The sequence below is a fragment of the Centroberyx gerrardi genome, chromosome 5, assembly GCF_048128805.1.
Source record: "Centroberyx gerrardi isolate f3 chromosome 5, fCenGer3.hap1.cur.20231027, whole genome shotgun sequence".
Taxonomy (NCBI): Eukaryota; Metazoa; Chordata; class Actinopteri; order Beryciformes; family Berycidae; genus Centroberyx; species Centroberyx gerrardi.
In genome coordinates, this window is record NC_136001.1 from 5927290 (window position 1) to 6055792 (window position 128503).

General features: G+C 42.9%; 10 protein-coding genes and 1 non-coding gene across 14 annotated transcripts; 7 read left to right on the forward strand and 4 right to left on the reverse strand.

Moving 5' to 3' along the window:
- Positions 1–14914: 14914 nt before the first annotated feature.
- ube2v1 (ubiquitin-conjugating enzyme E2 variant 1) lies at positions 14915–24482 on the forward strand. The gene is made up of 4 exons (XM_071902808.2): positions 14915–14973; positions 21091–21239; positions 22338–22463; positions 23061–24482. The coding sequence occupies exons 1-4, from the start codon at positions 14952–14954 to the stop codon at positions 23205–23207; spliced, it is 444 nt and encodes a 147-aa protein (XP_071758909.1). The 5' UTR covers positions 14915–14951; the 3' UTR covers positions 23208–24482.
- An 8800-nt stretch (positions 24483–33282) lies between these two features.
- Positions 33283–36269, forward strand: LOC139914486 (transcriptional repressor scratch 1-like). The gene is made up of 2 exons (XM_071902813.2): positions 33283–33457; positions 35446–36269. The coding sequence occupies exons 1-2, from the start codon at positions 33283–33285 to the stop codon at positions 36267–36269; spliced, it is 999 nt and encodes a 332-aa protein (XP_071758914.2).
- Positions 36270–42792: 6523 nt separating this feature from the next.
- Positions 42793–44580, forward strand: LOC139914488 (transcription factor 15-like). The gene is made up of 2 exons (XM_071902816.2): positions 42793–43272; positions 44515–44580. The coding sequence occupies exons 1-2, from the start codon at positions 42793–42795 to the stop codon at positions 44578–44580; spliced, it is 546 nt and encodes a 181-aa protein (XP_071758917.1).
- A 7616-nt stretch (positions 44581–52196) lies between these two features.
- On the forward strand, positions 52197–64787 carry LOC139914470 (casein kinase II subunit alpha). 2 transcript variants are annotated; one of them, XM_071902794.2, is made up of 13 exons: positions 52197–52342; positions 54673–54962; positions 55056–55167; positions 55273–55374; positions 56563–56613; positions 57843–57902; positions 58184–58267; positions 59750–59860; positions 60952–61053; positions 61329–61429; positions 62127–62275; positions 62389–62478; positions 63147–64787. In XM_071902794.2, exons 2-13 carry the CDS (start codon positions 54862–54864, stop codon positions 63263–63265), a joined length of 1182 nt encoding a protein of 393 aa, XP_071758895.1. In that variant the 5' UTR covers positions 52197–52342; positions 54673–54861; the 3' UTR covers positions 63266–64787. The 2 variants fall into 2 exon arrangements, with proteins under 2 accessions (XP_071758895.1, XP_071758896.1); XM_071902795.2 differs by having other exon boundaries at positions 63165–64787.
- LOC139914489 (small nucleolar RNA SNORA57) lies at positions 56696–56832 on the forward strand. The gene has a single exon (XR_011784765.1). It is a non-coding gene; the product is annotated as a small nucleolar RNA SNORA57 (small nucleolar RNA).
- A 1133-nt stretch (positions 64788–65920) lies between the features above and the next one.
- slc2a10 (solute carrier family 2 member 10) lies at positions 65921–73521 on the reverse strand. Of its 2 annotated transcripts, none has more exons than XM_071902811.2 (6): positions 73428–73521; positions 72105–72185; positions 69444–70721; positions 67289–67411; positions 66329–66464; positions 65921–66240 (listed from the first exon to the last, which is right to left on the reverse strand). In XM_071902811.2, the coding sequence occupies exons 2-6, from the start codon at positions 72106–72108 to the stop codon at positions 66144–66146; spliced, it is 1638 nt and encodes a 545-aa protein (XP_071758912.2). In that variant the 5' UTR covers positions 72109–72185; positions 73428–73521; the 3' UTR covers positions 65921–66143. The 2 variants fall into 2 exon arrangements, with proteins under 2 accessions (XP_071758912.2, XP_071758913.2); XM_071902812.2 differs by lacking the exon at positions 73428–73521 and adding an exon at positions 73071–73178.
- Positions 73522–74059: 538 nt separating this feature from the next.
- Positions 74060–75919, forward strand: tp53rk (TP53 regulating kinase). The gene is made up of 2 exons (XM_071902814.2): positions 74060–74299; positions 75327–75919. Exons 1-2 carry the CDS (start codon positions 74077–74079, stop codon positions 75812–75814), a joined length of 711 nt encoding a protein of 236 aa, XP_071758915.2. The 5' UTR covers positions 74060–74076; the 3' UTR covers positions 75815–75919.
- A 7370-nt stretch (positions 75920–83289) lies between these two features.
- Positions 83290–94696, reverse strand: serinc3 (serine incorporator 3). Its single transcript, XM_071902800.2, has 10 exons — positions 94419–94696; positions 91065–91226; positions 90284–90477; positions 89073–89152; positions 88774–88911; positions 88459–88628; positions 88137–88227; positions 87353–87554; positions 85784–86014; positions 83290–84825 (listed from the first exon to the last, which is right to left on the reverse strand). Exons 1-10 carry the CDS (start codon positions 94455–94457, stop codon positions 84687–84689), a joined length of 1446 nt encoding a protein of 481 aa, XP_071758901.1. The 5' UTR covers positions 94458–94696; the 3' UTR covers positions 83290–84686.
- A 2415-nt stretch (positions 94697–97111) lies between these two features.
- On the forward strand, positions 97112–98391 carry LOC139914471 (fibronectin type III domain-containing protein 11-like). The gene is made up of 2 exons (XM_071902797.2): positions 97112–97234; positions 97585–98391. Exons 1-2 carry the CDS (start codon positions 97112–97114, stop codon positions 98389–98391), a joined length of 930 nt encoding a protein of 309 aa, XP_071758898.1.
- Positions 98392–102460: 4069 nt separating this feature from the next.
- On the reverse strand, positions 102461–104569 carry LOC139914476 (P2Y purinoceptor 1-like). The gene has a single exon (XM_071902803.2). It carries the CDS (start codon positions 104460–104462, stop codon positions 103419–103421), a length of 1044 nt encoding a protein of 347 aa, XP_071758904.2. The 5' UTR covers positions 104463–104569; the 3' UTR covers positions 102461–103418.
- Positions 104570–104744: 175 nt separating this feature from the next.
- Positions 104745–113254, reverse strand: LOC139914475 (CCN family member 2-like). Of its 2 annotated transcripts, none has more exons than XM_071902801.2 (5): positions 113184–113254; positions 109404–109620; positions 108657–108905; positions 106956–107197; positions 104745–105690 (listed from the first exon to the last, which is right to left on the reverse strand). In XM_071902801.2, exons 1-5 carry the CDS (start codon positions 113238–113240, stop codon positions 105409–105411), a joined length of 1047 nt encoding a protein of 348 aa, XP_071758902.2. In that variant the 5' UTR covers positions 113241–113254; the 3' UTR covers positions 104745–105408. The 2 variants fall into 2 exon arrangements, with proteins under 2 accessions (XP_071758902.2, XP_071758903.2); XM_071902802.2 differs by lacking the exon at positions 113184–113254 and adding an exon at positions 111126–111187.
- Positions 113255–128503: the final 15249 nt, after the last annotated feature.

Genomic DNA, 128503 nt, shown 5'->3' on the forward strand with positions numbered 1-128503 from the left:
TGGTAACTCAGCGGTGTTAAAAGCTTCGCGGGGAAAAGCCGTGTTAAGGGAGTATCATGTCTATGGAGGGTTGACAGACGACCCCTGACCCCTGACCGTTTAGGGAGTGCGAACCAACAGGAAGTGTCATGGTAAGAGGAGGAACACATGCAGGTTGTCAGGTTGTAAAAACACTCTGCTCTGCCCTGGCACATGTCTGCTGTATGCAACGACACGTTAAGTGAGCCTTTAAAAAGGATAAAATCAGGTTACTCTATGGCTCCTGTGGCAATGTGTTAAGTAAGCGATCATTACAGCCACAGACATTTGCTATGAAGGGCCAAAATGCTTTTGTCAGGTGCAAATGTTGTAGGGTAATTATGATTTCTTTATTTCCAATGCTGGAAGTTATGCTTATCTAAATTACAGGATTACATGGTCCTCTATGGGGTGAGAAAAATGTATGACCCTGGGTTATGAAGCCCTTTCAAAACACATTGTAGAATTTCAAATGGCATAGCTGTCAGCGATATTCAGTGTTACTGGATAGACAATTTGTATATACCTAAAGTTAGGCAAGGTAAATTTCAGGCACCCCAGGGAGATTATGTCCTGTACTTGTGGAGTCCACCAGCAGCCAGCCAAGGTCCTGAACTTTTAACACGCCTGTCCAACATTCGTCCTTGGCTTTCCATAGCAACCCCCCTTTTCCCAGGACAGAGGGTCCCTCCCCCTGGGGCGTTTAAAGGGAGTTAAGGGGGGGTGGGTCGCTTTAGGGGGAGCTGTCTTGAGAAAAAGGGCGTTTCTGGGGAAACTGAGCACTCCCCAATTTCCAAGAGCCTTCATGGTTGCCACTTGGCAACGGTCTGCTGTCGGTATTCCAAAATGCTGCTTTTCACGCCCGTCTGCGTGCCTGGAAAAACCACACACACTAGCACAAAAAGAAAAAACCCGGCTAGTGTCACCATAGCAGATGCTTCTTGTATTGTTGCCTCTGGAGTCAAAAGCCAAAGCTAGCTGCCTGACGTCACTTAGATGATATTGAATTTCAAGAGCGCTTTAAAATCCATTCACTTCCAATCATAAGCCGGGGTGAATGGCCACCTGTCTAACTGCAGCCATGCAATGCAAAGCACCATTCAACAAGAACAAAGAAAGATTTCACACTGAACATCAATCCCTCAATCCCTGATCAAAATTCCTACATCTGCCCTAAACCATTGGCATCTCCACAGCACAGACTTGAGAAAAAATAACTAACCTAACTGTGAGACTTCACAAAGAACATGTTTTCTGAGAAGCTGTTTGGATGCTGGAGTTTGGATGCTGGAGGTTGGCTTCCAGATGGTGGACACTCCCTCTTCAGCCACACCCACTCACCTGTCCTTCCTCTGAGGAGGAAGAGGAGAGGAGCCTGCAGTCAACACCAGCTGTTCTCCAACTGACAGACAGGAGAGGAGACACACACACACATCCTCCTTTTCCTGTCCTCTCCCCTTCCCCCATTCTCCCCAAGTTAGGCCTTTACCTCTCTACCCCCCCTCCTTCTCTTCCCAACCTCCGCCTGCTTCCCCCTCTCTTGTTGGCTGGCCTTTTCAGCCTCCTCTTCAACAAAAGAAACAAAGGAGGCAGGGCCACTTTCCCTCTCTCTTCCCCCCTGCAGAGAAGGGAGGGAGGGAGTGAGGAGAGAGAGATACTAGAGCTGCAGAGACTAGACCACCCTTTTCAAAGCTGCAAAGGCCAAGCACAGTAAAAAAGTATCTACAGGCACGCAGCCTATACCAACACATGCAGACATGCAAACTGCATGCAAAGCGCATTATAGCATTTTCACAAGCATCTCAATGGAGTATGCACAAGCCTGCGCAGGTGCAGACAGTAACACAACAATGCAAAAACAGTAACCAAACACCTGCACCCGGGTTATTTTGTTGAGCTTTTTGCACGTTCTGAACCAGTTTTACCAAACTCACGTCATGCACCTTAAAGCCCAATGTGACAGAATGAAAAGTGTGTGTGTGTGTTCTTGTACTTCTATCCTTGTGAGAACCAGATTGAGGTTTTCTTTTTGGCAGTTGCCTTTATTAGATAGTGAAGAAAGATGGGACAGGCGGGGAAAAAAAGAGAGGGGATGACCTGCAACAAAGGTCCCAGACCAGATTCAAACCCAAGATGCCCCAACCAGTTTGAGTTTTAGACCTTGGGAGTGAGGATGTTTTTGTGAAGTGAGGTTGTTTTGGCAGCTCCTCACTTCTTTAAGGGGTCGGTTTAGGGTTAGGGCTTGGGTTTGTGGTTAAGATTAGAATTAGGATTAGGTTAGGGTTAAATGAACACACCACCCTCAGATACTCTTACACTGTTATGTATCATCAATTACTAATGTTCATTGCATTCCAGGAGTTATTTTGAAGTGTTGTAATTTACCTTTTTGTTGTACCCACTTTTCCTCAACCTGTCTCATCTCATTCTACTTCAGTTAGTGATTACCTACATTTCCCAGCATGTCTTTCAACATCCTCAAGTGAACATGCCTGGACTTGATACATTCTGGTGGGTTTTACGTGTAAGTGGAGAGAGTAATAATGGTAGCGAAATCGATAGCGATAGTGAGAGCGACAGTTGGCAGTCGAAAAAAGTTGTGCCCCTTAAAAAACACCACCAAACAACCAAATGGGTCCAGAAAGACAAGGTATATCACCAATAGTTGTTTTTCAATAGTGTTAAAGTGTTTTAGGTTGGATTTTTCTTTTAGGGTTAAATTTAGTTTAGTTTTTATGTTAGGCATGTAGTGGAAAGGACTGAGGTTAATGTTAGGGGTTAGGGAATGAATGTGTTCAAGGAAGGGTCCTCATAAGGATAGAAGTACAAGTGTGTGTGTGTGTGTGTGTGTGTGTGTGTGTGTGTGTGTGTGTGTGTGTGTGTGTGTGTGTGTGTGTGTTCAAAGTCTCCACCCTCACCTACCCCAGGTGGAGGTCTCATCTTCTCATCACGGGTGCAATGACAAAGCCCCTCTCAGCCATGTCATCCTATCTCACCAGCAGGGCCTCTTTCTCTGAGGGCCTTCCACAAGCGGCTGCTTCAACGTGACGGGAAGATGGGAAATGATATGGGAGTGTGTCTATGCGTGAATGCAAGCGCAAGGGAATACAGAGAAAATGAGAGCGGCAAAAAGTGTCAAGTGTTGACGTGGAGGAATGAATTGTGGCGGGGAAGTAAAGGGGAAAATTTGCTTGAGTTTTGCGAGGAAGAGCGATGTAGAGGCATCTGAGTGACAGAGACAGAAAAGAGAAAATACTCTGTGGATCATGCTAATGCCATCTGTTACAATAGCCCACTCTATACATTGACCGCACCATGAACTTTAAAGACTAGACCCCTGTTCCCTCTCCCCCCTTTCAATCACACAACCTTCCTCATTGGACTGTATGCTGCTTGGGGAAGGTGCATCATTTACAGCAATTCATTCCTGTTTGACTACATTGTTTAACAAGATCTGCCACACAGATATCTCAACCGGCATCACGCATGTCAATAATACGATTACTGAGTAAAAGAGGTTTTTTTGTTTTACTCAGTCAGTTCAGGCCAACTTCACCTTGAGGCAGACTGTGCATCACGTGCTCTGCTGTTTCAACACTGACCTTAGGCAAACACATAACTCCATTCATGAGGGAACAATCACAAACACACACGCACACGCACACACACACCATGAGCCGCATGTGGTGGAAGCATGCAGGGTGCCCTGATGAGTTAATAATTCACACTCTTATAGAGCACTTCGCTCGCTGCTTCAAAGGTATTCCAACACTGTATTGAATCTATTTTACATTCCGCAGCACTGTATGTATCTGGGTCTCCATTTACATATCTGAATAATGAACAGGCTACCCTTTCTAATTAAATCCTAAGAGAATCCTTAGTGTTATCACAGTTCTTGTTATCAGAAAGAAAATCCTCAATCTTTTTCGCCCCTAAAAAAATCAAAGGCTCGCTGATTTAAATCACAGACATGGAAAGACAGGAGCTGCAGCCCGTCCAGCTAGGGCTTTTGAGCTGCTATGTTCACCGCAAGCAATATGCAAAAATCTGTGTGAATCCAAATGTGACTACCAGAAATTGGGGAGGATAGCCAGTCAAGTTTAAGGAACAAAATCTGGGATTCCAGGCACAGCGGCACTCCTGATACGGGCCAGGCCATTGATGAGGAAAGATGGGAATTAAGATATTCATGATAGTGTAGCATCAGGGGCTTTTTTAAATTAGCCTGAAACTCCAAATCTACATGCATAAAATAGTTCATCCATTCTGGGTTTTCTTTTTATTTTATCTCGAGGCCTTTATTTATAAATGTGCATAAATTTACAAATTATTGCGTGACTTTGTCATGGAAATCCGCTCTGCTACAGCACAGAGAAAATGTATGTCACTGATCATGAAATAACCTATTTATTAAAAGATCCAGTTCACAATTAATTTGCTTAGTGCATTGGATGGCACAGATTCCAAGCTCTTTTGTTGATTTCTAAATACTTTCAGATCTACATATGTCTTCAGATGAGGCTGTATTTAACGTGTGCCATCTAGACGATTCTTCAGATCTCATACAGGGTGGCACTGAGTGTCAGACTCTGTACCCATCCTTTATCCCTCTGCTCAGGGTTTGCACCACCAGCATATTGTCCCTAATCTTTTTGCATCTGCTGGCTTGCAAAGCCCATTAAACAGCCAGACCACTCTGATAAGGTTACTGACTTAATGCTCAGTGACATAATTAAATTGAGTATTTAATCTGACCATGGGAGCGGAGGGGCCCTAGACCCCTGCCGGGCAAGGGAAGCATTCACATGTCTAGCCTTGGCTGCCCTTCCAAATAACTTGTACTTTGATCTATGTTGGGGTGATCGTCCTCTCCACCACACCAGATAAGAGACTAGTTGCAGAGGATGTCTGCCCCAAATATTTCCTGTCAGTTGACCGCTCCTGTTAGATTTCCGGTCCATATCAATCCTTGAATCACATCAATCACTTGGTACATATCAGTAGCGGTAGGCAGAACAGAACCGGAGGCCCACTTGCCACACGGTCCCGAGTTTGCATGGGGGAAATTGTTTGATACTTAAAGGAGGCAGAGATAACAATTTCTCCACCGACAGTAGCCTCAATAGACCAGCATGCAATGTAGCCACAAGACATATTGTGTTTTGAGTAAGGGGTGAAAGTCATTCCGGGAAACGTAGGAAATCACTAACTGAAGCAGAAGTAGACAAGGCAGGTTGATGGAAAGCGGGTACACCAAAACTAAATTACTTAGTAAAAACTGCATCACTAAGTAACTTCTGGAATGCACTGAACATCACAAATTGCTGGTATCTAAAAGTATCTGAGGGTGGAATTTTCCTTTAACGATGCACTCGGGGAGTACATTCATCTCAGGGGAAAGTGGCTTATAGCTCTCTATATCACATCTGACTTGGCACCTTGCAGTGACAGCTCTGTCCTGATCGGTGCACGTTCAGAGACACTTACTCAACGCCTCCGCTGATGATCTAGTGCCATCGCCAGCCAGTTGCAGTTTATCAAACCCTCACGCCGCCCTTGACATCTCCCCACCTGTTAATTACCAGACTGGCAGCATAAATGTCACAGCCGATGCTGAACAAGACAAATCATGGGAATGTTGCCTCGCCTCTCATCAGACGCTGTCTGCCCTCCCATCCTCACCCCAGCAGATGACACCGGTTGACTCGAGCTCGCGTTAAGGACATTTGGTTGGTCGGAAGGGGGGCATGATGAAAGGTTTTGACGCCACATGTTCCCTGTGTTCCCTCCAGCTGCCAGACACGGAAAACAAGAGCAGTCGACACCCATCCCCCTTTCACCCTTTGACCTTTGGCACCTTGACAGTGACAGAATGTGTGAGGTGAGCCGTGTGTATTGGAGAAGTACTCTAACCAACTCTGCTGCCACAAAACCTGTCTGTTAAATGCTGATGTCTGTGAAGTCAGTTGTTAGTAATTAGTCTAAAGGGAATTCAGTGATTCGTCTAAAGTAAGCAATCAATCAAAAATGTGCATGAGACAGTTCATTATCAAGAAATTGAAAAATGGAAGCATTTAGGCTACAGTTTATAAAGTATTCACACATGTATAATACAGCAATAATTTGAATCGTTTGCTGTACTATCCCATGGGGCTTTTATACAAAACGTAAGAGAACACACATAATCAACTGGTGCTGAAATTGCTTTCTATATTTTCATCATTATCCCTGAAATGCCAGTAAGCTCTTTTCCCTCAGGGTTTCCTAAAATTAAATGAAAAAAATCCCAGTCCACCTCTTTCATCTAGCACCCTTTTAAAACTACATTTTTTTCCCCATCTCAGGTCACTCCAGGTCAAGCCTTTAAAGGTCGAACTGTGCACACCATAATGACGGCATTTATACACAAGGCCAAAGGTCATTTTACAAGTCCAGACAGCTCTGGGTCTTGGTGTCTGACTTTATCCAGGTACAAGTACAAGAACGTGCCAGCTACTAGTTCAGCTAATAAACAGTCATTCACGCCAGAGGCAAAGAAAACATGCGCCCCACTCAAGTCTTGGAGACTACTCTCTTCTCCACTTAAATAAAACTCTTTCCTAATTACTTACACTCACAGTCCGACATGAACCACAATCATGAGACGGCTAACTGTTATTCAACTTCAGGAAGTAGCGGCCAGCTTGAGAAAGACTTGTATTTGTATGTGTCACACTTGACCAATTTTTTGTAGCTGGAGACTATCTTTATTTTAAAACCAGAAAATTAAAGATAATTTGATTTGGGCGTACGGCCCCACACAGAATTAACCATTCATATTGCAACGCCTCAAAGGGCTCTGCATCTCTGTGCAGCTGGACTGGCCTTCGAATGCTCACAAACATGCCTTCATCACCAAAACTACTAGAGATTAACCAAGTAAAAAGACCATTCAACAGAGACGGTGGACTGTTGTGTTTCATGTAATATAGGAACTAAATCACTCACCCTGCAAAAAACGCATATTCTAGTTATGCCAATGCTACAAGCAATCTGAGTTAAATGAGCAAATCATCATCATCATCATCATCAGCATCATCATCAGGAAGGGATATTACATCTCATTTCCTGGCTTATACTAAGCCATCAATTAAGTTGAGAAGCAACAGGAGCAGATGGCCGTGGTTTAAGGAACAGCACTACACTGTGAGGAGAGACTGTCACCCATGGGACACAAAAACACAAAGGTCACACACTCTCACTGACGGGCCTTGTGTTGGACTGTCACCCATGACAAGTGTAGTCAAGTGAATATCAATACGCACAATAAAATGTTCAACAAATGGGTGCGTTAAAAAAACATCATATTAAGTCATCTCTTATGATGATTTCTCATGGCTTTTAGAAAGATGCTCCTTTCCATCAGAAGGCATTGAGCAATACTTTATTTTAGTCCACACAGTAACCAGTATTGCGCATAATTTGTAAAATACAAACTGGGTTAATGCATAGGAAAGCATTTGAGTAACAGACTTCTCTCTTATCCATGGATGTAGTGGTGGAGGTTAAACCCACATAAAGTCAGTTTGCCCAACTTTTTTATGGCAACAAATCTTTATGCCAGAAATTCATAGTACATATCATAGAAGCTAGTATCAAACTGAAAATATATGAAGATGGGTCTTTTAAGGAAAAATAAGGATTAATTAGGTGCTTTTTTCTTAAAGTATAATTGAGTTATGTTTATAGTGGTGGTGGTTAACCTTATGATGATCACCGATTACAGGTCACTGATTACCCACCTACCATCACTGTCCTTATGTTACCGCAGTTTGAGCATGGCTTGTGTGTGGAGATTTAGAATACATCCGCGAAAGGTTCCGTTCTATCCCGTGCGGAGAGAAATAAGTTCCAAACGCCTTTAAAGAATCTGTCTTTTAAGGTTGCCTTGATTATCGGCATACACATGTACTTCGTAAAACATTACATAAGACCTTATGTTTCACTGGTAAATTCGGCACACATTTAATCCACCAAGCAGCACTTCGATAAAAATGTTTTACTTTTATAAACGGTTCGCACACATCTTCCACCAAATACACCGTGGTGGGCGGTAGCGAGCAGTGTGGACCAATTCTAAAAGTTGAGAAAATTTACTGAAATAAAGTGCTGCTTTCACCACTCATACGTCGACTTAAAACTGATTACTATTATTAAGTGAAATTCGACGTATCTGGGGTGCTGCCAGAAGAGGAGATGGGAAATGGAAAAGTCAGAAATAGCCCATCTCTGAATGAAATTGGCACTGCCAAACAGACTGTGGGCCGAAGCTGTTTCCAGGGCTGGTGTGCCCATGAGCTAGGCTATAGGCTACACTTACACTATGAAGAGCACGACTTTATGAATACATACCAGTGATGAAGATTTGGTTTTATCTCTTCACCTGTCATAAAATAAGTGGCAGTCATTTTTCACAAGTTTCTACTGAAAATGAGTGGAAATTGTCTGTGAGCGACGACGCCTAGAGGACATAAGTAAGCTAGCTGAATGAAGGAAAAAGCCCTCATTAAAACACAGAGATACCGCCTCATTCAATGAAGGCTTAGAAACTTTAATCTGACTTTCATTACTTTAACTTTTGAATGGTTTTGAGACAAGGCTTCTGGTTTCGTTTCAGAAGGATTTGATTACTGGTTAAGACTATATGTGGGCTAACTACAATAATACAAGCTATCAACAAGTGCAGAAAGATAAGCACCTAACCTTTCCAGAAGTGGATATAGTGAAAACTTGTTCCAATAACGCTTCAGTATGGTAATTTATTAACAAGACGATACTGCCTGGCGAACAATGAGGTTCTAAAAAGAAAAGCAACAAAAAGCTATGCATTTGTAATTTCAACTGATATCAACATAAACAAGAAAGTAGACTCGATTCAATAGAGGCGAACTAACGTAAACCCACTGCCACTCACCTTGCTCTGTGTAACGTTACAACTCTTTTTCTCGGCGGTCCGACTAAGTTACTCGTTTACTCCTCGTTACAGAGAACCAAGCAGGTTTTCTTTGATTTCACTGAGATTATCCAATTTGTTCGCAACTGTTTTTTTGTTGTTGTTGTTTTTTTTACATCCAGACAAAACAGCCGAGACAAGTATTCCCCGAGGTTACGAGAACACAAATTCCATTGTCGTTCAGACTTGCAAATTTCTTCTCAGACGTCCAACTTCACCGGTTTCACAAACACCTCACAGTTTGGTGATTTTTTTGTGCATTTATTCCACGCAGTAAAAAGTAATGCGTAGTATCGTTTTTCTCCCCTGCTGAGGTTGCACTCCGCAGGCTTCTTCCACCACATGTACCCGGCAAGTCGTGGTGCGTGGATGGTTTGGGACGACTAGCAGTGCCCACCCTCCACAGGCGTAAAAAGGGGTTTGGCAATGGGATTTTGTGCTGCCTTCAAGTGCTCCTCGTAATCTCCTGCTTCCGAGGTGGCAAGATTCAAGTGCTTTTGGTCGGAAATAACAAAATGCACCTTCAAACTTCTGTTGTATTTTGGGAGGCTGTGGTTTTATTTAAAAACTCAAGTGAACCAAGCCACTTTGTACTACAGCAGCAGAATGAAGAGGAGAAACCTTGGTAAACATGAGCGTGCTGTGTGAGGTTTAGCCTACTCACGTGTTGTACACATCTCTTTTAGCATCAGCTGATGATACTCTCTAGTGTCATATAGTAAATCCACACTCCCAGTCGTATTTGCCGCTTTGTTAGGTCTTTCGTGTGCATGTAAACCATGACCCCAATATTTCCGCAAGTACCTGAAGGCAGCATTAGCTATTGGTGAAAGGCTGGTGAATGGCGGACCCCTCCTGGCCAACTGGAGACATGCTTGCCTCATCTGCCTCGGTTCGAGGTTTAGCAGGGGTCTCCTAAACCTTTTCACTCCACGGACCCCCATGAAGATACATATTAGCCCACGGACCACCACTTGACAAGATTTTATCCCACAAAGCCACTTCTGGGTGGATTTTTTTTGCAGTTAGACGGTTTAGTTGAAATTGTATACCTGTTTACACTGTAGCTGGGCAGTTGGGAGAGTGAAAGCCATGGCAGCTGAATTCATTCATTGTGCAATATTTTAAAACTTAATGGGGAAAGTGTTTCTCATGTTGCTGAGGACCTTGTAGAACCCTAATAGATGTATTACATATGCAAGGATTTGATTAGAATGAAAGAAATAAAGAAAGACAGAGTTTTTTGTTTTAATCTTTTAAACCTGGCAGCAGCCTCCAGCTATAATGGACCATGAAACAAGCATCACTTGTGTGCAACAACCACATAAAACCAGAAGGGGCAGGACTGGAGCTGTAATTAAAATGGATAGCAAATATTTCCTGTTCATGTTTAGGCCTGAAAGCTTACATTCTGAATGACATGTGGGGCAGTAAGCTTGTCTACAGCACACTGGTGAAGGCTCTCATTTGCATAATGCGTTGCGGGGCCAGTCCTCACCTTCTGAGACATCTGATGCATATCAACAGAGACCACACAGAGATCACAAAACCCGCTGCACACACTTGTCCTCTTTAAGGAGGCGCTTTCTCTTGTTCTGTGCACCTTTGTCCTCCGCCCTCGTTGAAAAGAAGCCTTTTATCTTTCCGCTCTTAATTCTGCTTTAATAAAGACAAAACATAGATAGGTTACACTCACTTCAAAGATGTCCCCCCCCCCCCCCCCCCTTTCTGTCTAGGTCCCACCCACTATGCCACTCCTCAAAACCAACACAAGCAAGACTAGAGGCGAGTGAGGAGACAGAACAGAGAGAAGGCACTATAGAGAGTAGATTAAAGTAAAAGTCAACAAAATTTTTCATATAAATACATTTCTGTTTTGCTACTGTCGAATGCTGACTGGTGCAACACAGCAGTGATCCAGCCTATATCCAGGTGATGAAAGCTTTTCCATTTGCTGTTCTAAACAGCCGGTGTCTGGTAGCTCTTTCCTGGGAAAACACACACAGGAAGTGATGCGTTTTACGTTTCTGGTTTGTTTGGAATAAACAGAAGAAGAACTGGGCAGTTAGCATGAGCAGCGATAGCCACCATGGCTGAGCAGACAAAGAACAGAGCGCCACCTACAGCAGCTCAAACTGCAGCAACAGAAAATCCAAGCTCCGCCCACACTGTTTGATTGACAGGTGATCTCTAGAAAGTGCAGTGCAGAAGCACCGCAGCAACGAGCGCTGGAGACTCAGTCTTAAAAACAAGGATCTCACAGATTCCCGCTTTAAATATATTCTAAAAAAAAAAAAAACAGTTTAAAACAAAAGTGAGATTGTGTGTGTGTGTCTTTGAGCATGTGTGTCTGGATTGGTGCAGAAGTGTCTGTGTGTGTGAGCACAGGCTTGTATTCATCATGGCGGGGCGACAGAGAGGTGCGTTGGAAAAGTGGGAAAAGCCGGGTGTGTGAATGAGCGCGCCTGTCTGTCAGGGGCAACTCGCTGCCCCCCGAAAACACTGAGCACATTCATCCCCCAGCACACACACACACACACACACCCACATCTCCCATACCACTCCTCTGAAGACCAACCCATGCCTTTCAGAGAGCAGAGAGAGGGGAGCCGGGCGGGTAGGCTGGGAAGGGGGGTGGGGGGTCAGGGGGCAACCCCCTTCCTATGAGCGATTCTCACACACACACACACACACACACACCGACAAACGTTCCACTCTGCATTATTATGCACTATGTGACTGGTGGGAATAAATGCTTACAAGGTGCCAAGACTGTTAAACAAACACACCTTTCAAAAAACAAAACAGGTTATATATTCAAAGTGTTAATCTGCAGGTTCCTCATTTTTTAAGTTATCAAAATAATAAAAAATTCAAACCCTCCATATGCTTTCAAATTCACTTCTTACAATTCATTTTCAAGTCTCTGAGACACACATCCGGAGATTTAGGCGGGCGGGGCTGGCTTGAGGTGTGTTTGTTTTGCTGGTGGGCTACTGTGATGATCTATACGGGAACACATGCGGGAGCAAAGCCTTTGATCTGAGCGTGATGTAGATGGTTTATGATTGGATTTTGGCTAATCCCTCCCTCCAGATCTCAGGGATGACTGTGTGAACTTTGAGGTTTGTGTTGTCTGGTTCCTCTGTGGTTAATAGGTCACTGGGGTAATTCACATCCAGCTTAGTCCCTCGGCTGCGTCTGGCCAGGGCAGATGTAGTCATGTGGTGTATTTTGGTAGCCACAACCAGCTCACTGCTGGCCGCGGCCGTACGACACGCCCACAGCAAATGGGATCCGCCCCAAAATGTCCAACATCATTTAAAAACCAATTACTAATCAGACATGGGAAAGCTCGGTGCAGTATAGTATACTGCCACAAGAAGGAGCTATGGACAGCTCATATATTAATTAGATATTAGCAATTATTTCCAGAAAGAATTTGGACAAATATTATATCCATTAACAATTAGTTTTGACTGCAATAAGTTGACATTTTCTTGCAACCCAGTTATTTGACCTCCTCTCCACACTGTTGCTGTTTTGATTTTGCTTATTATCTTCTTCTTTTTTTTTCATTTTTATTTTTTTAGTCTTTCTGTTTATTCTTCTTCACTTGTGAACAAACAAGATGCACTTTTCTTGGGTGGAGGAGGGAGTTTTTTTTCCATCTCTTCTTATTGGACAAAGAATAAGACATTTCAACCTGACATTAATTGAACAGTACAACACAGTCAGACATGTGACTTTTGACCATATAATCAATTTCATCTAACCTGATTTTCATTCACAAGCAGTCAGCAAGTGTCTGCATCTCCATACAGATTCATATTTACATCTCATAACCCTAACATGAATAGAAAAATGAGAGAAAACAACAGAAGAACACAGCTGCTGGTGTCCTCTCCCATTTTGTTTTTGTATTCCATTACACATATGTTGGTGCAGATGCAGTCGCATAAACCAAGAATCTCCACACGCTCAAAGCTCTGCGCTGTTTATGTGACGGTCAAAAACGGCCAAGAAAAGCTCCTCGCCTCTTTCCAAATTGATGCACATTATGTCAAAAGAGCCAATTTATAGCAGAGAAAGAGTTCACAAGGATAAAAGCCTACTTCATGTCTTACAGCCTTTAGAAGCCATGAATCCAGTGAGCTGCTACATAATTACAGAGAATATGATTCAGGGAATGATAAGAAAGGAAGCAGACAGGCTATGACCACTTTCATAAGACAGTAGCTGCTTAAAATAGTATGATGTCCTAAGGCTGTCAGGATCAAATACCCTGTTCAAAAAGAAAAACAAGTCACATCCGATTCTGAGATTTCAAAGATCATCCAGAAATGTTTTTGTGTATGTTGAGCATTTGGCAACAGATCAATCCTGTCGACTTGTTCTTCTGTTTCCCAAAAGCTGGAACATGGCACCGCTCCAACACAAATGCAAAGAAGCAACACATACATACAAACATGAACGTACAAGTCCGCGCAACAGCTGTTTGGGACAGTAATGGCTTTATCGAAAAATACTCTTTCTGGAAAAGGGAGCTACACAAACACAGGTTCTCAACGTGGGGTCCGGGGACCACCAGGGGTCCTTGAGGGGGTTCCAGGGGGTCCCCAGCGAATTGATAAATTGTTAAACTTCACCATTGTTTCATTTACAAGAAGTTGACACGATGAGAGAATGTAGAAGAATGACTGTTTTGATCATAGTTTCACTATTATCTCTCTACCTACAATACAGATAGTCATGGAATTCTGGACAAAATCATATCTGACAATAAAAACATTCTCAGATTTGGGTCAGAGAGACAAAATCTCATCAAATGGGGGTCTGTGGCTCTAATGTGGACTAAATTAGGGGTCCTTGATATGAAAAAGGTTGAGAATCACGGGTTTAGAAGCATGTCTGCTCCTGAGACTCCAACGCTACACTCACAGCTTCATCCTCTTCTAATCTCAGGAAATACTGAACTTGACATCCATATAAACAGGGAAACAACAGGTCCAAAACCCTTGATTTTAAAAACCCAACACTGACCCATCAATGTCAATCCACCAGCAACTGTGGAGAAAATACCAGTTGGGTCAGCTTGGGTGGGATGTGATGGCATTTGTTCAAGTCATGACACCTCAAGCAACATTTGGAGCGTTTGCGAACAGCTTTTTAAAATGTGTGATTCGTACTTTCTGTATAAAAAAGAGCATTAGGGATGCTGACACGGAGAAAGAGTTTCCATAGCTTGTGGAGCAAACAAGGACAATCTCTTCCATTTTTAATAATAATAATCGGACACGGAGCAAAGTGGCATGCTATACTACAGATGAAATGACAGCAGATCTGGAGGTTTTACTGGTGCTCAGTAGAATACAGGAATATAATCTATGCAGGATGGGTTTCTAAATATCCACTTTAATTGCCTTGGGCTGACGCTTGAGGGAGTTATCAATCTGACATTATTCATATTGTCCAGTAGGTGGCACAAGCGTATTGGCTTTAACCAGTGGGGTTTTGTGCTGCCTTACAGATGGTTAACGAGCATAGAGTCCCGACACTGAAACCCCAATGTCACATTTTGCTCTGCGTCCCCTTTCTCATAATACCCTAATACCTCCAGGCATAACTCCACTCCATATAACAGGCTACTGAACAAAGGAATTGGCGGCCACAGTGAAGAGAAACAATAGAATTAACAGACTTAACAACTGATGTGAGTGCAGGGAAAGGACATAGAGTTAAGTTTGACAATATATTTTTTGACACGTTTCCAGTGAACGGAAAATGAAAATCGCTGTGTTCATATCTGTAAGTTACAATGCAGGTGGGGTGTGGAGTTTGGTGGTTTTGGTTTCTTGTTATGACCTCCTTGGTTATGACGGACACGCGTCGCAGAGTGAACAACGTACGTGCGCGGTCCCGCTGAGCAGTGACAAAGATGGCGGCCGCCGCCGGAGAAGGTAAACCGATTTCACATTTGTACTGACAGTAACGACTCGTTGATTTGGTATAAGGTGTACGATTTCCAAAACATCCTAAACGCTGCTGTTAGTAACAAATAGTGTAACAGACAAGCCACGGTGTAGCATTGACTGTAACAGCATGCTGTTCGAAAGAACATGCTACCATTAAAACGACTAAGTTAGCTTGGTAGCTGAGCTGGCCCACAGTCTTTCAGCAGCACTCGCCCAACTGCAACAGCCATGTATCGTTAGCTAGCTAGCAGGGCAGAGGAAAGGCTGTATTCTGGTGAAGAGCACATCTCACCTCACGTTTGTTCAGGGGGCTGGTTGGTTAGCTAGTTCGCAAAGCATTGACAACTGTGATGAGCTTGATGGATATAGAAATAGTTGAGTTAGATATCGTTAGTTGGCTGCACAGCCCTACCCAGCAACTGCAGAGTCATGGCATTTAAGAATGAATGCACAAAATTAGCTCGCGAATAGTTGAACCCATACAAGGCGCAGTTGTAGTTAACGCGGCGTTTGATAACCGGAGAACTATCGTCTTTATGCCTAACTAGTTAACTTTTCACACCTGCAGTTTAGTAGGCAACTAACAGAAAGCTAACGTAACGTGATTTCTTAAAGCTTAAAATTTCTTTAAGCTAATGGCAGATTGCTCAAAACATTTAAGTCAGTCTGTCTGTCCTAGTCTGCTGCTGTATATTTAGTTTTTTAGTAAAGCCCACAGACTCGTGCACAAGACTGAGATTGTAACGAAACTACTATTTAGCTAAGTGAGTAGTTTTAAAGTGATCACTGAAATAAATGAAATTAAATGTTCTCTAGCTGACTGTAAAGGTCAGCTTATGTCTTCAGTATGTCACAGCGCATGTGTGTGGCCATAGAGGAGCTATAGGTATCCACAGGTCACATGTGGTCTGTGACCTGTGGATACCCCCAGTGTCAGTCTCACAGACAGTACACAGATGTGGCGGCATTTGCCTATCCTAAGGAGATGATTCAGTTGGTCAGCTATATGTGTTGTCCACATAGGCGTAGAAAAGCTCTGCATGTCCAGATGTGTTATCCACAGAGAGGACAGGATCATGCAGCATTTAAAATGAGTCCAGCTCAAATAACACCAAGGAGTTTCCCTAAGGAATCTCGCCATTTCCAAAAACATTGTAAATTATTGTCTAATCTACAAGCTGCATGAGTTTCTTACCTCACAAAACCATTGCAAATTCCCTTTACATGATTGTCTTCGGGGTTGCATTGTTCACATCCATTTGGCAGCAATTTAATTTTCAAGGCTTGGCAAAGTTTTAACATCGCCATCGCTTGAATGCAGTGTTATTTTAGCTCTGAGGGATAATCCAGTTGGCTTGCCTACCCAGTATACACCCATCATCAAGAAGCGCTTGCTGACGCATCCTCATGCATGTGCTGGAACAAAACCTATAGGCCTACCTGATTTTTTTTCCCCCCACTGCTCACTAGCATCTAATATTACTTGTGGCCAGAACTGTCCTTGTACATCTCAAAACACAAAACCTGAGGGAAACTGGCAAACGTTTGGCACAAACCCCATCATCTTCTTCATCTCTGTTGGCTTTAGCTTGGTCAGAGATTAGGTGGTGCGCTTGTTTTACTTTCACTGTCTCTGCTTAGGCTATATCAACAAACACACACAGGTGCTACTCATAAGGCAGCCCTAACCCTTGTGTGAATGTTAACACGTCCAAATGGCTGATGTTCAACCAAAGATTGTTCACGGCCAGCCTTTCTGGCTCATCTGGTAGAAACGGTGTGGGCAATTCTAAAGCTTAGCACAGATTTCTACTCAGTGGTGTAGTCTAGTTTATTGTAGTGGGTATACTGTGATGATTCCCTCCCAGCCTCGTACACACGTCCCGGAGCGACACCCCATAAGCACCACCACACTCACTAACACATATCTCCTTTAGTATGCTACAATAGAATAGAATAGAATAGTGATTCTCAGGGGCGTTGTTAGGATTTCAGAACATCCGGGGCTCAGCCCAGAGGAAGTCACAGAACTATAGTAGGGAGGTCCGGGAGCATCCCCCCCCCAGGAGAATTTTTTTTAAATTTAAACAGCAAAATGCATCAATCTGGTGTAATTTGACATAGGGTTGTCGCGGTGGGCGGTGTTACCGGTGGCATTCGGTTTTGGAGTCCACACCAGTGGCATTAGCCCCACACCGGGAATACCGTTATTTTGTATTTTGTAAAATAAAAGCACATATTCAGAGCTTCCATGTTCAAGTTAGGCTACAAAATGATAAATGGACATACTAACAACATACTGATCACTAAATCTGATCACTAATATGACAGATTAGGATGAATAGGATTAATTATTTGTCCTTGCCTAGTGACAGCAATGTGTCCAGTACAATCCAATGGTAGCCTAAGGGGATGATCACACCGAGAAGCTAGAAACACGTCGCCACCAAAACCATTGTTTTCCTATGGTATGGCGCGCCTGGCGCATGCTCTTCTCTTGCGACACACGTCGCGGTTTTCTGGCGGTTTTTAGGCGCACATAAAAGTTAAAATATTCTCAACTTTTCAGCGCAAGGCGCGGAGTCGCACCGCTCGTCAATGTCACATTTGGGCCAGGCAACCAATCAAATCAAGCAGAAGGCGGGCTTTCCTTCGTGTTTTGATGCGGTTTGATGTGGTGGGAACGGTGGGACAGAGGAAAACACAGATGAAAAACTGATATTAGCGGTCTTTAACCTGGTCGCACACGCAGCCCTGCTACACAGGCCATCAAGCTGTTTTGCCCGACGCAGTCTGCCTAGGCGTTTTTGAAGCGGATGCGCCTGTAGCGACGCTTCTCGGTGTGACCGCCCCTTAAAGAAGGGCAATATGCCAGAATCTGCACTGCACTCACATTAACTACCTGAGTGTTGAGCAGTGTTATAAATCGCTGATTAAAAAGTGTTACGTTTACAAATGCCGTTAACGTGAGTTTGGAGAGGAATTATAAGTTTCACTTTCATTGTAGTGACGCTGACTTTGATAGCGCTTAGACCCTCTAGTGGCGACAGGCGGTATAACCGGTGTGACCGGTGTTGAGGAGGGAAACGACACCGGTGTCAAAATGACACCACCGTGACAACTCTAATTTGACATGAACATGGGTGTAAATGAAGCAGCATAGTAAACAGTTTGAGCAGCAGTCTGTACAGGCCAACAGTGATACAGTATATTGTAGTCTGTCTGTCTCTCTCCTCAGGCCTGCCTCCTGAATTCTTCTCTTGACACTTATTTGTCTCCTCCCCTCATCTCTCTTTGTCTCTGTCTCCTCTCTCTTGTTCATTTCAGGTTTTGCCAAAAATGAACAGAGACACAGTTATCAATTAATATATAAAACTTTAAATATATATGATATACTATAGGCTATGTGCTCATCTGTCTCTTAACTGTAAAAAAAAGATCCAATCCAATTGTAATCCAGTGAGTTATATTTAATCAAAAGTTATATTTCTATATATTTCACTACATATATCACTATATTACTACAACCTAATAGTGAGCTACTTTGGTTTGTTTGTTACGTATGGAAACTTAACTTTAAGCATAACTCATTTTAAGAAGTTAATTATTTAACCTGTGATGTCCTTCTGTTAGGAAGCTGATATTTTCAATGCCACATCAAAGATCACCATGAAAAGCCTAATCCATTCTGAATGGCTGGAGGATGGCTGGAGGCACAAATTAAAAATGACATTTTTAAACATTTTCTCACGTTTAAGTTAAACAATGTCTTCAGTTGAAAATAATATAGATGTTTCATGTGAAGAGAATTCGTTTTTGCATTTAATGTTCAGCAGCCCTCTTAAGTAGACCTGAATGGGAGGATTCAGTAACTTACTGACTAACCAGCTGACTGGAGAGAAACAGTAACATTTTGTTTACAGTGATCCAATATTATATTGAAGATGTTGAGCTAAAAAAAAAACTGCTGTAGCTTGTAGGCATCTAACCATGAAGCTATCAACCAAGTGTCAGTCCAAGCTAACACTCCAGTGTCCATCTGGCCGCCTATGTTAGTCAACTCGCCACCACACAGCTGCCTGATTTTTGCTGTCTTTCCAGATATGGATAATCAATCACTTGATTAAACTAACCTATAACATATCTTACCTTTCTTCCTCTTTTGAAAACGTGAAGAAGATCCATAACCTGTCTTGTCTTTTCCTGACATTGTGTTTCCTGGCTGTAGCCTACCTTGCCTTCTCTGACCTAGACTAGGACCGACCGATTAAAATCATCCATAACGTAGCCTATTCCTTTAGTTCGACTCAAACTACACGATGACAGATTGGCAGAGCCCGCTACCAAACAGACACACATAGCAAGCAGCGACAGGTGAGTTCGATTTGTGTCCCGGCATGTACCTCGATGCACCCAAAGCCGGGCTTTAAAGCTGGCTCACGTAAAATAAACGGCCCGCTCTGACTACTAACTCGAATTTACCCCGCACTGTGCGGGCAGATCTCTGTAGACAGCGCTCACAATGGAGCGTGGATGGTGAGAGGCGACAGAAACACAGACAGAGCGCACAGGGTGAATTTTATGAATGGAAGTGTGAATGGAGGAGATGCCTTCCCCTGCAAAACTTATTTTATTGCAGTTATACTCTACCCGGTATTTGCGAAACAAAATCACTAAAGTGAAAGTTCTGTCACAAAACTATATTGTTACGTATCCTTGTGCATTTTTAAGTGGGTATACGGAAATCCTGGAGCCTTCTTAGTGGGTATACGGTGTATACCTGCGTATCAGTAGACTACACCACTGTTTCTACTGGTGTATGGTTTCTACCAGTACACCGACCACCATAACTATTGACTATTCTAACGAGTAGAGTAGTTATCCAAGAGATTGTTGTTTTTATTCTGTCTCCATCTTTGGTGCTCAGCGCTCATTGCTGTGGTGTTTCTGCACTGCACTTCCAGAGATCACCTGTCAATCAAACAGTGTGTCCAGTACTGTGACTTTGTCTTTTTCCTTGGGTTCTCTGTTGGTGCAGTTTGAGTTTCTCTTTTCTTTGTCTGTTCAGCCATGGTGGCTATCGCTGCTCATGCTAACTACCCAGTTCTTCTTCTGTTCATTCCTGGTTATGGTCAATGTGGGTGAGGAAACATGGCAACAAAGTTGATCCTTAGTCACTCTCACAAATTAGCCATGGCAAGAGACAAGTAGAGAGTGAAACCACGGTAGTCAGACAAAACATAGGCTATTGCACATCTTTTGTTGCTCAACCAGTTCTCCAACTAGGCACAATTGCATGTTTCCGCTCCAAACCAGAGATTGACCAGTTAATTGTGGGCCAATTACACCTTTTTAAACAATCAGTGAATATGGGCACTGATTATGGCCAATTACGCCTGAAAATGTTGGAATAATATTTCACTGGGGGAAGTCAAGGGTTGTGCGTCCTAGATATTGTATATGGAAAAAGATGCAGGCCGTCTACGTGGCACTATTCAGTATTTGTATCACTAGATTATCCAGTGGTGCATAGGTTCCAACCAGAAAGAAATAAAGAAACTAACACTTTAATGGAATGTTTGGATAGAAGGTTTTCAAACAGAGGAAAAATATAAATTAAGTCTATAAAGTGGTCCAATGCATGGGAAAAAAAAGGTGTAAAGTGTCAAACTGAAAAGTGCACAAAGAGAAAATGTTTGTTCCACACTACATCGCATCAGTTGTTTCTCTGTTTTTTGCACTTTTTCCCCCACAATGAAATACTTTAGACTCTAATCCTTTTTTCTTTACATTAGTTTAGTTGACATTACAGTTCTGTGATCCATAAATTTGAAAGAATGATTGATTTTATGGTAGCAATAGCTGGCTCGCCTTAGTGCTACTATGTTAAATTAGGAATTGGTGATGAAGGGATATTGCTAATATGAATATTGAACAGCAGTGTATCCCTTTTCCAAAGACATTTTCTTTTTGCTAATACCAACTCTTGTTCAACAGTTCCCGTTCAGGCAAACCCTGTGAGTTGTCTGTGAACGATGAATTTTCTCCTAAAGTGTCCACCGACAAAAATCATCTGAACCTTTGTTTTTTGTGTGTGCGAAGGCGTTAAAGTTCCCCGCAGCTTCCGGCTGCTGGAGGAACTGGAGGAAGGTCAGAAGGGAGTGGGAGACGGTACGGTGAGCTGGGGCCTGGAGGACGACGACGACATGACGCTAACCCGCTGGAACGGCATGATCCTCGGCCCGTCCAGGGTGAGACCACCAGCAACACAGCACGCTGCTGCTGTCTGCGCTCGGCCCACATGCTTCCAGCATGGGGGGGGGGGGGGGGGGGGAGTCGCTTTGAAAAAATATCACTGTTGTAAGACAAAAGGGCCCATGTAACGCTTCGCAGTTCAATGTTCTTATTCACAATCGCATACTGGAACAGTAAACTGGGGTATCTTTCATTTCAGCACCATGCCACTGGTGGATTGGCGTAAGGGTGGAGTGCATCGGTCAGTGGAGCCCGAGGTCCCGCCTAATTATTTGTGCGCAATACCCCAGTTTAGTGTCCAAAAGTAATTTATTATTATTATTTTTTACAAGCGAAACGAAAAAACAAAACATAGAAAACAACAATCAAAGTTAAGTCTAAAATCCCAATTTTGCATTTATCCACAGGGCCAAAATTTGAGATTTTAGAATATTGCATTAATTTTCCCTTTTCCTATTTTCAATTTGAATATGAAACGGATAAGCGTTTCATAAACTAAACTTGCAACTCAAGAAAAACAAGTTTAGATGGTCATAATTACCATCCTGTTTTGTATAAAATCTTCTCAAGTGTCTCTCCCCGACTGACATGAATTTACCCCTGGATGACAACAGTGCTGTGGTGGTAGCGCTATGGGAAAAGCAGTGATGTGCAACATGTGCATAACATGATGTGGGAACATAATATCCAACACATCTACCAAGCAAGTGGGTGATTAGTGTCTATTTTTACCTCCATGAACAGCTCATATTGCTGGCCAACTTGGAATGACCCCGCTGTTGCATATTAGTTTTGTGGTGTACCACAAACCAATAAACTATGATTCATGACCTCTCCACCTCTTTATGTTGCAGCTTCTCTTTACCTCGCAGCTCAAGATTATGCACAAAGCATTTCACAGTTCTGAGTCTCTCTCCATGTCTGTCCTGGTCCAAACCCCGCCCACTTTTACACAGCCCCTCCCCGCGTTATGTCCCACCCCAACATCCCGTTTCAACCGGAAATACGCTGAATTACGGAAGCAAGACCCCATCTAAATGCTGTTGCTTTGTGACTTTATCTCTGTGAGCTAAGTTGTCCTTTTGTTATTGCAGACAATCTATGAAAACAGGATATACAGTCTGAAGGTAGAATGTGGACCCAGATACCCGGAGACCCCCCCCTTTGTCCGCTTTGTGACCAAGGTCAACCTGAATGGCGTACACAACTCAAATGGAGTGGTAAGTGTCCAAGTCAGCTATCTAAATATCAGCATCAACATTCTAGGCAGGAGCGTTCATCGTAGCTGGACACATTACTCCTCAAAAATAATGTTATTATGGAAACATCGCCCTCTTCATCCATGTCAACTCCAGCAGCTAAATCTGTGTATGATTTGCTTTATGAACATTTGGGACATTTGGGATACAGTGTGCCTGCATGCATATGTATGAGAAGGAGAAATGAAATATGTATAGCTCTTTCTGGAATTGCACAAAAAAAGAAACGAAGCATGGGAGCAGAAGGGCTGCCAGCGTCCCGTACTCCTCCCAGCCCTCAGGGTGTCAGCAGGTCCTGAAACTGCCTTAAAATGGCCCAGGCATGCAGACCTACAACTGGCATTAAAGTCTTACAGAGTCTTAACATGTAGCTCGATGACACTTGCAGAAGTCTGGTTGCACTTTACTTGAAGAGGGTTATGATACATTACCAACAGATTATAAGCCCATTAGAAGCATAGATGAACCTTTCTTACCATATAGTCATCAGACAAACACGAGAAGCCTCGTCCCTCAATCTGTTTTTCTTTTTTGCACGTTGTGTTTGTGACATCTCAGGTGGACACGCGGGCGGTGTCGACGCTGGCCAAGTGGCAGAACTCGTACAGCATCCGCATGGTGCTGCAGGAGCTCAGGCGGCTCATGATGTGCAAAGAGAACATGAAGCTCCCCCAGCCGCCCGAGGGCCAGATGTACAGCAACTGAGGCTACCCGCTGCTAACCCCCGCCCCCATCATGAACTCGCGCACACACACACACACACACACCGCACACGATCATAAATACTTAACGCTGACTTTACCACTTTCAGACCCCCCCCCCCCCAACCCTCCAACCCTCCTTCACCTTCGTCTCAAACCACGCCCCACTTTGTCCCTCGGGAGCTTCCCATTGGACAGAGAGAAGGATGCCCAGGTGAACCCCCCACCCGCCCCGCCCGCCCCGATCGTCACTTAACGCTCACCGTGCAGACCAGACATTACGATACGAAAAAAAAAACATACTGTACATCTTACTAATCTTATTTTTTATTCTCTTTTGTGTTCTACATCCAGATTGTAAAATAACATAAATGATCTTACTGAGTGTACCTATCGTATGTGTGTGCCGGATTCTTCCATAGGGCGGCGACAGTTACTCCTTACTATACGTGTGTCATGGCGAGGGATTTGAGATGACTCGCTTTTCGGCAAAAGGAAATATACTTCCGTAACCCCCCACCCGTTGAGATATGGATGTTAAATGTTCAGCACATTCTGCTTTTTGAGTTGTTAACGCTTCCCCCCCCCACCCCCACCCCGACGAGAAACGAGAAAACCTCGGCATCTCTCAGTACGCTGAAAAAAAAGCTATCCCCCGACATCGCTTTCGCTTCGTTTCCCCAGGCTCAAATCGAGTATCCGGTCTCCGCAATCCCGATGATGTGAATTTGCTGGGCCTTTCTCTTAAAAACGAGCGCATGTACGGTACATGGGAATAAAACTGCTACTAGACATTCAGCGGCATATGTATCAACAACAAGGGCACTCCTGGCCCCATCACTCATGCTCTCAGACTTGTCCTCTGTGTGCCATATGGTTCATAGCGCTTTGTGATGGTGATTGATTATTAGAAAGCCAGTGGGAGGGAGGGGTAGTGAGTGGGTGGGTGGGTGGGGGGGGGGGTGCTACAGGTTCCTCATGCTTTCTGTTCAGATTTTGAAAACGCTCATTTTGTGTGCTCGGCACCTTTTCAGGATCACCACTGTACTGTGGCCTGTGTGGAGAGGGAGGAGTTGTGTTTTTTTTTTTTTGTACTTTTGGTTTGTTTTATCCTAGGGCTGACCTGTGTTAACTCCATGGAGCCATCTCTTGTACAGTGAATGCCCACTGAATGCAATGTATGGCTTTAGATGTTTATTTTATAACGGGTGTGAATCTAGTCAGGGTGATGGTGACCTGTCGCATGGTTTCGTTTGAATTAAACGTCATTACTTTTGCATGTGTTTGTCTCGTGATTCTCTGTGGGCCGGTTTCACTGCACTGTGGGACACTACAAACACAACGCATCATTCCAAAATGCTGTGACAGGATCGTGTTCAGAGTGCAGTATAGTCCACATGAAGTCCAAACTAATCCACAATATATGTAGCAGTAACAAACCCACATGCTCTTGTCAATTTTGCCTTTAATACCCAGCTCCTATGTCAGTTCAAACCTGAGAGAAAAGATCATTTATTTAGGTTGCAACCGTGACACGATTGAGTCTACATGCAATGCATTTATCTGAGCATACCTATTCATGTTGCAAGCCAAAGTGAGAGAAAGTAAAGCACCCAGCACCAGCAGAAGCCCCATCCATCTCATTCAGAGAGGCTTCAGTGAGAGCAGTAAGCTGTGGATCTGAGCTGGAAGCCGGTCTTGTCGTCCGTCTTAGCGGACTGACGGCAAGATGCTGCTCTACGGGGAGCCAGGCGCAGCATGGCCATTCAGCAGCTGCTGTTGCTTTCCTTTGCCTCGACTTTGCCTCCGCTCTGCCACGGGGACACGGGACAAAGGCTGGCACGTGACCCGGGCCTGAGAGAGAAAAGACTAGCGAATCAATCACAGCGAGCGATACAGCCAGGTGCCCCTCAGGACCCTATACAGCACACAGAGAAGCTCTTACGGACTTCCGAGGAGTGCCAAAATCAACTAGATGTACAACCGAACCAGGCACAAATCATTCATCTGCCAATCAATGATGCCTTATAGATTCTAAGATGACATGTATAACCTTTAAGAAAATGTATCAAGAGTAAATATTCAACATGGGTGATAAGAAGTGGCAATTAGCTGATATTGGCCTTTTATTAAAAATCTGTTCTCAGCCAGTCTGATATGATGGAGGTTCCTACCTAAGCACAGTGTCAACCTGACATAAAATTAGATTTTCTTCGCACATTTTATTTATTCATTTAATTTTTCAGTAATTAATTCTTTATTTAAAGACAGCAATGTATCCCAGAGTTTCCCCTGCCGTTGAATAGGTGTGGTGAGTCACCCTGCCTTAAAAGAATTGGTGTCAGCGGAGAGTTTTAGTGTCTCACGATGGTCGAAATGCTGTTTCAGAGGCTTCTCCACCCTGACAAGAAGAAAAGTCTGGGGAAACACTGAATACTTGGAATTTTAAAGATACTGAAGCAGTACAAAATAGCAACTGTCGGTTTCTTCTATACAAAAGTATCGATATTGGCCCATATTTGTTGATCCCTAGTGGCAGTTCAACCCTGCCTGCACCCATTATTTACACGCCTTTCACCATTTCTTCTCTGTGAACTGTTCGCCAAAGCAAATCCTGTTGGAGTTCCACCTCCGATCGCCCTAACAGCCTCAACATGGGCCAGACAGACGCACGCGTGGCAGAGGCAGAGAGGAACGGACAAGCCTTCAATCACTGTAATTGTATCTGCTGTGATGGACAGGCCCTCCATTAGCCCGACTGTATCAAAGAATGAAAGGGAAGACGGAACACGGGCCGCCACTCCATCAGCATAATTGTATGTGAACAGCCCCCAATCATCCTTGGGGCCCACCTGGCTCTCTCCACTGGTTTACCACAGGAACACCAACAACTAGAGCAAGTAGATAACATTTTTTTTTTTTTAAAAAGACTACGCAACTGGTGGTTTGCTTTTTCCGCCTTTGGACATTAACCCTAACCCATTCCCAGGTTTTCCCTGTTCTATCTCTCCTTAGTTCGTATTCTATTTCTTGTCCTAGCGCTCCCAATTACATTCTATGGTCACAGGAATATAGTAAGGGCACTAAAGGAAAAATCCACCCAATAAACAACAACAAACTAACAAACACTATTAAAAAGAACAGGTATTGGTGATGTACCTTGCCTTTCTGGGTCCATTTTTGTTGTTTGGTGGTGTATCTTTCTCATTCCTGTGGATAACTGGGAGTTTGATGTTTCAGGATCTAAAACATCAGCGGTAAATGTCAGGTTTTGGTGTCAGTCCCTCAGAATCAAAGAGTGAGGGCTTCTTTCTAGAGCCGCCATTTTGCACCAAGAGACGCTCAACAATCATACAGGGAGAAATCCATCGTAGAAGAGGAGAGAGACCGATTTCTCCACCGACAGTAGCCTCAATAGACCAGAATGCAATGCAGCCACAGGACATATGTTTTGAGGGTGAAAGTCATTCTGGGAAATGTAGAGGAAGAGGAGGCAGGTTGAGGGAAAGTGGGGACACCAAAAAAGTAAATTGCAACACTTCATGGCAAAATAACTCCTGGAATGTATTGAACATCAAAGATTGATGATATTTAACAATGTGAGAGAATCTAAGGGTGGATTTTTCCTTTTAGGCCCTGACCTTTGACCTTCTTATTTTTGGTTGCTTGTAATTTTTAGTGATCTAGGAAGTAAAGCTTATTCTAGTGTTGCACTCATTCTAAGTAAACGGATAAGAGCATCAGCTGAAGGCCTAATATGTAAAATGTAAATATAACGTTTTTCAACCTTTCAGCTTTTGCGCTGAACTTGATGTGTTGGTTATTGCCCAGATAGACCGAGACAGTCCCTGATTATCGTGAAGTATCTGCATTCACACGCCATCTCGATAATTAACTCCATTGCCTGATTGCACTCCATTTGTTACATTCAGATGGAAAGCGCGGGGCGAGTGCAGACCAGTTGTGGGAGGTGTCAGATGGTCGCTGACACACACACTCCCACAGCCTTTCTCCTGCGCGACCCGGTGTGTGTTCAGGCCCGAGCGGAGCGGTGTGGAGGGGCCCATCTGCTCATGGGGGTCAATACCACTCACACACACACACGTTCAGACACACAGACCCATGGCGAGAGTGCCAATTAGCTAAATGAGACAGATTTTTTACTGTGTTGATTTGCATTTTTTATGGTGAGCACATGGTTTTGAGACTGAGCTCATATTCGCGGTAGGAAATGAGAAATGTTACTCACATAGAATTAAACGGAAGGAGAACTGATGTACTAAAATGGATGCACAAGCACACAAAGCATATATCATTTTGCTGATTTTCTGTTCTTCCGTTATTGTCAGTTATTTAATTACATTATGCTTATACATACTTGTATTTATGTAATATAGTGTAATTCTAATCCTTATTTAAGCAAGCAATCATGACTGCTAGTGACATCTGTATGTAAAAACTGCAGTAGGCCTAACAACTATCTTAATCCAAACATGTTAGTAATCCATACTCCTCCACTACAGTCTGCTTAACATGTTTAAATTGACAGCAGGATATGTTTACAGAACCCCACAATTATTATTTACTGTTTTTATGCTTATTTTATATTCTACATAGTTTATTGTGTTCCTGCTGAATCCTATTACTTTTGCTGCTGCAACCACCTAATTTCCCTGTGGGGATCGATCAAGTTTCATCTTATCTTACACTATTTGGTAGCACATGCAGAATGTAAAACAGGGTCTAGGCTACATGGGAAATACTGTCCCGTCTCCCCCTAATCGAGTAGAATGCAACCAATATTCTATTAAATGTGTGACATTTGGTCCGGTAGGTCCATTTCTAGCTCAGCTGATCCCGCAGCACGTCTCAGTCATCCCAGTCGCACACGTCGGCTTCAGTTTAGTCCGAATCGAACCGCTTCCTCCCGTCCCATTCACAGGCAAAATGGCCGATAAAAGCAAAGTGACTGTTTGGGAAATGGAGAGTCATTTGAGCGAGGGGGTCAGCGGCGGGGTCGGGGCTGTAAATTTCTCTCCCGGTGTGTCAGAGCGTCTGCAGCCTCCTGGCTCAGCAGAGTCCCAGCAGAGGCTGTGCAGCGCGGCGGACGGCTGGAAGGTGACGGAATGTAACCCCCCCCCCCCCCAACCCCTCCCACCCCTCCCCTTCCATTCTGCAACCCACCCCCCACCCCCGCTCTCCTCTCCTCACACACACCCATTATGAAACCCCAGCAGATGGCCAGGAGACAAAGGGGTGTAAGGGTGAGAGAACCCCCCCCCACACACACACTTCTCCCCAGTGCCCCCCCCCCCCCCCCCGCCCCCACGTCCAACTCTACAACAAGCACCCAGTCTATAGTCGTCATAGCTTTACAGCTGGCTGCTATCACACCCACTGAAACCTCTTTCTCAATGCCTTACCCCCCCCCCCCCGACACACACATACTTTCTTACTGCCCAAGCTTGCCACGTGCCTCTCAATTAAGTCAAATCGACAGCGCTTACTCTCACTGCCCCCCCCCCCCCACCACCACCACCACCACCACCCCTTGCTTATGCAGATGCGGCGATTCCCCCTCGATGCCTCGCTCCTGCGAAATGAGCTTCTTTAATGCGGACATTAGCCAAATGATTCCCAGTGTCCTTTATCAGTGGAGAGAGCTCCCATTTGGGGCCCCCTCGGCAGGTAATTCTCCTTTTGACAGTGCAATTGAACCGGCCCGGCGCTGAAGGGCTATTTGGCGAAGAGCCATTTAGTGTAAGTGCTCTCAAGGCCGGCGAATGACACTTGTAGAGACAATGTCACCCCCAGTGACACCATCAGTTGATTGTATATTGAACAGAAATGGAGGAGTGATGTACGCCCGGGGCCAAAAATGTGCAGCGTTATTGGCGGGGCGAAGTCCAAGGCGAGTGTCCTGGGGAAAGTTAATTCACTCGGGTGCCATGGAGGTCTCTATCAATACCAGGTGCCAAGGACACCGGGACAGGGACTTTTAGGCGATAAACTGGCTTATTTCACTAATGTGTGCTGCATGATCATTTTTTACAGGCTGCAGCAATGTAGTGGACACATTCTAGATCAGGATGTTTCCAAATGTCCCAAACATGCTATGTAGTCTATGTACTGGTCTATATTTGTGTCATATATTTAAGCACCGAATGTATATGAAAGTAACATACAGTTAAGGCTGAGTATTGCTTTGTGGTTGCAGCACAGTGCTTTATATATTAGATATTATCTTCACCGATTTTGGACTGGTTACTTGTGGCGAATATAATACACCTGTTGTTCCATTGTCTATCTCATAGCATCATCCACCATCCGGCATGTCCTCATTCTCCCCATCCACTATACCCCACCCCCCACCCCCCTTTCATCTGTGTGGTTTTTCCATTCTGGGCAGCATCTGCAGCGCGCGCCCCGGCCGCTCCCCCGAGACCCTGGCATCCACCGGAGCAGAGGCCAGTGACACGTTTGATTGATGACCCCCAAAATGGAAAGGAGAGAGATGGACAGATTCCTTTTATCAGGATTGAGGCCTGACTAGATTAAAATGTAGTTGTACAACCCCCCCTGTTTGCATCCCTGTTGCCCCCCCCCCCTTCAGCATCCCCCTCCACTCCCTGTCACTCAGCTCAGCTGATGGCTGGGACTTTTTACCCCTCATCTCCTCCGCTGACCTCCCATCCCACCTCCTCACTCGAGGGGCCGCGGTGCGGACGTTAACCAGTCACCTCCAAATTGACTTTGAGGTTTTGTCATTTGCTGCTGTAGAGCGGCGCGCGAGACAAATCTCAGCGGGCCCGCTCGTAACCGTTCACGCAAAGCTGGCCAGCGAAAAAAAAAAAAAAAAATGTACAAAATGTGTTGAAACATAAATCACGAGTCTCGCTCCCCACAACTAACCACAATTAACCCTGAAAAAACATGCAGATTGAAGAGGGGGGGAAATTCTCCTTCTTCTCACTCCCTAACTGCTGATTAAAAGAAAAGAGACAATCACTCTCATTCACTGGCTTGCAGCTGCCTCATTGTGGGATGGCGGAGTGAGAGGGGTTTCGTGGAGGTGCTGAAAAGACGCTTCAGTGAAAAGGACCTGCGTTTGTTTTTCAGATGGTTCTCTAATGACTGGATGTGATTAGCACAAATTATCTCACTTATCACAGCTAAACAGGCCTGGATAGACCGTCTCTGGATGCATTCTCTCCAGCTCCACTATGCATTTAATCATATACTGAGTCTGTATTACTGATGCACATTACTGTAGTTGATACAGACTGCCAAGACCAAATTTCTCAAGCAGCCAATTTTGATTCACGGCTGTGTATTCTGCTACTGTAATATTGCTTTGTGACATTATAGCAGACATTATTAGAAACATTGCAGTTTCAAACCAGTCCAAGTTTCCACTGTGATGCAGCGATGGTAATAACACACTGTGGCACTACGCTGTCAGAAAATGCTTTATTGCTTTTTTCAAGTTTGTCTGACTCACGCTGGATGATATCATACGGATCCTCTGGGAAAACTGTCTCATTACTCATCGATGACATCATTGCAGTGTAAATATAAAGAGTTTCATTCCTAAATCCACCTTTAGAAAAATGTGACACTAGAAAAACTCACTCTAGATTAGTATGGAGCTTATTAGCCATATTGAGCTTGTTACAAAGTAGTATCATCTGTGCTTTTTTAATATTGAGATATAAATGAGATATAAATAATTCTATCTACTACTACTATCATTACTAATACTATTACTACTGCTACTACTACTACTATTAATACTACTACTGCTAATACCGCTACTATTACTACTACTACTGCTAGTACTACTACTGCTACTATTATTACTACTACTACTACTACTACTAGTACTACTACTACTACTACTACTGTTACTATTACTACTGCTACTACTATTACGACTACTATTACTACTGCTAGTACTACTGCTACTATTACTACTACTACTACTGCAACTACTACTACTATGAATAACAATATGAGTCAATATGAGCTATGGGCCCAGTTGGGGGTTGAAGGATTTCTCCCAACACATTCATTGAGGCTAACACCGAGCGAACTCGACCTACTCTGAAAGCATTTTGGAGTGCTATTTCCATCTCTTAGCTGCTTTCAAAGCGGACCAGACAAAAGGGGATTTCTCGTCTGTAAACATGCCACAGTATGAGGCGCTGGTGGAAAATCCCCCGTCAACATCTGTCTGTGAGATTATATGTTTTTTGTTTTTTTTTTTATGATCCGGTCAAACTGAACTGTACATCGCGGAGCCATCTGCGCGTGTGTGAGCCGTCCAAGCTGCGTTGAAGCTGCCGACCAACCGCAATCTGACCCCCGTGACCCCGCCGGCACCCAGGGGTCAGCCTGTCACAGCCGACGGGCCGGAAGTCACCGTGGGGGCCATTGTTTCTGGATGAGGGTTATATGGAGGAGGGAGGAGGGAGGAAAGAGGAAGGGGGGGGGGGGGTCTTAAGAGAGGCATAAAACTGCCAGAGACATACAAGTGAAAAATAGCAATGTTAAACCGGCGTGGCAATCTCACAGAAATGTAAGGAATGTAACAGTTAAATAAAGTGCCATATGATTAAATTATGCAAAAAATACAGATAACTGTGACAAATCTCCTAAAATGTCTTCATTTGCATTCACTGATGCGTCTTAATTGGAGTTTCTGTGTTTTATGCGTGCACTGACCTGTCACTTTATCATGTGTCATGTATCATTAACAGAGATTCGGCTGTTTCAGGAATACAGATATCTGCATACGCTTTTCTGCATTTCTGTATTCAGCTGTTACAGGAGCTGGGATACCTGTACGCAGATATATCTGTATTCCTGAAACAGCTGATTCAGTGTAAGCGATACATGATAGGTGATATAGTGAAGGTAACTGTGAGGCAGTTGGTGTATGCACAAAACACAAAAACGCAATTAAAACACATCGATGAGTGCAAATGGAGACATTTTAGATACGTCCCGTATATAAAACGTACAGTTATGTGTATTTTTAATCACACGTTACATTCTGTATATGCTGGCTGTATGTTAACCTACATTGGCTGCAAACGCGCGCAATGAAATCCATCGTCCCATCTGCATAACAAGGCCGCGGCTACCGCAGTTTAACATCGCATTGCATTTCAATAATGAGGCAGATCTGTGGACGGTTGATGATGAAATATTAGAGGTGTGGTGGAGGTGTGGGGGGGGTGGAGGAGGAGGAGGAGGAGGAGGGTGGTGGCGGGGGGTCCAAGCTGATGCGGGGCAAGCATAAATTGTGTTAGCTACTCCATTGGAAGACAATGGAGGACAAGATGTTGTGTGTAGTGTCACCCACGTGCTTCTGCCACCGCTATTGTCTGCTCCCCCCCTTTCCCGAGGAGAGGAGAGATGAAGGGGTAAAAGGAGGAGGGGGGTGGGGGTGGGGGTGGAGGGAGAGGAGGGGGGTAGTTGACTGGGTTTGCTGTGCGTGTGTGTGTGTGTGTGTGTGTGTGTGCGGGGATGCACAGACGGCTTGTGGTAATTTGATGTGTGTCCCCGGGGATGTTTGATGGATTAATGCTAAGCAGCTCCCTCTTCCAAAGCACCACCTGATCTTTGGGGCTCGTGCCCCACATATAAAAGGCTGCAGTAGTGCTGAGCTCAGCTAGTCCAGACATCTCTCTCTCTCTCCTCTCTCTCTCTCTCTCTCTCTTCTCTCTCTCTCTCTGCCTCTGTCTCTCCCTCGCCACTTTCTTTCTTCCTCTCCATCCTCCCTGTCCTCTCCTTTCTCTCTCTCTCTCTCTCTCTCTCTCTCTCTCTCCCTCTGCTGCTTTCACTACATTTTCTCTTTCTCTTCCCCTCTGGCATCGAGTCCTAACCGGGGGGGCAGATTTGTTTTTTTGTTTTTTTTTCCATTTCAATCCTCCATTTTGGTTTCTTTGGCCTTTTTCAAAAGGCCGTCTTGAAGCAGAGTGTATTTCTTTTTTTTTCTTGTCCTTTTTTTTTTTTTTTTTTTTGGTCTTTCCTAATTTTCTATGAGGCGTTAGCGTCAGTTTGCATCAGGGAAAATGCCACGCTCCTTTTTGGTGAAGCAGCTGAAGGTTCATGATTTCTCCTCTTCCAACTACTACCAGCAGCAGCAGCAGCAGCAGCAGCAGCAGCAGCACTGGGACGAGTCTTACACTGTGACACATGCCATCACAGAGTCAGCCACCAACTTGGCGGTCCGTTTGACTGAAAATGGTGAGTTACCATCAATCCAAACTGTGTTTTACTGCTTCTATAGCCATTGTTCTGTGCATGTTGCAGTGTTTATTGTGATCAAACACGGAACTATTTTGTCCAAATTTGAGTGTTTTTGCGAGAGGCGGTGGATAGTTTTTGTCCTCTCGGAAATAGGAGAAAAAGATCCAAAAACAACAGACGTGGATTCATGCATGCGGAGGGTTATGTTGCTGTCTTTGCCACCTAATCCCACCCCCCCCTCCTCCTGCAAACCCCCAAACCCCCCACAGCCAGGGGTAGCCCCCCCCCCTCCCTCTCCCTCTCCCTCTTTCCTCCCTCCTCCCCATGCCTCAGGACTTTTGTTTTCTAACTCGGCGGATGCTAAATAGTATTCAGGTCACGCCGGCCCAATCAGCTTAATACCCGACCAGATCACACAGCGGCCTTTGGCTTTAATACTATTGTGTACATGCATGCATGATGTGTACATGTGTGCAGGCATTATAGGGTTATAGGAGCACAGTCCGATCGAAAGCCTTTGTGAGGTCCAACTGCAAAAAAAAAAAAAAAAAAAAAGGAGAAAGCAGATAGCCACATGGGGCCGGCTTGTCCTTAGATGGTGCAGTTGCCCTTGAGTGTCTCCTGTTATCATCCACCCCCCCCCACCCCCCCCACCCCCTTCCCCCTCTCTCCATCTCTCCATCTCTCCCTCGCTCTCCTCCATCTGATCCTACAGGATGTTAGATAGCCACAGGGGGTAGGATTGCAGCAACACAATCCATATGTGGAGCGGCGAGAGGTGATGGAGCAGGGTTTTTAGAGAATGGGTATTGACTGGCCAAGAGAGAGTGCTGCAGGTAATTCAATAAAGTGCAACATGAGCAGTGCGTTCGCAGACAGTAGATTCTCATCCGCGGGACGTGTCTTCCAGAGACGGGGGGAGGCTGGGGACGCGTGCGCAAAAAGCCTTCTGTATGAACAGTATGTTTGGGTTCTTTTTTTTTTTTTTTTTTTTTCTCCTTCCTTGAGAAACATCCAAAGAAATGTGTGCTTTGAGCGGAGCAGAGCGGAACCCCCCCCCCCCCCACCTCCCAACCCCCATCCCACCACCACCGCCAGCATCACAGATCTCGTGTTCGAGTTGGATCATTTGTCCCCCAGATTTAGGATGCCAGCTGTCTGCTTCCCTTTGTGTTGCGGGGAGGGGGCTCAATATACCATGCACTGCTGTCAAGATCAGACTCTAACCCCCCCCGCCCCAATCCCACACCGTCCCCCTTTACCCCCCCCCCCCCCCTTTCTCCATCGCCAAATCACACCCCCCACCTGTCACTCAATCTCCCCATTACCATACTCATGAACACTCTCAAAAACGCCACAGATGGGGAATGATCTGATTAAAATGATTTAGTGATTGAGGGGATTTCACTGCTGAGACTCCCTGTTTTGCTTGCACACACCCCCCTCCTCCACCCTCAGCCACCCACCCATCCACCTCCCCTCTCCAGCCCCCCCCCTCCACTTCCATCACAGATTTAGATGCGTTGCTTGCCAGTGGAGGCGGCGACAGGTGGATCGATCGGGAGCTCAACTATTGCAGTGTGACTGTTTTGTCAATGTCAGCGCGTATGACTTGTATTCATCTGCGATGGCCTTCCAGTTTTTTTTTTTTTTTTTTACGATAGCACTTGTTGGAGCCATTTGAGGTATTGATCGGTGCCAAAGACTCATTAATATTTCATTCACAAAGCTTGCTGAACCTGGCACTTACAAATGGCTTCCTGTATACGGTTTCTTATTGATTAAAGGTTTGCGGAAGAAGACCATTTTTTTTTTATCAGTGGTGTTCTTTACACATCAGGAGACTAAAAAAGACATATAGAGATCATGAAGACATGAGATATACATTCAGATGTTTCGCAGCTACAGTGAAAAAATCCTGCAAAAGAGTGTGTGTACAAAAGATCCCATCGCTTCCCATATTAAATGTCTCTGTCCCCTCCCAGGCTACATCCAGGATTACATCATCCCCTCGGTGTTGCAGAGCACAAAGGAGCCAGGCTCCAAGCAGAGGCAGACCGGGCTCTCCGCGGGGCCCCTGTACTCCCCTGGGAGCATCGGGGGCAGCGGGGGCGAGGAGTTCTCCGACCACGACATGGAGCATCCGGACAGCCCCGTGTCCAGCGCCACGGCCGAGTCGGACCCGCCGAGCCCCGAGTCCGAGGGCGGCGCCGTCGACGCCTTCCTGGTGTCCGACGGACGCTCCCGCCGGAGGGCCGACCAGAGGTGTCCCCGCAAGGGAGGCGGCCGATCGGACGGCAGCGAGGGAGCCGGCTCGGCGGACCGCGGCCCCGCCAAAGGGAAGTCCAAGGGGCGCCACGCGTGCGGCGAGTGCGGCAAGTGTTACGCCACGTCCTCCAATCTGAGCAGACACAAGCAGACGCACCGGAGCCTGGACAGCCAGCAGGCCAGGAAGTGTCCCACCTGCCACAAGGTGTACGTGTCCATGCCGGCGCTGGCCATGCACATGCTGACCCACGACCTGAGGCACGAGTGCGAGGTGTGCGGCAAGGCCTTCAGTCGACCCTGGCTGCTGCAGGGCCACATGAGGTCCCACACCGGAGAGAAGCCCTTCGCCTGCGCCCACTGCGGCAAGGCCTTCGCCGACCGCTCCAACCTGCGAGCCCACATGCAGACGCACTCGGCCTTCAAGCACTACGCCTGCAAGCGCTGCCACAAAAGCTTCGCGCTGAAGTCCTACCTGAACAAGCACTACGAGTCGGCCTGCTTCAAGGGACAAGGAGAGGACGACTGCAGCTCTGAGGACTAACCGGGAGATACAATATCTTTTTCATTTATTTTCTATTTACACACTTTTTCCAAGTTCGTATGAGTGAGGCGGCCATGTTGGAGAAAGGCTCGTCGGTTCTCAGACCGGTTCTCGCTCACTGGTTCTCACGTGCATGCATCTTCCTATTCCTGCCTTTTGATAGAAGCAATAACCTCACTTAAAATGATTGAATAGGGAATTAAGTATGAATATAAATTCATAAAAATGTCAGTATTGATCACAAATGTAAATATTTTCTATTGTTTTGTATGAATTGAATTGCAATAATTTACATTTCAGTATTATTTTATATGCCAACTAGCTCTTAATTTACCTCAAACGCTTCCTAATTCACAAAATAATGTATTTGTGTATTTATTAATTTATTTAACTATTTATTTATCAATTTAGAAGATTATTTATTTATTTGTTGATGCATTTGTGAATTGAACATGTATTTATTAGAGCCATACATTGAATTTGTCGAAAACAAAAGCCAAAATATATTTCTGAGACAAAGTTTTCCTGTATCTGATCAATTTGGTAATGATAATGAAAATGCTGAAAATGAGAAAGTAGTGAAATGCCCCTTTTGCCCTTGCTTATAAATCTATGCACAAGATGAAACACTCCTTATATTTGAACATCTAGAATTGACCTACCTGACCAGTAAAAAACAGATACAATTAATTGACTATTTAGCACATACGCAAAATGTAATGCTCCATTAATTACTATTAAAGGATATTTTTCACTTAATTGTCTCTGCTCATTTCTAGCTCCTTGCCGCTACAAAGTAATCTATCATCAAAGTAAATATAAGCTGTAGCAGTCTTATGACAGAGGGAAGATTATGAAGGATGAGCTGTTTTATTGGGAAAAGGTGTGGGTTCGATTCCTGATCCCCCCCCCCCCCCCCCCCCCCCGCCACCCGCCACCCTGAAAAGGAATAAGCGGTAAAGACGGAAAATGTTTGAATGCTTCTAACACTGCAGTGCCACTCCTGACCAGCAGAGGGGGCGACCGTGTAAACACTAACCCCCCAGTCTCTGGAGGTCGGGAATACACACACACAGAGTATTAATGTGTCAGTCAAAATCATCATATACAAAATGGTGGAAATCCACTGCAGGGTGTGTCAGCAGTGCCCAGTATCATGTCCTCTTCCCACCCAGCCATGTGTGGATCAGAGGTTCGTCTTGGCACAACGCTGCAGCCTGACCACAGGATGTCCACCGGGTCGGGTGTCATGAGAACCAGGCTGCTAGTCCAGACCAGACGGGGCTGAGCCCTCGGTGGCCCCCGGCCACCAAAGCCTCATGGGAAATGCAACTATGTGTCTCAGCGGAGCGGAGACTGGAGATGACTATTTTCGGACACAATGGCGTCCGTTCAAAACACATATACGCGCGCACACATGCACACACATCTATAGGGGAGAACGGGGGAAGTTGAACCAGTGGGTTAAGATGAGCTACCCCTTGTATCTAGGCAACCATACGCAAAACGAGTCATGTAATCACATATTTAGGAAGAGTAATTCATTTCCCTGAATCCTCAGCACATGGAGAAAGTTGTAAGCGAGCCACGTCTAAAACTTTTGCTGTCACATGATTTCATCATGATAAAGACGTCATGATTCTTGTATATATTGTAGATGGAAGAAGATACATTTGAGGCTTTACTATTAGTTTAAGAATCAGAATCAGAAGTTTATTCGCCAAGTACAATGTACAAGGAATTTCTCTTGGTGCAGGTGTCAACATAAAATCTAGTAAGAGTACGAAAAAAGAGAAAAATAAGAAAAAATGTAGGCAATATTAAAATCTAAAAAATATATACAACACAAATAAAAATAAAGATATGTGCAATGAGTCATATACAGATATGTGCAATGGATGTTAAGTACAGTTACATTAGAGGATGAGTGATATGTACAGTTAAAGTGCAAGTGTACAAGCTGTTCAGGTGAAGGCTGAATAAGGTACAATATGAGGTCATACATTTGGCATAACTGTATTCCGGATTAGCTGTGTGTGTGTGTGTGTGTGTGTGTGTGTGTGTGTTGTTGGGTAAAATGTGCCACTAGCTCTAGGGCAATTTGCCCCAAAAGATAAACTTTTTTTTTTAATGTGTTGTACTTCTAAAACTGTACTAGCTACAGAAAATGTTGCAATTTCCATGCATGCCCAATAACCTTAAGTATATATCATTATTGTTTGAAATAAATATACACTGAACAAAAATATAAGCACAACATGCAACAATTTTCAAGATTTTACTTGGTTACAGTTCATATAAGAAAATCATTGGAGAGAAATTTGAGAGAAAGGTTCACTAACAGGGATTGAAACAAAGATTTGACAGAAATAACCTTTTCATGGACAGTGAATGGGATATTTTAACTCATGAAACATGGGACCAAAACTTTACATGTTGCATTCATATTTTTGTTCAGTATACATTTATTTTGCGGTAGTAGCACAAAATGTAAAAGGTGGCGCTTTTTTTACCCCTTTCTCCCCTACTGCCCAGTCTTTCGAAAAAAAAGGATATAGCCATAAAAACAAGCAATCATACCCTACTGTACATGCCGGCGAACATAAAACTTCCACAATGAACAAAGGAGTACAGCATCACTCCAGGTCAACACTACTTGCCAATCAACGCTGAGGATATGACCGCCGTGTCCAGCGCAGGCAGAGTGACCTCAGGGCCAAAACGGATGGGTCTTTTTATAGTCTCCTTTATCAAACCTCAGGCTGTCGCATCATGTAAGACGAGGTTTTACAGCCAACTTGTAGTTTTCTCCGGTGCGATAAACTTTGTTGACCTGTGAGAGGGCTCGGCTCTGCGGTCCCAGGCGACTTCGGAGGAAGCCGCCCGACGAGGGCCAGAGGAACTTCCGAGCTCAGCCCGGTGGACATTAAAGGCTGCGGTGGGCTTCTCCAAAAGAATCATCGCGTGTGAGTCGGCTTCCTGTGCCGCGGGGCTCGGCCTGATGTTCTGGCCGCGCGGGGGCCTTCGGGGGGGCCCCGGGGGAGATGATGACACACTAGTTTCGTCGGCCCCGGGATCGAGAGACACCTGCTTCTTTTAGATACCGCTCTCATAAAACAGCCTCGAGGTGTTTATTTTAGCTCTGATGTTGCCTTTTGCGGCCGTAAGTGTAAGACAAGAAAAATGTTCGCCTATAAAACTGGAATTTTCACATTTGGAACCTGGGACCTATCTTTCCCAGTGATGTCATTTCATAACAAAGGAGAATGCGGTGTGTTAAACCGGAGGTTTTTGTTGAGACGACTTTCGTATCGTCTTCAAACGAGAGGTGAAGCGACTCGACAATGTGGCTGAGGCCATTTGTTGAACTTTTGCTGACACACCGTCCCACCTGCCTCGGTTGCTCAAACTGTCAAGAGCCGTGTAAGACGATCGGTGTCTTCAGGAGGGAAAGCAGGGGGGGAAAGGGGGGAGGGAGAGGGGGAGGGAGAGCGGTAGGATGGGAGGCCGAGTCTTATCTTGGGGTCACACTGGGGGGTCAAATGAAAGATAATACTGTTGCTACTGTACTAGGGGCTACCTTGGCGTTTGGCTCTGCATGAAACACACCAACTCATTTACCCTGAGAGTTTTGGCGTGATGCATGAATATACCGTTTAGCCATCTTTTGGGTTAACTGAGGGTCAAAATACATGAACTGACACTGTCGTCTGTTCATCTCCATCGAGAACAATCAGGTCCGATAAGCATTTTGTATAAAGACAATGAAATGTGTCATCATTATGTCCTTCGCTAGGGTCACAAAAGACTTTGGAAAATGTAGTGTCAGGTGAGGAAGATGGATTTTTTTTTTTATCTGTCTACAGTTTGCCCGCTGCTAATCTTGAATATTGAAAAGTGTTGAGTAAGTATTTTGTCAAAATTTAAAGTAACAATCCGAGACATTTTCAAAGAGGGACCCCCTCATAGCTGTGGAAAAGCTTTCATGAACTGCTGAGTCACTATTGTACAGTATGAATCAGCGATAGACAGTAGCAAAACTGACACTTATTTATATGAAAATGTTGCGGAATGTTACTTTAAAAGCAGCGTTGATATGAAACCGTGGCCGCGCGAACTCTGCGCTCTTCAGATTGTGGCTTCGACCTTTGCCGCATGCCATCCCCACCCCCTCACTCTCGTGTCACTCCTGTCACTCTCCACTATGCAGCATCTAATAAAGCAGAAAGGCAGAAATATCATTAAAAAAAAAAAAAGCCATTCGCAGCAGGCTGCAGCTGGCTGTTAGGAGGAGGCCTGTTTCTCCCCGGCGCAGCTGTTTCTGATGAGCTCAGTGAGTCAAGTTATCTGACCACAGTCTCTCCCGGCAGCTCCCCCTCACAGGAGATAACACAGCATTAACGCTGACCGGCCAGACGCTCATCGCCTCGCCACTCAATACTGGAGTGGGGTATGGCGGTGGAGAGGGGTAGGAGGGGGGGGGTTATTGCCTGATGTCAGAAAAATTGCCGGATTACATCAAATCCTTCTCACTTTCACCGTCTGTGTTTGGTCTGGATTCGGATTCCATTCCGATCTGCTGTTTCTTTGTGACTCTAATATATCAGTTTGCCGATATTGGTCTTTTATTAAAAATCAGATATCAGCCAGTCAGTGTCAGCCACCTCTGATATGGCGGAGGTTCCGCCCTTTTTGCATGAACCGGCTTCAGGAGTGACAGGCTGTAAAACCTACAATGAAACCTGCCTCACTCTGCTGACCTGGGGCTGCTGACCCACCTAAAAGAATTTCATTAGCATGGCTTTCAGTGGAGAGTTTTAGTGTCCCGTGACGGTCTAAATGCTGTTTCAGAGACTTTTCCACCCTGACAAAAATGCAATTTTGTGCAATTTTTGGCACAAAAACGGGCAAATTTAAAGATAACGAATATCGGCACACCCTATTATCTGTTGTCTCTTGAAAAAACCTTATTTATCAAACCTTAACATGTAGTACCAAATTCTCACTGAGTACCATTCTCACATCTTCCTTAACACACGTCCCACCCACCACACACTTCATTAGTTCTTTAATCACCTCAACAGGCTTTTAATGGCATTCCTTTAAGTTGGTGCAGGGTGTGTGTGTGTGTGTGTGTGTTGGGGGGGGGGGGGGGGGGGGGCGGGCAAAGTATTTACGGTTCCAAACTGTGAAGCAGTGGTGGTGCTGGGGGGAGAGAAAGTGCAGCGGGGTCGTGTTGCTGGCCGGCTGAGCGTGGTAAAACACCATGGTGTCCTGCTTTATGAGTGGAACCAGGTTCTGCACAGGTCGCCATTGTTGGTGCAGCTGAGCCCGGGGGGGTGGAGGGGGGGGGCAGGGGCCATCGATGCCCCGGTTTGATGTGTCGAGGGGTTGTGTTTGTGAAAACAGGCCCTTTGATGACACTCTCTCTCTCTTTCTCTCTCTCGCTCTCCTTCCACCAGTCCCTCCCTCCCTCCAGCAGGACCAGTCAATCTGGAAGCCATTTGCTTGGTTTCCACAGAGAAAGTTCAGGCTTGATCACCTCCAGCATCTGCTGAGTGTTTATTTACCCACAGCACTTAACCCATTAGACAAACTGAGGCAGGGCTCACTGTAGAGCCACCGCTCACGTTGGCCCTCTGACAGGAGCCGGCGCTGGGTCCACTGTGCTTTCGTAATTAGCATGTATCTTGTACTTCTTCTGTGAGATGCTGAAGGCATATTGCTTTACTCAATAGTTGTCAAAGTTAAGTTGTTTGGCCTATACCCAAAACTGATTTTGAAGGGAAGTGCAAAATTTGAAAGGACATCCCAAAGCACTGACCTACACTAGATGTCTGTAAGGTATTTTATAAAGGGGCGTCAATCCCCTAAACCCCTAAGGCTCGGCAAAGACATGGCATCTAATGTCATTTGCCACCAAAACTTAGTAGGCTACTTCACTTATTTGGATTGCATGTCTACTCTGCGGACAAAGTGGAGCAATGACTGATGACTGATAAGATATTATTATTTGGTCAGTGTGATACATTATTACACAGGTAAACTATCAGCTCAGAGGGAACACTGGTCCTGAATTCTCCCTGATGTGATTTTTACGTATGGCTTCTTAACAGATTTCTCTTGATCTCTGCGCTCCACGATAAGAATAAGACCCCATTTGGACTGACTCAGCCTAAGGTATGGCAAGTGTCCACACCTTTTTATACCCAATTGACGCCTATGATTTTATAAGACCAAAACATTTGGGAGGATGGGAGCCCCTGCATGTCCTCAACCCCTCCCCTTACTGCTGAGGGCTACTGTGTCTGCTATAAGAGCCCTCCCAGAGAGGATGACTACCAGACTGGACCATCCTGAGGAAGTGTCAAAACAATCTGGTAGTATCTGAAAGGGACTTCTGCAGGCGTAACACTGCAGCTGCAGCGACATTTACGCACGACTCTTGCCTGCATGCAGCTGTAGGCTATTTAACAAATACCAAGGGATTGATTTTCCCCAGTGAAACCTTACTTTCTCTGTCATGGCTTTCACTATGCTGAGGCCGGTGGCGACGCATCCCTTCTCTTACCCCGCTGACCTGACCGTGATGTCGGACGACGAGGAGGGGAACCGCAGCGAGAGCGACGGCAGCACCGACCAGGGCTACGGCTGCTGCGGGACGCCGGTGGAGAAGTACCGGCGGGTGTCCGGTGTGGTAGTGAGGCAGCGGAACGCCGCAAACGCCAGGGAGCGAGACCGGACCCAGAACGTCAACACGGCCTTCACGGCGCTGCGGACACTCATTCCCACGGAACCGGTGGACAGAAAGCTCTCCAAAATTGAAACCCTGCGCCTGGCGTCCAGCTACATCTCGCACTTAGCCAACGTGCTGGTTGTAGGAGACGGGAGGGAGGACGGCCAGCCCTGCCTGAGCGCTGTCTACAAGGAGATGCCAGGAGGCGGAGAGGGCAAGCAGCCCAGAACTATCTGCACGTTCTGCCTCAGCAACCAGCGGAAAGGGGTAAAAATCTGAAGTCACCAGACACCTAGAACCGATACGTGCAGTTCTCTCATATGGAGAGAGCGTCCTGCCAAACTCCATTCTAAAATCTGACAATTTAAAGTTTCTTTGCTTATCGTGAAACTTGCATACATGGTAAGGCAATACTTAAGATCTTTTACAAATCTTTAGAGTCCACTCTTCAATTCGGCGTACATTCAATACACAAAGTAGCACTAGTTTTAATTTCAAATTTTAAAATCGGTTCGCCTGTTATTTCCCAATATTCCCCCTCCAACATAACGTGGAGGGTGTCAGCGAGCGGTGTGAACCAATTCAAAAAGTTAACATTTTATTGGAATAAAGTGCTGCCTGGCGGATGACTACCATGCCGAGTTTTCCAGAAGACCCTAATAATTCTTAAAAGGTCTTAAGTCATGTTTAACGAGGTGTGTATCTTTGCCGATTAGCAAGGCAACATTAAACTGTCAGATTTTTGAATGGCGTCTAGAGAGAACGAAAAATATCGGCGCTAGAACGTAGCACACCATTGTAAAATACATATTTTATCGATAACATATCATAACAATAATGAAATGTCATTCTTCCGCCAAGCAATAGGTCTATAGTTCTTGAACACTAGCTAAGCGGCACATAGTAGCAGTAGCGGTGGTTTTCGTTTAGCGCATTAATATTTAAATGAACCGTTATGCTGCCACAGGTGCGTGTTAATCGGATAATCTACAACGCCTCGGCCAATCAGAACTGAGAACGGGAGCTATCAGTTTGTTAATATGAAATACAGCAAATTAAGTCAGTGCCTGGTGTAGTTTTCAGGTTATAGGTCTACTGTGTTTGAAAAGTTATAGCATAGCCACTTCAGAAAATCAAAGGTTTGATCCTCTGGAGAGAATAAAGTCTGTGGAAGTTTAGAGCACAGTCATAGGATAGGCCTAGTGTGGAGTCAGAATAAGCTGCATGCATCTCAGTGAAATGGACATGGTCCATCTTGGCGTTCTAATCACTGTGTTGGGATTTAGTTTATTTATAGGTGCCATATCATTCAGTGCACTGAAATATCCTTTAAAGGAAAACAAGGGTTTTTATTGATACTAGATATGTAATTGCACTAAACTATTTATATGCTCTTAAGAGAGCAAATGGCCAACATCTGGGCCAAAATATTTCTTATAGGCTCACAGTAATGATGTTTTGATTGATAGTGACAGCAATGACTGATGCAATTTCCTGCTTTTTTCACAGGTGAAGGACAGACGAGACTGTGTGAAAATGCACGGGGGCAGTGCGCTGCGAATAAGTCGGAGATGAAAGCATCTGGCTTGGAGTAACCTTGAATCTACTCCCAGAGCAGACCTGAGGGAAACCTTCAGCTGACATGCTCCTGGGTTCTAGAAGCATCTCAGCACCGCCATGTTCTTAAAGGACTACCCCGACTACCAGTCCTCTCATCACATGTCACAGTTGGGTATGAGGTGCCTCAGTGGACCAGACTCCCAAAAAGTCGGTGTAGTCCTTTAAGATGACACTAAGCTGATCTTAAAAACCGAGGTGCTTTTGGGAAGCTTGGCTCAGAAACGGACTGCTGCAACAGACCAGTTTGAGGAATGTTGTGTGAGAGGAAAGACTACTCCGTCCACCAAGGTTGTGTTGTACTTCTCCTGCAACAGGAGACACTAGTGGGACGCTGCTTTACAAAGAGACTGTGGTTGGTTGCTTTTTCATTATATGTTGTATTCTACTTTGAAATTAAATCTATTTTTACAGAGACATGGTTGTCTAGTATTTTGCCGTCAATTTGGTGGTTGTATCATTTTTTTTATACAACTTACAAGCTGCCATTTATGGGATTCTCAATCTAGCCAGTTCATTTGCCTTCAAAAAGCTGTTTTGTTCAAAGCCCAATCATAGAGACACATCATTTGAGAATAAGAATTATAAATTTATGTCATTTCTTGATGATTGATTTTTCAGTGACAGTTATGTGGAGTTGACAGTGTTGATTGGAGACTGGTTTGTCCATTCACATAGCTGAACTGGCTCTGAGCCGGCTGTTCAAAACTAGAGTGTTAAATTACCTCTGAGTGTGGACCCATCAGAGGTAAACACTGTAAATTTCTACACTCTCAGGGTTAAATTAACACTGACAATTTTGCTGTGATTAGTAAAGATGCAAAATGCTGATCTTCAATCCTACCTCTCCTCAAACCTGTCTTCATGATTTAAAAAAAATGGCAATAAAACAACACGTACAGTATATGGAAGTCCAGGACTGCACCCCACCCCAAAGAACAAACCACTACAACCATGATTGGCATCTTCTGCCTGTAACTGCTCAGAAGGGGAAACCTGCTGTATATGGGGAATTCCAATACAGTTTTACCTTCTCCGTCTGAGTAATGCCAAGGAATCTCAACAGAGGAAGTAATCAATCTTCTCCTCAGCAGGGTCTCTCTGAAATAGTTGTGTCCCAGCAGTATCTGACCACAGAAAGCCTCGTCAGGGTGGTATGTGCAGCGGACTGCCAGTTAGGAAGGCATGAATCACGCGGAATCCGAGTCAACTCTGGGAAAAGGTAAAGGCAAAACAGGAAAGACACAAATGAGCGTTGCTGGATCTATTGTAGTGAGTGATGATTACTCATGGGGATCATCAGGGACCGTAGCACATTGCTGGAGCCATGCCCAACGAGATCAACCTCAGAACGAAACAGGCAGAGCTTTAGTTTTGATCTTATGGCTGAAAATATCCCTTTATGTATCTGTTAGTCCATAAAGCTGTGCACTCTCATGTTTGGAAAAAGCCTCAGCTGTACATCACATGCAACTCAAGTCGTTGCTAATCGCGCCTTCGCCGATGACGCCGCATTCAACGTTTGGAATATTTGGGGCCGGTATCCAGGAAAATATAGAAAGTAGAAGTCTGATCTTTGGCACGACTGTGTTCAAGTAGTAAATCTCCTGGGTTGTGATCCACATGTGGTGTTGATCAGTCACAGCTAATATCACCTAGCACCCTGTGTCCAGACAAACACAGCTGCTGATGAATTAATGTTGTAGATCACACCGGGAGAGCGGGGCGACGGGAGACTCCGTGTGTGAGAATCCGTCCCTGTGCTGAGATAGATGCAAAATTCATCTCTCAATTGGACCAAAAAAAAGAAAGTCAGGTGCACGAGTTAAAAAGTGTTTAATGCATCTATCTCAGTGTATGGATGATTCATTGAGGCTTTATTGACCAAGGTACATGATGTGCAGGTTGCTCTACTTTTGATTCCTGTATGAATTCCTGCACGCAAGGAAACCCTCTGAATTCACTACCACAGCTGCAGGATCAAATGGAGTGTGTCTTTATGTATGTGCGAGGGTGTGTGTGCTAATGTGACCGTGTGAGTGTTTGTGTGCGTATGTTGAGAATGGAGTAACGTGTACATGGTGATTTGCCACTATCTGATGTCTAGGGTCTATTTGGTGCTTAGAACAGGACTGCATGTGGTCAGAAATACCACTCAAAGTTACTCATTATCACCTTGGACGGTGCAATACAAGACACTAGTCAGAGCCAACTATGAGATTTATCGCAGATTTTAAACATTTTACAACACAGTTATTACTAAACTGAATCCTTTAAATCACCCGTGAAGTGATGTTTAGAAATACACCCTGTGGAAGTAAGTTATTGCACTCGCGGTCCTTCGGGGCCGGCACAAATAACTGCACACTTGCATAAAGCATCCCAACCCTCCGGTTTCTCTCCACCTGTCAGTGCTAAAGTCTAATTAGAAGCTGCTGTGTGAGCTTATCCTGCAGCTCTAGGGGCCCGGCGGAGCCCGCCGAATGGCTCCCAGAGGCCCCCCAGGCAGGAAGATGTCATAGAGGAACAGGAAGGAAAAGGCCTGAGTGGCCGACCCTGCCGAGGCCCTCCCTATGGGGCCCGGGTCCCTGGGTCAGTGCCAGGTTTGAAATCAGCCGGAGAGGCCCAGATGGCCCGCCGCTCGTTCGATGCTAATTTTAATTCCTGGGTGGGAAAGCGTGGCCGGCTGAAATCAGAATCGGTTTCATTGGCCGAGGTTTGTACATAGAAGAAGTTTGACTTCAACAACACAACATCAACGACACAAAATTATAAAAATAGTATATAAAAAGTTTAAAATTTACAAAATGGGTCTCTTTTTGTACAAAGAAAATAGTATATAAGTATAAATGGTATATATATGTATGTATATATATATATATATATATATATATATATATATATATATATCCATTTTTGTAAATTTAAGTTTCTGAAATAGATTTTTCTTTCTGTACAGTATGCACATGGTTCTCTGTTGGAACCTGACTGACTGCAAAAACTGTCAAAAAAACTATATATATATACACAGGTGTAGAGAATATTGCACTGGGTCCTGAGCGTTTTGAACACTGCAAGAAAAAAAAAGAAAAAGGCTGTACACAGTTGGAATGGAATAAACAGAGTATAAATAGGTATAATTATACAGCTATCCAAGAACAGAGTTGAGTGTATAAGAACTAACTATAGGATAGTAGGTGCAGGTGCTGGACACCAGCATTACAGTGCTATTGTCCATAAATAGCAACAATAGTGCCAATTATGCAAAAAAAGCATGCAAGTAAATAAGGACAGGGCAAAAGCAGTGGTGAGATAGAGGGAGAAAAGTTCACTGCTATTGTACACCATTGTGAATCCTTTATTACAGGAGGGCTGAGGGAATGGCTTGGAACAGCCACCTATGACTGGTGTGATTTCTTATTAAAGTTAGTGATATCCCTGTACAGGACAGGATAAAGTTCCGTCGGAGCGTAAATTATCCTGTCAAAGTCGTCAGCGGCGCTTTCCCCCATCTCCAGCCCCATCTGGTAGACATTAGCGGAGGATACCATGGGGCAAATAGGAAGGGCTAAGATTGCGATACAGTTCCCCTCCACCACGCTTTAGCCCTAAACAGACCCTTATGGTGCTGTAGCTCAACCGCTTGACAAGGTAGACAACCCCACCCCCACCCCTCTCCGCCTCTTGTTCAACCCTATAGCTTCCTGGCCGACCTGCCTGCCGGGGGAGGTAATCGCCATCGGACACGCACTGCGGCCCCTTTCATGGGACGAGGCCTTGGACGGGCCCGCTTCCGATTTTTACGATTCTTTTCCATTGATGGGTGGAGTGGGAGAGCAGGGGAGCGACCCAATCCTCTGCAGCAGCCAAAGACAGTGGAAGGACACTGGAGCGTGTGTGTGTGTGTGTCTGCGTTAGGGTTCGACGGATAGGAGAGTTTGAAGGCCAATACTGATACCGATATTTTTAAGACCGCTGTATATTTGCTGAGGAAATGCGTTATGGCAGGTTCATATGGAAAAAAGGACACTTTTGCGGGATAAAAAGGAAGGCCCACGTTGGCTCTGAACTCGTCTGAACCGTCTGCTATTTGTCTACAATATCACATAACTGGCTGTGTTGCCTTGTGGAAAAGCGTCTCCATTCCCTTTTCTGGTTCTTTGCCTTCGTTTCCATCTCTGTGCTAACATCTGTTCGTCAACTCAGGATTTCTGCACCTTTATGCCCCATCAAACGGCTTCTGAATCCTCATTTTACTTCAGCCGTTGTTATTGTTGTTGTCGTTTTTGTCACCTCTATTACCGGTTTCCCCTACATTACAGTTACCTCTTTAATCTTCATGCTCCCCCACTCTTGTCAGGGTGGAAAAGCCTCTGAAACAGCATTTCGACCATCATGGGACACTAAAACTCTCCACTGAAACCCAGAAGCATGAAATTCCAATATCGGTACGCTGATATATCGGTCTAACCCTAACAAGTGTGTGTGTGTGTGGGTGTGCGTTCTGTGCTGTACGGGCGATGCTGTTGACACATTCTCCTCCCGGCCGCAGACACTCTCGGGACTATTGTTTCCAATCCCAGCATGCAGTGGGGAGGAAGCGGTGGAACGGCCTGAGACATTAGCGCAGACAATGTCAGTCTACCGGGGCAGGGCCGTGATTGCTCTCTGCTTGGCTCCCACTCCTGCGCTCAACCTTAGGGCGGGGGTCCTTAATGCAGAGGTGAAAAGGCGACTAATGTGAAGCCCGATTTCTCCCCCTGTCAAAATAATACAACAATATGTCTGCGCAGGCCGCTCTGTGGGAGGAAAGAGGCAGACTTCCTTAGTCACATCCATCACAGCCCAATGCTCTCATATAAAGCTGCTGGTGGAGTGGATCATCATGTGTACACCTTTTTTCTTTTTCCTTGCAGTGTTCAAAACACTCACCCAGTGCAATATTCTCTACATCTGTACATATTTCTGTCTATTACTGATTTCCATAGCTTCCTATCGGTGCAGTCAGTCAGGTTCCAACAGAGAACCGTGTGCATAGGCTACTGTATAGAAGTTGCTCTATTTTTTAAATTTTTTATATACCACCTATACTTGTAAACTACTTTCTTTTATGTGCTACTTCTGAAAGAGACCTGTTTCCTAAATTTCTAAGTAACCTACATGAGAAACCCACCAAGTCGCATTCCTTCCAAACAATGAAGCTGATTCTGATAGGAGTAATATAATCCTCAGATGATATTTTTATTCACATTGTATTGTGCATTTCCCTTCAATCCTAAAGTTTGCTGGTCTGTCAGTAAACCAAAAAGTATGGTTTTGCAAAGATTTTTAGGGGCCTAATTGCTCTCTACTCCGAAGAAAAGCTATATATTAATAAAGCTATGATGATGCATGGGAAAAAATAGGCGAGGAAGACTGCAGAGCTGCATTTTAACAAGACATGGAGAAAGAGCTCGGGCCCAATAAATGCAACTGTTTATGGCTTGGAGCCTCGTGGACCTGCGAGATGGATGGGAGGAAGAGTATACGTCTGAAACTTTGAACCAGTTTCAACAGCCAGAGCAATTGTTTAGAGGATATCCTCAATCAAGGCCCCAAAGAGCACAATGAATAGTCTCGCTGACAGAAACTTGCTGCCCCCCAGCAACCTCCTCGACCTGCCTACTGTGTGTCGGACGAGAGCGAGTGTCCCACGCCAAGCAAAACATCATGATGTCATCCGAACTTGGTTTTTCCACTGAACGACTCCAACATGAGATCTCTACCATTTTTAAAATGTCACTTGTCGCCTACTGGTTTATTGCTTTGCTGGCATGAAAGTAAAAGTTATTACTAAAAGCCTTTCCTTACAGAATAGAAACATTATGTAGGATATAGTGAGTTCAGTTATTTACCTGTTTATTATTTACCAGTTAACATACTGGCCTAACTGATGTGGAACATTTTGGAATAAACTTTTCAGTTTTATCCAGAGTTTTATCCAGAGGAACAGCCTATTTTGCAACCATACACCATGTGGCCTATAATAATAATCATTTCTACAGCATTTTCAAAATACAGTCACAAAGTGCTTTAAAAAGGAGTAAAAAACTGACAAAATTGACAGCAAATGCAATGAAAGCAAGGTAAGATGTATAAATGTAAGGCGATAAACAGAAAACCGAAAAAGGAGGGGTCAAAGACAACTAATAAAACATCATTACATTAAAACAAGTCTACAAAAATGAGTCTTAAGACGTGATTTAAAAGATGATACAGATTTAGCAGCCCGAGCTCCAGGAGCCTTGGTGGTAAAGGCCAGTTCACCTCTTGTTTTTTATCTAGACTCTTATCAGACATGATCCCTATCTGTTCCAGTGCTATAAAACAAAGTGTGGCATGATGATGTGTTAGCATTAGTCATTAGGTGTGGCCCTGGTAGAGCTGTGGGCTGAAGTAGCCTACAGTGTGTCTGGGTAGGTTTTTGTGCTGTGGGGACGCCCCCTGTTGGACATGGTAAGGAAATGAAACACCCTGCGTTTAGTAAGAATGCTGTTTTCTGACGGATTGACTGATTTCTTGTTGAATAACAGATTTCACTTTGGTTTTTTTTACAGTGACACTTAATCACAACCTCAGACACTCTATCTTTATGATATCTCTCACTTTTGATGTTTGATGTTGTTGGGCAGTTAAAATCCTATATACAAGGCAACAGTAAACATGTCGCCCCCTATGAATGATTGGTTTATTATTCTTTTTCTGACTGACTGATTGTTGAACTTCTGGGTACAATTGTCGCAATTCTCATTCTAAATAACTACTGCATGTATCATGTATGTGTTTTTAGACAACATTCTGTGTCACCCTCCTCTCTCTGTATCACTATTATGATGAAAATGTGATCCATAACCTCCTGGGGGGTGATACTTCTGCAGTGAGGCATCGACATGTTCATTTTTGTACATGAAAAGCAGTGACAAAACTGTGTAATACTGTCCTCTCCCCCACAAGATCAAATCCTTTCCTGTGAGAAAAACAATGCTTCTCATAAACACAATACTTCTGGGCATAGTTTTTGTTAAGGGAGAAAGAGAGGAATGTACACTCACAGTTCACCATTAACATTAATTACTCATAGTGCCATCACCATGGTAAAATAATGCTTTTTTAATCCATTGTACAGCTCTATTTTAAATGTAGATTGAAATTACACGACCCCTAAATACTTTCACAAGCTTCTGTACTGTTGTTTACCCAAATGTCTTAAAATTCTTATTCTCAAACGTGTCAGTTTCCGTGCTTTTATTTTGAAGGCAAAATTGCTGAAACGGAAGTTAGCTTAACGCTAAACAAGGCATTAAACAATAAATAACAAATATTAATTGGAACACGTTCTATAAATGTATGATATGGTCACAGTTGGCTATAACGCGAATTGAAACTGTTTCCTGTTTTTAAAACGGATATCATTATAAGCAGGTTAATTTCCGCTCAGACGGACATACTCGCAGCCAGGCGTGTGTTCCGCGACTCTGCAGCTGAATGGTATCGCTCTTGTCCCTCCACCGCATCCGTTCCAGCGCTGGGGGACGTAGGTGGCGGTAGTCAGCCATATTGTCTCTGATACAGCAGAAATCACACTAGCGGGAACACCGGCGACAGAGGGAAGAGAGAGTCGTTAGCTTGACAAAACCCAAGCGTCTCGGGAAGAATTTCGGTCGTCGAAGTGATCAAGGAGGTAAATATTCAGTTCTACGTTACCTGCTTTTGATATAGCCGACGTGTCTTCTCTCTGGGAGAGTCGGCCCCGGGAAACCAGCGAGAGCTAGCGAGCTAGCCTAATTTAGCTTGCGCTAGCTATTGCAGCTTAGCAGGCTAGCAGAGGTGTATGCTTGCACGATGTGGCCCGCCTAACCCCGATACCTTCTATTCTCTTATAAGGAGAGAACGTCACACCAAAGGCCATTCAAAAGTCTGGTAATTTAAAAGTTCGCACTGTATTGAATTAAGAGCTGTTTGATGGATTGACTGGATGTAGGCTATGAGTGAATGCTATCGATTCGGAAAAGGGTCGTTAAGTCATATTCTGTGAGGTGTGTACGTTTGTCGATAAGCATTACATTTTCAGACTTTTGAATGGACTTTACCGTGACATTATCTCCATACAAGAGGGAGCGAAATGTATCGTGGCAATGGCCTGAGTCTATTTATCAGCGAGTGTTAGCTGGCTAATGTTGGCGTGCTGTTTGGTAGGAGGGTTGGCTAGCTAGCCGCACACTTTACCTGTCAATAGGAGGACAAGAAGTTAGCTAGCTAGCTGTTACGTTATTACCGCCGGCGGCGTAACGGTAGTCAATTAACTCGACGGCTAATGTGGAGCAAGTAAATTAGCTTAGATATCTGTTGCACAGAAGCTTGGCAAGTTACGTTACAGAATGCTACATTTTGTGCATGTAGCGTTAGCGAGAATGGAAGTTGGTTAGTTAAGCAACTGCAGTCAGCTAACAGTTAACCTTGCTAGCTTACTCAGGTTAGCTAGCACAGGCCAAATTGGTTGGACATTAGTCAGGCATTAGGAATTCCTAGCTGTTGACGCTGTGCTCCCCTGCAGCTTCATAGCGGCAAGCAAAGCAGCCAAGCACACACACCATAGCTTTTAGCTAATGACTATCGCCTCTTTTTTCTGACATTATTACAGTCATGTTGTGTGGACCAGGCTTGAGATAAATGTTTGTTGGTTAATGTAATGGGAATGACTTCAAAGCCTGACGTAACACCATTTTTTTGGTCCAGTGGGATTAGGAAATCCAGATCTATGCTACTATAGTGGCTAATTATTTTGGTAGACATCATGCCACATCTTTGTCCAAATATATCCCTTTGCACAACCAATTGCCACATTGAATGCACCAGATGGGCAAAAGAATATTTGGTGTTGCACATGTCCACAGTATATTGCCACCTGCATACAGTAATGCCCGTGATCATTAACTGCATACTACATAGTCATATCTGCAGTTGGAGCAGCTATTGGTGTTGCTCAATACGAAGGGCAGCAATTACTTCTTATATTGCTGGTAGCCAGGATGTTAATATTCTAATGGATAGCAATGTTTACCCTACATTCATCCAGCAGCACATCACTTCATTAGCAGATGACTGTCCCACCTGCTAGTCAAGACACTAAAATCCAGCAGCTTGCGTCAATTCTTACCCTAAATTAACCAATATAGGCTAAATATGGTACAGTTGTCTCATGTGACATATGAGCCAAAATATGTCAGTGCATTTCTGCCACTCTACAATGGTATTTGTTGATGATGCACGGGGTGAAAAGAGACTAATGCATAAAGTTGCTCTGGTGGTTCTGTCAGTGGTGTGACATTCAGAGAATGGATTTGGCCATTTGAATAAAATCAATAATTGCACAGCTTATCCCTTCCTGCCCTAGTAATTTAACAGCATGTCAATACTTTGGGGAGTGGTGATGTTTGAAACAGGGTGAACAGCGTGTAAAATGAATACTCAACACCAGCCAGATGCAGGTAAATTTGTGGTTAAGTTTGTCTACTCTGCCAGCCACTTTGTCAAGTAAAATGGTGAAATTGGCTAGGAAATTACATTAATTGACCTGCCACTATGGCCATTGGACTAAAAAGGTAATTTCCCACCGTTTTTAAACTGCCCAGAGTTTGTGCTCCCAAAAATGTGCCATTATCTGCAATGACTGGTTCCAAGCCTTAAGCCATGATGTTGCTAGCATGTAGTCTAGAGCAATTTTATTGGATAAGATGCTGTTAAATGCTGTCTTGTTAGACTGTTTATCTAATGCAGGGATCTCCAATCATGTGCCATGGATGTCCAAGAGTGTGCACATTTTCATTCCAACCAAAGACTACACCAGGTAATTTCACTGATTAGCACTCCTTCAACCAGAGATGAGGAACTAATCAGTGAAATCAGCTGCTGTAGTGATTGGTTGAAATGAAAACCTGCAGACTCTGAGCCTTCCATAACACACGGTTGGAGATGACCATCCTAATGTTTGGTTTTCTCTCTTTCCATCAGCTGTGCGAAGGTGCCCCTGGTGGCCCCCCCGCCCTCAGCCAAAGCCCCCCATACCCCTTGCCCTGTTGGGAACAACCCCTTCCCCCCTTACCTTCCCTCCTCTTCCTCCCTCCCTCCCTCCCTCCCCATCTTCCAAACCATCCTCTGCGGCGGTAAGAGTTCCCCACCATCTCTGCCAAGCTGTCGGACATGTCAGGACCCGTGCCGAGCCGGGCCCGAGTGTACACCGAGGTCAACACACACCGGCCCAGGGAGTACTGGGACTATGAGTCCCATGTGGTGGAATGGGGGTAAATACTCAGTCGAAACCCAAACACGGTTCAAAGTAGGCTCTTTTGTGACTCTTAATCCCAGTTGACATTTGTTTGTCTTTATCTTTACAGAAATCAGGATGACTTTCAGTTGGTGAGGAAGCTGGGGCGTGGCAAATACAGTGAAGTCTTTGAGGCAATCAACATTACCAACAACGAGAAGGTGGTGGTGAAGATACTCAAGGTAAAACATACAATGACAGCCATGGTTGAAGTAAAAGCCTTGATTCAGGTGTAGACGGTTTCTGTCCTCAAACTCTTCTATCTAACCTTGTATTACTCTCATTAGCCGGTGAAGAAAAAGAAAATCAAGCGTGAGATAAAGATTTTGGAGAATCTACGTGGAGGTCCCAACATAATCTCCCTCATCGATATTGTGAAAGACCCTGTAGTAAGTAGAGAACATCCACATGAGTGCTTGATGCTTTGAGCACATGAATGGACATTATTGGTTGATCTTGACTGTAGCAGAGACCATATTTCAAGGATATGTTTTTGTGTCTTCCTGATTAGATATTATATTTCCCAATGACATTAAAATCCCCAAACAGTTTTGAGATTCTGAAATAACATTACTGTACCAATAGCATGGTGAACTCACCACCTGTGCAAGCTTATCGATTTCACTTGGGCTTTGGAAATATGTGTCTGTAAGTACCTAGCTAGCTGTGGCTTTAAGTTAAATACCAGTATCTAACCTGTTTATAGTGTTGTCTGCCTATCTTGTGTTAGTAAGCTCCACATACCCTGCATTCACACTGTGAGCAACTTGGTTGATGGGTCACTCTATTCTGACCGATTGTGGCTCTGATTGCATCCATTTAGTAGTCTGTGGCTACAAAGTTTTCAAAAGGCAAATCACGTCATTTTCGCTGCTGGTATTGCCTTTCATAACATTTTGATGAGTTAATTCGGTAGCATTAATCAAAAATCAATGGAAAAATTTAAAAACAATTACTTCAGAGCACCAACGACCCTAATGGTGGATGCAAGTGTTCTCCAAACATCATTTTTGAGATGTTTATTCCCGTGGTCTTTCAAATAATTTTGAATGACTGGAATCAACTTCTTGTCTATCTTGCACTTGCCAGGCACTATTGATCATGAAATGAAATGGCATCGGTAGGGAAACGAGGACCCCGTTTACACCTGGCATTAAAATGCATATTGAGAGATCGGATATTAGCCCACTTGCACGTATCCACATAAAGATCTAGGTGCAAATGCACTCTAGACACATTGGAAACAGATTAAAATCCAATTGCTTGGTGGTTTTGATTGAAATCTGATTGGCTGTTGATGGCTTCTGACTGTGAAAAGTTCAGCAGTGGCAAAATTTTCCCTAGCCCCCCATTTTTTTCCTGGTCACTCAGCTCTGTAGGAAATGAGGCCCTGTTTATTGTGTTGCTTGCAGTGTGGACACCTGGTAAGCATAAAGCATTTGCATAATGCATTAGTACCTTAGCTTACTATAATGTGGCTGCTTTGAATAGATTAATTTGGCCAGGCCTAGTGGTAAGTATGGATCAGTGGTGTTGAGACTACAACACTTGTAATGCAAAACCCTTTTCCGTTTCAGTCTCGAACGCCTGCCTTGGTCTTTGAACATGTTAACAACACAGACTTCAAGGTAGGACCCATGTTTCTCTTTTGCCTTACTGTGAGGACAGAAATGAGATTTTTCATGTTATCTAATGAGAGATTATTTGAAACCTCCTTTCTTGGCATACTCGTTGTTTTCTCATACACGTGTGTGTATGTGTTGGAGGAATAAGAAAGTCCAGTGCTATGTCTTCGGTGCTAGAAGGTTACCCATCTTCTGGTTCTATCCTCAATCACTGGCACAGTCCCACAGGTCGAAGTGAGTGATGTGTGACTGCTCAGTATAGGGCTGGGTGTCGAGATCCGGTTCCAATTTAGTTTTGGCTCCAAATTGCCGAGTCCACCGGAATCGATGGAGTCATTATCTCCTACATTTGCCACACTTGTTTTGCACTGCAGCAACCGTCACTATGGTAGCAAGCAGATGCTGCCTGCAAGTACGGTCGGAAATATTGTAATTACAGGTAGAGCGCGCTTGAACGACCCAATAAAGTGGTAAATGCAGTGAGTGGTAAATATTTTGTTTTTGTTCTGTGATGTTGACCTCCAATTACTTGCATTTTTTCACTTGTTCTTGTATTTTGTTCTCTTAAGTAATGCTTTATGCCAAGTATGTCTAACGTGTTTTGAAAAGTAATTCTGAGACAAAAGTAACTCTACAAAGGAATGAATGTCTTTCTTGAGTAATACAACAATGTCAACTCCACCAAAGCTGCATGTAGTCTCTTAAACCCTGAAAATGTATACAGTGGGAATTGATAAAGAATTGGATTGATAAGGAGAATCAAAAATGGCACCCGAATCGGTAAAATCCTACTGATACCCAACGCTAGCTCAGTAGGGCTGAACGATATTAACAAAAAAAAATCTAATTGTGATTATTTGACAGAATATTGCAATTGCGATTTAAACTGTGATTCATATCATTACAAGTTTTTCTTGTCATAAAACATTAAAACTTTAAAATTGTTTAAAGAAAAGTGATAAAAAAAAATAGATGTCAGTGTGCAGGATTTACTGAGTTTGAGTATGATGAAAGGTTTTCACCAATAGTGGACCTAAAACACCTTTTTAGAAATCCAAACTCTCTCTTAAGCAAATAATTGCAGCCTCTGCGGTTTGGAAATTGCAGATTACAATTTCGATTTTTTTTTTTCAATTAATTGTTCAGCTCTACTGCTCAGTGAATGTGTGTTGTCTGTTTAGTGTTGTAGGAGATTATCATAGAAAGGCTAATACGTTTGTTTGTATCTCCAGCAACTGTACCAGACCCTGACTGACTATGACATCCGATTCTACATGTATGAGATCCTCAAGGCGAGTCATCCGGTTCAAATGCCTGCACAATTACCTCTCCACTCATAATCTATAACCTACAAAATGTCCTGAGGGTGATAAAGCATTTTATCTGTGTGTATGCTTTTGAATAAAACCCTTGTTTTTCACATACAGTACCAGCCTTCTATTTTAGCCATCAACATGTTTGTGTGTGTCTGGTAGACTTTTTTTTTATAATCTCTTCCTGTATTGGATTACATGGGAGAAAAGACTGTCTTGTGACTGTTGAATAACGGGGTAATTTTGGCTCTTGTCTGTAGGCCCTGGATTACTGCCACAGCATGGGAATCATGCATAGGGATGTAAAGCCACATAATGTGATGATTGATCATGAACACCGCAAGGTGAGTGTTAACAAACAATACTGGAGTTGCAGTCACTTTCATTTTGAGTAGACAATACCAGTAGAACGTACCACAGTACTGGTCTCTCCACTTTCTGTTCTTATCGACTGTAAAATCATTCTTCGTTGTCACTCTCGACCTACATGTATACAGCACAGAAAACGCCCTTCTCTCAGGAGTCGTTGAAAGTCATTCTAGAAGCATAGAAAATCAGTAACTGAAGTAAAAGTACACGAGGCAGGTTGAGGGAAAGTGGGTACAACAAAAAAGTAAATTACCTTTCATCACAAAACAACTCGTGGAATGCATTAAACATCACAAATTGATGATATTTAACATTGACTATGTTAACATGTTTACATGCAGTCAAATAACAGTAGCTGCGTTTACATGGAGCCTTTTAATCAGAATAGTAGCCCAATCAGAATAAAAATGCCTCATATAAACGCCTCAATCAGAATCAACTGGCCGATCCGAATGAAATTTCATTCCGTTTGAGAGGGGTGGTATAACCCTTTCATAATCCGGTCGATGGATAAAATTTCATCATGTAAACACTCATTCCGATCACTTTCTTTATCTCACCTCTTTCTGCACATGCTCGCGCATTTAACGTAAGTAATGTCAATTACGTTACCCTTTTTTTTTCCGGGAGGATTCGAATGGATGTGCTTGTTATTTACCCCGGGGCGCTCGGGCTTGATGTAACGTTAGGCCCGTTTTTATATCAAGTGCTGACTCCGCCTCTCCGGGCCAGTTTCGGTTTACAGCGGTAAAAATTACAAATGGACCCAATCATTGCACGGGCAAAACAAAACGTCTTTTTCTGACACTTATGGAGTCGTATGTTTTGATAAAACTGTTGCTTCATCAGAAAGAACAGCAGCAAAGAAATAACAGACGCAGGTCCATCTTTTAAAAACGTAAGCCCATGTTAGAGTGCTGGATTTGGTGCTTTGCACATGTCAGAAACTTTTATTATAATTACATACTGTGGAGCATGTAAACGCACATCTTAATGTGATCATTATATTTAGCGCTCATGTAAACACTTGCGTGGCAATCTTCCTTCGGAATGATTTCATTCAGAATGGAAAAAAAAATGTCTCATGTAACCACAGCTAGTGTTAATCAGACTATTTCACACTTATTCCCAATGGTAGGACCTCTTATAAACACCTAATTGTTTTAGAATAAACCGACCAATGCCAATCCAGTTGAAAATGCAATCCTCTTGGAAGTGCTGGATTATCCTGCATGTAAACAGTTGGCACCCAATTACTTTTTAGTTAGTTTATATGGATAATCAAGCCTGCACGTAAACGTAGTCAGCATAAGAGTATCAGAGGGTGGATTTTTCTTTTTTTTTTTTTTAAACGGAATGACCGTAAAAAAAAATACATGCAGGGCAATGGTGTTGAGCAATAATGCATGCACTGTGTCCATTTGCTGAAGCTAATTGCTTCTTTTCTGTATCCGTAGCTGCGCCTTATTGACTGGGGTCTGGCTGAGTTTTACCACCCAGGGCAAGAGTACAACGTCCGGGTGGCCTCACGCTACTTTAAAGGACCAGAGCTCTTGGTGGACTACCAGGTATGGCTGTGGGGGGTATTCTTGGTTTGGGTTTGGCATGCTTTAAAGGGTAACTTTGGTATTTTTCAACCTGGACCCTATTTTCCCATCTTTTTGTGTCCAAGTGACTAAAGGGGACAACAATCTTTGAAATTGGTCCAGTATTGAGCGAGATCGCGTCAGCCGGCAGCCGTGAAACGAGCTGCAATGTAATCCGACGGGGCAAATCGCACCGTCAATGTACGTCCACTAAAAGTTCTTGTTTTTGCCACTGACAGGCTCAGATTGTTATTATAAGTGTCTGACAACATTATGGAAAGGACCCTACAGAGAAATGAAACGTTTTTCTTTGCCTTTCCCTTGATCCAGTCTGTGTGTAACTTCCTGCAACAACTCAACTCTCACGAGACTTGAGCAAGACTTGGTTGCACACAGACTGGATCAAGCGAAAGGTAAAGAAAAACATTTCATTTCTCTGTAGGGTCCTTTCCATAATGTTGTCAGACACTTATAATAACAATCTGAGCCTGTCAGTGGCAAAAACAAGAACTTTTAGTGGACGTACATTGACGGTGCGATTTGCCCCGTCGGATTACATTGCAGCTCGTTTCACGGCTGCCGGCTGACGCGATCTCGCTCAATACTGGACCAATTTGAAAAATTGTTGTCCCCTTTAGTCACTTAGACACAAAAAGATGGGGAAATAGGGTCCATGTTGAAAAATACTGAAGTTACCCTTTTAAGCATCTGCTAGGACATGAGTGATGATTGCTGACACTGCTGATCAGATTTTAATGAAACTTTGAAAATGATGCATCTCAGCCACTGGCATTTTCAGAATTACACTGAATGGGCCAAGGGGGGCGCTACAATTGCAGGTTGAAACAAGGTGACATATTTGTTGCTGACTGTCCCAGAATAGGGCTGCATCATTTATGGGCCTCCATAATACACTAATGCTTATTTGGACTGAGTCTGTCTGGGTAGATTTCAGTTAAGAGGGGATAGAGGATCTGAGGAGCATGAAGTTGGATCACAGGAAAATTGTATTTCCCTTCCTTTTGTCCTATCTGTCCTCTCCCTCAGAAGTTTATACTGTCTGTGTGTTTCAGATGTATGACTACAGTCTGGATATGTGGAGCTTGGGCTGCATGCTGGCGAGCATGATCTTCAGGAAGGAGCCCTTCTTCCATGGCCATGACAACTATGACCAGGTAAATACACCAACAAATAATGTCTGTCGCAAACATCATGGGTAGAAAAAAGCTGCAGGAATTTAACAAGCTGGTTGTGTGCTTTGCTGACAGTCGTGACTTGAATACAGGTTGAAAGAAACAAAATGGAGCCAGGGCTTCTAGGGAGCAACATACATGAATACACCTCACTTTAATGTCCTTCTAGTCCGAAACATTCTGTTAATTACTGGTAAAAGCCTAAGAAGCTGCCATAGAGCTGACAAGTTGTTGCTTCCTTGTTTGTTTTCCTGTAGTTGGTGAGAATAGCCAAGGTGCTGGGGACAGAAGACCTGTACGACTACATCGACAAGTACAACATTGAGCTGGAACCTCGCTTCAACGACATCCTGGGAAGGTAGGGGGTGTTATTGCAGTCACATGTTAATTGTAGGAGAAAGAGGTGCGTCAGTAGTATCTATAGTGTCACCAGTCCAGCTCCAAAGTCCTCTTACTGGATCAGCAAATGAATCGATATGTCCTGATATTGATACCTTCATGATAAGCATAAAAAAACTTTTGTAGTAGGAAGAACATTTTTTTCCTGATGCGTGAAAATGATGAAATACTGCCATTTCTCACATTCATAGGCCGAGCACCTATTGTTTTAGAAGAGGAGCCGTGGCTATACAGGCTAAATGCCATTCTGTTTCGTTAGGTCTAACCTCTAGTCTCTAGAAAATGAATAAACACAATTGATGCACTTCTGTAATTGTTCCTGGAATTATTAATATTGGGCAGCTTGAATGACTGTAAATTGAGTATTACTTGGATTGGTCTACTTAATAAAAGTAATCTGTAATCTCAAATCAGTTCTGAAAAATTGGTGTCGTGAACCTCTAGTAGGAGAGATGCCCAGTACAAACTCGGGGAGATTTATTGTTGAAATGGAATTTTGCTTTCTTCCCATGAGGTAACCAATCATAACCCATCATAGACCATACACACTGATTATCCATCTGGCTTGTTAGCAATCCATGGGAATGCTATTTTCTCTCACAGCTTAGCCCTGGTAGCTCGTTGTTAGAGCTCAGTGTGTTTCTCTTGGTCTCCAGGCATTCTCGTAAGCGGTGGGAGAGGTTTGTCCACAGTGAGAACCAGCACTTGGTGAGTCCAGAGGCCCTGGACTTTCTGGACAAACTGCTGCGCTATGACCACCAGGCCCGGCTGACCGCCCGCGAGGCCATGGACCACCCTTACTTCTGTAAGCCCACAAAGATAGCCAGTACTCCTTTTCCATAATGAAAACAAAAAATTTGTCGGAACATTATACAAGTTCTAATGGCAATTGCCGTTTTTTGTTTTTTATTCCCACAGTCCCCATTGTGAAAGATCAGTCTCGCATGGCAGGATCGGCGAACCTGCCCAGTGGGAATACAGCTGTAAGCACAGCCAGCATGATTACTGGTGAGAACACACGGATACAGAGTGCTGAAAAATATTTTATACTGCTGTGTTAGTGATCAGTAACTAACTTGAGCATGGAAGCTCTGAATATATATACTTTTTATTTTTTTGATTACTTCATTTTTAATGGCTTTAAAGGCTCGGTGGCTGATTCTGAAAAAATGCAATCTAAGTCTGCTTGATATGAATGAGATTATCTCACCATTTTTAAAAAGCAAGCAACAGTTCAGTTTCATTACATTTTAAAACTATGATAAACAACACACTTGGCTATTGCTACTGCATATTTTTGAAGAGGGTAAGAAAAAGTACGCACACTACTTTTACTTTTAATATAGAGTACTTTGGAACATAACTGGTTACTTATAAGGTAATTCCATTGCAGAGTAATCCATCCAACACATTAAGTATACTGCTGGCATTAGATAATCAGAGAATTAAATGTGCTGTTTGTCAGCAGAAGAGTGATGGAATTAAATTCCCATGTGCAGAATTAACTTAATTTTAAATGAGTTGGGTCAGCGGTGGTCTCACAGTATCTGCTCTTGACTGAAGCACTATTACTTTGAAGCACTTTATTGTATTTAATGTGTTCCATTTTGCACCTTGCATGTTAGTCATGTTAGTTGTTTAATCTGGTGACTGGTCTCGTTGGCTCACTGTGGCAGGTATCTCTGCCTTGCCAGCCTCCACTGCCCTGGGCCCCCTCAGCGGCTCGCCTGTCCTGTCTGCTGCCACCAACGCCCTGAGTACCCCGGTGCCCGCTGCTGCCGGCGCCCCCCAGTGACGGCCCGGCACCGGTCCCCCTGCCCCTCCTGCGCCCCACCCCACATCTCCCCACCCACCGCCACCCAGCCCGGGGAGAAACCAGACGGGTGCCACTCTGCCAGCCCCTCACCGACTCCAACCGAACTCAGTCTGGCCGTTCCTCGCCAACCTCCTGGAGGGCGCTGTCGTCAAAAAAAAGAGAGATGTCTTTCCGTTCCTTTTTCCCCCTCGAATGAACGTGTTAACCTGACATGAAATGAATGTTCTGTGTAATTGACATATACAGGTATTCCTTTCATTTTTCCACAAGCCGTAGTGATAACAAAGGAGTGTGTGTTTGCGTGCGTGTTGAGTCTGAGAACGAGTGTCACCCACGGCTGATGCGGGGTCTCACACACCCCCCTGTGTTTTAGGTTGGATTTTAAAGACACTGGTCAAATAGGTACTTTAGCAGAAGGCAAAAGAAAGACACGTTAGCCATTAGGACCAAAAGGAGCACATTCTGTATAGTTTACTAATGCAGCGTTGTCAAAGCGAGAGACCTGGCGAGAACACTTTAAGCAATTTCCATCCTCAAACCAGTCTAAAACACCTTACAGAAGTTTCAATCTTCACAGCATTTTGGAAGTGTTTGGTGCTGTTCTGTGCTCCAGGTGTATGTGAACACTGATGCCGCCTCACTTAAGTCAAAATGACACTTCAACACTTTCTCTGCCTGAGTAGTTTTGTCTTGCCTTTCTACCAAACCAGATAACCAGTCTTCTTTTGATATGCGACTCCCCACGTCATCCATTTTCAGTTTTGCGGTTAATTTCTTTTGTATTGAGATGCTCTGGACTGCTGGATAAGGTTCATTCACTGTTGAAATGGTTTGATTGATGATATATTATGATCTCTCGGAAGCCAGGCAAAGCTGTCCATTCAGGTTCTTTTGAAATGGTTTCTCAAACGTGCTGCTTTCCAGTTCCTTGAATGACTTCAAGTGGCTTTCCTTGAATTACTTCAAGATATAACCAAAGTTTACTCAATCGCTTGGGAAGAGGAGACTGACCAAACGTAGTTTTGCTTTGTGGGAAAGAGTTACAGAGATGCTGTAATGCAGGTTGACAATATGGGTTCTAGTGTTAACGATGACATGACAACATGATGTAATCACTTGTAGTTGACTGAAGTGCTATTAGCGCTGGAGGAAAGTCCAGTTCTTTTTAAATTTAGTTCAGTGGGTAAGTTTTGATCGGTAATATATTTCACCAACAAATTGAGGGAAGTATTGAAGTTACAAGGTTGAATAGAACTTGAAGGGTTGAAGTTTTCCCCAATGTTTTAGTGCCAGAGATTGAAAGTGTGAGTTTTAGACCCTGCTGTACATACGCATCCTTTTTTTCATTTGAAACCTGAAAATGCAAAGAATTCAAAACATGTATACATTGACCAGATAACGGAGCTGTATGAGTCCCTACATCACTGTATATATTTTTATGTCCTTATGTAGAAGACTAGTATTTGAAAATATTTGTGTAAATAAACATGTGTTTTATTTATCAGGTACATCTGACTACTTTACTATGTCCATGATTATACGGACCATGGTGTTGTCACCCTCATTTATCTCACATTGTGTTCGCAGGTTTCAAAAAGTTACATTTATGGCTTTGAAAAACCTTAACACCAGTTAGAATAAATTTAAGGCCATTTTTGGCCAAAAAAAAAATGAAATGAGGGATAAACGGGTATCAAAATATCATTCATCTTGACTGGGTTGATATGAAGACTTTTGTTCTGAGGTAACTGAGGTATCCATCATTTGAAAGAACTTGACACTTGTTCTTCCAAAATACTATGGAAGCAAACATTTCTAAATGGACTGAAATTTTTTTTGTTGATTTCCAAAATGTAACTTTTTTTTGCAAATCTCATTAGAGAAGTAGCACTATAGAAAACATCATTTTTAAGACCTCTGAAACTGTATTTAAAGGAATAGTTTGGTATTTTGAACCCTGGGCCCAAATAACATGTTTTCTGTCATGATCCCTATTAGTAGAAACCAGAACTTTGCTAGCCGCCTGCTCCACCCGTCCAATAACACTGGGAAGCCCCCTCCTACTCTACTGCAATAGAAACCTAGGGGCATATGCCCCTAAAATCAAGCTTTCTGTCAATAGTTGTGTTCTATTTGGACAGAAACTATTTTTTCTCACCTTCTAAACCGGTGTAAGAACCAGAAGAATCCAAAAATAACTGCTGACAGAAAGCTCTGTTTTTTACAATTTTTTCAAGATAACATACTGTATGATTATACTATGAGTGTTGTGTTTTGCAAAACAACGTTTATCATAGTTTTCAAAGACTGTGGCTTATGCCCCTAGGTTTCTATTGCAGTAGAGTAGGAGGGGGCTTCCCGGTGTTACCGGACGGGCGGAGCAGGCGGCTAGCAAAGTTCTGGTTTCTACTAATGGGGATCATGACTGAAAACATGTTATTTGGGCCCAGGGTTCAAAATACCAAACTATTCCTTTAAGACCTGAAGGCCATCTTTAACTGTATTTAAGATCTTTCAAGACCTTGAATTCATATAATTTAAGACATTTTAAAGGACTTATACACACCCTGTCTCATCTACATGCCAGCAAGAGTGACAATTTGATAGCTATTATAATCACAGCATACTTAGAAAGACTTGCAAAAACACGCTTTATTAACTTTCCCAGTGACACCACACAAACGCACATCTGTTTGAATTTCAAGTGCAATAATGGTAAAATCAACCCATCATGATGCACGTATGCAGTCAGAGCTGTACCAATCACCTAGTTCTTCACTGTGTATAATGTGTGAAAATGGAATGTCCTTTGTAAAACACAATATTGTAAAGTAATACTGAAATAATACATAGTTGCTCAACCCGGGGTGCTGAGCTGACAGTGCACTCTCTGGTATTGAAGAGAGGTGATTCTCCGGCTGAAGATGCTGCAGCATTCCTCGCTGTGGTGTATCCTGCAAAACGAGGCAAAGCGCACAGCGTCTCGGCACGGCTGGAAATCAAGTTTCAGCTTATCAGAGAGAACCAGACTGGAGATCTTACCTATTTAAACACAGCTCCTTGTCTATTTCCTCCAGAGACTTCCCCTTGGTCTCTGGTAACATGAAGTAGAAGAAAACACCGGCTGCCACACCAGTCATCCCATACAAAAGAAAAGTCCCTGATAGACCAATTGCATCTGTGGATAAAACACACAGTTCACTTTCTGCTCACCATCATTTCACATTTCAGGTTGAACATGCTTTTAATTACAGAAACTCTATGACCATGGTTTTAGGAGTTTGAAGTAAGAACTACTGCAAAATTAATTCAAGAATATGCAGGATATCCGCAGGCAGAGGTGTGACCAAGTCAACTTTACTCAAGTCCCAAGTCAGTCTCAAGTCTTGAGGCACAAGTCTCAAGTCAAGTCCCAAGTCTAAATGTAGATTTCCAAGTCAAGTCCATGTCATTAAAGTCAAGTCTCAAGTCTAAATGTTGAACACGAAGACAAGTCAGAACAAATAAAGAGTCCAGTATCAATTGAATATCTTAAAGAAAACTAAATATCTAGGACTTTTCAATGCAATATTGTTTTAACAGGATAAAAACTTGGTAAGAGCATCATGAGTTTGATTTCTATAATCAGTTTCAACTTCAATAAATTCAATCATTCCATATAAATTCAGAAAACAGAATTTAAATTCAGTCGTCTGCTGGAACAAATCTCATCACTTTCAATCTGAGTCATTTACACAAACACAAGATCTCAAGTCAAGACTTTAGAAACCTTTTCAAGTCATCAAAGTACAAGTCAAAGTTGAGTCTGAAGTATTCTCTTCTTGCATCAAGTCAAGTCTCAAGCAATTAAAATTGTGACTTGAGTCTGACTCGAGTCCAAGTCCTGTGACTCGAGTCCCCACGTCTGTCCGCAGGTCTTTAAACAGTCCAACAAAATCAAATTATTTAAATGTTGCATTTTGAGGTGTGAGAGAGGGTCAGAGAGGGTCAGCTCCTACTCACCAATGACATTCAAGAAAGAGAAAGTGACCAGCAGGTTGGCAGCCCAGTTGAAGCAATTGGTGAATGCAAATGCCCTTCCTCTGACACCAGCCGGAAATATCTCGCTCAGGACGAGCCAGGTCACTGGTCAAAGAAAAACAAAAGAGCATAATGTATCCCAGCTCCAGTCGTTCACTGGAAAAAGTGAAGTTATTAAGTGAGTTAAAGCTACACTAGGCAACTTTGCACATTGGCGGCTCCAAATGGCAGCAAGCGGTAGCTCAACATGAACTTCAATACCCAGAAATCCTGTGAAGTGATGTCAGTAAACTGTTACCAACTTTACCAACCCGGACGGTCTGTGATGCTTTATACCAAAGGAACGAGAGAGGCACAAGAATTTAAATTCATGAATAAAAATGATATTAGATGTGGGCATTCCAACGAGTTTAACAATTGAAGGCTTCTAAGTTGTAGCAACGTGATGTCGTCCTGTTCTTACGCTTCTTCAGAGATGACGTGAACGCGGCATTAAGTTTCGATTCATCGCCATATCCGACACTGGAATTTCATTTGGACAAATTGTGAATCTACGGTGTCTCAATTAGTGGGATTTGAATGCTCTTCTCTGTTGCAGCCCCACTTTGCCATTTAGTCTGTTAGCTTTAACCCATTAATGTCTGCGGTGGAAATTTGAAATTTCCTTTGCAGCACATAAAGTAATAGCTACGCTGAGCACAAATCCGTTGGAATTTTTAAAATCGGTCAAAATATGAGGCCACAGCACAAGTTTTTCTTAATATACAGTTTTGGCGTTAGTCACAAGGGGTCTCTGATTTGCGCAGTTTTCGCAAAAAAGCTAGTGTAAACATAGGTTCCCATGATCACGTTAAAAAAAAAAAATTTCACTTAGGGGCCAGATAGACTCAAGTAAAAATCAATGATAAAAATGATTCTCCAATGTGTTTTCAGGGAGAAATGATGAGAAAAGTAGCTCCACACCCATGCGTTTCCATGCATTTCTATGGGTTTTGGGTATGAATGTATTCCAATGGGCAAATGACCTCTGTACCTTTTTTAATGTGTGTCAATACACACACACACACACACACACACACACACACACACACACAAGCATGCATACAAACACACACACACACTTTCTATAGACTTGTTTACAAACACATTTGATCTCGTGTACATTGCCATGATTTTTTTGATTTTCAATAAAAAACCTCTTGGAAAATAGGTTAGGAATTTCAGATCATTATTTTTTCTACACACTTGATCATTTCTACACGCCATTTATACAGTATTCCTATGGGAATTCCAATATCAATAAAATATCTATTTTAAATCTCCATTTGTCACCCCAACTCAATATTGAATCTATATTCTCAGAGCCCAGATCATGTGTGTAGAAAAATGTATGAAGATCTGAAATTCTTTACCTATTTTTCAAGAGGTGTTTTTATTTTTTTGCTCATGAATCTTTGCCCATTGGAATACATTCATATCCAAAACCCATAGAAATGCATGGAAACGCATGGGTGTGGAGCTACTTTTCTCATCATTTCTCCCTGAAAACACATTGGAGAATCATTTTTATAATTGATTTTTACTTGAGTCTATCTGGCCCCTAAGTGAAAAATCTTTTTTGAACATGTGATCATGGGAACCTATGTTTACACTATTTTTTTTGTGAAAACTGCTAAAATCAGAGACCCCTTGTGACTAACGACTAAAAATAGTATGATACAGAAATGGCTGTATCTAAAAAACTACATGGAGTTGTATCAAGTGCTTGGTACTGTTGGATTCAGAACAAGTTGAATTTAAATATATGCTTTGATCTGGCATAAATCTGATATTTAGTATGTTAAATTAATGTTAAACAAATTTTTGTGATTTTTTGATAATCTAAAAAAACAAAACAACTTTGTCTACCAATAAAGGCATGAAAAATATGTGAAATCCAAAATTTTGATTTTGGTATGCATAGCCACATGTCTTGGCAGTTCTCTCTGCAAATTTTGTGTTTTTACCTCTAACAGAAAAAAATCTGTGGACCATTTCCTTAACATACTAAATTTAGTTGTTAGTCATTAATGGGTTAATAGACATACACAGTTCTCTCTAAACTCCAAAATGACCCAATTCAAGGGAATATACAAACTTGGTCCAAATCCGATGGAGTATGCGCTGACGACAAACATCATACAGATGAGAATGATCCAGTTCACAACTGTGCCATGGACGACTGGAGAAGATGCCAGAGGGGAAGAGCTGGCAGTTTCTAATGGTTTATCTCTAACTTTACCAAATGCTACATCTCCAATTTGTGTCTTATTAAGGAGTCTGTGGTTCTCATCAAGAGACGCATCCAAAACTGACTGACTGTCAAGAGTTACATGAGGTAGGGATGTTGCGTTAGCGACGAAGTCCTCCGAAACGCAAGGCCTCTTGGTGTCGAGCGCTGAACGTCCGCTGAGAAATCCGATGGTTATTAGACACACCGCCATTACGGAGCATCCGCCGATCAGCAGAGGCCTCCTGCCCACCCTGTCGGCCAACGCCATGGAGATCAGAGTAGCGATCACTTTGACCAGCCCCAAGCCCACGGACGCGAGCACTGCCGAGGCGTTGCTCCGAAACCCCACCGAGTGGAAAATGGTGGAGGCATAGAAGAGAACGTTGGGCTGGCCTGTGAGCTGCTGAAAGATCACCAAGCCGAGCCCGATGATGGTCCTGGTCCTCATGTTGTCCTTGCGTTGGAGGAGGTACATGACGTTGTACTGCGCCTGTTTGTCAGCTCTGTTGGAGTCTGCGTCTTGATCTTCAGTCGGGCTCATGAGGTCTCTTTCGGTTTGAGCGCCCTCTCTTCGGCTCGAGGATTCTCCAGTGTTGGACGGAAGAAACCATATAGAGGCCAGCTGAACCAGAGTCGGTACTACAGCTAATCCGAACATACACTTCCACCCTCCCTTGGTATCGGACAGGATGTAGTTCATGGCGTAGGCCGCCAGGATGCCCGCGGTGATCCCGGCTTCGTACAGAGTTACCAGCAAGCCCCTGCGGTCGGGGGAGACCAGCTCGGACACAAAGATGCAGCAGGACATGGAGGATATACACATGGCGAAGCCCACCGTGATCCTGCCCAGCACCAGCGCCGGGTAGGAGCTGCTGAGCAGGACTAGGCTGCCGGTCAGGATCAGGACGTTGCTGAGGAGGATGGAGTTCCTGCGGCCGTGCCGGTCGATCAGGCCGCCGCCCACGACGGAGGCCAGCAGGGCCCCGATCAACAAGGCGCTGACCAGAGCCTCCTGCTGGACACAGGACAGCCTGAACTCCGCCTTGAGCTGCAGCAAGGCGCCCGAGATGATGCCCAGCTCATACCCGAAGACCAGGCCGCCCAGAGTGGACACTGCACTGGCCAGCAACAGGATGGAGCAACCTGGGGAGGAGGAAACATTCACATGCCACCTTTTGAGCAACAACACATTGATTGGCAGCACTTCTGCACACTGGAATAATGCTCCCAGATTGTGAATTTATTAAAACCACTTCTACCCGCCGGTCCCGTGTGCAGGACCATCAGTACAAACACATGTTTTGCAGCCAAGCTTTTTTCAAACCCACAGAACTTTATTATAAATCCTAGTCAAGATCCCAAGGTTTCCAAAGATACTAAACATGTCAGGCTGAATTACAGGAAAATGTGTATAGCATGGTGCACAAACATCTCGATTTTTTCCATTTGATGTAATAGTGGAGCCATAAAAAATGACGCCTTGGGTTTGAACATTTCACTCAATATAAGCAGCTATAGCTTCAATGAAGCATTGGAATGAGCAGATACAGAATATGTATGTGACATTGTTATACAGTACGGAAAAAACAAAAAATTCTAACTTTGAAGCTACTTCAGAGGAAATTTAAGGGGAAACTCAATGTGGTTGAAACGATGTGAAAGTGTGTTGTATAACTGCGATCATTTGAAGTTAGAAAGGTTAGGATCGAAACTTGGATGTATTATTGTTCAAATTGGCCAGGGAGAATATCAATTTGGATCTTAAACCAGTGTTAAGGACAAATGAGAGTATGTATATGAAAAACGATAGTGGTCTGATAATTGGCTGGTGTTGCATGAGGTTGTGTTACTCTCCTGTGATTGGCTGAAGAATGGACAAGGTCTAAAAAGGTTAGAGAGTCCAGACAAGGTGACTAAAGATGTAGCCAGCCATGTTTTAAGAGTGAGAGAACATCAAATCATTTCTGTGTAAGAAGAGAAGCTACGCTGTCGTGGAGTCATTGATGGAAACAAGAAGCCACTATTCATGTGTGCAACACAAAGTTAATAAAGTCACTCTCGAGGAGCGTCATTTCAGTCTGCGGATTCATGTGAAAGCAGACTTATGAAAATATTTGAATGATTTATGTATCAATCACATTGTTGAACATAATGAGTTTTGGTTGGATAAATAATGTCAGAGCCGTGTTCTCTACATGAATAACACAGATCCATCACTCTAAGTGGTGTGCAGCTGCTCCTCAGATCTAGGTGTGAGTCTTTGATGTGCAGAATCTATTGACACATATGCAAATGAGGCAGACAAAACTACAAATGAAACCTCCTGAATCTCTATTATCCCCAGTGATGACTGTAATATTTTTTTTTTTGTATGTGACAAAAGTAGGTTTAGACTAATATGCTCAGTATCAAACCTGAACTTAGGGTGCAACATACTAAAACAATTCATACTTACACTTTTACAAATGAACATTCTTACGAAACAGCTTTTGAATTTGAAAATATGACCCTTTAGAAATAACTTACCCATTGCTTATGTCCCTTCTCCAGGTATGCACATTTCAATCAAGCCAGGCAGGTCCGACTCAATTCCTCTGCAAACATCCTCTGCGAAAACAGAAAATAAAACATAAGGTGGATGATTTCCTCTGCTGGTCTGGCACCCATAAGGAGCCTTGTGTCCTGCTGTGGCTCATAGACAAGACGAGGGAGTCCAAAAGAGCCCATCGCAGCCCCTGTAGCCATGACAACCCTGCTGTTGATTGCCATGATTTCATTAGGGAGCCCACTTGAGATGGGCTCAACAAAACACACTGAAATCAGTTGTCTTGTTTTACCTCACGGGGGACACAACACATGTCCTCACCTGATGGTGACAGAGCAACGAGGAAGGAATTTACCGTGTCTCTCTGAAATACAGCAGTCATGACTCATCAGCGTTCAGTCTGATTTGAATGAATGCATTGTTTCCAGACTTGCAAACAAGGAAGTTATCGGAACAGGAAAAAAAACAGGTCAACAACTCTGCCCCAAAAATCTCAGGTAAATTGCTCCATAGAGAATGAATGGGGAAAGATGGTGCAGCTGACTTGGAGAAGCTTGGGGAAAATGCCTGGGAATAAAGCTTCATTTTCTGCTTCACAACTGACTGGATTTTCATAGAATATAGCTCATTTGGGACATTTAAAACTCAATATAAGACAATATGTGGGTGCACAATATCTGTCTCCCATTCATTGTCCATAATGGATCCATACTAATGGCATCACTTGTTCTAATCTTGTGGTTTCAGGTTTTGGTTAGATAACACATAATTGATTGGACTGTAAAGAAGCATCCCTAATGTCAATAGTGAGTTTATAGTGACCTTATCGCATTTTATGGTAGTTTATCTTCTATGGCATCACTACATTCCTATAATATTCCTTTTGGGACTTATAGTTTTGCTGTCATATCTGCATGGTATCCCTGTAAAATGTGTTATGGGCTTACCGTAGATTCATTTTAAACCGGTCAAAAGTGGGAAAGCTGTTTTGTTTTTTTGTTTTACACCGAATTTCTAAAGGTAAAACGCTCTTTGCCTGATCAGTAATCACCGTCACCGTTTTGCAGCTTATTTACACAAGAAACAATAAGCGTTTTTTGTTCACATTCAAAGTAAAAACCCGTTATTCAACCACCAAGGCAATTTGCACACACAAGGCGTTATGGAGGCTGTGGTACAAGCGGGACAGACAGATGCAGTAGTACTACATTGCCATATCATTAAGGCACTTTCTCCCGTTTTGCACCTACTGAACCTATATGATCGGCTTTGGGGGAATAGCAATCGAGTAGAAACGGACTCACTGTGTGCTGGAGCTGATGTGCTGGAGATGCTGCTGGAGACTTCAGGCACTTCAGGAAGTTGAAGCGACGTGGCAGGAGCGTCTCGAGTTGCGAGACGAGAAACTTGTTTTGGAAGTTTGACGCCAGAGGCCGACAACTTTCCAGCTGTCCCAGGAAGGAATATTCCAAAGAGACGCCGCCTACAGCTCAGCATTAACATGACAAGTATTATTATTATTATCACCATTATTATTAGTAGTATAGTAGTAGTTGTTTTTGTAATAGTCAGTATAGTAGTAGTAGTAGTAGTAGTAGTAGTAGTAAACACCAGACCACCCGCGCGCCATAGGGTTTGTTCAAAGGCAAATCAATATATAAAATATGGTAGGATCCCTAAAACATGGTAGACTACCTAATAAATAGATGCAATATGGAAAGCTACCGAAGAAAATACAGCGTGTTTTAATTTATCATTGTTCACTAAATCATATTTGAGACTCAACCCAAATGTATTGTAGATGAAAAAATACAGAATTGTTTTACAACTAACAAAAAAAAGGCCAAACATGACACTTTGTCTACATTTCTGACGGACACTAGGTGGCAGCATTTGAAAACAGACTTGAGGAAGCAGCAGCATAGGGAAGCAACGAAGAAGACAGGCGTAAACATGGCCCTGGAGAAAAGCATGGCGCTCCCAGCGTTCCTCAGTAAAGTAGATTTACTAAAACAAGGGGCAGAAGCCCGGGTGTACCGGACCGTGTTTCTAGGGAAGCCGACCATAGTGAAAGAAAGGTTCCCGAAACGGTACAGACACCCGGTTTTAGACGAAAAGCTGACACACCGCAGGACGGTGCAGGAGGTCCGGTCCATACTGCGCTGCCGGAAAGCAGGCAAGTTCAACTGAACCAACACTAGCCTCTGTTCGTCTGTAACTTATTCACTACAAAGTACAGTGGAGCGGGCGTTTAAGTATTAAGAGCGTATTACTATAGGTAATACACGTCTTCATAAAAGGAAGATAAAAGGGCGCTAACCTAGCTAAAACTGGGGGTATGACGAAAAGAAAAACTGCTTTTGGTGGTGTGCCTTTGTATTTCTGGGTGCATTTTGTTTGGTGTATTTTTCCTGTTCCCATCGTTACTGGCCAAACATAGACGACGTCAGATATTTCCAGCAGCTACAAAGGAGTTTGATAGCAGAAAAACTTTCAGCTATCTAAAACATCAACAGTAATGCAGCCATGTTGTGTTTTGAGTGAGGGGCGCGACTCTTACTTTTTCTCAACTGGAAAAACACTCACATTGCTTTTACTATTTCTATTGCTCTCTCCACCTACACGTAAACCCACAGCTCAAGTTCACAGCCCATTCACGGGGGGTTGTCGAAAGGCATTCTGGGAAATGTAGGAAATCACTGTGAAGTAGACAAGGCAGGTTGTGGGAAAGTGCAACAAAAAAGTAAATTACACACTCATCACAAAATAAGATAAGATATCACTTTATTAATCCCCTTGGGGAAATTCGGGTGCCACAGCAGCAACTGGCAGAACAGTACCAGGGAAAAATAAGTACAGAAGATAATAAAGAGAAGAGGTAATAAGATAAAAATTAAAGGTAATGTACATAATATAAAACTATAGAGCAAAAATGCAAATGAATGCAAACAATAATAATAAATGCATATCCATATAATTATGTACTGTATATATACATAGTTAGTGCCGGTAAAATAACTCCTGGCATTAATTGAACATAACATAGGCTACTGATGATATCTAACAGTGTGAGAGAATCTGAGGGTGGGATTTTCCTTTTAATATTTAAATGAACTGTTTTGCAGCCATCCATTTTATAATAGCAATCACCAGCTCAGCCATGCAGTTAGGTAACATTCTCCCTCCATCTCTCTCCTCCTCAGGCATATCTGCCCCGGTGGTCTACTTCGTGGACTACACCTCCCACTGCATCTTCTTGGAGGAAATCGTGGGTGCGGTGACGGTGCGAGACCACATTGCCTCCGCCCAGGAGTCCCGCCCCCATGCGGAGCGGGAGCTGGAGCTGCTGGTGGCGAAGGCGGGCCGCGTCCTGGCCAGGATGCACGACGAGGACGTCGTCCACGGAGACCTGACCACCTCCAACATGCTGCTGAGGAGCGGCGCGGGGAGCGGAGAGCCCGACCTGGTGCCCATCGACTTCGGCCTGAGCTACATCTCGGCGCTGCCCGAGGACAAGGGGGTGGACCTGTACGTGCTGGAGAAGGCCTTCCTCAGCACCCACCCCAACACCGAGGCGCTGTTCGAGAAGCTGCTGCAGAGCTACGCTGCGTCGTCCAAGAAGTCCTCGGCGGTCATCAAGAAGCTGGATGAGGTCCGCTTGAGAGGGAGGAAGCGCTCCATGGTGGGATGAGAGATCATAAAGTGTACAGGGACAAGCCTCTCTTGGCATTCAATTGCTAAAGCTCTATTATTGTGTACAGGAAATGGTTGGATGTTATGCCAGTATCATAAAATAAAAGCCGTTTTGTAATAAATGAGCTTATTGTGTTGGTGTGTTTGTTCTTTTCTTTGTTATCAGGTGTTGTGTGATGAAGGCCACTGTAATGGGTTCAGCCAGTATCAAAAGTTATACAGTAACTTTACATAGGGCAGGGTGATATGGATAAAATGAATATCATGATAATAAGAAATTATGTTGTCAAATTGATGTTCATTGCATTGAACTGCATGGTATAAAGTATGACAAAACTAATTTTCAAATAATACTCCTTAATTTGTTTCAGACCTCATTTCGTGGAAGACTAATTCGTATTTGTCATTAAGTTAGACAACAAAATTGTGTATCACAATAATATTATTTCATCACATGATAATTGAACTGAAAGATGATAAATGATAATATTGAATTAATGCTCAGCCCCAACTTTAAGGTTGTAGTTGAGCTGCAGTGGGTAAGGCAGACTTCTGAGAAATTCCATACACCCATGATAACGAATCCTTATGCTGAAATGAAAAAAGGGAATGCCATTGAGAAATGAGAATTGACTGAATTATCTTTATGAATTACATATATTCATAAGTCATTGCATGCTTGCAAACCACACAGGGTGTTTAATGGCACAGACGTGACATTTTATGATCTGTGCAGGGACGCGGTTAGAACTGTGAATGCACTTTGGCGGAAACGGGTGAGTCAAAGATTACATAATCGCTCTCACCATGCGTACCCATGACTAACTGATACTCGAATTCCAATGGAGCACCGAAGAAACATGGAAATTATGATCAAAGTCATAGTCATTGTTTTGCACTGTAGAGGTAAGAGTGAAACGCGTTATTCATGTGTTGCAGAATGGTCAGGTTCACAGTGTAGAGCAAAGGTCAAAGCTTTGTGTTTGTCTTTCGCACAGTTTCCTGTGTTAGATCAGTGACTCTCAACCTTTCTCATATCAAGGACCCCTAATGTAGTCCACATTAGGGCCACAGACCCTCATTTAATGAGATTTAGTCTCTCGGACCCAAATCTGAGAATATTTTTATGGTCAGATACGATTTTGTCCAGAATTCCGTGACTATCTGTATTGTAGGTAGAGAGATAACAGTGAAACTATGATCAAAACAGTCATTCTTCTACATTCTTTAATTGTGTTAACTTCTTCTAAATGAAATAATAGTGAAGTTTAACAATTCATCAATTTGCTGGGGACCCACTGGAACCCCCTCAAGGACCCCTGGTGGTCCCCAGACCCCACATTGAGAACCACTGGTGTAGATGTTTGGTTGGGACAGTTTCACTAGGATAGTGTGTGTGGAGAAAACAAAGTCAGGTTAGTTTGCATCTGTATTGACAGTATACAGATGGTCCCTCTGTCCATGAAAGCCTGTTTTTAGCAAACTTCTTTCCTATTCACTCACATCACATGCTGCTTTGCACTGAACTGCAGACCAACCCCTCTGTGCTTTCAGGTTCCTCGGCCCAAACCACAAGGAAGCTCAGCGTCTTGGCTGGCACAGACGTGACTCTCAGCTGCTGGTTCGAGAAACTGTCCAAGTTCGTGCAGTGGAGCACTCTCACCATCGAGTGGAACGTGGTGGACAAGCGCTCGGACAAGCGCGTCGTGTACACTTTCGAGGACGGGAGCGCGCACGTGAGCCGAGGCGGGTCTCTGGTGGACAAAATGGGCCTGCTGCGGAGCAACGCGTCTCTGCAGCTACGCAACGTGACCGTGGGAGACGAGGGGCTTTACACCTGCAGAATCATCACACCTGTAGTCTACACAGAGGCCACTCCACTGGAAGTGCTGGGTATACGTCTGTCTGTTTCTAGGCTTGGGCCGATATTCAATCTTATCGAATATCGCGATATTTCCCGCGATATCGAACATTGAATGGTAACATCAAATTTCTAGGCTGTTAATAGTAATAATTATTAATATTATAGCCTAGAAATTTGATGTTATTTTCAAAGAAATAACATAACATACCCCCCCCCAAAAAAACCTGGGTATCGTGTTAATATACGATAATATCGTATATTGCGATATTTTGGCAGGACACTATCGTGATATAAAATCTTTTACTCAGATCACTTTCATTGTGATCAGTATCCACAACCTGACGAGCTGATCTAGAACCGCTTTTGCCTTTCTAAAGTCTTGAGGAATCACATATTAAGGAGACTTGATCTGTGATCCGAAATCAGCGCTGATACTCTCAGAGGTTTGATGAGTATCAGCCCTGACCAGCTAAGAAGAATCGTATCTTTTTCTTTTGCAGCACACTGAATATTCCCATTTCCCCTCTCAGCTGGGCTTTCTCAAAAACGTCCCTTCTTTCTCTCTCCCTAGCTCTTATTCTATTTCTTTTCCTAGCACTTCACTTTTCCATGATCTTTCAATGGTCACAGGAATATTTGAAGAGCTCTGACCTTTGCACCCCTTGTTATTTTTAGTTGCTTGTAATTTCGGTGATCTGGGAATTGAAGCTTATTCTACATCTGCGCTAATTGAGAGGCTAGAGAGTGCTGATATTGGGGTTTGGTGTGTGGAGGCATTTGTTGAGGGTGCTCTTTGGATTGTGCATGGTGTTTTGAAAAAGAATGAAATGAAAAATGAGAAGGAGAAGGAGTTCCAAAGCACTCTTTCTTCAAGCAAACATCTAAAAAGCCAGTATTTCTGGGCTAGTTAGCACGTCAAACTGAACACGGAACAAGATGTAAACGCACTCTGTTTGAACTCTCCTCCCAGCTCGACCTTCAGTGTCGCTCCCGGAAAAAGCGACAGTGGCAGAAGGGGAGGAGAAGACTCTACAGTGTGACATTACAGGTTTCTACCCAGAGAAACTGGACGTGACGTGGCAAATCCGAAATGGCTCCCACACGGTCCCCGCCGGTGCAAAACACCTCTCCCGCGTCTGCACCGAAATGGCCGTCCTCAACGCAGACGGTACCTACAGCATTCGCAGTGGCATCACAGTGCATTCTTCAGCAGTGAAGGGTAGAGAAATCCACATGGTCTGCCAGATCAAACACCAAACCTACAGCGGCGTTTACAGCAAAACAGTCACACTCACAGTTCAAGGTGGGGCTTCATTGCTCTGTTCTCCAGCCACAGAGTTCAAGTCATTATGCCCTAGTACCATCATTATGTTCTATTAATACGTCTCTCAATTCCCTCCTCCTGGTAGCTCCAGTGCAGCCTCTCTATAACGCTGTCACACTGATAGCTGTTACCAGTGTCATCAGTTTGCTGGTGGTCATCTCTGTTATTGGAGGCACAGTGCTTCTCTGTTGGTATTTCAACAGAGGTAGGTCTCCACTTCATGCAAAAACATGCAATTCTGTTTACATAGAGTTTACATGTAGTTTTCAAAAACTAGAACAAGTATTAGGCTACTATTATTAGAGTTAGACCAATATAGCAGTTTGCCACTGTATCATTTTGACATTGGCCTTTAATTAACAATTAGATATCAGCCAGGCAGTCCACCTCTGATATGATGGATATGATGCAGTTTGATTGATTACATATTTACAGTGGAATAGATACTACACTGGTTTTTGTTGTGCTCAATATTATACTGGTTGTCTATGGAAAGCTCTCAACCTGAATTGATTTTAATGCAACAATTTGATCAGATTCTACACAAGTATGAAGATGTTTTACTGTTATTAGTAGAAGTAGTAATCATCATATTACTACTGGGGGAAATACTTTACATTTTTTGGAATTGTTTGGCATGAAAATGGTCAATTCTAAAAACACTGAATGTCAGCAAAACCCAATATCAGTGGAATCCTAATTATTATTATTATGTTTAGTAGTAGCAGCAGTAGCAATAGTAGTAATATTAGTAGTAGCGGTAGTAGTATTAGCAGTAGTAGTACCTGTAGTAGTGGAAAGACTAAGTCTCAAGAATCAAGATGGAGAGACCACTATCATAATGTGTAATGATGTTCATACTTCTCTCCACAGTTCCACCAAGTGTCTCTGATATCATCCACCCCAGCATCATATACGCAGAGGTGCCAACAGAACTAAAATGCAGCATCAGAAGTGTTGGACAGAGAGAGCTGAAAGTGAAGTGGTACAAGCTAGCAACCAGTGCAGACTTTGTCCCGGTCTCGCTCACCCAGTCAGAATCAGATCTAGCGTTGGTCGCTGAGGATCTGAGCGACCAGGCTTCCCTCCAGTCAGACAGCAGACACCATATAGACTCCGTCCTGACTGTCTGTCTGACTGTCACTGAAGACCTGACTACGTACCAGTGTGTGGTGCTGTACAGGGGCAAGAGGATCATTAAAGAGACCACTGTCAATGTGAAGGGTGAGTAATTCTGTCATATCATATCCATGTCAGGTCGTACAGTATTCTCAAAAAACTTTATTCCATGCAGTGTTTTAACAGTGGTATAACTGAGCAAAAAATGAGCAGATTGAGGTTTTAGTTCTACAAACATTTCTCAGAGGCAGAGCTGCTCATAAATATTCAGAGAAATGATCTCATTGGTTGAGTTGAACCTCAGTGGGCGGAGCCAAAGAACCTAAAGAACCACAGACTTTCAGTGCAAGTTAGCCAATTGGCAAACTTGTATGGCAAAGGAGGAACGCTGGTTAAAATATACATAAAAAATATAAATGGCAATGACTTCTTTTTTTTTTACATTCATTCATGACCATGGCATTCATGATATTGGAGGGTCAGCAGGTTAGCTAACTAGCTTACCTAGATAGCTACAGGCTTGTAAGGCTAGTTTGAACTTGGAAGGTCAGCTAGGCTAACTAGATATAACTTGCATGGCTAGATTTCAGTTAATAAAAGCAATAGGTTTCATAATGTTAGCTTCCTCCTCTTACCCTTTTTCACTGCGCTTGAGTATAACGCTAATTATCCAGAAAAACTGTTCTTTGGCTCCGCCCATTAACGTTTAAGTCAACCAATCTGCCTCCAGAGCAGCTCTGCCTCAGAGAAATGTTTGTAGAACTAAAACTACAATTGCTTAAAATAACGATGTGGAGCATTGGCACTAGTGTTATCCATTTGCCAACTGCAGTTTATTAGTAGAGTGGTAGAGTAGTAGACTTGGTCAAGACGCTGTTAATCGGATTCGGTTGATCGGATTCCACACAAGGACTGTAGGCAGCAATATGTTTTGCTATTAATACCATTCTGGGTTTCAGTGGAGAGTTTTGGTGTCCCATGGTCTAAATTAATGAAATTCTGGGGGAAAACACTGAATCCTTGTAAATTTTGGCATTTTTTTTGTCAAATTTGGATATACTGAGTATCGGCACAAAATAAAGGCTATTGGCAGCCTCAGTCCAAAAATGGCTATCAGCCTTCAAAATCCAATCTCAGTCTAACCTTAATTGGTACATCGGTATTATCTGTTGATGACTCTTAACAAATCAAGTAACACCACCCCCCCCACTCCCCTCACCACACACACACACACACACACACACACACACACACACACACACACACCTCCAGTGGAGCCGTCTTTCCTCCAGATCTCTAGCATCCCTCAGATCCCCAAGGTGGAGAGGCTGCTGGTTCTCTGCTGTCGGGTGGAGAACTTCTACCCCGAGGACGTCCACCTGGAGTGGTCGAGGAACGACGGGGAGCAGGTCCGCACCGTCACACACTTCGGACCCTTCTCCGACCACAATCGCCTCTACAGCGTCTGGAGTAAGATCCAGCTGGTCATGGCCAGAGAGGACGAGAGCGCAGTCTACACCTGCCGTGCGTACCACTCCAGTTTCCCTGCACCGGGGTACAAAGACGTCCTGTACCATATCAACACTCAAGGTATTAGTACCACTCTAGAGAAAGGTCCCAGATGTCTTGTGCAAATACCTCTAGTGCAAATACATCTTGTGATACCTAATGACCGTAAACAAATCAGACCATAGTGGAGCCAATTGGTAGCCTCTATCTCACACCAGTGGTATTGTTAGTGCTAGTGTTTCTCCAAATTAAGACCACATTTCCCATAAACCCCGGCCTTTCACTCCTTCCACCATCTGTTGCCAGAAACTCTGAAAGCTTTAGCTCCGTTTGCTCTGGAAGAACAGCACCCAATTCCTGTTTTGTGCCGTAAAGCAATCCAGCAGATTTCCCTCCAAATCTGACCTGGTGACTCACAATGTAAAATGCAGTGTAGCGGCCGGTAGAAGATGACAATCTTCTCGCTGATGGTCTCATTTTTTTTTTTTTACGGTAATTATACTTATATGTCAAAATGAGCGTGGTCATGATTTATTAAAATGCTGCACATAGCACCTTTAAATATCTTTTTGTGATATGCACCACATGTCTCTTTTCAACAGGAACCCCCCCTAACGTGATGTTCATCAACTGTGAACCATTATGCCCTCTATTGAATGAAGAGTGTACGCTTAACCTCTGCATCAAAGACTTCTGTCCTGAGGATGTTTCAGTCTCTTGGTCTAAGGATGGAGAGAAGGTTCTCTCAGGCGTCTTCAACACTCCCCCCAGCCTAAACATCAACGGCCTCTACTCCATGTTTAGTTTTCTGAAACTGACACCCAACAAGGACGACCGAGGCTCCCAGTTCAGGTGCCAGGTGGTCCACAGCGCTCAGAGGGAACCTGAGGAGAGGGTCTTCACACTGCCGCATCTAAACCCGACAGACAGTTACTGACTGATGTGTTTGTATAAAGTGTGGCACATTCATCGATACTGGTTTAGTTTCAGTTGAGATGAGAAGAGTAGGGTTAGACTGAGATATGGGGGCCGATATTGGCCTTTTATTTTAACGGTTAGGGAGATCGGATATTGGCCCAGCACTGTCGTCCACCTCAGATATAAGGCAGTTTGTTTGATTACATATTTATTGTAAAATGAATCAATACTACACTGGTTGTCTATGGGAAGACCTTAACCTGAATTGATTGTAATACACATTTTGATTACACAAACCTATGTATGAAAATGCTTTATCAATTTGTTTCTATTATTATTATGATTATTATCCTGGGTTTCAATGGAACGTTTTAGTGTCCCATAGACTAAATGTTGTTTCAGAGGCTAATGCATCCAACTATAAACAATAAAAGTTTTGTTGGAAACATCATTAGATTTTCTGGCATTAAATTGTTCAAATTTTAAGATAATGATTATTGTTACAAATATAAGCTATAATCGGCAGCCTCAATACAAGAACATTGGTATTGACCTTAAAACCCCACATCTGTGGAACCCTAGAGAATATCTATTTTAATGGACAGTATCTGTGTTGACAGATAATGACAGCCAGTAACTTAGTGCATGAACTGTATGTCTTGCCAGTCTAGGTGTAATATACAGGTATTGGATACATGCACAGTAGGCCAAATCATGATGAAATCATGACAAAAGTCAGTTGAAAATCAGTATGTCTTTATTCTTCCAAATCAGTCTTTCTGAACAGTTACAGCTAAATAGAAAGTGCAGCATCACAACTCACAGCTAATCACATAGTAACTACCGTATATCTATATGGCTTACAAGGCATTTGGTCAATACTGGTATCTCACAGAATTACAATTAGATGCATATACTTTAATATATTTCAACATTCAAATAACATTGGCAGTTATTACAAGTTCTGAGTGTATTTTAGATTTTCATTTAGGGTATGACTTTTAAGTTTATATATAAATACATTTGATTTGTAGAACGCAGAGAATGTCTAAATAATCTTTACCCATATCAGATTTAACCAAACATTTTACTTTTTTGGTACATTTTTTGTGACTGTTCTTCAGTTCTGTCACTATGTATGGATTTATTCTAGAACCTGAAAATAACTATCACATCTCAAAGACACAAATATATTGAATATCCTGGGTGTACAAATATTTGGCAGAAACTTAAGTTGACTGTGAATCATACTTCAGAAATGTCATTTCTAACAGCACTGATTTACTACAATCATGTACTTACAATTGGTCTCAATTCAATATGTTAAAATATCCCAAAAATATACAGACATATAAGGCATTGAAAGGCATAGCAGCAAAATATATCAGTTTACTACCGTACAAGTAATAGAGTAACTTCACAAACTGACGCTCTCATTATAAATGCTGTATTGATAATTATTATTGATAATTATTTGTAATACTGGAATTTCTAAAGAAATGTGCGCAGCCTCAATTCACAGAACATCAATGGCTTGTGTACAAGTTTTTTTTTGCAACGTAAACTATAAAGCAGGAAATATCTGTAATGCATTCACACTCAAAAATAAAGCTGTATTTATGACAGTAATTCACGAACTGAAACAAGGGTTTTTTACTTTAATTTCAGCTCTATTGATGGAGTAAGGAAAAATTAATTGCTTTAGCTTGCTGAGAGCATGGAATTTCAAAATGCGATACAGTTGTTAGGTTTGACTTTGGACCTTGTGATGAACTCAGTGTTCACACAAATAAAAATGTACACAAACGTTATAAAAGGAATGTTTTTCCTCGTGGAATGTCTTTTGTGCTTCCATAGCAAATAAGTGATTGTCCTTATGATTGTCAAATTACTGGGCAGTTGCTACTATTATGCAATTACTACAATTAACGCTTACAGCAGCCTACATGGCACCTCCGACGCAGACCCAAGTTGTGAGCTAATTAAAACCATAAACAACGTAATGAAACTCCACCTACATGTATAAAACTTCAGTCCGTCTTGACAGTAGAATTTAGGCAATATGGTCAAGGTTTATGTAAAAAGTAAGAAAAGAACAGGTTTGTGGAGGATACAGTGAAGTCAGCTGGTCGGCGTTCAGCTGAAGTCTCGGTTGGTGAGGATCATGGGGGCCGCCAGGGTCCAGACGTACAGGGCCAAACACACCCAGCTGGAGGTGATCTTCACCCACACCGCTGGCCACTTACTGGTCATGGTACTGTAATCCGCCTCAGGGCTGCCGGGACCACAAAAAACAAATAAAAACAATTAGGGGTCAGTATTTATGAATGTTTTTTTTCATCATGTCACAGGTTGATTAAAGGCATCATCAGTTTCATGAACTGAAAGCATAAAAAGTTGATTGAAGAATTATCAATTCTGAATCGGCTATAGCCTAAATTTTGAATATAGCCTAGATTTTGAATGTAAATACTTCTATATATTGCTTGTCATGCTGCCATGTCAGTAGAGCTGTGACTGCCTTGTGGATGCAGGCTGGTGAGTAATATAGACCCAGCTGAGCTAGTTTGAACTTGTGTAAGGGAAAATACTTACTGAATTTGGGTGCTTTCTCCTAGTCTTACTCTTATACTGTGAAAATGAAATTCCTCCTTATGGGAGTTGTCTCTCACTATTGGTCAGTTAAGCATAACAACATTAAGTAGTGCTGGAGCATTTTGATGCCTCGTTGCCTGAATAACAGGACACATCTGAGAGTTTCAGCTGGTCTACTCCTACAGATGACCTTCTATCTTATCTCTTGGTGGTTTCAGACTGGTATGTTCATCACACACACACAGGACTTTAATTAGCTGCACATACACACATAATATGCTTACAATAGAAGTGAAAATTTCTCTCTCACACTGCATAAGGTGTAGGTGAAAAAGGGGTAGCATTATTTATTTATTTAATGAATTAATTTATTTTCACAATAAGGGTTGAGGCAAAAAGGAAATGCAAAGACATACTTGAAATCTCAGTTGCGTGACTTTGGGAAACGCCTTGTGAAATGAACAAATATCTTGAAGAATAACTTCATACTTAGCGCTACTACTGTATATGCTTTTGGGAAAGCCACTCCAGTTCTTGAAAGTCTTTCCATGTTTTCTGGTGGATATGTTTTTTTTTTTTTTTTTAATTTTGCTTGAAATTTGGATAGAAACAGTGTGTTGGAAGGGGCGAGTACTGACCTGTACCAGTTGGTGAGAGTCATCATGATGTAGAGCGAGGCCAGGAACAGCATGAAGTGGAAGAAGGAGTAGCTGTACTGGACCATGTCCCTCTCATTGTCCTCCACCCGCCTGGGTCCGCTCGCCTCCTCTGATAAGTCTGAGCTGCTGCAGCTGCTCTCAGCCAGAATGGCCGAATCTTTGGAGGCCATGGTCAGCTTGTTCACCTGGCTGGTGTTGGACGAACGAATGCTGTGACAAAAACAGGAACAAAATAGATATGTCCGATTAGAAACAGACCATCTCTTCACTGATACATCGGATACATTTTGTGTTTGGATAATGTCAGCTTGTTAACTAGTTAACCATTGTATCTGGTCAGGTTACTATCACTGTTTTGCTGTAAACGCATCTGATTTATACAGTAGCTAATGTTATGTGGCTAGTAGCTAGTAGTGGCTAGTAGTTGCATGTTAGCATTAACTATATGAGCCTGCTGGCTAGCTAGCTAACAGTTTGTTCAGGTTAACAGAGCTGACTCTTCTCAAGCTACAACTCAGAGTGTTTCGGAGTAGAGACTAGAGCTAAAGACAAGACAGTTTACTGTGTCACAGTAACCTACATTTGGAAACCTTATCAGACTATTTAATTTTTAAGGAGAACGTTCCTGTATGGATCCAGACCCATGGCTTCAATCTTTTTTCAGATATCCCTCTTTTTCGAGGCTTGTTGTTATATATTTGGACATTATTTGCACATAGCCAATTCTGATGAAAATGGATTCTGGCACGACTTCACCTACTGACAAGGTGCATGGAATGAGCAGGTAACACTGGAAAAGAGTAGATTCCAGCAACACTTGCAGTACTGGAAACAAACGTTTATTAGCAAAACCAACGCGTTTCAGTTCATGGCCTTCATCGGGGTTTATGACACAATATGTCTAAAAGCATAGACATAGATGTCACTACCTTGAGGCAGTGACATCTGCCTCAAGGTTCGATGTGTTGCATTCTGAGATGCTTTTCTGCTCACCAAAGTTGTAAAGAGGTTATCTGAGTTACTGTTGCCTTTCTATCAGCTCGAACCAGTCTGGCCATTCTCCTCTGACCTCTGCCATCAACAAGGCATTTTCGCCCAGAGAACTGCCGCTCACTGGATATTTTCTCTTTTTCGGACATTTCTCTGTAAACCCTAGAGATGGCTGTGCGTGAAAATCCTAGGAGATCAGCAGTTTCTGAATTACTCAAACCAGCCCGTCTGGTACCAACAACCATGCCACGTTCAAAGTCACTTAAATCACCTTTCTTCCCCATTCTGATGCTTGGTTTGAACTTCAGCAGATCGTCTTGACCATGTCTACATGCCTAAATGCATTGAGTTGCTGCCACGTGATTGGCTGATTAGATATTTGTGTTAACAAGCAGTTGAACAGATGTATCTAATGAAGTGGCCGGTGAGTGTATATATATATATATATAAATAAGCACACTAAAATCAACCAATAGAACAAGAAACAGTGGACATAACATAACATAAATTCTCCAATGATTGCTCCCAGTCCATCCCATCCAAAGGGACGAACCCTACCTGGAGTAGAGGATGCACAGGACAAATATAGCAAGTCCTACGATGTTCTGGGCATCCCACCACTGCAGGTAAGGGGCCGTCAGGACGGGTTCCTCGGTGCCGATGATCACCACGGCCGTCTGGTTCTCCATCTCCAGAGGGGCCAGTGTGGGGGCAGCGATCTGCTGGAAGATGCTCAGCAGGCTGGGGTTACATGTCCGGTCTGATGGGGTGGAGGGGTAGACGCCCCCATGGGAGAGAGTGGGGGGAAAAAATGCTAAATGTTTGAATTTACAGCTCAGTGTTTAAGCTGGACTGGTGGTAGAGTATTGATTCTATTAGAAAATATATGAAACGTGGGCCTCATGCGGATGCATTCTTAACTTTCTTTTACATGCCTTTAATACTCCCGCTTGAGAAAAATGCATGCAAGAACGAGACGTGACATTCGTGAAACTGGCTTGAAAATCATATTTAAACCGTTCCATATCAACAGTGATGCTTTTTGTATTTTTTTCACAGTCTATGGGGGAATGAATTAACTAGAGCTTGTTGCAGTGCTGTGGGACAGTTTTGAGCTGTAGCCCTTTGAAGATTTAAGTGTCTGCCATAAGCTCTCAATGGAGTCAAATAGTAGCCAATGAATTTTGAAAAGCAGAAACTGTGTCTGTTTGGTAGGTACAATATGAACATCACATCTTTGTTTAGGCGTGTTTCTTGCATGAGGCTAACAGACTCTATTCTTTCAGAGTCTTTAAATGCATCATTACTTTACATATTTCAAGCAAACAGCAAAAGCTCTTACCGGGCTCATTGGTCATGGCAGACCAGGTCAGATACATGGTGTACAAGGTGATGATGGAGGACTGTAGCAGACCTGATCGTGGTTGAGATTCCTGGGGACACATACAGATTGATACGGACAGATTGGTCCTCATTTGGAAGTCCAACAAGAGATATTCCAACAATTTACCCATCATAGAGATAATCACAATATGACATTTTGTCTATTTCATGCACCACTACTGCGCAGGGCAAAACAACCCTAGTCTGTTGATTCAATGGAGTGAATACTTGTAATCTATGAAGAAATCCCTCATATTGAAAAGGTAGTTTCTGTCTTGTACCTGTATTTTAGGCAGGACAGAGATCACAGAGGCGCCGACGCACAGCAACATGTTGAAGCTGATGAAGAACTTGTTGATGAGGCAACCCTCAGGCTTAGTGTAGAAGACGAAGAACAGCACCACAGCAATAAACGACATGATGTAGTTGAAGATCGTTACCACCATCAACGCTAAAAAATACAGAGCAGAATAAAGTAAACATCATATAAACTTATTTGATTCCCACTGGGACCACCGAACCCTGAATCACATCTCTCGCACACACACCCCTTAACAAAGCGGTTCAGTGTCTTATCCAGAGTCTGAATGACCGACCTGCATACCAGCCCCTGCCGTTGCCCGTCTCCATCTTGTCCACCCAGGACTCGTTCCAGGAGTGGGCGAAGTCCACCAGCAGCACCAGCTGGATCAGAATGAAGAAGAAAGCTCCAGCGATGCCCACTCCAAACCATACTGCAACAACAGAGGCAGGTCAAGGAACACAGTACACACTCACACAGTGAATTCATCGTTTATCATGTATAATCCAAACTTGGATGTTTTGTTCTGAATTACCAAGGAAAACTTAAAAATGAATTGTTTGTTTGATGAAAATAAAAATATTAAATTCTTACTTTGAGTAAAAGGCCCCTCTGGAATGTAAAAGGCACCGACTGTAACTGCCACCATGGCAGCAATCTTAAAGAACCAAAATCTGGGGGGAACAAATTGTGAAACACATATGCATGTAAATTTAGAATTTAGTATAAACTGAAGCAAGTAATCAATAATTCAAGGAAAGGTCTGTGTCTTTCCAAAAAGGTTTATTATATGTGCACGGAGAAAGAAAGATACAAGCTCTTTGTTTGAATAGTGAAGCAGAAAAAAAGGATATAAGTGTGATTTTCAGTGCAAAGACAAGGAGTGGATAGAGGATTGAAAATGTACCAATTGGGGTACTGTGTGTGAGTTTCACATGTCCTTGACTTTCTGATAAAGACAGGAACAAAACACAAAGATGTGCTAGACAAGTTGCATGAAAGATTCAGTACTTTTCCACTCTACAAAAAAATACACACTAAAGAAAGAAGTATATACTTAATGCATATAAATGATTAAAGCTTAATTTCTTCCACAGTAAATAAATAATATATGTGATTTAAAATATTATGGTGCTTGTTATATATGTTTTTCTATAGTCAGTGTATCAAAAGCATATCTGCTCAGTCACCCACACACACACAGAATTCCCAAAGCATTTCTTCTATGCACAGCACTGAAAGTCATTTGACAGTCAAATGGCAAAAAACAAGAGAATCTTCCATAGCAAGATTGTGTTCTGCATGCTGAACCAATTTCAATCGGTTATTAGTCTACCTCCCTCCCAGATCTTATTAGTCATACAAAATCTATTCAAAAGGTTCATCATGTGACTATGCCACATACACCCTTGCAATCTGTCACATTTTGAAATCTGCTCCTTCGAGCTTTCAAATCCACACTCCCAGGTTGAGACATTTCACTTTCGACATTTCACTTTTAGAGAAAGGAGCTTTGGACCGGAAGCCAATTTGAATTGCTGGGCATGCTGGGAAAGTGTATGTGGGTAAAGTGAATGAATTACACACTGTCCTACCAGTGCTGAGGTGTCTTTGATCATAGCACTTTTTTTTTTTTTTTTACCATCTAAGACAACTGTCTCCAATGTCATTCTTAGGAGGGAATAGGTCTAAATCTTTTAATCAAATAATAGGTGGGCAATACTGATAAAAAACGCATGCTCAACTAAAGCCATCCTGGATAAATAGAGGTTAAAAATATACAGGACCTGGTGATCAGTGCTTACCCATTATGGATGGCGGCGCGGGGGTCTCTGCTGTTCTTGACGTTAATCATAGTGATGGCAAACGCCAGGAAGCACATGCCCATGCCAAAGCACACCCGGTACACGGCCTTGTAGCCCACGAACATTTCGCAGTTGACGTCAGCTTGCAGACCAGGGATAGAAGAGCCGGCACCTTCTTCACAGAAGCCCGGAATCTACGGTAAATCACAGGAATGAACATTTCAATCTATATGCCTATCTATATTCAATCAGTCAACATGGTCCAGCTGAGGAGGATCTTCACTTCATGGGGTTTTGAGCGTGCAGTATTGGATTGCGTTAACCATATCAGATTATACACTATGTCTCTTTGCGGATTAGGCTTCGCTTTGAAACGACACCCATATGTTGATTGATTTTCTTTCCTCTTAAATCTTATTTTTCTAGTCTCGCTTTTATGTCTTTTATCCTATTATCTTCACTATTATATTTTTATTTCACCGCCTATTACTCTATAAGTCTCTTTTCAGGCGGTGCCTTTTTGTTTTTACTTGCTTGTGCTACACAAATAAAACATATTAATATCATCATTATTATTTTCTCATCCGGTTTTATCAAGCGGAGGCATTTCAGAACGTTCTCGTTACTTTCACCGTTCAACAGGCCAAACATAAGCGAGTGAGTCACCGTTTTGAGCAAAAAAAAAAAGCTAAAATATGAAGCTACAAAGTGACTCATTCTTGTCACGCCGCCCCAATGTTCTCGCTCGACTGCGCGTCCACGCCGTCGGGCAAATATGTACCCGTTTGAGCTGCTGATCCACGCCTGGCGACAGCATGATGCAGGCGATGACGGTCCCTAGCAGCAGGATGAAGGCGTAGATGACTCTGGTCACCGTGGAGTTCCTGCTGTTCGGACAGCATCTGCACATCAGACACGTAGCGCTGCTGCACAGGCACGGCACCTGGGGAGAGACAAAAGCACACATCCACCGTCTGAAAAACAAATTCCAGCAAAGACAGGTAACACAAGGCCTGGTCGTCTGATTCCCTGACACCTGTACTTTCAAATGAGGGGAATGATAAGGACTCCTGCATCCTGACAGTTGAGAGCATGTGTAGGCTTACAGGGAGTATTTAAATCAGTGATATAATGAGGTGCAAGGCCATGTAATGCCTTATAAGTGTAGGACTTTATAATCACAAGTCACATCTTTACAGGAAACCAGTATAGAGAGACCAGGATGTTTGTGGTTTCTGGTGTGCATATACTTGGGCTAGGAGAAGAAACACCTAATCCTGCAGATATTTCTGATGTGAAAACATGTTGTTTTGAATATGGCCTTCATGTTGCTGTTCAGCTCTCTCACAAAGCCAGAAACCTTGAATCGACTTAAAGCTGCACATGGCAAGATTTGTATGTGAAAAGGAATCTGTTTTACCAGCCAAAATTACTGAGTGTTTCTATAGTGTTCTATAGTGTTGTCAGTTATGAACCTGATAACGTTAGCCAATCCCTCACGGGCTCCTTTACCATCCTTCTCCAGTCATTGTCAAAGGAGCAGCTACAGGTTCTTTGGTTTCTGGCTGTGGGAGCAGTGTTTTCTTTATAGCCTATTCATTTAGTTGTGGTGCCCCCCCACAGGTGGAAAATTGCCCTTGCAGCTAGAAAGATGCAATTTAGATCAGATGAAACTTTAATGATCGCCGTGGGGAAACTGGGTCATCGCAGCAGCAGAGAATAAGATATAGATAAGACACATTGTGAGTCCTGAAGGTAAAAAAAACAAATTACAGCAAAAATATCACAACAACATAATGAAAGTTCATAATCTGGTATTACTGTACACCCAAAAGAAATAACATTTACCATTGTAATTACAGCACACTTGTCCAAATATTGTGACACACATATCTATAAAAGAGCCATTCTCAAACTGCAACACCTACTGAAACTGATCCTGGAAAGGGCCCAGGAGCGAACCAAATTACCACCACCACATCTACAAAAAGTTCTACAAGAAACACTATGTGGGAGGGAGACATTTGGATACACAAATATTGACTGTCCTAGACTGCAGGAACGACAGGAATTCTTAAATTGAGTGGTATTCCCCTTTAGAAAAGAACAGAAGGTAAGTCCAAGGCCTAGATAAGTTTCACTTTCATGTAAAAGAAACAGCACAGCCATCGACTCAAATGGCCTGTGAATTAGCTGCTATCTACACAGCTCCAAATGTGTCCCTCCGCTGCGTTGTGACTTGAGTGGAGAGATAAGGCGGCCTGGAAGATTGTAAACAAGTTAATACCCCAGACAGACAGGCAAGGTCAGCTTAGTACAAACCAGGCACTAGGCTTTGGTAATGTGTGCCACATAACATCCAGCTAGCACATGACCAAACATGTCATGCTTGGATCAGTCCTGACCTAAAACCTGGGCCAGCTGAATCAAGAGGCCAGCAGCTAGAACCAGGGCTAGTTTATATATAGACTATATTAACCATAAAACTGTTATGTTTGTGCATCTGAATCCCTGCTAGGAGCTGAGTGTTGTTCCCATAGGCCCTTTGGATGGTTTTGAACTCAACCTGCACATTTGTCACTTCTGTTTTATCATTTTATACGTGCAAATAAATAAACTAAACCAAACTAAACCCCCAGCAATGACTTGGTGTAAAATCTAGTGGAGCATAGTCATCATCCCATGCATTTTTCTACTTGTGGGCGTTGAGCCTTGACAATCCTTTATCAACAAGGACAAAGAGAGGAGAGAGGAAAAGCAGTATAAAGTATGTGTGCTGCCGGCACAAAGGGCCTTAAACTGACCTTTCATCCTCATATAACTGTGCAAGTTGTTCTAGTCGCATTTGATTCATATAAACGTAACAGAGGTGGCCTTATAATCAATCAAAGAATATAGAGTAATCCACAGTAATCCAGTATCACTTTCAACTCAAACCCTAACCTCTTACATAAAATGCATCATCTCCCAAACTCTATATTGTTCCACATAAATGTATGCTGGTGTTACTACCTGTCTCCATAATGTTGACTAAACCTTTTTCTGAACATAGCAGTTGTTTTGGTATTATGACAAAGCAACAAAGCAGAGTTAATCCAATTAATCACGTGTAAACAGATGACCAAGTGTGTTATTAACCCTTTGCTGTGGGTTCAAGGTGTGACTACAGGCCTACATGTTAGGCATATACTGGACTCTACACTTCTAACGGCCAACATATTTAACAGGGTTCAGTAGTTAACTTAATCTATCAAGGTGCTCCTGTAACAAAGTCCAGCACTGTAAATTGGATAGATACATACATCGGCTAGAAAAAACAACAACAAAACAGACAGAAATCTATAAGGATAGGCTTCGAAAAATGAAACGCGAATAAGCCTGATAGTTAACGAGTAACGATGTTTGCTTTAAGTAGCATATGGACAACAATCAAAAACTTATTCATCAATAATTATTAGCCTATATCCATCTTCAACCACTGAAGATGACCCAATGCGTTGCGTTTACTTTTGCAAGGCGAGAAAATCACGCCAATCTCCATTCTAAAATCTGGCTAATTAAGGTGGCCTTGCATATCGGCACGCATGCATGCATCGTAAAACATGATTGAAGACCTCTTCTGAAGTGTTAGGTTCCAATAGTAAATTCGGCATAAATATAATTAATCCAACAGGTCCTTTTCAATAAAATGTCAACCATTAGAATTGGTTCGCCTGCTATTCCCACAACATTTTCCCACTAAAACACTCTATGGTGGGCGGTAGTGAGCAGCGTGAATCAATTCAATAGAAGTAAAAAACAAAAAATAGAAATAAGTGCTGCTTGGTGGATCAGGTATATGCCGAATTCTCCAGTAAACCCTAATGATTGGTGAAAACGTTATAAGTCATGTTAAATGCATTTAATAAGCCGATAAGCAAGGAAAAACTAAATCGCGAGATTTTTTGAATGGAAGTACTTTCTCTCCATACAAGAGAGAACGGCGCGTCGAGGCTATAGGCTGTGGGGATATAACCTGTTGCTTACTCCTCATGACATCACCCTATCTTGCAATCTTAACGAACAATATTCGGTCTGTTTAAAACTAGCTGATATTAAATGCCACACACATCATATTTGCTAAAGCAGAACGTACCCAGCTTGCGACAGAAAAGGCCCCCAGAACAGCTCCCATGACTGTCCTGTTTCGGTGCAGAAGCGGACAGTCTCTAAATCCGTTTTCTTCCTCCCGTTACTTCTCTGTCCCTCCAGGTTGGATTCCAACCGTAAATACAGGAAGAATCAAATGTTTCAACTTTCAGAGAACTAAACAGGACACAAATAACATAGTCAACAGTTACTGTAGCCCACTATATGTGAGTACAGTGAGTGTATTACTTCCTTCGTCAACCTGTGGTGCTCAATCGTGTCTTCCCGTATGATTTTTCTCCAGTGCGTCATGCAGGATGATGTCATTACGTTGAGATAACTGTACAGTCTGAATGTATGAACAGAACTGTACCACATTGTTGCATTCAGGTGCTCCTCATAAGCTCGCGCATTCGAGGGATTTTCAGATATAATAATAAAGGTGTTTTTTGGTGGCTGTTTTATTGCCGCAGCGGCGGAATGAGGATGGAAAAATGCGCGTCAGGCATGTATTCGATGTTTAGTTAAGTTTAGGGCTGTGAAAATTAATTTGAAGTGTTTTGTTCATTTTGAATATTTGATTTATTTAAATCTATGTTTTTGGTACTATAGTAGGACAGGTGTGTGGGGCGGGCATGCAGCCAGGAAGGGGCGGGCATATGATTATAACACCTGTCTTTGTTATTGTGTGGCGGTTCTTTGTAGGAACCGTTTGTGTGTTCAGATGCTGTTTTCTGATGCGTGTGCCTCAAATGGGAAGCGCACAAAATGTCTAACTTACTCCCAAAGGCTTGGCATTCTATATTGAAAGCTGTCAGGAAACAAGTAGGTTAAAATACAAACAAGGTGCAATGTGCATGGAAAAACTTAATGTTTTCATGGAATCAAGTGCATGATTCTTTGCTGAACTTTGCCTCAAGATGAAGTTGTGAGGCAGTCAACGGTTTCAAGCAAAAATGACACTGTTCTGTGCTTTTATTGAAAAGGTAAAAGAATATACAACCCCATGATAATGAAAACCTTGACCTGAGTGTGGCAGATGTGGATGAAATCAGACCTGGGACAGTCAGAACGATATCTTGACCAGCATGCAAAGGCAAAATGATATTGCACTGATGATATTGCACTTTCTTGAACAATCCACCAGGGGGCAGCCAAGAGACATAGTGCGCAGCTGCCAACATCTTCCTCAATTCTCATGACCAAGGATATCAAAGAGCCAAGCAGTTACTCAAACAGCATTTTGGAAACGAACATAAAATTGCCTCTGTTTACATGGATAAGGTTTTAAACTGGAGGGTGTTAAAGCATTACAGGCATTTTCACTTTGCTGCAATGTAACTGCAATGTAACTTACAAGTCACGGTCCTGTTATCGAGCTTTTTCTGAATTGGTGCAACAGTGCATTCCTGCAACTTAATGTGACCAAAACAAAAGATATGTGTATTGATTTCAGGCGTCAACCCCATCTCCACCAGAGCACCAGGAGGTCAAAACTGTTGCCAATTACAAATATCTCGGCACCATGATAGACAACAAGCTGACCTTTGAATATAACACTGAGATGTTTTTTTTTTTTTTTTTACTGTAACTGATAGGCCTATGCTAGACCATAATATTGGTCATAATTTGAATGTATAAATATGCAAATCCAATGCAATTGAGTCATTATTATTTAGAATGTAATTGCAGAAAACCTTAATGAAACAGGGGGAAAATAATTATCAGGAGCAAACAAAGTCTACAGAAAACTGCAATCATGGCATCTTGATGGCTTCCCACATAGTGTTTTGTTTTTGTGTTGTTCTTGTAAGCAACTTTTATGTACATTTTGTCCTCCATGCTGCCCTCTTGGCCAGGTCTCTCTTGCAAAAGAGATGTTTAATCTCAGTGAGATTTACCTGGTTAAATAAAAGTTAAATGAATAAAATAAATAACATGAAAGTAGCAAAAAATCCTATTTACCATTTTTGGGGTCGTTCACGTGCGCTCAAGTAGCGGATATTTCCGCAGCACTTGAAGGCAACATAGGCTGCACATGAAGGCAACATAGGCAACATGACAGCTCTGTCATCCCGTAACCATGACGACAAACAGAAAAACCAAATTAACTATAAACAAAACTAAAACAAGATTGCAAGACAAGACTGCGGACACGTGGAAAAAGAGGTAAGCTAAATGATTTTTTGTATAAACGCTGGGTGTCATTTCGGCTCGTAATTCTAACTGACAGAAAATGATAATATAATGTTGAAAGTAATTAAGCAATATCACACGAGAGGGAGTGCTGTTGTACTGTATATCAGCCGTGTGATATTGACCTCGAGTGTGATATTGCTTTTATACAACAGTTGTATAAACAAAGCTATTCATTAAGTAATGGTAATTTGAGACAACAGATAATTTGTGTCTGTTATTTGTCTCCGCCAACAAAAACAGTTCCCTCAGGATTCCACTACCAAGTGTTGCCAAGCAACAGGTAAACTGTTTCCCGACTGTAAGCTAGCTAGCTACTTTTAGGTTAGCACAGACGATTTCAGCTTACTTTCTTCACAATCTTCCGCCTCGGCCGACCGTTCATAATTAAGGTCAAATGTAACGTGTGATTGACAGCTATGCATGTATCATACAGTCACAGAGAAAAGAGTCAAGCTGGCGTCCTCAAGCTCAGATGACTGTGGGTGGCAGCACCCCACGAAGATGAACAGCGGCAGTAGCGGTGACAGTGGCCAGACGGGGAACGATGGCCAGGAGGCCAACATTAACCTCCGAGCCCAAATGCTACAGCTTCTCTCCACCAGGCTTAGCAACTACTCCATCAAGGTAGGTAGACCAAAATGTAGAGCTAGCATGTACAAGCCATGTAAAGCTGTCATATACTACAGTATTAATGCTGTATAATATTATGTTGTAAATAAGAGCTGGGCCTCTTGTGATCATAGGAGAAATTAACTGAGCGTGGGAGAGCTGCAGTTTGCAGTTCTACCTTTAAGCAAGACAATTAAACCTTTCACAAACCTTCAAGGCGCATGGCAGACCCAGCGCTCCTCTGAAATGTGTATGGTGTCTGAGGGATAGTCTGTGAAGGATTAGTCGTATAGCAGAACACATAGCTAACACATCCTTCTCACATCTAACACATTCTTCTCAAATTGCTTTGATGTATTTTCAAGGTTATCCAGAACCAACTAGACCTCATGCGCAAGAGCTCCTTTTACCTGGAAATACAGCACCATGATTTGCCCCCACCTGCAGACCGACAGCAGGTCCAGCAGCCTTTGTGTATGTCCAACGAGACATTGTTGGCTCTCATTGACCACCGGAGGCTGAACCGTATGCTGAAGTGTGCCAGCGACCATGTGAAGCTCCGGATCACCCTACTGGATGAGCTCTACATACAGATTATCAAGGACTGTGAGGAGCTGGGGGCCTTCATCAACCAACGCGACCCAGGTCTGGTGGATGGCAACACCCAGCGCGCCATGCAGGACAAGCTCCTGCAAGTTCATGAGGCCCTGAATGAGTTTGACAACAGGCTGAAACCCGGCCCGCTGTATATGAAGCACAAGCTCATCCCCCACACAGGTAACATCCCACCGCCAGAGATCAGCCTGTCACTGGCCATCAAGAAGCCAGTGATGTTTGACAGGTTCAAGTCGTACACAACATCCAGCAGCGCGGAGCTGCACTGGGCAATCGCCAGTCAGGAGCCTCAGGGCGAGGCCACGGAGTTCGAGATCCACTTCAAGATCCTCCGCCCAACCACTGCTGATCAGGGCGAGTTTGGGACAGTGACCTGCAGTTCCTACAGCACACAGATCGCCAACTTGATCCCGGGCAGGTCCTACCAGTTCTCTGTCAAGAGAGTAGATGACTACACCTTGGTCTATGCAATGTGGATCGAGACCATGATCCTGGACACCAAGGCTGTTTCCACAGGCTCCGAACATGGATGCAAGAAGAGGATGCTTCCCTGGTAGAATGCATGGAGAGTGCAGAGAATGCAAAGCCTATATCGACAAAGAAAAATATATCTGACTTTATATTTTATTGCAAATAAAAGAGCTTTCTGGATTTCTTGCATTTCTTGTCATTAATCAGACATTCACAAAGAGCTGTTTACTGCTAAGAATGTGTTGGCGGGCTTTGACACAATCAGCGCTCATTTGTATACTGGTTTCAACTGCAAGAGGAACAACGCCACATCTGGAAGGGAACTTCTGTCTCCTCATTTTCAGTGCCAGCAGAAGACCTTTTAAAAAGACAGTATGTTGTCAGTATGTTGTCAGTAGGTTTATTACTTTGTGGCTTGTTGATCTGCTCATACCACTTCTGCTCCTCATGTTGGGCGAAGGCATATTCAAAATCTCAAAAATTTCGGGGAGTACAACCTGTCAGTGAGTCATATTATGGTTCTAAAAAAGGCTTTTACAGAATGCATATTTATTAATTTTTCTTTGTATTTGCCAGCTCAGCGGCCCATAAAAATACATGCTTGCAAAGTCTGTTATCAGACATTTTACACAACATCTGCCAGTTGTTGAAAATACATAGCCTCTGGCAGTGTCATGTAGTTTTCCAGCCCATATCTCCATGAGTTGCAGCATTTGGGGTGTATGTCTCTACTCTCAGATTGTAGCGACATGCACGATTAAAAACAGCATTGAGTCTTTTTTTTTTAACCCCACACCGCTGCCCCATATGTTAGGGATAGGGAGAACCACATTTAAACAACTTTGTGTAACACTGAAAAGGTAAAAATATGAAGAACAGATTTTGAGAGTTTGAAGAACAGATGGATTCCTGAAATGGACAACTTTAGTTTTATGAACATTCATGTTTAGTCTCCCTTCCTCATACCATTTACAGACAAGGTCTAACATAATTCGTCTTCAGTTTCTGAAATGAGAGCTAGATGATCAGCATAAAGCAGGAAAAGTCGATAAAAGAACCCAAAGGTGCCTTTTCTTCTCTTCTTTCTACAGTCAATGATTGAGAACTCTGTTTTGTCAGCTATTATGTTGTTAGTTTCAGCCCAGTTAGGAATACGGATAAACAGAACACAACAAAACAGTGTATAGACAGATGATGTTACTGTAATAACGGGACTCTTTTATCCTTCCTTGATTTAGGAATAGGGCTGATAATAACCCCTTTTCCCCACGTCAGGGATCGCATTATGTAGGAAACAAGTAAGGAAGAAGCACATGTAGCCCAATCAGCATTGCTTTGCTTTAAGCATTGCTTTTAAACAAGTATTTGGATTTTCCTATGTTTTACAATCACAAATACTGCCTGCCATGTTATACTGTTAAGAAATTGCATCTTCATTATATGTTCATTACATCACCAAATGACCCTTAGTCTGTTCCATTCACATTGGTTCTGCATGCACTTGAATTTGAGGGACATAGTAATAGGTTAAAGGTGTAATATGTAGTTTTGGGCATGAAATTGTTCATTCAGAAAATTTAATAACAATATTCACTGATATACATTTTCATAACTAGTTATTAAAATATATCAATGTCTTTCAAATCAAATGTCTTTCCCAAAACTACATACTTCACCTCTACCTATATAGTTGTAGTTATTTATTTATTGTTATTTGATATCTGTGAATATGTACTCTTCCACTTCTTCCATGTAATATGCAACAATTGGCTCTTGGCAATTGGAGGAATTAGTAGAGAATCCACCACATCGCTCTCTCCTACTGCATCCACTCCCTCAATACAGTCTGGTGTGCTTCCACATCTACTGTTAAAGTCACCCATGATACAGAAAGGACCGAGCCCCTGGACTCTATACATATGGAGGCTCGCATAAAAATCAGAAACATCACCTTGACTAGTGGAGTTAGCAGAGGGAAGATAGCACACTGTGACCACGAAAACCTGATTGGAGTGGAGTTGTGACTTTGCTGTCAGATTAACCCAAACAACACCCTCCATAGAGTTTTCCAGGATATCACAATCATAATCAAGGCAGAACTGTTCACTGATGAATAGGTTGGAGCCCGATAGTGGAGTTTTGGCCAAACTGTCTATACAAAATTTGAATTTTCCAATGCAGTGAATGCAGTAAAAAGTGGAACTTCTCCAATGGCTAAATCTGTTGAGTCAGTTTCATTTTTTTTGGGCTAACCTTGACAGATAGAGTGGCACCACTGGATGGTCTCTAGGTGCTTGTGCTAGGTGCATTCATCAAACCACTTTACGTTTTACTTACCAAATTGTGTTTACAGAATCAGAGAACGGGTGGGAGAGAAAATCAGTGAAATATCAATATTTATATGCTGAAATAATATACATTTGTGTAGGGAACCCACTGACACACAAGGCAGGAGGAGCTCCGTAATGTCTACCTTCAGCTTTGAGGTCTATTGAACAACATGGACATTTGTGTGTGACATGCCTCGGTATAGTTAAGTCATGATTACATCAGAACGTGGACGACATCCAAGAGGGTGTGAGAACAACTTCATTAATGTCGCAATAGGCAACTTTACAGGATGTACGTGAATTGATGTTGCAACCACGAAGGACCGATGATGCTGAGATTTTGCCCAAGTTCCCTTTAGCAGGAAAGATTTGAAGCGCTGCAGGATATTAGCAGTGTTGCTTACAGCATAGTGTGCTGACTCAAAGGTTTATGCACAAAATATGACCCATTAATGCAAAAGGCATGAAATTGCTGCCCCCGCCTGAAGTCCAACCAGGTGACACCTATGGGCAAAGGGAACACTGGACTCTCCTGCAGCCCCGCAGTAAATCCTTATTGTGTTAGATTTTCCTGTTTATAGCACAATCCTGATCTGATTTGCAAGCCAGAGGAAGCCTTGCTATAATGACTCATTAATCCTAACAAGCCTGGAAATGGCACATTGGTCACAATGACAGAGCAAGCCGAGGGTTCAAGAGGGTCATTAACTGAACTCTTGCCCTGATCAGCTGCAGGCCCAACGCCCCACCTTCCAATCTTGTTTCATTTTTCATTTAGTAGTATTGCGAAGGACAGGATGCTGTGCTCCGCTATTGTTTGAGTTTTGAGGAAATCTGTTCAGAGGTTACAGGAGATGATGTCAGGTATTTTCCAGTAAAGATGCGTTTTGACAAGAAATCAGGCATTAACTTTCACTTTCCATCACCTCCGGGACTGGCTAGGTGTGTGGAATTTCCATGATCAGGAAGATTTAGGATTTGGCCATAACCGATTACTTTCTCTCCCTAACAGTCCGTAAAGTTGCAATGTTTTAAATGGGCTGTTACAAAATGCCATTCAAAAGGCTCTTCTTGAATACTTGCAAGTAAATTAGTTTTCAACTTAGTTCAGCTCAGGCCATGCTGATAAATTTGCATGTTTGTGGTCAGCCCACCCTTTCCTGAAAGCTGTGTGTGTCTTTGACATTCGTTGAACTTGTTACCAAATTTCACCGAATGTTTGGAGAGACCTGGATTTCAAAAGATGGCAGAATACTGCTGCGGTTGACAAAGAAATATCCTAGAACTGTCGGCCATGGAATCAATTCCTGCGAGCCTCGACTCAGGAAATGGGAAAAGTGCAATAAATTGTAAATGAACGCTAGAACACTGGACAAGCACTACATAAATTGTTTAGAGAGACTGGCATAAATACCAGCGGCAGCGTCCAGAGGAATTCTGTCAGCGGCCTGTGAAGTTAGCAGAGGAGAGAGAAATATCAACAGAAGAATTCAACTTTCCTCTCTGCAGACCTGCAGCTTCATTTTTGGACATTTCATCCAGATTTTAGATCATTTTGTATTCCCCCCCCACCCCCCCACCCCCCCCGGCTTTCTACATACATTTTGAAAATATAGCCTAAGATCTGATAATGGCATGAGGACGAGCATATCTTATTGTATGTCGGACAGAGCTGCACAATAATCACAACAGTATAGTTGATTCTTGCAGCTGCACTTTGCTTTCATCAGTTAAGCATAAGTTATTTATATCAGAGTAGAACGTCATGCTCAGTCGTGGCACTCCTTCCTTTTTAACACTTGGTCAACACAAACTTATCTCAGTGTTTGGAAAAAAAAAAGACAAGCTTTTATTTACAACAAGTCAGAAATCATTTGTGATTCCTAACCATTGCGCTTATTTCTGGTTGAGCTCTCATCTCCCAACATAATGCCAGAGTGACCTGTCTTAGATTATGGAATATGAACAGGTAAAATCCTTTTCTTTTATGGCCCAGCAGCATTTATTACATTTTGACCACTTTTTTTTGTCACTTCAAATACTGAGTACACTTCTGCTGCCCTGGTAGTTGAGATTTGTGTGTTTTTCAACCTTTCCATAGTCAATATGTACATGAGTTTGAATCCCAGCTCTTGTTAAGGATGCTGCAGTTCTCTCACTAATTCAAAACACTACTAGGAGGATGGAATGCTGCTCTCCTCCAGATAACAAGACCAGAGAGAAGTGCCTCTTTCAAAGTCCTCAGAACATTGAGCCTCTATTATATAATCCACAGATATAACAAAGCCATTGCAAAATATATCATATTCTTTACAGTGCAAATATAGTGCAATACATCACAAATCATTATACAAAAAAAGTCCCTGGCAATGCATAACCACAATATGTTGCATTTTACTTTTCCCAAAAGGGGGCTGCACTGTATAGGTAGTTAATGACATGATATCAGCTTTGAAGCTTACAATGACAATAATAATCAGCGAGAATACAGAAAGTGCAAAATATTAACATCAGTTTGTGGTACAATACCATGGACATCAGCTGGGAAGGGCAAGATATGGCACTTGATTTGTTTTGCTTTCATAATTATAATGGAGGGCAGAGATCAAACAAACATCCCAAGAAATGCATCTGGAACACTCCTTCTCAGCTGATAGCTTGATGACCTTCATCAGATAATAATATATTGTCAGTCATCAGTCATTGCTCCACTTTGCCCCACAATATTAGTCTATTTAGAAAAGTTCTGATGCAAGTGCTTGGTGTTGTCTGTTGCTTCCTTGTCAGTTGAGCTGGTGGAAGTTGGCCGGACTCTCCGTCGGTGACTCCGCATCTGCCTCGGTCGGCTTGCGGTACAGGACAGCGCCCGTCCAGCCGGCCACAGACATCCGGGCCCGTTTACTGAAATGATGAAACCTCATGAGGAAATCATCATTCCCCACTAAATAAATCAGCGGGTTAATGGCGCTGTTCAGACAAGCCAGGCCTCGGCCGATCTGGTGGGCTATGTAGATGTCGTCGAAGCTGGCGTGGCAAGTCCCATCCTGCTTCAAAATCCTCGTCTTTAAGTTGAGATTTCGAAACACGTGGTAGGGGATGAAGCAGATGGAGAATAGCAGCACCAGGATGACGACCAGCTTCAAGCACCGCTGTTTCAGCAGGGGGTTGACGTTGGCTTTTGTGGCAAGGACCACTATAACGTGTCCGTAACACACCAAAATGATAAGCAAGGGTATGGCGAACCCGGTGATGGTCCAGCCGATGCTGTACGGCAGGTAACTTCTGATCAACTCGTCCGAAGTGGTGTCGAAACAGGCGTGCGATGAATTTGGATGAGACTTGTCAAAGAACATATCGGGCAGGATCTGAATGAGCACCAGAAGCCACACCAGCGCGCTTATAGCCACGGAGTGTCCGCTGGTGATTTTGCCCATCACCCTCATGGGGTGCACGATGCCCAGGTACCTGTAGATGCTGATGCAGGTGAGGAAACCGATGCTGCCGTACAGGTTGAGGTTGAAGCAGAAGCGGGTCACCTTGCAGAAGGTCTGCCCGAAGACCCACTTGCTGTTCTGCGCGTAATAGGCCACCAGGAACGGCAGGGTGAACAGGTACAGCAGGTCCGCCACCCCCAGGTTCAGCATGAAGATGTTGATGTTGCCGATCTTCGTCCAGCCCGTGCACACGCTCCTCAAGCCCCAGAAGTTGGAGAAGGTCCCGACGACGAACACGACGACGAACACGGCGGGTAGGAAGGTGTGCGTAAAGGGCAGGTTGATCCTCTCGCAGGAGGACAGGTTGGCTGCGCGTCCGGAATGCTCAGACATTTCCCCGGTTTTCACTCCGCTTTATCCAGACTGAGCTCTTCACGACGGGAAAATATCAGCCACCGGCCCGGACTTTATCAAACATTATCTCCTCCACACACCGAGACAGTGGCCGTGCCTGTGCCTTATGAAAACAAGCTGTGCAACTGTACATGCCCGAATGTGAAAGCAAGAAAACGTCCGCCCACTTCCTAACTTTGACGGATTTAGTGTGATGCACATGCAAACGTGTTGATATATGCTTGGAAATGTAGGGCAAAAAAGGGGCAAATGAACAAAATACATACTAACAAAGCACAACTAAAAATGTATGGCTGAAAAATATTTTAGCGTGCACAGAATTCATGCCCGACACTGAATACAAACATGCAGACCGCTGTACAAATTGTTTTTTTTTAATTGAATTAAAGCTATTTGTGTAATTTTGTTACAAAGTCAGACTCATTACTGTCAGATAACGGAATAAAGATGACTTCCTTGGGGCCTATATCGATTATCAGCCTTTGCATCAGTTGTATACACACTCACACACACACACACACACACACACACACACACACACACACACACATACACACATACACACACCTCCTTGTCAAACAGATTGTGTAATAGCTCACTACAACAAGGTGGAATATACATTACCATATAAAATGTAGTTAGCCAATGCCATTATATGGTATGGGCCTATTCAAATCTGACATGTGCAACTTAAAAACATTGTTATCGCTATAATAAAGTCCATTTAATTGAAAAACAGTTAAGCAGTGTTTCCTTGGCTAAACAAACAACATATCTCCTCTTAATAATGATAATAATGTTTTTGAAACACTGGGCCTACTTTCTGCGCTGCCACATGACTGTGTGCGCAACGTTTGGTCATTTTTATCATCCGTGTTCCACGCTGACGGGACCTGCCCATCCGTCTCGTACCTGGACCCACACCTTACAGCCAGGGCAGGGCCCTCCAGGCTGCCGGGGCCTGGGGACAATTGGAGGCGCTGCAGGAGCAGGACTCGATCACCATGACCTGCTGCTGAGTGAGCCTGCCTTGGGGGCAGAGGAAAGCCATCGGCACCGTCCGGGTGCGGTAGGGGCTGCAGCAGCGGCCCTCCGGACAGGCCAGGCCGCAGAACCTGGGGCGGTAGGCCCTGGCGCTCCAGCAGCCCTGGTGTTCAAGACGAATGGAGAGCAATGAACTGTAGCTGCTCTCGCACGCCCCTGACCCCTGAAATGCACAGTGGATTACAGCCATGGAGTAAGTTGGGGTGGTAAAGTGTGGCAGATGAGGTGGCTAGTGAATGTTGCTGCCTGTCTGATGGTTCTGTAGATTTATGACGGTGTAGCCTGATGTCCTCTATAGTCACCACGTGTGGCATCATTCTTTTGACTTCTGAATTGGGCACAAAGGATTGTAACATCAAATCCTGTGTATTGGTAAAAGCCAAAGTAAGTAGGCCTACAAATTTGATCTTCCAGTTTTATCATTACAAAGCAGCACAAAGATCAAGCCAAAAAAAAAGAAGCCAGGAATCTATTTGGAATTCTAAAATAAAATAAAAAACACATCAGGAAGCATTCAGGACCAGCTGATAGATTGGTGACCTACGTCTAATAATTCATCACACTGACCAAATAATAATATCTGGTCAGTCATCAGTTATTGGTCCACTTTGTCCCCAGAAACCTAGTCCATATAAGCAGGCTTGGAAGGTTTGGTGACAAATGATGTGCAGAGTCTGCCCTTGATTATAACATTGAATTATTAACTTTGAATTATGAACTTTGAAATGGGTGTGCTAGATTGCACATCTTGCCACATAAAGATACCATCGACCATACAGCACTTCTTTGTCCTACTTTCACTATTTGATCAAGGCCAACTCCTGCAGTCTGTCATCCGCCCACTGACACTAACTCCACCTACCTTTAGGATGGGCCAAATCTTCCCCTTGTTGAACTACCTTAGTAGTATGTAGTAAGTACCTTAAAAGAAAACTCCACCCACAGATACTCTTACATTGTTATATATCATCAATCTTAGTTAATTATTAAGTTATTTTGTGCTTAAGTGTTGTAATTTACTTTGCTGGTGTACCCACTTTTCCCTCAACTTCCCTTGTCTACTTCGACTGCAGTTAGTGATTTCATACGTTTCCCAGAATGCCTTTCAGAAGGGGCGTGAACTTATTGCTTACAATCAAAGGTGGCCATATGGACTCTTCTGCAATGGATTTCTTGAACGTCGGTGCAAAATGGCGGCTCTAGAAAGAAGCCCTTTCTCTTTGATTCTAAAACCTGATGTTTACCATTGATGTTTCGCTGAAACGCTGAAACATTTTCTGCTATCAAACTCCATAGTAGCTGCTGGAAATATCTCAAGGTGACGTCACATTGTCTACGTTTGGCCAGTTCATGGCACACCACCAATAGGCGTCTTTTTTAACAGTGTTTAAGTGTTGATTTTTCCTTTAAAAGCATCTGTCCACTGACCAGTTGCAGCCTGCGGGGCACCAGGGGCGGAGCCTGGCACGGTCTGACCTGGCACAGTCTGGTCTGGGTCTGCGGGCGGCAAGCCCAGTTCTTGTTTGAGCTGCGGGTGGAGACACCTGGGCCACAGCTGCGGGAACAGGGGCTCCAGTCCGTGGTCCGCTCGATGCAGTTGGAGATCAGGCCGGCAGACTGGCCCGACAGCCCGCCCCCATAGTCCTGACGCGCCCTCTCCATTCTCTCCCCTGGAAAGGAACACCAATGGGGAAAATATTTGACGTACGCATCCAGCTGAAAGTTGTGTGTGTTTGGACTGGACGGCTTCGATCAAAGGTTACGTATCAGAAAGTCCAGAACCTATATGCACAGGCTGAAATGTTGTAAACTGCTGCTGAGGTGAGGTCACTGTGGTTAGAATAGCGCAGTGTTTTGTTTGATCCTGACGCCCCTTCTGTTTTGAGAAGTCCACCTGTGTCTTCACGACCCCAAAACGACCCTAAACCATTCTGTTATTTGACTGTGGGGCTGCTGGCGTCCAAACACCGCTGTGCTGACTTTGATTTAACAGCAGCGTTTTGCGCCTCACAGGAAATAGCTGAAAATCATCCAAATTCTCCTGCGTTTTGCTCAAGTAGTTTTATCCTGGCAAACATGCAATAAATCTCTCCACAGTGTTCAAAATAGTCCTGTTAACTCTCCCTTTTGACTCCATCGTTACTGATTGACTCATTGGTAAAGACTGATAGAAAATCATTACAAGCTAATCATTTTTGAACCTTTATTTATCCAAAGACGACTGAGCTCCATGCTCTTCTCCAGCAACACCCACATTCACACTGAGAGCTGCCCAGTGCAACCACAGTCTTCTCCACCGGAGCAGCTGGGGTTCAGTGCCTTGCTCAAGGGCACTTTGACTGTAGTTGTTGAGGGAGGGGGCAATGTTACTCATTAATTTCAGAAAACTAGGTTCCTATGGAGACAGGTGCCTAGGAGAGGACTTGGCAATGATTCGGTTCTGAGACCTTTGTCAGGCAAAAAAAAGGCAGGCAGTTTTTTGCCTAAGGTCTCAGAACCGAAACGTTGCAATTTTTCAATAAAATGTTTTAGTTGCAAGTAAAGATGGTGTGCGGGAGTCTCTTTGCATGTACTAATTCACTTTCCTCAATCAATCCAGGGATTTGAACCGGCAACCTTCCAGCTACAAGCCCACCTCTTTAAAGCTGCAATAAGCGATTTTTCTGACCACTAGAGGGTGATAGAAACCGCAACACACTTGTAAATAAAGCACAACAAAGCCACTGCACTACGGAGGCCTACGAAGGACAAATGAAGGATAAATGCTAATAGCTAAGCTAAACGTACCTGCTGAAAAGTCTCGCCGGTTAACAGTCTCACTTTGCCAGATCTTTCTCCCGCTGAAGGTTACATGTCCCATATGACAAGTGAAGAGGCAGGTAGCAAGTTTACTAGTTTAACAAGTTTACTCACTCGCTTCATGGATTCCGCCATTACGAGATTTTTTTCAGGAATGGGAGGGGGAGAGCGCTTCTTTCAAACAGCGAGGGAGGAGACAAGCTACTTTTAAAAAAATGAAAAGCTACTGAACGGAGCGGACTGACCGCCCTGTTCATCACAGTCTCATGTATTGAAATGGTATGTGTCATGTATTCATGTATTCCTCTATGCATGGCATTTAGCCATTACCTGCTGGGGGATCTGGGTAGATACTGTTGTCCAGGCCATCACAGACCCACTCCTTACAGCAGCGCCCTGGTAGGCGCGCTAGCTGAGGGTTGGGACAGTTGGCAGTGGGCATCTGGAGGTCATCGGTGCACAGGGGCACGCAGGTCACCCCGCCGCCCAGACAGTGGCACAGCTGGGCACAGGAAGGCTGAAATGTCTGGCCCTCCTCCAGCCTCAAGCCGTTCCATTCACAACCCAGTTCGTTCTGACCTGCTCACAGGAAAGGGAGGAAGAGCGGCGGGAAGAGGAGGGAAAAGGTTTCTACTGTGAAGTGGGTGAAAGAGACAAGGCGAGTACTACTGGTGTGCCAAGTCCAGGACGAGGCATGTGCAGACAAATACGGCATGTGAGGCATGTGTGGACAGATAACCAGTGAGCAACACTAAATCTATTCCACGCAACTGCTACTGTAAATACAGTAGCTATTTTCTTTGGTACAGTGTAGTCAGGAATTGTATGAGTCAATGAGTAATATGTCAAATTACTGACAACTTTTTAAATGCATTTAAAACTACATAGGTGTCTGTACTAGGGTTCGCTCTAGGTTTGATTAATTACATATTTATTGTACAGTTGATCAATACTATACTGGTTGTCTCCTGTTTGTCTACTGGATATTGACACAAATATCAGCTCTTTGCAGCTTCGATCCAGAATGAGCTATACTGGTATCAGCCTTCAAAAACCAAAACCCCATTCTGTACCCACCAACGCACTCTCCAGGACCTCCGGGGTAGCTGGCGCTGTAGTCACACTGCAGGCCTCTCTGGGTGTCGCAGGGCAGCCGCTCGGTGCAGGCCTCGCCCTCCTGCCTGGCGCACACCTGGCAGCACCGGCAGCCGTCCAGGAGCAGAGGCACGCCAGCGGGGCAGCGCGGCGCGGCGGGCGAGCAGCGGCAAGGCCCGGTGCACAGCTGGCACCACACCTAGCTCACAGACAGGCAGGATGAACGGCAGTAGCACAGGTAAAAATAACACGCACTGCCGTCAAGTAAGTGGGAGTAACAAATAACAGCTGCTCTTGTTGATGTAAATGAGCAGCTTTCTGTGTATTTGTACGTTTTTGAGAAATTAAAACGGTCTGTGCTCCTTTTAAAAAAACAACAACCACGGAACAGTTTCACTTCATGTTGCTGAAACAATGCTGTTGAAACTCTTTCTGACTAGCTCTTCCTCCCCTCTTGGCTCTGACTCCCCCCCCCCCCCCCCCCCCCGTGGGACCTAAACCTTTCACCTACAATTTCATGTCAGACAGTCTAATGAAAATAGCTCAATTTCTATCCATGTTAAAGTAGCCTGTTGTAATTGACATTATTTCTTATCATTAAATATTGCGCTAATTTGAATATAGCCACTTCATTTAGAGCTGTTTGAATACATTTGCAGGAAGTTGGCTCCTTCTGCCATGCTCTGTGGGAGTTCATATTGGTATTGCAATGCCTGCTGGGACTGCCCTCGCTTTTAAAGCCAGCACTTTAATTGCCTCGTTTTCGAGGGAGCGTCAGAGGGCTGAACAGCCACTCGCCCTCGCTTCATTTGGCTCACTTGGTAATGTCCAGGCCGAGTGTTTAGGGGCCAAATCGGGATGTGGTGACCTCATCGTGCACCAGTTAGGTGTACATAAAAATTCCACCAAATAAAAACATCACAGATTTTTGAACAGTCCCGTCCCTCCCATCAAATAAACCTGCCTTTCTCTCCCTAACTGATATCCTAGTGGTTTACACATATGAATGATCCCTCCTTGTGTTATGTCCCGCCCCAATATCCTGTTTCAACAGGAAATACATCACATTAAAGATACTATAAAACCTCCTTGCTCTCAAAATGCCTTTTCATTGTGACTGAAGTATTGTACTTCACTACAGTTAAAATCACATCCATGACAGAGAACAAATTTTGGCGTCTCTATATGCATTGCATCAGAAATTGGCCAATAGTTAATTCAATTTGTGTCAAACCTACTCAAACTGGAGGAAACATTACGTTAAATAACTGTAACATTAAATGCTCAAATTTATCCATCATAGTTGCTTAGTTAACATCCATACAGCTACAGTATTATAGGTTTGTTAGCCTGGTTGTTGCTAGGTCACTAGCCTTGCTAGCTAGTTAGGTAGATAGATAACAATAGAAATATCAAGTTAGTAACATGAGTAATGGATGGGCATTTTCATTTTAGTAATAACATGAATTATAGAATCTTATATTTAAAATGCTTAACATAGTGCATAAAATCATGCAATAGGCCTATCACATATTGAACTGTCTGTCCTCTCGTCCTTTTTACATTGCATTGGAAAGATCATATCTGTTTTTTAACAGTAACTCAGTAATTTACTACATTTTTTACTTTTACTTAAGTGGGTTTTTACACCAGTAATTTTTCTTCTACTAAAGTAAAATTGCAGCAAAGTACCAGTACCTCTACCTCAGTAAGGTGTTTTGGTGCTCTTTCCATCCCTCACTGCTGTACTGGAACCTTGCTGTCTGAGTTGTCTGCTGTACACATGCTTGGGTTACTGGAGGGGATTTGTTTTGACAATATGACCTCAATTAACTTGCATGCTCCAAAATCTTGAGAGGAGCAGACAGGAAGAGGGTGCATTCTAAAACCACGTTGAGTTTCAACAAGGTGAAGGTGTTCTCACACGACAGGAAAGTGGTTTCACACAAAACACTTGATTTAGACAAAGGATATAGACTACAGTGCACATGCTACAAGAATGCAATCAAGTGCCAATGCCTGAGATTGACTGCGAGCAAACTGCTGTATGTCCAATGGGAAATGTACTTTTCCTGTTTGTATCTAGTTTAGTTTCTGTCTCTGGACATTTTCCCCTTGCAACAGTACAACCTTGTTTTTCAGAAACTCTTTAGGCTTTGTTCGATATTTGCTTTATCAGATGATATATAATGGAGAATGACAAGAAAGATGGGGGAGAAAAAGAATAAGACCACTACATGACCTTGGAAATATTAGGATTCATCTGACATTTTGGTCATTCATATGGATATATGGATATGCAGCTCTACCAACAGCTTCTTACAAAAAACAAAAACAAAAACAGATTCTTAAAAAAAATGGTTTTCTTAAAATCTGTCCCTAAGTTCTTCTTAATAAAGTTAGTAAATGTTAATGAAGTTTTAAATGAGTAAATATGTAAACATGCCTGTGATGAATGCTACAGTAGTTAGCTCTAAACCTTGTGCCCTTGACCTTAATTTGCTGGTTACCTTGTAACAACAGGCATGATGAGAGAAGATGAGAACGACTTGAGGTTTCAGTACAAGGAAGTCTCATACGCAGAGGAAGAGAGAATGTATTCTACATCCTGAACACATGATTTATGCACAGATTATTATAGACCATGTTTCACTAAAAAAACATACTGTACAGTAGTGTATGTTGTTAAGGGATCATCTGAGAAAAAAATGTTTGTAGAGTACAAATAGAGCAACTAAAATAAAAAATGCAAGTATTAGATTAACAAATACGTAGTGTTTTGATCAGTGTTTGTTTTGACCAGCACTGTATTTCGATAGTAACGTGACGGCAGCTGTGAAAGTGACCGCAGTTGTACAATACTTTAGAGTGCAGTTGTTTATTCAAGAGCGCAGTGAGCTTCCTCCTTCAAACACAATGGAGTTTTCCATTCTGAATGTTGATCAGGCCGCAGCACTTCAAGCCTGTTGTTTCTTCGACAAGGACAAGAAGAACGAGGCGAAACCAAAGCAAACAACACATGATCTTGGACTAGTTTTAGTGTGATAATCAGGTCCCAGAAAAAAAACACATGTAAAGCCATTGTGAAGGACTTTCACCCCCTACTTTCTGGCTGTAGCTAATGTTATGATCATCATCGCACTAGCATATCAGTTGATGGCATGTCAAATTCCCTTTGAGGTCCAAAGGGGGGCTGCAGGTGAAATAAAATGATCTCCAACCTTGTGCTGATGGCCGTTCCCAAATCATCTTGTTGTGTGATCACATCTGTTCTAGACCCATGCTTTTTCCATTCATCGAAACTCATAAAGCAGCGTTAATTTAACCTCATGGCCTTTGCTTTGTAACACCAGACTCAAAGTCCTGTGCCTCAGACACTTAGTCTGCTGCAGTAGTCATAATTTACCTTGTTATAAAAGGCAGCAGGAACAGCCCAACCTCAGAATCCTTGTGATAAGTACAAAAAGCAGCCATTCACATTTCAGCCATATCACATATTTACAGAACATCCAGATCCCAGCTCGGACCACAGCTTCCCACTTTACTATGAGAACAGAGAACTTGGATTCTGTCACAACCACACTGCCCTTTTCTATGATACTGCGTTGAAGTGGCTTTATTACTGATAGAGAATTGATTTAATGACCAAATTTGTGGATAATGATATAGCCTATCATTTTACATCCTAATATGATATAAGCACATTGGCTGGTGATCAAATCAGAAAAAATTACAATTGGAAACGTATAAGTTAGGTCTCACCTGAGTGACGATGCACAATAGCAAGGAGCCAACCAGCATGGTTTCTCTTTGGTCCATCTTTGCCAGCTCTTTGCGCTCTTTCTCTTTTTCAGTCCGTCTTCCCTCTTCTCCTCCTCTGCTGCTCTCCTCAGCAGAGCGAAGATGTATTATTAAAGCTGCCCCTGTCCATTCATTTATATAGTCTAGGGTCTGATGTCACAGGCGGTAGACTGCAATGTAAATAGTTACTGGACAGGAATCAAAAATAGTCCTAATTCCACATTCCTGCAACTAACCTTTTCCTCTACCACCATCTGCCCCTGGATGGGGCTTTTCCTGCAACTCTTTTTTTAGACTGAAAGTCCAAACACATTTAATTGTGTTGTGGAAACCTGCTTTAGACAGTGATTGGAGATCTTGTAGGCTACGTCACTTCAGCTGATCAGGACACCAGATTAACCTATGGGCTCTTTGAAAATGTTGTCACTACTGTCACATTTTAGTGAAATTTCCAAGTAGGAAATTAACTTTAGTGTCTATCCAGGTGAAGCGATAGTTCTCACTTCTCACTGTTAGGCAGACTAGACTGCTGCTGTTTTGGCTGGGAGTCAATGAGAGTGTCTCACATTTAGACTAATAGAGGCTTATTTCATTTAGGCAAAACAAAGCAAAGGTCTTGGTAAGCTGCAGATAGCAATGTGAGATCCAGACATATCTTTTAAGTAAGTAAAAAATGATTTTGTTTAGTAGGTGCTCCCGTTTTGCACATGTGTATTATATGTGTTATATTGTAATTTTAGACAGCCATATGCATGTGTGAGATGAATTCCTTGCCCCTATGCGTTTCCGCTTTAGCAGACAAGGGCTTATATAGGCTCAGTATCTTCCTTCCTTCTCCGTTATCTTTGCTATCCATTTAGGTTGGATTTTATCTGTTGGAAGTGTCAGGGGCTGGTCATGCTGTAGACCCACATGCCAAACAGGGGCATGGCATGATGTTTGTTCCCTTACCACTGTCACTAGACAGTGGTAAGGGAACAAACGTCACACTAGACTCTAGTGTGTAAGAGAGATTGACCATGACTGGTATAGCCTACTTGTTTGCACAATTGCAGTCAGTCAGGTCTGTGATGTGGCATGTTGTCGACATCTTAGTGTTGCAGCAGTGGCTGGAGTAATCAGCCTTCCCCTGCAAGCCAATAGAGGGTGACGTCTGTGTAAAATAGAACAATAGTTACGCATGGTAACTCTAGTTCTATGATCACAGGCAGAGCCCTCTAACAAGTCACCCTGCTGCTCCATGAGTCGCTGAAGTGGATGTAGAGAGGTACGCTCTCCTTTTATCGGGGGAGGATATAGGCCATCAGCTTGAGTGGGCTCATCCTGATTAGCTGAGTATGTGCATGCAAATTTCAGTGCGCTGAGGCAACTAGATGTGGCTAAACTAATAGAGCCCTGTTAGATGGCTCTGCCTGTGCTCATAGAAATAGTTACCATGCATACTTATTGTTCTTATATGCTAAAGGGTTTAACTGATTTAGTTTTATACAAGAGTCACATTCCATTAACATCCTTCGGGATATTTCAGTGGGGTGATGATATTTGGTTTTCACATAGTTCCAAATGGTGGAACTCTGATACTGAAGAACAAATTTAATGGTTTTGTGATATGTTCCATTTGTGACGACAAGCACTTTACTTTTCTTGGTGGGTACAATTCAAAAAGAGAGAATTCCTTCTACCTCAAGCAAATTGAATTGAAGATTCAATGGTTGCAAAGTATCCAAACACACATATACTATAATTGGTGATATACTATACTTGGTGGATATTTTAACATAGCTGTGGATGACTCATTAGACATTAGATTTTCCTTGTAAAGATGATCATAACACTAATACATGTATGAAATATGTCACTACCGAGCATGACTTTGGAGAGAAGCCAATCCTTGTACCAAAGAGTTCATCTGGAGTAACAAAACTGGTTCTCAACAATCCAGAATAGACCTTTGGCAGCAACGCCTAGGTAGAGCGCATATGTGCACACCAAGCAGCCAAAATCACGGTTGAATTTTGAAGCCAATAAGGAAGTGGCGGCAGATGGCAGTTCCTCTAACGTCCGCTAGATGCTGCATGGCTCCAAAAAGACTCCAAACCGCCCCAACTCCATGCAAGTCAATGGGACCACAACCCAACTTCTCACTAAAAATAGAGCCTTTTCACAGTAGCCATTTTGATGTGTCATAGCAGGGTGAACACAGGTGTAACTAATAACATTAATGATGGCTCTCTTCCACGTAGGTGTTTACCCCGCTATGACACATCAAAATGGCTAAAACGGGGTTGTTTTCCTAGTGATTGACGGGTCGCCTGTCCAGTGATCGACAGGTCACCGATTACAAGCCAGTAGTAGGCAGTAGTAGGTCGTCCACAGGCTCTGTGGACGACCCTCAGGCTCGCTCCAAAAAATGTCATGTCATGGCGGCGATCGTAAACCCAATCTTATGGTCCATCTTTTTTTACAGTCTATGGTAAGGCTAAGGTCGTAATGTAAAATGTCTAGCAGAGTGCCGAGTTGGGTCTGGTAAACCAAAGCACAAATTACCGCTGATGTCATTGCCAAGATAGAATGTGTTTAAAACTCAGGCTTCATAAACTAAGTTATGGACTTCCCATCTGCTACAATACAACCTGTGGTTTCCAAGGGCATGGACCACAATATTATAAACATTTGGTTTGGCAAGTAGGCCCCGGGATAAACAAGAAATGACCAATAGCCAGCTACAGTTGAACCTCTCACACCTACCTAACATAATCTAAATTAGGATCTTTGAGGTGACATCACTTTGCTAGCTAGCCAGTACTGAAGGCTGCTAATTTGCATTTTCTTCTGCACTGACCGATTAGCACTGTCCTTTTGACAGTGCTAATTGGAGTGTGAGGAAACGTCCTGGCGGTAATTACCTTTAGCCATCATACATGCAAAACTATAGATTATTGCTCGTAGCATTATTTTCATTATTTATTCATATCACCTCACCATGATGCTGGATAGCGGCGTTAGCTGGTTCAGTGCCAGGATCTTTTGCGGGGCGTGGAGACAATTTCGATGGTACACACGGATCAAAACAATGAGGAAAATCCTGCAAATGTTCCATTTTAGTATTTGTTCCTACTAATGGCGTACTTTTGTCCGAGTTGTATCGTATACACGATAAACCAGACAGCACTTGAATGTACAATAATGCTGTTCCTTTTGTCTCCCTGTAGGACCTTTCTCCTTGGCTCCTTAGTACGTGTCAATGAGGCAACATTCTTATGGTACTACACATCTAGACAAACAAGATTCCATTACACAGCGCAGCACAAAGTAATAAGACCTGTCATAAGACATATCAGCCTATATCAGTTTAGCCTTTATAACACATTTGAAAAAGAGATCTGAGAAAGTAGCAGCGAAGCTAGCTGCAGAAAACCACAAATACGTGACAATAGTCAGACAGGTGCAGCAATTGACTACCAACTGAATTTTATTGACCCGCAGTTCCTTGACAAAAAAATATCTTAACTGGTAAAGTGAAACTGGCACACTGGCACGCCTCTTTCTGCAAATTGCACTACATGATAGTCCTGAGCCAATGGAATGCAGCAATCTACACACTTATGCTTATGAAATCTAAAAACTCCAAACTTGCATATTCCAATATGTTGTAACTTTATGTGATTTTAGATAGCCACAAATCTTGCCTTTTAAAGTGAATGCATTAGAAACCTCATATCACTTGAGAAATAAAGCTAAACCTGAATAATTTGAAAGCATGTGAGTTTTATTTATTCCTTTATTTCTAACGTACGAACGTACATACTGTTTGTGTTGTGTTAAACTCCCCCCCCCCCCCCCCCCCCCCGCACACACACACACACACACACTCCCATTTGCAAAATTTAAATTTTTATCTCTCCTTCCTGTATTCTATAATTGCTATTATTTCCTTTTGGTGAGATGTGTGGCTGTTGTGAGCATGAGCAGGGAGGGCTGAGCAGAGGGTGGCAGAGGGACTGCGAGGGAGAGGGCAGAGGGAGGAAGTTCATTAAAACGTATCAGCAATTAGGGAAAGAAGCAGGACCGGGCGAAGGCTGCAGAGTGCAGCTGGGGAGTGAATAGGGCAGGGAAAATGTGACGAGTGTGGTGTTTTGGAGGCAAAGCTGTGTATTAACTAGATGTAACTAATTCAGACAACAATAGTGACATCAAGTGGTTCAGCCTTGCTGCAAGTCAGCTTGCCAGTGGTGGAAAGAGTACTAAAATATCCTACTCAAGTGGAAGTATTGTTACTTTGCTGATATTCTACTTAAGTAGAAGTAAAAATACTGGTGTAAAAATCTAGTTAAAGTGAAAAGTAGCTCATTTAAAATGGACTCAGAGTAAAAGTTACTGAGTTACTTTGTAGAAAAGATAACGTTAGATGTTTTCTTTTCCATGTGATTCTAAAAGGAGAGAGGACAGAGTTCAAACTAAAAATAAAGTGCACAAACAAAGTAAAGTCAGATTACTCTTGTTTTCTTTGCTGACCGTTCTCTGTAAATGGCTCCACGGTTAGCCAATTTACAATGGTCCAGTTTCTGTTGCTGATGGAGAGACACAAAATCTGTCCTCTGTTATGGATGGAATTTCAAATGTAGTGAAGTACAACACTTCAGTGAAAACATACTTAAGCAAAATTAAAATGACTGACTTTAAAACATACTCCTGAAAGTACAAGTACACAAACAAGCTACTAAATTACAGCATTGCGTATGAAGTGTATTCATTGCACATGGGATAATGGAATGCTTGTATCTATGGGAGCCTGAGGGGAAAACTCCTGACAAAGAGGGACTGGATTATCCACCCTAATGTCTGACGGCCGGTCTGCTGCTTGCACATTCAAGTTACCATACCATGAAATCAATGGAAAAGTTAGGACTGACTTGATAAAAAATAATACCATCAGCTTCCTGTCAACACTGAAAACATTAAGCCTCCGCAAAAAATACTGTAGTCGCTTGTAGCTCTGAACAAGTTCCACTGTCTGACTTTTAATAATTGGCAGGGTGGATGTGGTGTCCCTTTAAAATCAATAGCCATATGCTTTGGTTTTGACACTTCTTAACCTGATCACACCGCTGCACTGACTCCTCAACCACAGGCCCATGCTGTGATGGCTCCCCATGCTGACAAATTTGCAGACTGACAATAAGCCAATAGTCTCTCCTCCAAGTGACTAATGGGGACGGGACGCCCCCTTGTGGTCAGCCTGTGGAAGATGAGCACTGCTTGGATAAGACACCAACCCTCTGGGGCCTGCATGTAAGAGATCCACAATCCATTTTACAACATTGAAATTAAGATTAAAAAGTATGTGTAGTTTGGCCTAAAGCAACCTGCTCCCATCCCTTTGAGGCCAATATTTTTGGCCAAAAATTCCAAGTATTCAGTGTTTCCCACATAATTGTATTCTTGTCAGGGTGGAAAAGCCTCTGAAACCACATTTAGACTATCATGGGACACTAAAACTCTCTACTGAAAGCCAGAATGATGAAATTAGTAGCTTTACATTTCTGCAGGCCTATCACCTCAAAACCAGAACATCCTGAACTTTTTTTGAAATTAAAATTCCTCTCCTTACTGTAATTGTACAGTCAGTGTGGTCCACCTCTGATATAATGGAGGTTCCTCACTGACCACAGCTACAGAAAACAGTCCGGGAAAACTGATTCTCACATTTCATTTATTCCTTTAATTATTCTATATGTATGTTCTTCTTTTAAAGGCCTAAAGTAGCGCAGAGTTTCTCCAATCATTGAATAGGTGTGGTGGGTCACCCTGCCATACTAATCCTAAAATAATTCCATTAGTCTGGTTTAGAGTCTCATGATGGTCTAAATGCTGTTTCAGAGGCTTTTCCACCCTGACAAGAATACAGTTCTGGGGGAAAACACTGAATAATTGGAATTCTTTTGACCTAAAAACGGTCAGACGTAAAGATACTGAGCATCGGTAACATATATTTTGGTAACCAAACCCATACAGGGAATTAATGCAGTCTCACTCCTGTTTCCCATGTAACAGATATGACATAAGTAATCCTGGTAAAACATGTTAGCACTCTCTACACCCTTCCAGTTTCTTTGGATTGTCCTGTTTGCAGTTGCATCAGATTGGATTCTACACACAACCCAACCAGTATCTATAACTGCTGTCTTGCAACGTTGAGAGGCCAAATGTTACACTGATGACCTGAGAAGACACCCAAGATGAGACATGACAACAGTGTTCAGTGTGATTGACGCATGTCTTATGTCACCAGTGTATTTTAGATTTTAAAACACATCAGTATCTCTGACAGCTTGGGCGCTATATTTAGACGGGTCATTACATAAGCTTTCCTTACATAATGCTATTATTCTCACGCCACTGAGCATCGCTGTCTCTTTGCTTGTTTCTAATGGATGAGACAGTATATTATGTTCAAGTATCTGATTCTGCGGTCGATTTCAAGCATCAGAGTCATTTCTTATTTGTTCTCACTGTACCAGAGTGGAGCAATATGTTGTATGCGACAGTGCAGAGATCTCACCACTAGGGGTCAGTGTTGAAGATGTTTTGTTCCTGACTTGCCCTGAACAAAGCCCTCTGAGTTTCTTTGTTTTCATCACTGACAACATCTCAGATATTATTTTAAATGGGGAATAAATTGGAGATGAACGGGAAGTTCTAAGCTGTTTTGCCATTTCCCTGAAACCTAAAAGAGATAAATTGAATTGCAGCGTTCCCATGTGTCTTTATGTGACACGTAGTCATCTATGTTCTAATTTTGTTCATTCTTCTCATGTATTTATTAGCTTATATTTCATAAAACAAGAGGTGAACTGGTCTTTACCATCAAGGTTCCTAGACTTGGGATCGAGCTGCCTGAGGAGCTCAGGCTGGTAAATCTGTATCATCTTTTAAATCACTTTTTAAGACTCATTTTTATAGACTTGCTTTTATATACTGATATTTTATTATTGTTTTTGACCTCCCTTTTGTTTCTTGCCTGGTTTTATATGACCTACCTTGCTTTCAAAGCTTTTGCTGTTGATTTTATGTGTTCTTTTACTCCGTTGTATCAGAGTAACTGTGCTTGAAGTGCTATAGAAGCAAAGATTGTGATGATGATTGTGATTATGATAGACTAATTGATTACTGTAGATATATCGAAATATTGAAATAAATTTGAGATCACATTAACAAGTCACAGAGAGATGCCTCAGCGCCCTCCCAGTGCTCAGTCCCACAACCAGCTGACTTCACTTTGTCCTCCTGGTATTTCAAGGCTTAGTGATGATAACTGAGGGAGTCACTGCTCTGGAGGCGTTTCCAACGTTTAATTCTTCTCTTTTGCATGTTAATGACGAGAGGGGATTGGCCAAGCTCCCCTCTGTTTGCACTGTTGGTGTACATGCAGAGGCTTTCTCCCTCTCTCTATCACAGGTTAGATAATAAATCTAACTAATCTCATTAGAACATTCAAATTAATTCCTTAATCCTGTGCTGGGGATACAGTAAAATGTGAAATGTGATCTTTACGTCTGACATACAACCTCCACAAAGTAAACTAATAATGTGTGAAAATTGACTGGTAAATAGACAGCCTTTGAATTAACGGATCAAATAATTAAGGATATGGTATCATTACTTCAAAAACTGAATAAAAGATCCTCAATTCTTTTCTAGTAAGCATTGTATTTTTTGTCCCTTGCTTATGTGTGGAGTTCACTAACGCTGACTTCTTCTACAGTTACACTCATTGCAAGACATCAGCATAGGCCCACACTGTAAATTGCAGCTTCAAAAGATACAGTATTGATCTTCACAAACCGAGATAATGACACAGTGTTGCTTATCAGTGGTGATTGATTGGCTACTGCATGATTATTGCTTGATTGATTGCTTATGGTAAATGTTGTCGTTGGTCCTTTTTACAGCTCTCACTCAGACCCGGATGTGTTCAGGATAATCTCATTGTAGCCACAGCCCTCTCTCTGCGTAGGTAGGTAATCCACTCTCAAACAAATGCTATACTACCTGATGATCAACTCAAGACCTTGGAGGACTTTTGACCAGAGAGAGGGCATGCCTCTTACTTTTTCTATGATTGCTTGGTATGGTAACCTGAACATCAGGGACAAAAACCACCTGAGCTATATTGTGAAGGTGGCTGGTAAGGTGATAGGTGTCCCACAGTCCCCCCTGACGGCTATCTTTGACCAGCAGGTTCTCCACAAGGCCAGGTCTATATTAGACTGCACAAACCACCCCCTTCACTTTGAGTTTGAAACTCTTCCCTCAGGCCGTAGAAACTCCTTTGTTCCCTGTGCAATAACTCTGCTTAATCTACGCATGTAATTTAGCATTTTAGAGATTGTCTTGTTGTACTATTGTGTTCTGTATATTGTATGTACAGGAAACATTTTTGTACTTTTTGTTTTTGTACTTTTTGTTTTTGTTTTTGTATTTGTGTTGTTTTTTATCTTGTGCCAATGACTACAAGTCAAGTTTCCCATCTGGGATAATAAAGTGACTGAACTGAACTGAACTGAACTGAAACTGCCTTAAGTGGATTTAACCCAGTTATGCAATATGCGTGCAATGGAAACTATGGCCTCTAGTGGAAGGCATGTCAGGGTAAATAGTAGACATTTGTTGTGTGTGAATAACAGTCAAGCTCTAGCACTGTCATGTGAACTAATATATAGGAAAACACAGTCATAGATGATGGACAAGAATTTCAATTTCAACATATTGAACTGCCTGGAGTAAATGATCCCTTATTGCTCCCTGGGCTTTGGATTAACCTGGCTTGAGTGGCTGGAGAAAAATACACACTATGATGCCTCAGTCCCAGTGAGTTAGTGAAGGAACCAGAGTCCAGGACAATTGGACAGGAAAGGGGTGTATTTCCCACATCCTGGTGTTACTAGCCTGAAGGCTGCAGCGCTACATATGCTTCTGCATGTCGATCGCCTGATAATGTTGGACATGTCACATTCCAAGTGTGCATCCTTTCAGTGCTGGGAAGCTCTCAGGGAAATGAGTCCAGTATTGTTGGTGCTTAATTACACAGAGCAAGGCCTGTCATCTCCAATTTCTGTTCAGCCCCAGGAGAGCCCAGTCAGCATGAGGCCTACGCTGCACAAGGAAGTAAAACATAATGCTTTGATGACTGTTGTAAAGTAGGAAAAGCTGCTGTGAATGACGTCCGAAAAACAAATAATTCACTCCCTATGTAGCACACCTGAGCAGAACAAGAGTCAAGAGAGAAGCCAAATTCAGTCATGCCAGAATAATGTTCAGATTCATTCATTTTATTTCCAGATCTTTAGCCAGCACAGGGTGTATTGGCCATTGTGTTGGTTATAGATTTAGAATGAACTCATTTGAATAAATCAACTAATTTGAATAGTGTTCTGGCATTAACTGCATGTGCGTGCCTCCCCATGGGGAGTATCTATTGCAACTGGTAGTTCTTGGAATGCACCACGCTTAGTGTTACAACACTTGTTACTGCAACTGAGCAGCATCTTTTAATTATTTTTTGAAGTCAGTAATTTGTCATTTTACTTTTACTTAAGTAGCTATGTTTTGACCATAGGTTTTGACTGAAGTATTATACTTCACTACTTTTTAAGCCACATTAGTTTCAGGCCACTAGTGTTAGCACTGCATCAGCTTCTGGCTCAAACCTGCACTACCAGGTAGAGGAAGCAGTAAGTAACTAACTGTAACATTAAATGGTAAAATGTATCCATGATGATAGTTTATTTAGTTTAACATCCATCCAGCTACAGTTGCCTATTTTGTATTGCCTAGTCGTTGCTAGCTAGTTCACTAGCTTTGCTAGCTAGCTGGATATCTAATAGCAAAAGAAACAGTGTAGTATGTCCTGTTTATTTTTCTTTTATCAGATCCATATAATGATGTGAATTTCACAATCTTATTTTTAACTCTTAACAACGCTTATATCAACATGCACAATATGACATATTGAACTCTGTGTCCTTTTTACAAAGATCATATGGAATGATGTCTATAACTCTTCTACATTTTAATTGAACTAAGTAGATTTTCCTCACTCCTGTTTCTTGTGTAACAGGTAGCCTTTGACATAAGTAGACCTGCTAAATAAGAGCCTCCTCACATGCTCTTGCTGGGTATTCAGGCTGTACTGGCTTCCTGAAACATAACCTGCGTCTGTAAACAGCAGCCTACTACTGACAGAGCCGTATACCCTGCAGCTAGGAAACAGACAGGCTTAACACAAAGCAGGCAGACCCGTGTCGCATGTTCAGGGCGGACACATGTGTTACATGAGAGACTTCATGGGTTTAGCTGGATGAAACTAGCTGTGTGATGAAGCTAATGTGAAAGGTCACCGAGTTCAGACGCTGGAGGGAAGTGAAAGGAGACATGCTTCATTTAGAGTGTGTTGTGTAACTATTTGAAGCCACGCAGAAGCCAGAGGTGTCAGAGGTCAAGGGTCATGTATGCCTGGTTAGATTGGATTATTCATCTTGGGGCAGAGTGGCAGTTTTGTTATGATACTGGTATTCCAGGCAGCCACTGAAACCCGTCTCTTTACCTTAAACCATCTCTTTAACATGAAACACATAGGACAGGTTTAATGGGGCATTCTGTTGTGCTTGTGGATTAGTCAGGCGTGTTGATTTGCACTGAGGTGTGTGATGGGATAGTTCTAAGTTCCAAGTTGAACTCACGTGACAGGTTTTCCAAGGAGAGATCCAACAAGCGTGAACGCACCGACTGTCAGTCTAGTTTCACATAAAACCAATGGGCTCATGTACAGCGTCAAGGCTGCAAGTTGTGGGAACTGTTCCAAGCGTTCTCTAAATAATGTGAAATCTGATACCAGTCAAATATGACAATGTGATGTGTTGGTCTGTCTATATTACTACTGTACAACTGCCACTGCTGTGGACTGCAGCACTAATTCCAACTTTACAGACTGCATAACAATATTTCATTCTTAGGCAACTCCCAACCACGTGGATGAAGAATTCTCCTTGTTATTACGATCTCTTTTTTCCTTTTTTTTGTGTTAATTTTATTCATAATTCTTTTCTGTGTGTGGGCATGGAGGTTGGTAGTGAAACGATTTGCACGACTGTCCTTTCTGTGCCCTCCTTTATCTGAAATTGAATGTATCTCAGTTCACTTTGGGCCTACCTGCGCTGCCGACTTACAGGAATGGAGGGCTGAATTGTCTTTGTTTACCTGGGAAAATTCAATAAATAAGAAATTTACCAAAAAGGAGTGTCTGTGTTGTCTGCTGTAAAGGTTAATCTCACCATTTTTTTTCACAAAACACTTAAAACTGCACAAAACATTTGAGCACTTTGGTGACCCCAAGTGGCAGCAGGTTTTTTGGAAGTTTGAAGGACTTCATTACCCAGAAATCATGTAACGTAACATCAATAAACTCGTCCTAAATGTCTTCTTCTTAGTGTGTGGGGGTATCTCTGGTGTCTCAGTGAGTGGTGATGGGACACTCTTCTCTGTCGCAGCTCAACTCAAACAATCTTCAATGTCCATTTTCGCGTGTCATCCTCATCTGCTTTCTGTATATTGATCTTGGTGCAAGAATACAACACAATACTCATAAAGGTTCCCACTTATGAAGACAGCGAGTCCCAAGAATTGAATAGCAGCCACAATTATTTTTTAATACATGAGGACACAGGATGGCCAAGTTCAACATCGGCCCAAACAAGCACAAAATTGTCACAATATGATATTATGGCACAGTAAATATTCATATTAAGCTTTCACATTCACATTAGCTTTGGAAACTATTTTGAGTTGATATCAGAAAGATGTTTAGGTCCCGACTTCACAAAGCGATGCAGGCAGCAGCTATGGGCAATTATGGAAGTCATGTCAACTTTCATTTTGGAGCTATATTTACACTGGTTTTCAATGTTGCTGCAGGCCGTCATATCAACATGTATTCAACGTCACAATGCTGACTTTCTACCAAGCGGGAATGCTTCACATTCCTTGACAGGCACCCCTGTCCCACTAAAAGGCGTTTTTGTTGTTGTCCTACCACAATACTCTTGTCATTTCTAGCAAATGCTTCAAGAGAACTGTGCTTCATTTCACAGGCAGCTGAAAACACAGTTGTACACTGTAGCATTCACTCACAGCCTTAACGGAGTCGTATTGTTGTGTGTGTTTGTGTGTGTGTGTGTGTGTGTGTGTGTGTTGAAGAGCCTCAGTCAGCTGATGCAACATTTGTCTTCTCAGATGACTGCTTGTTCACACAGAGCTGCTAAACAAACCTGCCTTCATTCTTAACTGTATTCCTCTGCTAGCAGTGATCACTGAGTTTACACACACACACACACACACACACACAGAGGCACAACACCGAGTAGGCATAACTGACAACACATGCACACGAACACTGTTAGAGTGATATATGGGGGCCGATATTGAACTTTTATTAAAAATCAGATCTGGTCCAGTCAGTGCCGTCCACTTTTGATATGACGGATATGATGCAGTTTGATTGATTATATATTTTATTGTAGAATTGATTAATACTATACTGGTTGTCTATGAGAAGACCTTAACCTGAATTGATTCTAATGAGACATTTTTATCAGATTCCACACAAGTACATATGATTATTTTTTGGGGGTTTCAATCCAAAAAAAGGCGTCTGTTACCTTCAGGGACACACAGGACACCCCCCCCCCCCTCATTCAAACATCAGCTAAATACTTCATGTAAATAGAACTGCTAGTATTATGAATAGTTTCCTTTCCCGTGAAGGGAAAAGGGACTTGAAAACTGGAAACCAGACTCGTGACAGTTGCTGGACTTCTACCAGCATTGCTTTTTTTACTGCGCCACTGTGCTGTATCTTCATAGTGAGTTGATTTTCCTGCCACAGTTCCTCTTAGGGGAGAAATCCTGCCAAGCCACAGTCTCTTTTGTCATTCTAGGCACGAGGCAACAATGCATAATTCAGTAACCCTGCATCTCAGCACAGCCTAAAAACACATGGAACCGTGCGTCTTGAAGAGAAGAGAACATTGTATCACTCATGCATGAGCTGATATGCCTCCGTAGCTTTGTCACATTCAGCATCCAGCATCACTACAGTGTGTGCTTCCTGTGGTGGGGCTGTGTGATGCTGGCTTGTCTAGCCATGTTAACACACTGTTGGGTACACATTGAGCTTTCTAATGGGTGTGTGTAGGGGCGGGGGTGGGGTCATTGAGATAATGAATTGAGATAACATTAGAGATTAGAGAAGATGGGTGTAGTTTTACATAAATGCCTAGTGCAGCTTTAACCTAATTCCTGTATGTATGTTTTCTTCTCCTTGTTCCAGAGGTAGTTCAGTGTTTTGCCAGTTTATTATTCCTCCAATTTTCATGAACCACAGTGTTCAGGTGAACAACACAGTTCACCTCATTTAACAGTTGGCATGGGATGTGCTCCAATGTGTTTATCGCACGCCTAAAGGGAATAGCATGTCTGTCATGTTACATGTTGCGTTGGGGGTACAATGGGTTCAACAGCTGTTGGCAATCACAAACAGTCTGTCAAACTATTGTACTGCAACATGCATGGTATTCAGAGGTCTGCAAAGACGGTATGATCTTTTTCATTTCATAATTATTTTAGGTATTATTTGATATCTGGACACCAAGTTTTTTGGTAGATTGTCCGGTTGGTCAACTTACCCGTTAAGTGATAAGAACATACAGTAGACACCAAAATCATCATTGTTGGCTCCGGTCCTTGATGTTAACACAGCAGCATACACTGCATGATAAGTGATAGTAGGCCATTTGCATTATCCAATCTAAGAACATTGACCTTTAAGTAATAAAAAGTTGTTGTTTTTTTATCAAATGGCCAGTAGATTCATTATTTTTAAAAATGAAATATAAACTCAGTATAGCTGCAGCCAGGTTTATTTTTGGAACTATTTCAGGTGAGCAACCATGTGTTCAATTGCTGCACACTGATTGTTAGCTGTACACAGTAGAAACAGGGAAAGTAGTACGTTATTTTTGTATTATTACATGGCTATGCTGAATACTCAATTCTGATTGGCCAATGAACGCATTTTGAGGTCGGTTTTTCAGACCCCAAATCATTTTAAAACAATATTTCATGTCAAATGAAAAATAACAAATAAAATAAGCCTGACAGATTTAAAATGTTTTTATGAGTTAAAGTAACTGACAAGCTCCTGCCAAAAAAAATAAATAGTCCCAACATTACTGCAATCATAGCAACGTAAAACAGCAGCCTGTCACTCAGAAATAACAGACCTCAGAATGATTTCATTGGCCAATCAGAATTGAGTATTCAAATGTAAATTTGAGCAATCTTCTACACAAAACTGCTATACTTGGCTGCATATCATTTAAGATTACTTACTATTTAGCTTTAGTTATCATTTTCTCACTTTTGAGATAATGCTAGTAGTCTACTATCAGTCAACATAGTGTATGCTAAAGTGTTAGCATGCAGCCAAAGATCTACCGGGGACCTATGGATGATTTTTGTGATTTTTGTGGGACGATCTACCCAAAACTTGGTATGCTCCTTGGGCTGCAAGATGCACGTTTTCAGTCAGCACCACTTCACACGTCAGCTCTGCCAGCCCATTTTGTGGTGAGGCAGTGCAGAAGTCAACCATGTAATAACAAGTGCCACTGGAAATCTCAAGAGATTTATTGGCAGCTTGTTGTCAGTTGTTCCCATTTAACAACTGGTTGCCGATGTCCTTTGGGCATAAGGAAGGGCAAAGCAGGCACACCCAGCCAACCGTCATGAAAACAAAATGCTTAAATGCTTTCCTTAACTGAATTCTTTCCCCCGGCTGGCTACACACTCCTATGACTATCACACAACGATCAGAATTCACACTGAAACACCACAAACATTAGCAATATTTTCAACCTTTATTGAAACAGAAATCTGGGATGTACAAAGTCAGCAATAAAAAAGATGTTTTCATTGAAGCTAATGGCTCTAGTAACATGTACAACCAAGGACTATAAACTCTATTGAATAAAAGGGACACGTTATTCACATGACAACAGCAAGGTCTAGCTGTCTACTACAATCCCTATTAAGATGACAAGCACAGAATAAAAAAAAAACCACAACAACCAAACCTGGATGGTCGCACAGTGTATCCAGTGAGGCAGAGTTGCATAGAAGAGTGTTGCGTGTAAAAACAAGTGATCTATCACTCATTAGAGTTT

Coding starts and splice junctions, on each gene's coding strand:
- ube2v1 (XM_071902808.2), top strand. CDS start 14,952: ATGGCGGCCGCCGCCGGAGAAG. Junction 14,974..21,090: donor GGCGGCCGCCGCCGGAGAAG/GTAAACCGATTT, acceptor GTGTGTGCGAAG/GCGTTAAAGTTCCCCGCAGC. Junction 21,240..22,337: donor TGATCCTCGGCCCGTCCAGG/GTGAGACCACCA, acceptor TTGTTATTGCAG/ACAATCTATGAAAACAGGAT.
- LOC139914486 (XM_071902813.2), top strand. CDS start 33,283: ATGCCACGCTCCTTTTTGGTGAAGCAGCTGAAGGTTCATGATTTCTCC. Junction 33,458..35,445: donor GGTCCGTTTGACTGAAAATG/GTGAGTTACCAT, acceptor GTCCCCTCCCAG/GCTACATCCAGGATTACATC.
- LOC139914488 (XM_071902816.2), top strand. CDS start 42,793: ATGGCTTTCACTATGCTGAGGCCGGTGGCGACGCATCCCTTCTCTTAC. Junction 43,273..44,514: donor TCAGCAACCAGCGGAAAGGG/GTAAAAATCTGA, acceptor CTTTTTTCACAG/GTGAAGGACAGACGAGACTG.
- LOC139914470 (XM_071902794.2), top strand. CDS start 54,862: ATGTCAGGACCCGTGCCGAGCCGGGCCCGAGTGTACACCGAGGTCAAC. Junction 55,168..55,272: donor TGGTGGTGAAGATACTCAAG/GTAAAACATACA, acceptor TACTCTCATTAG/CCGGTGAAGAAAAAGAAAAT. Junction 61,054..61,328: donor GCCATGACAACTATGACCAG/GTAAATACACCA, acceptor GTTTTCCTGTAG/TTGGTGAGAATAGCCAAGGT.
- slc2a10 (XM_071902811.2), bottom strand. Junction 67,412..69,443: donor CTCCATCGGATTTGGACCAA/GTTTGTATATTC, acceptor TTCTTTGACCAG/TGACCTGGCTCGTCCTGAGC. Junction 66,241..66,328: donor AAGGAGCTGTGTTTAAATAG/GTAAGATCTCCA, acceptor CTCGTTTTGCAG/GATACACCACAGCGAGGAAT.
- tp53rk (XM_071902814.2), top strand. CDS start 74,077: ATGGCCCTGGAGAAAAGCATGGCGCTCCCAGCGTTCCTCAGTAAAGTA. Junction 74,300..75,326: donor ACTGCGCTGCCGGAAAGCAG/GCAAGTTCAACT, acceptor TCTCCTCCTCAG/GCATATCTGCCCCGGTGGTC.
- serinc3 (XM_071902800.2), bottom strand. CDS start 94,457: ATGGGAGCTGTTCTGGGGGCCTTTTCTGTCGCAAGCTGG. Junction 87,555..88,136: donor TGCCATGACCAATGAGCCCG/GTAAGAGCTTTT, acceptor CCACCCCATCAG/ACCGGACATGTAACCCCAGC. Junction 86,015..87,352: donor CTGTGCATCCTCTACTCCAG/GTAGGGTTCGTC, acceptor TTTTTGTCACAG/CATTCGTTCGTCCAACACCA.
- LOC139914471 (XM_071902797.2), top strand. CDS start 97,112: ATGAACAGCGGCAGTAGCGGTGACAGTGGCCAGACGGGGAACGATGGC. Junction 97,235..97,584: donor TTAGCAACTACTCCATCAAG/GTAGGTAGACCA, acceptor TGTATTTTCAAG/GTTATCCAGAACCAACTAGA.
- LOC139914476 (XM_071902803.2), bottom strand. CDS start 104,462: ATGTCTGAGCATTCCGGACGCGCAGCCAACCTGTCCTCCTGCGAGAGG.
- LOC139914475 (XM_071902801.2), bottom strand. CDS start 113,240: ATGGACCAAAGAGAAACCATGCTGGTTGGCTCCTTGCTATTGTGCATC. Junction 107,198..108,656: donor CTACCCAGATCCCCCAGCAG/GTAATGGCTAAA, acceptor GTTCCTTTCCAG/GGGAGAGAATGGAGAGGGCG. Junction 105,691..106,955: donor TGCCCCGCAGGCTGCAACTG/GTCAGTGGACAG, acceptor TGTGCATTTCAG/GGGTCAGGGGCGTGCGAGAG.